Source organism: Coregonus lavaretus (genome assembly GCF_964263955.1).
Source record: "Coregonus lavaretus genome assembly, contig: HAP1_SCAFFOLD_1107, whole genome shotgun sequence".
Classification (NCBI taxonomy): Eukaryota; Metazoa; Chordata; class Actinopteri; order Salmoniformes; family Salmonidae; genus Coregonus; species Coregonus lavaretus.
This window is the reverse complement of record NW_028157192.1, coordinates 176-144,354: the sequence shown is the minus strand read 5'-3', so window position 1 is coordinate 144,354 and position 144,179 is coordinate 176. Positions and strand designations below refer to the sequence as shown.

At 50.4% G+C, this 144,179-nt stretch overlaps 2 protein-coding genes and 1 long non-coding RNA gene across 3 annotated transcripts in view; 2 read left to right on the top strand and 1 right to left on the bottom strand.

Moving 5' to 3' along the window:
* fgf16 (fibroblast growth factor 16) overlaps positions 1-9,573 on the top strand; it is a gene marked incomplete at both ends in the record, with an annotated part of 30,578 nt that extends 21,005 nt beyond the window's left edge. Inside the window, one exon of the mRNA XM_084199731.1 lies at positions 9,328-9,573. Coding sequence (XP_084055857.1) covers positions 9,328-9,573 — 246 coding nt within the window. The remainder of the gene's footprint in view (positions 1-9,327) is intronic.
* A 32,700-nt stretch (positions 9,574-42,273) lies between these two features.
* LOC311125696 (transcriptional regulator ATRX-like) lies at positions 42,274-140,580 on the bottom strand (the record flags this gene model as incomplete). The annotated part of the gene is made up of 13 exons (XM_084199730.1): positions 42,274-45,428; positions 51,518-51,646; positions 52,058-52,153; positions 54,522-54,641; positions 64,399-64,548; positions 91,798-91,989; positions 96,389-96,566; positions 99,053-99,161; positions 112,616-112,716; positions 114,429-114,576; positions 122,023-122,159; positions 135,008-135,102; positions 140,450-140,580. Coding segments are annotated over 13 exons (1,817 nt in total), but the record flags the coding sequence as incomplete, so codon positions are not given.
* LOC311125698 lies at positions 65,170-65,849 on the top strand. The gene is made up of 3 exons (XR_014612899.1): positions 65,170-65,700; positions 65,767-65,799; positions 65,833-65,849. It is a non-coding gene; the product is annotated as an uncharacterized lncRNA (long non-coding RNA).
* Positions 140,581-144,179: the final 3,599 nt, after the last annotated feature.

The following is a 144,179-nucleotide window of genomic DNA, read 5'->3' as shown; positions in this document are numbered from 1 at the left end:
GGCGGGGGAGCGTCTGTTCCACCTCCGACAGGGGAAGAGGAGCGCACAGGAGTTCGCACTGGAGTTCCGGACGCTAGCGGCGGATGCGGGGTGGAATGAGAGGGCCCTCATCGACCATTACCGGTGCAGCCTACGAGAGGACGTTCGTCGTGAGCTGGCCTGCAGGGACACCAACCTATCATTCGACCAGTTGGTGGACATCTCCATCCGTCTCGACACCCTGCTGGCTACCCGCGGACGTCCCGAGTGGGGGCCGACCATTCCACCCTCCAGCACCTCCGAGCCGATTCCCATGGAGCTCGGGGGTGCTGGCGCTAGAGAGAGGAGGAGAGAGAACCCGAGGAGGGCCACCCCCTGCACCAGCTGTGGCCGTGGAGGACACACCGCGGCCAGGTGCTGGGGAGGGTCTCCTGGGAGAGGGGACAACAGGTCACGCACTGGGGAGTCATTTCAGGTGAGTAGGCGCCCCACTCACCCAGAGCTTTCTGTTGGTCACATGAGTATTCCTGTGAGATTTCCACTGGTGGCACCTCATTCCCAGCATAAGGCGCTAGTAGATTCAGGCGCAGCTGGGAATTTTATTGATCGGGCATTTTGTTATAGGTTTGGAATTCCCCTTCGGCCGGTAGAAGCCCCCTTTCCTGTCCACGCCTTAGACAGCCGGCCGTTGGGGTCGGGGCTGATCAGAGAAGTCACAGCACCACTTACTATGACGACGCAGGGGGGTCATGAGGAGATCATTCAGTTTTATCTGATTGACTCTCCTGCGTACCCCGTGGTGTTGGGGCTTCCCTGGTTAAGCACCCATGATCCTACCATTGCGTGGCAACAGAGGGCTCTTATGGAGTGGTCTGCCCAGTGTGTAGGGAGATGTCTAGGTGTTTCCTTAGGGGCGACCTCGGTTGAGAGTCCGAACCAAGTGCCCGCAATGCGCATTCCCCCTGAGTATGAGGACTTAGCACTTGTGTTCAGCAAGACTAGGGCAACACGGCTACCACCTCATAGACAGGGGGACTGTGCGATAAACCTCCAAACAGGAGCGGCTCTGCCACGGAGTCGTGTGTATCCCCTGTCTCAAGAGGAGACAGCGGCTATGGAGACTTACATAGCCGAGTCCTTGGCACAGGGATACATACGGTCCTCCACTTCCCCGGTTTCCTCAAGTTTCTTCTTTGTGAAGATGTTGCGTAATTCCCTCGCCTCCGTTTGTTTTCGAGGTCGTGTATTGTTTTGTTGCACTTTGGACTAGTAAAGTCTTTTGGACGAATCCTCTGTGTCCTGCGCCTGACTCCTCCACCACATCCACATCGGTTCTTTTGACAGATACAGTGGTAGCAATACAAGGTTATAACATTTACAGAAAAGACAGAAATGCCAATGGTGGAGGTGTTGCTGTTTATATTCAGAACCACATTCCTGTAAAGCTTAGAGAGGATCTCATGTTAAATACTGTTGAAGTAATATGGCTACAGGTTCATCGGCCTCACCTAAAGCCCATTCTGGTGGGAAGCTGCTATAGACCACCAAGTGCTAACACTCAGTTTCTGGCTAACATGTGTGAAATGCTTGATAATATACAGTGGGGAGAACAAGTATTTGATACACTGCCGATTTTGCATGTTTTCCTACTTACAAAGCATGTAGAGGTCTGTAATTTTTATCATAGGTACACTTCAACTGTGAGAGACGGAATCTAAAACAAAAATCCAGAAAATCACATTGTATGATTTTTAAGTAATTAATTTGAATTTTATTGCATGACACATGATCACTGTATGTGATATCAACAGAGAGGTATATTTTCTGGGTGATTTAAATATTGACTGGTTTTCATTAGGCTGCCCACTCAAGAGAAAGCTTCAAACTGTAACCAGTGCCTGCAACCTGGTTCAGGTTATCAGTCAACCTACCAGGGTAGTTACAAATAGCACAGGAATGAAATCATCAACATACAGTGGGGAGAACAAGTATTTGATACACTTCCGATTTTGCAGGTTTTCCTACTTACAAAGCATGTAGAGGTCTGTAATTTTTATCATAGGTACACTTCAACTGTGAAATCCAGAAATTCACATTGTATGATTTTTAAGTAATTAATGTGCATTTTATTGCATGACATAAATATTTGATACATCAGAAAAGCAGAACTTAATATTTGGTACAGAAACCTTTATATATGCAGTGCATTTGCAAAGTATTCAGACCCCTTGACTTTTTCCACATTTTATTATGTTACAGCCTTATTCTAAAATGGATTAAATAGTTTTTACCATCATCAATCACAATACCCCATAATGACAAAGCAAAAACAGGTTTTTATAAATATTTGTTAATTTATTAACAAATAAAAAAACATATCACATTTACATAAATATTAAAACCCTTTACTCAATACTTTGTTGAAGCACCTTTGGCAGCGATTACAGCCTCAAGTCTTCTTGGGTATGACGCTACAAGCTTGGCACACCTGTATTTGGGGAGTTTCTCCCATTCTTCTCTGCAGATCCTCTCAAGCTCTGTCAGGTTTGATGGGGAGCGTCGCTGCACAGCTATTTTCAGGTCTCGCCAGAGATGTTCGATCAGGTTCAAGTCCGGGCTCTGGCTGGGCCACTCAAGGACATTCAGAGACTTGTCCCGAAGCCACTCTTGCGTTGTCTTGGCCGTATGCTTAGGGTTGTTGTCCTGTTGGAAGGTGAACCTTTGCCCCAGTCTGAGGTCCTGAGCGCTCTGGAGCAGGTTTTCATCAAGGATCTCTCTGTACTTTGCTCCGTTCATCTTTCCCTCGATCCTGACTAGTCTCCCAGTCCCTGCCACTGAAAACATCCCCACAGCATGATGCTGCCACCACCGTGCTTCACCGTAGGGATGGTGCCAGGTTTCCTCCAGACGTGACGCTTGGCATTCAGGCAAAATAGTTCAATCTTGGTTTCATCAGACCAGAGAATCTTGTTTCTCATGGTCTGAGAGTCCTTTAGGTGCCTTTTGGCAAACTCCAAGCGGGCTGTCATGTGCCTTTTACTGAGGAGTGGCTTCCGTCTGGCCACTCTACCATAAAGGCCTGATTGGTGGAGTGCTGCAGAGATGGTTGTCCTTCTGGAAGGTTCTCCCCATCTCCACAGAGGAACTCTGGAGCTCTGTCAGAGTGACCATCGGGTTCTTGGTCACCTTCCTGACCAAGGCCCTTCTCCCCCGATTGCTCAGTTTGGCCGGGCGGCCAGCTCTAGGAAGAGTCTTGGTGGTTCCAAACTTCATCCATTTAAGAATGATGGAGGGCACAGAGTTCTTGGGAACCTTCAACGCTTCAGAAATGTTTTGTTACCCTTCCCCAGATCTGTACCTCGACACAATCCTGTCTCAAAGCTCTACGGACAATTCCTTCGACCTCATGGCTTGGTTTTTGCTCTGACATGCACTGTCAACTGTGGGACCTTATATAGACAGGTGTGTGCCTTTCCAAATCATGTCCAATCAATTGAATTGACCACAGGTGGACTCCAATCAAGTTGTAGAAACATCTCAAGGATGATCAATGGAAACAAGATGCATCTGAGCTCAATTTCGAGTCTCATAGCAAAGGGTCTGAATACTTATGTAAATAAGTTATTTCTGTTTTTAATTTTTAATAAATTTGCAAACATTTCCAAAAACCTGTTTTCGCTTTGTCATTATGGGGTAGATTGATGAGCAAAAAATAAATACATTCAATTTTAGAATAAGGCTGTAACGTAACAAAATATGGAAAAGTCAAGGGGTCTGAATACTTTCCGAATGCACTGTACACATGATAAGACACGCCCTCTACACACACGTACACATGGATGTTGTATTGTAGATATGTGAAAATACAGTAGTGGCCTGAGGGAACACACTTAATGTGTTGTGAAAAGTGTTATGAAATGTAATGTCGTGTAATATTTTAAATGATATATAACTGCCTTAATGTTGCAGGACCCCAGGAAGAGTACCTGCTGCCTTGTCAGCACCTAACGGGGATCCTTAATAAATACAAATACAAATACAGGTGTCTCCTCTGGTCCTGAGTTGGTGTCCTTATGCTTGTTTCTCTGTCGGCTCCTTCTTTCCATGGAGAAGGTTAGCTGTGCCGTTAGCGTACCTTTCAGGCTACACTAGCTTTTTTAAAGTGGATCTGACAGCGTTTTAACTACTTTGCAGATATGAAACAGACAGACAATCATAATATCAGTCAAAAATATCAAATTCCCATTTTATGCTACAAAACCAACTTTATAAGAGGTTTTAAAAATAGGTTCTATTTGACTCAACGTTCCATTACGTACACTAAGGCATTGTTGGCAGAATAGATGGATGTAGTTCAATGCGTGATTAATATACAGTGGGGAAAAAAAGTATTTAGTCAGCCACCAATTGTGCAAGTTCTCCCACTTAAAAAGATGAGAGAGGCCTGTAATTTTCATCATAGGTACACGCCAACTATGACAGACAAAATGAGAAAAAAAAATCCAGAAAATCACATTGTAGGATTTCTAATGAATTTATTTGCAAATTATGGTGGAAAATAAGTATTTGGTCAATAACAAAAGTTTCTCAATACTTTGTTATATACCCTTTGTTGGCAATGACACAGGTCAAACGTTTTCTGTAAGTCTTCACAAGGTTTTCACACACTGTTGCTGGTATTTTGGCCCATTCCTCCATGCAGATCTCCTCTAGAGCAGTGATGTTTTGGGGCTGTCGCTGGGCAACACGGACTTTCAACTCCCTCCAAAGATTTTCTATGGGGTTGAGATCTGGAGACTGGCTAGGCCACTCCAGGACCTTGAAATGCTTCTTACGAAGCCACTCCTTCGTTGCCCGGGCGGTGTGTTTGGGATCATTTTCATGCTGAAAGACCCAGCCACGTTTCATCTTCAATGCCCTTGCTGATGGAAGGAGGTTTTCACTCAAAATCTCACGATACATGGCCCCATTCATTCTTTCCTTTACACAGATCAATCGTCCTGGTCCCTTTGCAGAAAAACAGCCCCAAAGCATGATGTTTCCACCCCCATGCTTCACAGTAGGTATGGTGTTCTTTGGATGCAACTCAGCATTCTTTGTCCTCCAAACACGACGAGTTGAGTTTTTACCAAAAAGTTATATTTTGGTTTCATCTTGCTCAGTGATACACCTGACCTCTCCACTTCCTATCACCTGACCTCTCCACTTCCTATCACCTGACCTCTCCACTTCCTATCACCTGACCTCTCCACTTCCTATCACCTGACCTTTCCACTGCCTATCACCTGACCTCTCCACTTCCTATCACCTGACCTCTCCACTGCCTATCACCTGACCTCTCCACTGCCTATCACCTGACCTCTCCACTTCCTATCACCTGACCTCTCCGCTGCCTATCACCTGACCTCTCCACTTCCTATCACCTGACCTCTCCACTTCCTATCACCTGACCTCTCCACTGCCTATCACCTGACCTCTCCACTTCCTATCACCTGACCTCTCCACTGCCTATCACCTGACCTCTCCACTACCTATCACCTGACCTCTCCACTACCTATCACCTGACCTCTCCGCTGCCTATCACCTGACCTCTCCACTTCCTATCACCTGTTAAATCACAGTTATACAGGTAGACTGGTAGACTGGTAGACTGGTAGACTGGTAGACTGGTAGACTGGTAGACTGGTAGACTGGTAGACTGGTAGACAGGTAGACTGGTAGACAGGTAGACTGGTAGACAGGTAGACTGGTAGACAGGTAGACTGGTAGACAGGTAGACAGTTAGACAGGATAGAGCGTTAGACTGGTAGACTGGTAGACTGGTAGACTGGTAGACTGGTAGACTGGTAGACAGGTAGACTGGTAGACAGGTAGACAGTTAGACAGGATAGAGCGTTAGACTGGTAGACTGGTAGACTGGTAGACTGGTAGACTGGTAGACAGTTATACTGGTAGACTGGTAGACTGGTAGACTGGTAGACAGTTATACTGGTAGACTGGTAGACTGGTAGACTGGTAGACTGGTAGACAGTTAGACTGGTAGACAGGTAGACTGGTAGACAGTTAGACTGGTAGACTGGTAGACTGGTAGACTGGTAGACTGGTAGACAGTTATACTGGTAGACTGGTAGACTGGTAGACTGGTAGACTGGTAGACAGGTAGACTGGTAGACAGGATAGAGCGTTAGACTGGTAGACTGGTAGACTGGTAGACTGGTAGACAGGTAGACTGGTAGACAGGTAGACTGGTAGACAGGTAGACAGTTAGACAGGATAGAGCGTTAGACTGGTAGACTGGTAGACTGGTAGACTGGTAGACTGGTAGACTGGTAGACAGGTAGACTGGTAGACAGGTAGACAGTTAGACAGGATAGAGCGTTAGACTGGTAGACTGGTAGACTGGTAGACTGGTAGACTGGTAGACAGTTATACTGGTAGACTGGTAGACTGGTAGACTGGTAGACAGTTATACTGGTAGACTGGTAGACTGGTAGACTGGTAGACTGGTAGACAGTTAGACTGGTAGACAGGTAGACTGGTAGACAGTTAGACTGGTAGACTGGTAGACTGGTAGACTGGTAGACTGGTAGACAGTTATACTGGTAGACTGGTAGACTGGTAGACTGGTAGACAGTTATACTGGTAGACTGGTAGACTGGTAGACTGGTAGACTATATTGACCTGTGGTATAGTAAAAGTTAGGACATGGAAAAGCCCAGTTCATAAAAAGGAAGTAGCAAAACACCTTGATATAGGGGAGGAGCATGCAAGCAGATGAGGACTGAATGGAAGAAATGAAGATCTAGTAAAACCTGAAGAGTCAATGTAAACCAGGGAAAAACACACTACCCTCCCCTGTGACCAATAAAAACACACTACCCTCCCCTGTGACCAATAAAAATACACTACCCTCCCCTTTGACCAATTAAAACACAATACCCTCCCCTTTGACCAATTAAAACACAATACCCTCCCCTTTGACCAATTAAAATACACTACCCTCTCCAAAGCAAAGAAAACTTTTTACAACCCTCCCCTATTTTGGCCCACCCCAGTAAATGTCTAACTGTCCACTAGCTGAGGGATTTCTGGGTGTAAACTCTAAACTATGGGTGTCAAACTCATTCCACGTAGGGCCTAGTGTCTGCAGGTTTCACTGAAAGACCTAGACAACCAGGTGAGGGGAGTTCCTTACTAAGACCTAGACAACCAGGTGTGGAGAGTTCCTTACTAAGACCTAGACAACCAGGTGAGGGGAGTTCCTTACTAAGACCTAGACAACCAGGTGAGGGGAGTTCCTTACTAAGACCTAGACAACCAGGTGAGGGGAGTTCCTTACTAAGACCTAGACAACCAGGTGAGGGGAGTTCCTTACTAAGACCTAGACAACCAGGTGAGGGGAGTTCCTTACTAAGACCTAGACAACCAGGTGAGGGGAGTTCCTTACTAAGACCTAGACAACCAGGTGAGGGGAGTTCCTTACTAAGACCTAGACAACCAGGTGAGGGGAGTTCCTTAATAAGACCTAGACAACCAGGTGAGGGGAGTTCCTTACTAAGACCTAGACAACCAGGTGAGGGGAGTTCCTTACTAAGACCTAGACAACCAGGTGAGGGGAGTTCCTTACTAAGACCTAGACAACCAGGTGAGGGGAGTTCCTTACTAAGACCTAGACAACCAGGTGTGGAGAGTTCCTTACTAAGACCTAGACAACCAGGTGTGGAGAGTTCCTTACTAAGACCAAGACAACCAGGTGAGGGGAGTTCCTTACTAAGACCTGGACAACCAGGTGAGGGGAGTTCCTTTCTAAGACCTAGACAACCAGGTGAGGGGAGTTCCTTACTAAGACCTGGACAACCAGGTGAGGGGAGTTCCTTACTAAGACCTAGACAACCAGGTGAGGGGAGTTCCTTACTAAGACCTAGACAACCAGGTGAGGGGAGTTCCTTACTAAGACCTAGACAACCAGGTGAGGGGAGTTCCTTACTAAGACCTAGACAACCAGGTGAGGGGAGTTCCTTACCTATCAGTGACCATAATCAAGTACAAGGGAGGAGTAAAAACCCGCAGCAACCCGGCCCTCCGTGGAATGAGTTTGACACCTGTAACAGTCTGGATGAAATGACTCTCAGGCCGCGTCCCAAATGACACCATATTCCCTATATGGTGCATTTACTGTTGCCCAGAGACCTCTGGGCCGTGGTCTAAAGTAGTGCGGTTTAAAGGTGACCGTGGTCTAAAGTAGTGCACTATAAAGGTGACAGGGTACCATTTGGGACGCGGCCTCCCTGGTCTGTCATAACCAGCACCTGCCTCCCAGACCTGGAACACTTTCCATTGGTTCAGTTCAGCTGATGGTGGACCTAGGCACCCCACCGCAGGGCAGCAGGCGTCCTCTCCTTTAGTCCCCCTTCTGATGGTGGACCTAGGCTCCCCACCACAGGGCAGCAGGCGTCCTCTCCTTTAGTCCCCCTTCTGATGGTGGACCTAGGCTCCCCACCGCAGGGCAGCAGGCGTCCTCTCCTTTAGTCCCCCTTCTGATGGTGGACCTAGGCTCCCCACCACAGGGCAGCAGGCGTCCTGTCCTTCAGTCCCCCTTCTGATGGTGGACCTAGGCTCCCCACCGCAGGGCAGCAGGCGTCCTGTCCTTTAGTCCCCCTTCTGATGGTGGACCTAGGCTCCCCACCACAGGGCAGCAGGCGTCCTGTCCTTTAGTCCCCCTTCTGATGGTGGACCTAGGCACCCCACCGCAGGGCAGCAGGCGTCCTCTCCTTTAGTCCCCCTTCTGATGGTGGACCTAGGCTCCCCACCACAGGGCAGCAGGCGTCCTCTCCTTTAGTCCCCCTTCTGATGGTGGACCTAGGCTCCCCACCACAGGGCAGCAGGCGTCCTGTCCTTCAGTCCCCCTTCTGATGGTGGACCTAGGCTCCCCACCACAGGGCAGCAGGCGTCCTCTCCTTTAGTCCCCCTTCTGATGGTGGACCTAGGCACCCCACCACAGGGCAGCAGGCGTCCTGTCCTTTAGTCCCCCTTCTGATGGTGGACCTAGGCTCCCCACCACAGGGCAGCAGGCGTCCTCTCCTTTAGTCCCCCTTCTGATGGTGGACCTAGGCACCCCACCACAGGGCAGCAGGCGTCCTGTCCTTTAGTCCCCCTTCTTACCTTCTCTCACCCCCTCAGCAGCTCTTTGTTGTTGATTATTGTGTAGTGAATCTGTTGCTGTGAAGTTTCCTCCTCAAACTGTTGGTAAAATATGAATGACGTATAAATGAACTAATCCATGAATTAAGTGCTAATTAAGCTACTGTATGGACACCACACTCAACCATCTCTCCCTCTCTTCCGCAGCAGAAGTTAACATCTGAGTGTGTGTTCAGAGAGCAGTTTGAGGAGAACTGGTACAACACATACGCCTCCACGCTCTACAAACACAACGACACCGGACGCTTCTACTACGTAGCGCTTAACAAGGACGGCTCGCCGCGGGAGGGGGGCCGGACTAAGAAACACCAGAAACTAACCCACTTCCTGCCTCGGCCTGTGGAGCTGGAGAAGATCCCCCAGGCTTACAGAGGTCTGTTCCAATACAGGTGACCTGGGCTGAGCCTGGGAGAGAGGGATGAGGACAGGGAGGAGAGAGGTGGACAGGACTCAGTACTCCCACTGACCTCGCTCCCCAGCCTCCAGCCCCAACCCCCTAAGAAGGTGTTTATGTATTGCCCCCCTCCCGTTCCTCCGAGGACCACCGACCAGAGAGATAACCGTAGCTAGTGTTCCTGGGCGTTAACTCTCTGAGATCGCTGTTTGACCTCAGAGGGGTCAGAGCGGAGCGGAGGAGACGCTCTTCTCTCCAGCCACTGAGGAGAGAGAGTTGGTCCCACTAGAAAGAGGGGGCTGGCATCAGGCCCATAATACCTCCCTCTTGAGGAGAGCACGGAGTTGAGCGGAGGAGACAATCTCTTCACTGAACGGATACGGAGGGAGAGATGGAGGGAGAGATGGAGGGAGAGATGGAGGGAGAGATGGAGGGAGGGAGAGATGGAGGGAGAGATGGAGGGAGAGATGGAGGGAGAGAGAGACTGGACTGGCGTCAGGCCTGTATGACTGCCTAACCAACCCTGGGATAACCGCAGGTTAAAACCACCTGCACCACTAACCATCAGAAGAAGACAAATACTTTTCCTGATGTGAACCTATTTTATACATAATAAGATACTTAACCAGCATTCACTGCAAATATAAAAAGGGTTTGGGGTTAGTCTTCAGTTTGAGTAGCACCAAGGGATGGAAAGTTGATCAGACTAGCTGAGATGGCCAGTGGACACTACTCTAGCCAGCCATTCACCACAGCAACCAGAGAACTCCAGGAAGGGAGGGATTGACCAATGAGAGTTGGGAGAAGGTCAGAGTGTTCTAAAGCAACGTGTAGAGAAGTCCTCTTCTGACTTGTCATTGTGATGTCAGGGCTGAGCTGGAGAGAGAGGACGCTACTAACAGTTATGTATATGTGATGGAGACAGATGGGCCATGAGGGAGCATCCAGATGTAGCAGGATTGGCAGAACTTGGCACATAAGCTATATGATACATGTAAAGCTATATGATACATGTAAAGCTATATGATACATGTAAAGCTATATGATACATGTAAAGCTATATGATACATGTAAAGCTATATGATACATGTAAAGCTATATGATACATGTAAAGCTATATGATACACGTAAAGCTATGTGATACATGTAAAGCTATATGATACATGTAAAGCTATATGATACATGTAAAGCTATATGATACATGTAAAGCTATATGATACATGTAAAGCTATATGATACATGTAAAGCTATATGATACATGTAAAGCTATATGATACATGTAAAGCTATATGATACATGTAAAGCTATGTGATAAGCTGTGATACATGCAATACTTATTGACTATGTGATAAATGTAAAAAAATAATACAGTAGGACAGTCAAGGAGAGGATGGTGCTCCTAGATTGCAGTTCAGTGAAATGCCGATGACAACGAATAAGAAATCATGAAAATAATAGGCTTGTATTGAGACAAACTGAAGATATCGTTACTAAGTTTTGGGATCAGGCTAGGGGAAAAATCTGACAATCTCCAATGTAAGACATAGGAAGATGAAAGAGCACTTACTAATTGCCTCTACAGGGTCAAACTGACTGCCCCCTTAGAAGGCCAATCAAACAGCCTTCTCCTTTCTAATACAGCCCAGATCATCCTCACACTCATAGTAGTAGCAGATGATGTGGAATCTAGAAAGACTAGAAGATGCTGTATGTAGGCTGTGAGGTTACACCACTAGGCTACAGTGAGGTTACACTACTAGACTACAGTGAGGTTACACTACTAGACTACAGTGAGGTTACACTACTAGACTACAGTGGGGTTACACCACTAGGCTACAGTGAGGTTACACTACTAGACTACAGTGGGGTTACACTACTAGACTACAGTGGGGTTACACTACTAGACTACAGTGAGGTTACACTACTAGACTACAGTGAGGTTACACTACTAGACTACAGTGAGGTTACACTACTAGACTACAGTGGGGTTACACTACTAGACTACAGTGAGGTTACACTACTAGACTACAGTGGGGTTACACTACTAGACTACAGTGGGGTTACACTACTAGACTACAGTGGGGTTACACTACTAGACTACAGTGAGGTTACACTACTAGACTACAGTGGGGTTACACTACTAGACTACAGTGAGGTTACACTACTAGACTACAGTGGGGTTACACTACTAGACTACAGTGGGGTTACACTACTAGACTACAGTGAGGTTACACTACTAGACTACAGTGAGGTTACACTACTAGACTACAGTGAGGTTACACTACTAGACTACAGTGGGGTTACACTACTAGACTACAGTGAGGTTACACTACTAGACTACAGTGGGGTTACACTACTAGACTACAGTGAGGTTACACTACTAGACTACAGTGGGGTTACACTACTAGACTACAGTGGGGTTACACTACTAGACTACAGTGAGGTTACACTACTAGACTACAGTGAGGTTACACTACTAGACTACAGTGAGGTTACACTACTAGACTACAGTGAGGTTACACTACTAGACTACAGTGGGGTTACACTACTAGACTACAGTGGGGTTACACTACTAGACTACAGTGAGGTTACACCACTAGACTACAGTGAGGTTACACTAATAGACTACAGTGGGGTTACACTACTAGACTACAGTGGGGTTACACTAATAGACTACAGTGAGGTTACACTACTAGACTACAGTGAGGTTACACTACTAGACTACAGTGGGGTTACACTACTAGACTACAGTGGGGTTACACTACTAGACTACAGTGAGGTTACACTACTAGACTACAGTGAGGTTACACTACTAGACTACAGTGAGGTTACACTACTAGACTACAGTGGGGTTACACTACTAGACTACAGTGAGGTTACACTACTAGACTACAGTGGGGTTACACTACTAGACTACAGTGAGGTAACACTACTAGACTACAGTGAGGTTACACTACTAGACTACAGTGAGGTTACACTACTAGACTACAGTGAGGTAACACTACTAGACTACAGTGAGGTTACACTACTAGACTACAGTGAGGTTACACTACTGGACTACAGTGAGGTTCCACTACTAGACTACAGTGAGGTTACACTACTAGACTACAGTGAGGTTACACTACTAGACTACAGTGAGGTTACACTACTAGACTACAGTGAGGTTACACTACTAGACTACAGCGAGGTTACACTACTAGACTACAGCAAGGTTACACTACTAGACTACAGTGAGGTTACACTACTAGACTACAGTGGGGTTACACTACTAGACTACAGTGAGGTAACACTACTAGACTACAGTGAGGTTACACTACTAGACTACAGTGAGGTTACACTACTAGACTACAGTGAGGTTACACTACTAGACTACAGTGAGGTTACACTACTAGACTACAGCGGGGTTACACTACTAGACTACAGTGGGGTTACACTACTAGACTACAGTGGGGTTACACTACTAGACTACAGCGAGGTTACACTACTAGACTACAGTGGGGTTACACTACTAGACTACAGTGAGGTTACACTACTAGACTACAGTGAGGTTACACTACTAGACTACAGTGGGGTTACACTACTAGACTACAGTGAGGTTACACTACTAGACTACAGTGAGGTTACACTACTAGGCTACATTGAGGTTACACTACTAGACTACAGTGAGGTTACACTACTAGACTACAGTGAGGTTCCACTACTAGACTACAGTGAGGTTACACTACTAGACTACAGTGGGGTTACACTACTAGACTACAGTGAGGTTACACTACTAGACTACAGTGAGGTTACACTACTAGACTACAGTGAGGTTACACTACTAGACTACAGTGAGGTAACACTACTAGACTACAGTGAGGTTACACTACTAGACTACAGTGAGGTTACACTACTGGACTACAGTGAGGTTCCACTACTAGACTACAGTGAGGTTACACTACTAGACTACAGTGGGGTTACACTACTAGACTACAGTGGGGTTACACTACTAGACTACAGTGGGGTTACACTACTAGACTACAGTGGGGTTACACTACTAGACTACAGTGAGGTTACACTACTAGACTACAGTGAGGTTACACTACTAGACTACAGTGGGGTTACACTACTAGACTACAGTGAGGTTACACTACTAGACTACAGTGGGGTTACACTACTAGACTACAGTGAGGTTACACTACTAGACTACAGTGGGGTTACACTACTAGACTACAGTGAGGTTACACTACTAGACTACAGTGGGGTTACACTACTAGACTACAGTGAGGTTACACTACTAGACTACAGTGGGGTTACACTACTAGACTACAGTGAGGTTACACTACTAGACTACAGTGAGGTTACACTACTAGACTACAGTGGGGTTACACTACTAGACTACAGTGAGGTTACACTACTAGACTACAGTGAGGTTACACTACTAGGCTACAGTGAGGTTACACTACTAGACTACAGTGAGGTTACACTACTAGACTACAGTGAGGTTACACTACTAGACTACAGTGAGGTTACACTACTAGACTACAGTGGGGTTACACTACTAGACTACAGTGAGGTTACACTACTAGACTACAGTGAGGTTACACTACTAGACTACAGTGAGGTTACACTACTAGACTACAGTGAGGTAACACTACTAGACTACAGTGAGGTTACACTACTAGACTACAGTGGGGTTACACTACTAGACTACAGTGAGGTTACACTACTAGACTACAGTGGGGTTACACTACTAGACTACAGTGAGGTTACACTACTAGACTACAGTGAGGTTACACTACTAGACTACAGTGAGGTTACACTACTAGACTACAGTGAGGTTACACTACTAGACTACAGTGGGGTTACACTACTAGACTACAGTGGGGTTACACTACTAGACTACAGTGGGGTTACACTACTAGACTACAGTGGGGTTACACTACTAGACTACAGTGGGGTTACACTACTAGACTACAGTGGGGTTACACTACTAGACTACAGTGAGGTTACACTACTAGACTACAGTGAGGTTACACTACTAGACTACAGTGAGGTTACACTACTAGACTACAGTGGGGTTACACTACTAGACTACAGTGGGGTTACACTACTAGACTACAGTGGGGTTACACTACTAGACTACAGTGAGGTTACACTACTAGACTACAGTGGGGTTACACTACTAGACTACAGTGAGGTTACACTACTAGACTACAGTGGGGTTACACTACTAGACTACAGTGAGGTTACACTACTAGACTGCAGTGAGGTTACACTACTAGACTACAGTGGGGTTCCACTACTAGACTACAGTGAGGTTACACTACTAGACTACAGTGAGGTTACACTACTAGACTACAGTGGGGTTACACTACTAGACTACAGTGGGGTTACACTACTAGACTACAGTGAGGTTACACTACTAGACTACAGTGGGGTTACAGTCAAAGCAGCAGCTACTATTCCTGAGGTCCAGCAAAATTAAGGCAGTTATACATTTTAAAAAACATTACAATACGTTCATAACAGATTTCACAACATATTAAGTATGTGCCCTCAGGCCTCTACTCTACTACCCCATATCTATAACACAACATCCATGTGTACGTGTGTGTATAGTGCGTATGTTATCACGTATCTGTGTCTATGTTTGTGTTTATTCACACTTAACCAACAATGCAGTTTTAAGAAAAATAAGTGTTAAGTAAAACATAGATAAGTAAAAAATGAAAATAACAAATAATTAAAATATAATAACAGTAGGGAGGCTACAGTTGAAGTCTGAAGTTTACATACACCTTAGCCAAATACATTTAAACTCAGTTTTTCACAATTCCTGACATTTTATCCTAGTAAAAATTCCCTGTCTTAGGTCAGCTAGGATCACCACTTTATTTTAAGAATGTGAAATGTAGGAATAATAGTAGAGAGAATGATTTATTTCAGCTTTTATTTCTTTCATCACATTCCCAGTGGGTCAGAAGTTTACATACACTCAATTAGTATTTGGTAGCATTGCCTTTAATTTGTTTAACTTGGGTCAAACGTTTCGGGTAGCCTTCCACAAGCTTCCCACAATAAGTTGGGTGAATTTTGGCCCATTCCTCCTGACAGAGCTGGTGTAACTGAGTCAGGTTTGTAGGCCTCCTTGCTCGCACACGCTTTTTCAGTTCTGCTCACATATTTTCTATAGGATTGAGGTCAAGGCTTTGTGATGGCCACTCCAATACCTTGACTTTGTTGTCCTTAAGCCATTTTGGAACAAATTTGGAAGTATCCTTGGGGTCATTGTCCATTTGGAAGACCCATTTGCGACCAAGCTTTAACTTTCTGACTGATGTCTTGAGATGTTGCTTCAACATATCCACATTATTTTCCTTCCTCATGATGCCATCTATTTTGTGAAGTGCACCAGACCCTCCTGCAGCAAAGCACCCCCACAGCATGATGCTGCCACCCCCGTGCTTTATGGTTGGGATGGTGTTCTTCGGCTTGCAAGCCACCCCCTTTTTCCTCCAAACATAACGATGGTCATTATGGCCAAACAGTTCTATTTTTGTTTCATCAGACCAGAGGACATTTTTCCAAAAAGTACGATCTTTGTCCACATGTACAGTTGCAAACCATAGTCTGGCTTTTTTATGGCGGTTTTGGAGCAGTGGCTTCTTCCTTGCTGAGCGGCCTTTCAGGTTATGTCGAAATAGGACTCGATTTACTGTGGATATAGATACTTTTCTACCTGTTTCCTCCAGCATCTTCACAAGGTCCTATGCTGTTGTTCTGGGATTGATTTGCACTTTTCGCACCAAAGTACGTTCATCTCTAGGAGACAGAACGCGTCTCCTTCCTGAGCGGTATGACGGCTGCGTGGTCCCATGGTGTTTATACTTGCGTACTATTGTTTGTACAGATGAACATGGTACCTTCAGGCGTTTGGAAATTGCTCCCAAGGATGAACCAGACTTGTGGAGGTCTACAATTTTTTTTCTGAGGTCTTGGCTGATTTCTTTTGATTTTCCCATGATGTCAAGCAAGGAGGCACTGAGTTTGAAGGTAGGCCTTGAAATACATCCACAGGTACACCTCCAATTGACTCAAATTGATGTCAATTAGCCTATCAGAAGCTTCTAAAGCCATGACATCATTTTATGGAATTTTCCAAGCTGTTTAAAGGCACAGTCAACTTAGTGTATGCAAACTTCTGACCCACTGGAATTGTGATACAGTGAATTATAAGTGAAATAATCTGTCTGTAAACAATTGTTGGAAAAATGACTTGTGTCATGGACAAAGTAGATGTCCTAACTGACTTGCCAAAACTATAGTTTGTTAACAAGAAATTTGTGGAGTGGTTGAAAAATGAGTTTTAATGACTCCAACCTAAGTGTATGTAATCTTCCGACTTCAACTGTATATACAGGGGGTACTGGTACAGAGTCAAAAGCTCTGCTGCCCCGTGTGAGGAGGAGCTCTCTGTGTACATCCAAGGGCCAGCCGTGCTGCCCTGTTCTGAGCCAACTGCAATTTTCCTAAGTCGTTAGTAAAGATTGAAAAAAGTAAGGGGCCTAGACAGCTGCCTTGTGGAATTCCTGATTCTACCTGGATTTTGTTGGAGAGGCTTCCATTAAAGAACACTCTCTGTTTTCTCTTAGACGGGTAACTCTTTATCCACAAAATAGCAGGGGGTGTAAAGCCATAACACATTCGTTTTTCCAGCAGCAGACTATGATTGATAATGTCAAAAGCCGCACTGAAGTCTAACAAAACAGCCCGAACAATCTTTTAATCATCAATTTCTCTCAGCCAATCATCAGTCATTTGTGTAAGTGCTGTGCTTGTTGAATGTCCTTCTCTATAAGCGTGCTGAAAGTCTGTTGTCAATTTGTTTACTGTAAAATAGCATTTTATCTGGTCAAACACAATTTTTTTCCAAAAGTTTACTAAGGGTTGGTAACAGGCTGATTGGTCGGCTATTTGAGCCAGTAAAGGGGGCTTTACTATTCTTAGGTAGAGGAATGACTTTTGCTTCCCTCCAGGCCTGAGGGCACACACTTTCTAGTAGGCTTAATTTGAAGATATGTCAAATAGGAGTGGCAATATCGTCCGCTATTATCTTCAGTAATTTTCCATCCAAAGTTGTCAGACCCCGGTGGCTTGTCATTGTTGATCGACAATAATATTTTTTTCACCTCTTCTACACTTACTTTACGGAATTCTAAATTACAATGCATGTCTTTCATAATTTGGTCAGATATACTTGGATGTGTAGTGTCAGTGTTTGTTGCTGGCATGTCACTATATATATATTTATATATATATTTATTTTATTACATATAAAGTGTAAATATAAATCTATTTATTGCAAAGACTCTATTTTGTAATGAACTTGAAGTTATCACATCTGTAGAGTCAACTGAAATTATATACAAAACTGTTATTAAATGACTTTGCCAATCAAATTGTCCTGCTGTTGAGTGTTGACTGCGAGAGCTTGGATAAGGATCTTCTGTACTGATTCAAATCAGATATTTACAATCCATGAGTGTCTATTGATGAGTTCTTAATTAACTTCCTCCACAAACCTTGTAATGCATATCTGAACCAGGGTGTGTATCAGGGCCTGTATGTCTCAGACTAGGAGTGCTGGTCTAGGATCAGGTTTTCCCTGTCCATAATAATCTGAAGTGTGTCTCTACTCCTGTGAGGTGTGTCTCTACTCCTGTGAGGTGTGTGTCTCTACTCCTGTGAGGTGTGTGTCTCTACTCCTGTGAGGTGTGTCTCTACTCCTGTGAGGTGTGTGTCTCTACTCCTGTGAGGTGTGTCTCTACTCCTGTGAGGTGTGTGTCTCTACTCCTGTGAGGTGTGTCTCTACTCCTGTGAGGTGTGTGTCTCTACTCCTGTGAGGTGTGTCTCTACTCCTGTGAGGTGTGTCTCTACTCCTGTGAGGTGTGTGTCTCTACTCCTGTGAGGTGTGTCTCTACTCCTGTGAGGTGTGTCTCTACTCCTGTGAGGTGTGTGTCTCTACTCCTGTGAGGTGTGTCTCTACTCCTGTGAGGTGTGTGTCTCTACTCCTGTGAGGTGTGTGTCTCTACTCCTGTGAGGTGTGTCTCTACTCCTGTGAGGTGTGTCTCTACTCCTGTGAGGTGTGTCTCTACTCCTGTGAGGTGTGTCTCTACTCCTGTGAAGTGTGTGTCTCTACTCCTGTGAGGTGTGTGTCTCTACTCCTGTGAGGTGTGTGTCTCTACTCCTGTGAGGTGTGTGTCTACTCCTGTGAGGTGTGTCTCTACTCCTGTGAGGTGTGTCTCTACTCCTGTGAGGTGTGTCTCTACTCCTGTGAGGTGTGTCTCTACTCCTGTGAGGTGTGTCTCTACTCCTGTGAGGTGTGTCTCTACTCCTGTGAGGTGTGTCTCTACTCCTGTGAGGTGTGTGTCTCTACTCCTGTGAGGTGTGTCTCTACTCCTGTGAGGTGTGTGTCTCTACTCCTGTGAGGTGTGTCTCTACTCCTGTGAGGTGTGTCTCTACTCCTGTGAGGTATGTGTCTCTACTCCTGTGAGGAGTGTCTCTACTCCTGTGAGGTGTGTGTGTCTCTACTCCTGTGAGGTGTGTTTCTACTCCTGTGAGGTGTGTCTCTACTCCTGTGAGGTGTGTCTCTACTCCTGTGAGGTGTGTGTCTCTACTCCTGTGAGGTGTGTCTCTACTCCTGTGAGGTGTGTGTCTCTACTCCTGTGAGGTGTGTGTCTCTACTCATGTGAGGTGTGTGTCTCTACTCCTGTGAGGTGTGTGTCTCTACTCCTGTGAGGTGTGTCTCTACTCCTGTGAGGTGTGTCTCTACTCATGTGAGGTGTGTGTCTCTACTCCTGTGAGGTGTGTGTCTCTACTCCTGTGAGGTGTGTGTCTACTCCTGTGAGGTGTGTCTCTACTCCTGTGAGGTGTGTCTCTACTCCTGTGAGGTGTGTGTCTCTACTCCTGTGAGGAGTGTCTCTACTCCTGTGAGGTGTGTGTGTCTCTACTCCTGTGAGGTGTGTGTCTACTCCTGTGAGGTGTGTCTCGACTCCTGTGAGGTGTGTGTCTCTACTCCTGTGAGGTGTGTCTCTACTCCTGTGAGGTGTGTCTCTACTCCTGTGAGGTGTGTCTCTACTCCTGTGAGGTGTGTCTCTACTCCTGTGAAGTGTGTGTCTCTACTCCTGTGAGGTGTGTGTCTCTACTCCTGTGAGGTGTGTGTCTCTACTCCTGTGAGGTGTGTGTCTACTCCTGTGAGGTGTGTCTCTACTCCTGTGAGGTGTGTCTCTACTCCTGTGAGGTGTGTCCCTACTCCTGTGAGGTGTGTCTCTACTCCTGTGAGGTGTGTCTCTACTCCTGTGAGGTGTGTCTCTACTCCTGTGAGTTGTGTCTCTACTCCTGTGAGGTGTGTGTCTCTACTCCTGTGAGGTGTGTCTCTACTCCTGTGAGGTGTGTGTCTCTACTCCTGTGAGGTGTGTCTCTACTCCTGTGAGGTGTGTCTCTACTCCTGTGAGGTATGTGTCTCTACTCCTGTGAGGAGTGTCTCTACTCCTGTGAGGTGTGTGTGTCTCTACTCCTGTGAGGTGTGTTTCTACTCCTGTGAGGTGTGTCTCTACTCCTGTGAGGTGTGTCTCTACTCCTGTGAGGTGTGTGTCTCTACTCCTGTGAGGTGTGTCTCTACTCCTGTGAGGTGTGTGTCTCTACTCCTGTGAGGTGTGTGTCTCTACTCATGTGAGGTGTGTGTCTCTACTCCTGTGAGGTGTGTGTCTCTACTCCTGTGAGGTGTGTCTCTACTCCTGTGAGGTGTGTCTCTACTCATGTGAGGTGTGTGTCTCTACTCCTGTGAGGTGTGTGTCTCTACTCCTGTGAGGTGTGTGTCTACTCCTGTGAGGTGTGTCTCTACTCCTGTGAGGTGTGTCTCTACTCCTGTGAGGTGTGTGTCTACTCCTGTGAGGTGTGTCTCTACTCCTGTGAGGTGTGTCTCTACTCATGTGAGGTGTGTGTCTCTACTCCTGTGAGGTGTGTGTCTCTACTCCTGTGAGGTGTGTCTCTACTCCTGTGAGGTGTGTCTCTACTCCTGTGAGGTGTGTGTCTCTACTCCTGTGAGGTGTGTCTCTACTCCTGTGAGGTGTGTCTCTACTCCTGTGAGGTGTGTGTCTCTACTCCTGTGAGGTGTGTGTCTCTACTCCTGTGAGGTGTGTCTCTACTCCTGTGAGGTGTGTCTCTACTCCTGTGAGGTGTGTCTCTACTCCTGTGAGGTGTGTCTCTACTCCTGTGAGGTGTGTGTCTCTACTCCTGTGAGGTGTGTCTCTACTCCTGTGAGGTGTGTCTCTACTCCTGTGAGGTATGTCTCTACTCCTGTGAGGTGTGTCTCTACTCCTGTGAGGTGTGTGTGTCTCTACTCCTGTGAGGTGTGTGTGTCTCTACTCCTGTGAGGTGTGTCTACTCCTGTGAGGTGTGTCTCTACTCCTGTGAGGTGTGTGTCTACTCCTGTGAGGTGTGTGTCTACTCCTGTGAGGTGTGTCTCTACTCCTGTGAGGTGTGTGTGTCTCTACTCCTGTGAGGTGTGTGTCTACTCCTGTGAGGTGTGTCTCTACTCCTGTGAGGTGTGTCTCTACTCCTGTGAGGTGTGTGTCTCTACTCCTGTGAGGTGTGTCTCTACTCCTGTGAGGTGTGTGTCTCTACTCCTGTGAGGTGTGTCTCTACTCCTGTGAGGTGTGTCTCTACTCCTGTGAGGTGTGTGTCTCTACTCCTGTGAGGTGTGTGTCTCTACTCCTGTGAGGTGTGTGTCTCTACTCCTGTGAGGTGTGTCTCTACTCCTGTGAGGTGTGTCTCTACTCATGTGAGGTGTGTGTCTCTACTCCTGTGAGGTGTGTGTCTCTACTCCTGTGAGGTGTGTCTCTACTCCTGTGAGGTGTGTCTCTACTCCTGTGAGGTGTGTGTCTCTACTCCTGTGAGGTGTGTCTCTACTCCTGTGAGGTGTGTCTCTACTCCTGTGAGGTGTGTGTCTCTACTCCTGTGAGGTGTGTGTCTCTACTCCTGTGAGGTGTGTCTCTACTCCTGTGAGGTGTGTCTCTACTCCTGTGAGGTGTGTCTCTACTCCTGTGAGGTGTGTCTCTACTCCTGTGAGGTGTGTGTCTCTACTCCTGTGAGGTGTGTCTCTACTCCTGTGAGGTGTGTCTCTACTCCTGTGAGGTGTGTCTCTACTCCTGTGAGGTGTGTCTCTACTCCTGTGAGGTGTGTGTGTCTCTACTCCTGTGAGGTGTGTGTGTCTCTACTCCTGTGAGGTGTGTCTACTCCTGTGAGGTGTGTCTCTACTCCTGTGAGGTGTGTGTGTCTCTACTCCTGTGAGGTGTGTCTACTCCTGTGAGGTGTGACTCTACTCCTGTGAGGTGTGTCTCTACTCCTGTGAGGTGTGTGTCTCTACTCCTGTGAGGTGTGTGTCTCTACTCCTGTGAGGTGTGTGTCTCTACTCCTGTGAGGTGTGTCTCTACTCTTGTGAGGTGTGTCTCTACTCCTGTGAGGTGTGTGTCTCTACTCCTGTGAGGTGTGTGTCTCTACTCCTGTGAGGTGTGTCTCTACTCCTGTGAGGTGTGTCTCTACTCCTGTGAGGTGTGTCTCTACTCCTGTGAGGTGTGTGTCTACTCCTGTGAGGTGTGTGTCTCTACTCCTGTGAGGTGTGTCTCTACTCCTGTGAGGTGTGTGTCTCTACTCCTGTGAGGTGTGTCTCTACTCCTGTGAGGTGTGTGTCTCTACTCCTGTGAGGTGTGTCTCTACTCCTGTGAGGTGTGTCTCTACTCCTGTGAGGTGTGTGTCTCTACTCCTGTGAGGTGTGTCTCTACTCCTGTGAGGTGTGTCTCTACTCCTCTGAGGTGTCTCTACTCCTGTGAGGTGTGTCTCTACTCCTGTGAGGTGTGTCTACTCCTGTGAGTTGTTTTTTATGGCGGTTTTGGAGAAGTGGCTTCTTCCTTGCTGAGCGGCCTTTCAGGTTATGTCGATATAGGACTCGTTTTACTGTGGATATAGATACTTTTGTACCTGTTTTCTTCCAGCATCTTCACAAGGTCCTTTGCTGTTGTTCTGGGATTGATTTGCACTTTTCGCACCAAAGTACGTTCATCTCTAGGAGACAGAACGCGTCTCCTTCCTGAGCGGTATGACGGCTGCGTGGTCCCATGGTGTTTATACCTGCGTACTATTGTTTGTACAGATGAATGTGGTACCTTCAGGCGTTTGGAAATTGCTCCCAAGGATGAACGAGACATGTGGAGGTCTACAATTTTTTTTCTGAAGTCTTGGCTGATTTCTTTTGATTTTCCCATGATGTCAAGCAAAGAGGCACTGAGTTTGAAGGTAGGCCTCCACATGTCCGCCAGGTACACCTCCAATTGACTCAAATTATGTCAATTAGCGTATCAGAACATTCTAAAGCCATGACATTATATTCTGGAATTTTCCAAGCTGTTTAAAGGCACAGTCAACTTAGTGTATGTAAACTTCTGACCCACTGAAATTGTGATACAGTGAATTATAAGTGAAATAATCTGTCTGTAAACAATTGTTGGAAAAATTACTTGTGTCATGCACAAAGTAGATGTCCTAACCGACTTGCCAAAACGATAGTTTGTTAACAAGAAATTTGTGGAGTGGTTGAATAACAAGTTTTAATGACTCCAACCTAAGTGTATGTAAACTTCTGACTTCAACTGTACATGAAGGCAGGGTAAAGTGACTACATTTTACATTTTAGTCATTTAGCAGACGCTCTTATCCAGAGCGACTACAAATTGGTGCATTCACCCTATAGCCAGTGGGATAACCACTTTACAATTATAATGTTTTTTTTTGTTTGTTTTTTTTTCGGGGGGGGGGGGGGGGGGGTAGAAGGATTACTTTATCCTATCCCAGGTGTCCCTTAAAGAGGTGGGGTTTCAAATGTCTCCGGAAGGTGGTGAGTGACTCCGCTGTCCTGGCGTCGTGAGGGAGCTTGTTCCACCATTGGGGTGCCAGAGCAGCGAACAGTTTTGACTGGGCTGAGCGGGAACTATGCTTCCGCAGAGGAAGGGGAGCCAGCAGGCCAGAGGTGGATGAACGCAATGCCCTCGTTTGGGTGTAGGGACTGATCAGAGCCTGAAGGTACGGAGGTGCCGTTCCCCTCACTGCTCCATAGGCAAGCACCATGGTCTTGTAACGGATGCGAGCTTCAACTGGAAGCCAGTGGAGTGTGCGGAGGAGGGGGGTGACGTGAGAGAACTTGGGAAGGTTGAACACCAGACGGGCTGAGGCATTCTGGATGAGTTGTAGGGGTTTAATGCCACAGGCAGGGAGCCCAGCCAACAGCGAGTTGCAGTAATTCAGACGGGAGATGACAAGTGCCTGGATTAGGACCTGTGCCGCTTCCTGTGTAAGAATGTTGTAGAGCATGAACCTGCAGGATCGGGTCACCACCTTGATGTTAGCGGAGAACGACAGGGTGTTGTCCAGGGTCACGCCAAGGCTCTTCGCACTCTGGGAGGAGGAACACAACGGAGTTGTCAACCGTGATGGCGAGATCTTGGAACGGGCAGTCCTTCCCCGGGAGGAAGAGCAGCTCCGTCTTGCCAGGGTTCAGCTTGAGGTGGTGATCCGTCATTCATACTGATATGTCGGCCAGACATGCAGAGATGCGATTCGCCACCTGGTTATCAGAAGGGTGAAAGGAGAAGATTAGTTGTGTATCGTCAGCGTAGCAATGATAGGAGAGGCCATGTGAGGATATGACAGAGCCAAGTGACTTGGTGTATAGGGAGAAAAGGAGAGGGCCTAGAACTGAGCCCTGGGGGACACCAGTGGTGAGAGCACGTGGTGCGGAGACAGCTTCTCGCCACGCCACTTGGTAGGAGCGACCGGTCAGGTAGGACGCAATCCAGGAGTGAGCCGCGCCAGAGATGCCCAGCTCGGAGAGGGTGGAGAGGAGGATCTGATGGTTCACTGTATCAAAGGCAGCAGACAGGTCTAGAAGGACAAGAGCAGAGGAGAGAGAGTTAGCTTTAGCAGTGCGGAGAGCCTCCGTGACACAGAGAAGAGCAGTCTCAGTTGAATGACCAGTCCTGAAACCTGACTGGTTTGGATCAAGAAGGTCATTCTGGAAGAGATAGCAAGAGAGTTGGCTAAAGACGGCACGCTCAATAGTTTTGGAAAGAAAAGAAAGAAGGGATACTGGTCTGTAGTTGTTGACATCAGTGGGATCGAGTGTTGTTTTTTTGAGAAGGGGTGCAACTCTCGCTCTCTTGAAGACGGAAGGGACATGGCCAGCGGTCAAGGATGAGTTGATCAGCGAGGTGAGGTAGGGGAGAAGGTCACCGGAGATGGTCTGGAGAAGAGAGGAGGGGATGGGGTCAAGCGGGCAGGTTGTTGGGCGGCCTGCAGTCACTAGTCGCAAGATTTTATCTGGAGAGAGAGGGGAGAAAGAAGTCAAAGCATTGGGTAGGGCAGTGTGAGCAGGACCAGCAGTGTCATTAGACTTAACAAACGAGGATCGGATGTCGTCAACCTTCTTTTCAAAGTGATTGACGAAGTCATCCACAGAGAGGGAGGGGAGGGGGGGGGGGGGGGGAGGATTCAGGAGGGAGGAAAATGTGGCAAAGAGCTTCCTAGGGTTAGAGGCAGATGCTTGGAATTTAGAGTGGTAGAAAGTGGCCTTAGCAGCAGAAACAGATGAAGAAAATGTAGAGAGGAGGGAGTGAAAAGATGCCAGGTCGGCAGAGAGTTTAGTTTTCTTCCATTTCCGCTCAGCTGCCCGGAGCTCTGTTCTGTGAGCTCGCAATGAGTCATCAAGCCACGGAGCTGGAGGGGAGGACCGAGCCGGCCGGGAGGATAGGGGACACAGGGAGTCAAAGGATGCAGAAAGGGAGGAGAGGAGGGTTGAGGAGGCAGAATCAGGAGATTGGAGGGAGAAGGATTGAGCAGAGGGAAGAGATGATAGGATGGAAGAGGAGAGAGTAGTGGGAGAGAGAGAGCGAAGGTTGCGGCGGCGCGTTACCATCTGTGTAGGGGCAGAGTGAGTAGTGTTGGAGGCGAGCGAGAGAGAAAAGGATACAAAGTAGTGGTCGGAGACATGGAGGGGAGTTGCAGTGAGATTAGTAGAAGAGCAACATCTAGTAAAGATGAAGTCAAGCGTATTGCCTGCCTTGTGAGTGGGGGGGATGGTGAGAGGGTGAGGTCAAAAGAGGAGAGGAGTGGAAAGAAGGAGGCAGAGAGAAATTAGTCAAATGTAGACGTAGGGAGGTTGAAATCCCCCAAAACTGTGAAGGGTGAGCCATCCTCAGGAAAGGAACTTATCAAGGCGTCAAGCTCATTGATGAACTCTCCAAGGGAACCTGGACGGCGATAGATGACAAGGATATTAAGCTTAAATGGGCTAGTGACTGTGACAGCGTGGAATTCAAATGAGGAGATAGACAGATGGGTTAGGGGTAAAATTGAGAATGACCACTTGGGAGAGATGAGGATTCCTGTGCCACCACCCCTCTGACCAGATGCTCTCGGGGTATGCGAGGCCACTCCAGACGAGGAGAGAGCAGTAGGAGTAGCAGTGTTTTCAGTGGTAATCCATGTTTCCGTCAGCGCCAGGAAGTCGAGGGACTGGAGGTTAGCATAGGCTGGGATGAAGTCAGCCTTGTTGGCGGCAGAACGGCAGTTCCAGAGGCTGCCTGAGACCTGGAACTCCAGGTGTGTGGTGCGTGCAGGGACCACCAGGTTAGAGAGGCAGCAGCCACGCGGTGTGGGGCGTTTGTGTAGCCTGTGCGGAGAGGAGAGAACAGGGATAGGCAGAGGCATAGTTGACAGGCTGCAGCAGATGGCTACAATAATGCAGAGGAGATCGGAATGAAATGAACTAAACATCTGGGAAAGGAGAGAGCAGGCCTCCCTCACCAAAAAAAATATATAACTCTCCCAACTTCCACCTCAGAAACTATAATTGTTTCACTGAACCACCCGAATAAAACTCTCTCAACTTCCACTTTAGAAATTAGAATTGTTGTAAACTACAGCAGACTGTTATCAGTAGCTGTAATTAAGTACAGCAGCTACCAACCACCTAACGTTAATGATAATGAGGTTAGAAAAACAGATGAATGGTGGCAGCTAGCTGGCTTAATCACAGGTACTCTTAAGCATGAAATAACATTGGAAACAACTAACCACAGTTGCTAAAAGTTACCAGTAGCTACCCGCTAGCTAGCTAGGCATCAGGATAGATAATAATAAGGTATTTGAGGTAGATATGTACATGAAGGCAGGGTAAAGTGACTAGGCATCAGGATAGATAATAATAAGGTATTTGAGGTAGATATGTACATGAAGGCAGGGTCAAGTGACTAGGCATCAGGATAGATAATAATAAGGTATTTGAGGTAGATATGTACATGAAGGCAGGGTAAAGTGACTAGGCATCAGGATAGATAATAATAAGGTATTTGAGGTAGATATGTACATGAAGGCAGGGTCAAGTGACTAGGCATCAGGATAGATAATAATAAGGTATTTGAGGTAGATATGTACATGAAGGCAGGGTAAAGTGACTAGGCATCAGGATAGATAATAATAAGGTATTTGAGGTAGATATGTACATGAAGGCAGGGTAAAGTGACTAGGCATCAGGATAGATAATAATAAGGTATTTGAGGTAGATATGTACATGAAGGCAGGGTAAAGTGACTAGGCATCAGGATAGATAATAATAAGGTATTTGAGGTAGATATGTACATGAAGGCAGGGTCAAGTGACTAGGCATCAGGATAGATAATAATAAGGTATTTGAGGTAGATATGTACATGAAGGCAGGGTAAAGTGACTAGGCATCAGGATAGATAATAATAAGGTATTTGAGGTAGATATGTACATGAAGGCAGGGTAAAGTGACTAGGCATCAGGATAGATAATAATAAGGTATTTGAGGTAGATATGTACATGAAGGCAGGGTAAAGTGACTAGGCATCAGGATAGATAATAATAAGGTATTTGAGGTAGATATGTACATGAAGGCAGGGTCAAGTGACTAGGCATCAGGATAGATAATAATAAGGTATTTGAGGTAGATATGTACATGAAGGCAGGGTCAAGTGATTAGGCATCAGGATAGATAATAATAAGGTATTTGAGGTAGATATGTACATGAAGGCAGGGTAAAGTGACTAGGCATCAGGATAGATAATAATAAGGTATTTGAGGTAGATATGTACATGAAGGCAGGGTCAAGTGACTAGGCATCAGGATAGATAATAATAAGGTATTTGAGGTAGATATGTACATGAAGGCAGGGTAAAGTGACTAGGCATCAGGATAGATAATAATAAGGTATTTGAGGTAGATATGTACATGAAGGCAGGGTAAAGTGACTAGGCATCAGGATAGATAATAATAAGGTATTTGAGGTAGATATGTACATGAAGGCAGGGTCAAGTGACTAGGCATCAGGATAGATAATAATAAGGTATTTGAGGTAGATATGTACATGAAGGCAGGGTCAAGTGATTAGGCATCAGGATAGATAATAATAAGGTATTTGAGGTAGATATGTACATGAAGGCAGGGTAAAGTGACTAGGCATCAGGATAGATAATAATAAGGTATTTGAGGTAGATATGTACATGAAGGCAGGGTCAAGTGACTAGGCATCAGGATAGATAATAATAAGGTATTTGAGGTAGATATGTACATGAAGGCAGGGTCAAGTGATTAGGCATCAGGATAGATAATAATAAGGTATTTGAGGTAGATATGTACATGAAGGCAGGGTAAAGTGACTAGGCATCAGGATAGATAATAATAAGGTATTTGAGGTAGATATGTACATGAAGGCAGGGTCAAGTGACTAGGCATCAGGATAGATAATAATAAGGTATTTGAGGTAGATATGTACATGAAGGCAGGGTAAAGTGACTAGGCATCAGGATAGATAATAATAAGGTATTTGAGGTAGATATGTACATGAAGGCAGGGTAAAGTGACTAGGCATCAGGATAGATAATAATAAGGTATTTGAGGTAGATATGTACATGAAGGCAGGGTCAAGTGACTAGGCATCAGGATAGATAATAATAAGGTATTTGAGGTAGATATGTACATGAAGGCAGGGTCAAGTGATTAGGCATCAGGATAGATAATAATAAGGTATTTGAGGTAGATATGTACATGAAGGCAGGGTAAAGTGACTAGGCATCAGGATAGATAATAATAAGGTATTTGAGGTAGATATGTACATGAAGGCAGGGTCAAGTGACTAGGCATCAGGATAGATAATAATAAGGTATTTGAGGTAGATATGTACATGAAGGCAGGGTAAAGTGACTAGGCATCAGGATAGATAATAATAAGGTATTTGAGGTAGATATGTACATGAAGGCAGGGTAAAGTGACTCGGCATCAGGATAGATAATAATAAGGTATTTGAGGTAGATATGTACATGAAGGCAGGGTAAAGTGACTAGGCATCAGGATAGATAATAATAAGGTATTTGAGGTAGATATGTACATGAAGGCAGGGTAAAGTGACTCGGCATCAGGATAGATAATAATAAGAGTAAAATAAAGAACAGAGTAGCAGCAGGAAATGATGAGTGTAAAAGTGTGTGTGTGTAATGTGTACTGTTTGTGTGTTTGTCTTGTGTCGTCTGCGTGTGTGTGGGTGTATGTATGTGAATGAGTGTGGGTTATGTGTGGTAGTGTCAATGTAGTCTGTGTGAGTGTGTATATAGTGTGTATATATAGTCCAGTGAGTGTGTATATAGTCAATCAAAATGTATTTATAAAGCCCTTTTTACATCAGCAGATGTCACAAAGTGCTATACAGAAACCCAGCCTAAAACCCCAAACAGCAAGCAATGCAGATGTAGAAGCACGGTGGCTAGGAAAAACTCCCTAGAAAGGCAGGAACCTAGGAAGAAACCTAGAGAGGAACCAGGCTCTGAGGGGTGGCCAGTCCCCTTCTGGCTGTGCCGGGTGGAGATTATAACAGTACATGGCCATTAAGGCCAGATTTTTCTCCAAGATGTTCAAACGTTCATAGATGACCAGCAGGGTCAAATAATAATCACAGTGGTTGTAGAGGGTGCAACAGGTCAGCACCTCAGGAGTAAATGTCACTTGGCTTTTCATAGCCGGGCGTTTAGAGGTTGAAATAGCAGGTGTGGTAGAGAGAGAGAGAGTTGAAAACAGCAGGTCTGGGACAAGGTAGCACGTCCGGTGAACAGGTCAGGGTTCCATAGCTGCAGGCAGAACAGTTGAAACTGGAGCAGCAGCACGACCAGGTGGACTGGGGACAGCAAGGAGTCATCAGGCCAGGTAGTCCTGAGGCATGATCCTAGGGCTCAGGTCCTCCAGGAGGGGAGGGAGAGAGGGAGAGAGAGAGAATTAGAGGGAGCATACTTAAATTCACACAGGACACCAGATAAGACAGGAAAATAACACCAGATATAACAGACTGACCCTAGCCCCCCGGCACATAGACTATTGCAGCATAGATACTGGAGGCTGAGACAGGGGGGGTCGGGAGACACTGTGGCCCCGTCCGACGATACCCCCAGACAGGGCCAACCAGGCAGGATTTAACCCCACCCACTTTGCCAAAGCACAGCCCCCACACCACCAGAGGGATATCAACAGACCACCAACCTACTACCTTGAGACAAGGCTGAGTATAGCCCACAAAGATCTCCTCCACCGCACCACTAGAGGGAGCTACACACTATATATAGTGTGGATATATAGTCTAGTGAGTGTGTATATAGTGTGGATATATAGTCTAGTGAGTGTGTTACTGTGGTGATGGTGTTCTTGGGGTGATGAGAGGTGTTGGGTTTGAGCCAGACATAGCGTTTTCCTTGATGGCCAAAAAGCTCAATTTTAGTCTCATCTGACCAGACTAACTTCTTCCATATGTTTGGGGAGTCTCCCACTTGCCTTTTGGCAAACACCAAACGTGTTCGCTTATTTTTTTCTTTAAGCAATAGCTTTTTTCTAGCCACTCTTCCGTAAAGCCCAGCTCTGTGAAGTGTACAGCTTAAAGTGGTCCTATGGACAGATACTCCAATCTCCACTTTGGAGCTTTGCAGCTCCTTCAGGGTTATCTTTGGTCTCTTTGTTGCCTCTCTGATTAATGCCCTCCTTGCCTGGTCCGTGGGTTTTGGTGGGCGGCCCTCTCTTGGCAGGTTTGTTGTGGTGCCATGTTCTTTCCATTTTTTTATAATCGATTTAATGGTGCTCCGTGGGATGTTCAAAGTTTTGGATATTTTTTTATAACCCAACCCTGATCTGTGCTTCTCCACAACTTTGTCCCTGACCTGTTTGGAGAGCTCCTTGGTCTTCATGGTGCCGCTTGCTTGGTTGTGCCCCTTGCTTAGTGGTGTTGCAGACTCTGGGGCCTTTCAGAACAGGTGTATATATACTGAGATCATGTGACAGATCATGCAACACTTACATTGCACACAGGTGGACTTTATTTAACTAATTATGTGACTTCTGAAGGTAATTGGTTGCACCAGATCTTATTTAGGGGCTTCATAGCAAAGGGGGTGAATACATATGCACGCACCACTTTTCTGTTATTTATAATTTATACTTTTTTGAAACAAGTTATTTACATGAAATCCAAATATAAATCCATTTAAATTACAGGTTGCAATGCAACAAAAACACCAAGGGGGATGAATACTTTTGCAAGGCACTGTATGGTACACTCCATCCAACGGTTTTGTCACGCCCTGGCTCTGGGGACACTGTTATGTTGAGCCAGGGTGTGTAATTCTATGTTTGTATTTCTATGTTGGCCTGAGTGACTCCCAATCAGAGGCAACGAGTGTCAGCTGGTTGTCTCTGATTGGGAGCCATATTTAACTGTCTGTCTTTCACTTTGTGTTTGTGGTTTCTTGTTCTCATTTTGGTTTGTGTATGTAACCAGAGACATCACGTTTTCGTCAGTTATTTTGATCGGGTGATCAGTCTAATAAATACTATGTTCACTTTCAACGCTGCGCCTTGGTCCTCCTCATTAGACGATCGTGACAGAAGAAACCACCAAGATGTGACCAAGCAGCGTGTCCAGGAGCCATCGCCAGGGAGATCCCTAACAGATCTCCTTCGCCTCCTCGACTGGGTCAAGCCGAGTGAGGAAGAGAAGGGCTTGACGTTGTGGCAGAAGGGCGAAAGGCTGGCGAGGGACATGGAGACCTGGTCCACGGGTAGGAGAAACGCCCAGAAAATTTCTAGGGGGGGGCTAACGCTGTGGACGACGGGCCAGCAGGAGACCGCAGCAGAGCGGCCCAGCGGATTGGCAGAGGAGGCCGCCAGGTTACGGGGGCCACTGGTCGAAGAGGGGGTGGAAGATGTAGAGGCACGGCGAGAGGTACTGGCGTGTGTTGCCAGTCCTGTCCGGCCTGTTCCTGATCCCCACGTAGGGCCAGTGGTGTGTGTTTCCAGTACGGTCCGGCCTGTTCCTGCTACTCCCACCAAGTCGGTGGTGCGCGTCGCCAGCCCTGTCCGGCCCGTTCTTGCTCTCCGCACCAAGTCTGTGGTGTGCGTCGCCAGCCCAGTCCGGCCCATTCCTGCTCCCCGCATCAAGTCTGTGGTGCGTTTCGTCAGTCCTGTCCGGCCCGTTCCTGCTCTCCGCACCAAGTCGGTGGTGCGCGTCGCCAGCCCAGTCCGGCCCATCCAAGCTCCCTGCACCAAGTCAGTGGTGCGCGTCGTCAGCCCGGTCCGGCTCATTCCTGCTCCCCACACCAAGCCAGTGGTGTGCGTCGTCAGTCCAGCACGGCCCGTGCCTGTTCCCCACACCAAGCCAGTGGTGTGCGTCGTCGGTCCGGCACGGCCCGTGCTTGTTCCACTTGTGCCTGGTCCGGCACCGGTCAGAGTTGTTACGCCGGAGCTAGAGCAATCCGCTCCATCAGTGTGCAGTCCAGCTCTGGCCAGCGGGGCCAGACCGGACCAGGGATACTTTGGGGGGTTGGAGAGGGAGTGGGGATCAGGCCCGGAGCCGGATCCGCCGCCAAGGCGGAGTGCCCACCCGGTCCCTCCCCTGTGGTATTTAGTTGGCGCGGTCGGAGTCCGCGCCTTTAGGGGGGGGTACTGTCACGCCCTGGCTCTGGGGACACTGTTATGTTGAGCCAGGGTGTGTAATTCTATGTTTGTATTTCTATGTTGGCCTGAGTGACTCCCAATCAGAGGCAACGAGTGTCAGCTGGTTGTCTCTGATTGGGAGCCATATTTAACTGTCTGTCTTTCACTTTGTGTTTGTGGTTTCTTGTTCTCATTTTGGTTTGTGTATGTAACCAGAGACATCACGTTTTCGTCAGTTATTTTGATCGGGTGATCAGTCTAATAAATACTATGTTCACTTTCAACGCTGCGCCTTGGTCCTCCTCATTAGACGATCGTGACAGGTTTTAGAGTACTGCTGCATTCTGGTAAATGATGTCACCAAAGTCAAGAACTGGAAGGAAAGCTGACTACAATCTGCTTCCTGCTGTTCAGGGAGAAGCATCAATCTGCTTCCTGCTGTTTAGGGAGAAGCATCAATCTGCTTCCTGCTGTTCAGGGAGAAGCATCAATCTGCTTCCTGCTGTTTAGGGAGAAGCATCAATCTGCTTCCTGCTGTTTAGGGAGAAGCATCAATCTGCTTCCTGCTGTTTAGGGAGAAGCATCAATCTGCTTCCTGCTGTTTAGGGAGAAGCATGAAGCCTACTTTAAATCTTGGCTCTTTATGGTTTTTAAAAGTCAAATTATTGTCAATCCAAAAGCCCTGATATTTATAGGTGGGAACCTGCTCAATGAAAGAACCATAGAATGCATAAATATGTAATACATATGAAGATATATTTATAATATTTATAATATTTATATTATATAAATATTAAATATTTCTATGAGAATTAGAAAACAGCATACATTTAGTTTTTCCCGCATTAAGTACCAATTTTAAATCAACAAGGACTTTCTGCAAGGCAACAAAATCAGACCACAGCTCTAGCATAGCCTTGGCAATAGAGTACATTACATTTACATTTTTTAATTTTTAGCAGACGCTTTTATCCAGAGCGATTAACAGTTAGTGAGTGCATACATTATTTTTTATACTGGCCCCCCGTGGGAATCAAACCCACAACCCTGGCGTTGCAAACGCCATGCTCTACCAACTGAGCTACATCCCTGCCGGCCATTCCCTCCCCTACCCTGGACCAATTGTGCACCGCCCCATGGGTCTCCCGGTCGCGGCCGGCTACGACAGAGCCTGGATTCGAACCAGGATCTCTAGTGGCACAGCTAGCACTGCGATGCAGCGCCTTAGACCACTGCGCCACTCAGGAGACAGATGGATGAATCAGGTTTTTGTAGATCTACCAATATTATTTATATAAACAGTAAAGAGGACAGGTCCCAAAATCGACCCCTGCGGGACACTTTTAGTAATATTGAGGTAACTTGACTTGACACCATCATAAAGCACACATTGTGTCCTGTCTGACAGTTAGTTCCCAAAAACGCCTGGTAGAGGCCCATTTCAGACAACTTTATCTGGGATTGATTGAGCTTGCCTTGCTTAATGAACCAATAGAGGAGTTGCAAAACTGCAAACCCCACCCATCTGACACTACAGTGTGGTTTAGGCAAACACTAAAAGTATTTGAAGGAATTCTAAAAGTATTTGAAGGAATTCTAAAAGTATTTGAAGGAATTCTAAAAGTATTTGAAGGAATTCTAAAAGTATTTGAACACAGGTGTGTTCAGATAGTACAGGCTGTAGGTCTCTGAGACTTCATGGCCAGAACAGACAGAAACAGCTGGGATAGAGCAGTGTGAAGGGACAGACACTTAGGGGCCAGAACAGACAGAAACAGCTGGGATAGAGCAGTGTGAAGGGACAGACACTTAGGGGCCAGAACAGACAGAAACAGCTGGGATAGAGCAGTGTGAAGGGACAGACACTTAGGGGCCAGAAACAGACAGAAACAGCTGGGATAGAGCAGTGTGAAGGGACAGACACTTAGGGGCCAGAAACAGACAGAAACAGCTGGGATAGAGCAGTGTGAAGGGACAGACCCTTAGGGGCCAGAACAGACAGAAACAGCTGGGATAGAGCAGTGTGGAGGGACAGACACTTAGGGGCCAGAAACAGACATTTACATTTTAGTCATTTAGCAGACGTTCTTATCCAGAGCAACTTACAGTTAGTAAGTGCATACATTATTTTTATTTTTTTCCATACTGGCCCCCCGTGGGAATCGAACCCACAACCCTGGCGTTGCAAACGCCATGCTCTACCAACTGAGCTACATCCCTGCCGGCCATTCCCTCCCCTACCCTGGACGACGCTGGGCCAACTGTGCGCTGCCCCATGGGTCTCCCGGTCGCGGCCGGCTACGACTGAGCCTGGATTCGAACCAGGATCTCTAGTCCCTCGGGAGGTAAGACAGCTGGGATAGTGCTGTTTGGAGGGACAGGGACAGACAGTCAGCAGGGCTCTGAGACTTATGGGCCAGAAACAGACTCCTGAACAGACAGGATGTATTGCTCTGAGGGAGGGGGTATATAGAGAAGACTGGGGAGGGGATATATAGAGAGGACTGGGGAGGGGATATATAGAGAGGACTGGGGAGGGGGTATATAGAGAAGACTGGGGAGGGGATATATAGAGAGGACTGGGGAGGGGATATATAGAGAGGACTGGGGAGGGGATATATAGAGAGGACTGGGGAGGGGATATATAGAGAGGACTGGGGACATGGGAAAGAGAGGACTGGGGAGGGGATATATAGAGAGGACTGGGGACATGGGAAAGAGAGGCCTGGGGAGGGGATATATAGAGAGGACTGGGGAGGGGATATATATAGAGGACTGGGGAGGGGATATATATAGAGGACTGGGGAGGGGATATATATAGAGGACTGGGGAGGGGATATATAGAGAGGACTGGGGAGGGGATATATATAGAGGACTGGGGAGGGGATATATAGAGAGGACTGGGGACATGGGAAAGAGAGGACTGGGGAGGGGATATATAGAGAGGACTGGGGACATGGGAAAGAGAGGCCTGGGGAGGGGATATATAGAGAGGACTGGGGAGGGGATATATATAGAGGACTGGGGAGGGGATATATATAGAGGACTGGGGAGGGGATATATATAGAGGACTGGGGAGGGGATATATAGAGAGGACTGGGGAGGGGATATATATAGAGGACTGGGGAGGGGATATATAGAGAGGACTGGGGAGGGGATATATAGAGAGGACTGGGGAGGGGATATATAGAGAGGACTGGGGAGGGGATATATAGAGAGGACTGGGGAGGGGATATATAGAGAGGACTGGGGAGGGGATATATAGAGAGGACTGGGGAGGGGATATATAGAGAGGACTGGGGAGGGGATATATAGAGAGGACTGGGGAGGGGATATATAGAGAGGACTGGGGAGGGGATATATAGAGAGGACTGGGGAGGTGATATATAGAGAGGACTGGGGAGGGGATATATAGAGAGGACTGGGGAGGGGATATATAGAGAGGACTGGGGAGGGGATATATAGAGAGGACTGGGGAGGGGATATATAGAGAGGACTGGGGAGGGGATATATAGAGAGGACTGGGGAGGGGATATATAGAGAGGACTGGGGAGGGGATATATATAGAGGACTGGGGAGGGGATATATATAGAGGACTGGGGAGGGGATATATAGAGAGGACTGGGGAGGGGATATATATAGAGGACTGGGGAGGGGATATATATAGAGGACTGGGGAGGTGATATATATAGAGGACTGGGGAGGGGATATATAGAGAGGACTGGGGAGGGGATATATAGAGAGGACTGGGGAGGGGATATATAGAGAGGACTGGGGAGGGGATATATAGAGAGGACTGGGGAGGGGATATATATAGAGGACTGGGGAGGGGATATATAGAGAGGACTGGGGAAGGGATATATATAGAGGACTGGGGAGGTGATATATATAGAGGACTGGGGAGGGGATATATAGAGAGGACTGGGGAGGGGATATATAGAGAGGACTGGGGAGGGGATATATAGAGAGGACTGGGGAGGGGATATATAGAGAGGACTGGGGAGGGGATATATAGAGAGGACTGGGGAGGTGATATATAGAGAGGACTGGGGAGGGGATATATAGAGAGGACTGGGGAGGGAATATATAGAGAGGACTGGGGAAGGGATATATATAGAGGACTGGGGAGGTGATATATATAGAGGACTGGGGAGGGGTTATATATAGAGAGGACTGGGGAGGGGATATATAGAGAGGACTGGGGAGGGGATATATAGAGAGGACTGGGGAGGGGATATAGAGAGAGGACTGGGGAGGGGATATATATAGAGGACAGGGGAGGGGATATATAGAGAGGACTGGGGAGGGTATATATAGAGAGGACTGGGGAGGGGATATATAGAGAGGACTGGGGAGGGGATATATAGAGAGGACTGGGGAGGGGATATATAGAGAGGACTGGGGAGGGGATATATATAGAGAGGACTGGGGAGGGGATATATAGAGAGGACTGGGGAGGGGATATATAGAGAGGACTGGGGAGGGGATATATAGAGAGGACTGGGGAGGGGATATATAGAGAGGACTGGGGAGGGGATATATATAGAGGACTGGGGAGGGGATATATATAGAGGACTGGGGAGGGGATATATAGAGAGGACTGGGGAGGGGATATATATAGAGGACTGGGGAGGGGATATATATAGAGGACTGGGGAGGTGATATATAGAGAGGACTGGGGAGGGGATATATAGAGAGGACTGGGGAGGGGATATATAGAGAGGACTGGGGAGGGGATATATAGAGAGGACTGGGGAGGGGATATATATAGAGGACTGGGGAGGGGATATATAGAGAGGACTGGGGAGGGGATATATATAGAGGACTGGGGACATGGGAAAGAGAGGACTGGGGAGGGGATATATAGAGAGGACTGGGGACATGGGAAAGAGAGGCCTGGGGAGGGGATATATAGCGAGGACTGGGGAGGGGGGATAGAGAGAGGACTGGGGAGGGGGGATAGAGAGGGGAGGGGACATATAGAGAGGACTGCGGAGGGGAGGTAAAGAGGGGAGGGGATATATAGAGAGGACTGGGGAGGGGATATATAGAGAGGACTGGGGAGGGGATATATAGAGAGGACTGGGGAGGGGATATATAGAGAGGACTGGGGAGGGGATATATAGAGAGGACTGGGGAGGGGATATATAGAGAGGACTGGGGAGGGGATATATAGAGAGGACTGGGGACATGGGAAAGAGAGGACTGGGGAGGGGATATATAGAGAGGACTGGGGACATGGGAAAGAGAGGCCTGGGGAGGGGATATATAGCGAGGACTGGGGAGGGGGGATAGAGAGAGGACTGGGGAGGGGGGATAGAGAGGGGAGGGGACATATAGAGAGGACTGCGGAGGGGAGGTAAAGAGGGGAGGGGATATATAGAGAGGACTGCGGAGGGGAGGTAGAGAGGGGAGGGGATATATAGAGAGGACTGGGGAGGGGATATATAGAGAGGACTGTGGAGGGGATATATAGAGAGGACTGAGGAGAGGACATATAGAGAAGACTGGGGAGTTGATATATAGAGAGGACTGGGAACGGGATATATAGAGAGGACTGGGGAGTTGATATATATAGAGGACTGGGGAGGGGATATATAGAGAGGACTGGGGAGGGGATATATAGAGAGGACTGGGAAGGGGATATATAGAGAGGACTGGGGAGGGGATATATAGAGAGGACTGGGGAGGGGATATATAGAGAGGACTGGGGAGGGGATATATAGAGAGGACTGGGGAGGGGATATATATAGAGGACTGGGGAGGGGATATATAGAGAGGACTGGGGAGGGGATATATAGAGAGGACTGGGGAGGGGATATAGAGAGAGGACTGGGGAGGGGATATATAGAGAGGACTGGGAAGGGGATATATAGAGAGGACTGGGGAGGGGATATATAGAGAGGACTGGGGAGGGGATATATAGAGAGGACTGGGGAGGGGATATATAGAGAGGACTGGGGAGGGGATATATATAGAGGACTGGGGAGGGGATATATAGAGAGGACTGGGGAGGGGATATATAGAGAGGACTGGGGAGGGGATATATAGAGAGGACTGGGGAGGGGATATATAGAGAGGACTGGGGAGGGGATATATAGAGAGGACTGGGGAGGGGATATATAGAGAGGACTGGGGAGGTGATATAGAGAGAGGACTGGGATCGGGATATATAGAGAGGTCTGGGGAGGGGAGGTGGGGAGGGGATATATAGAGAGGACTGGGGAGGTGAATAAAGGGGGGTGGGGATATATAGAGTGAGGACTAGGGAGGGGGGATAGAGGGATTGGGAAGGAAAATAAACCCTGGCAGACAGAAAGGAAAACAATACTGCTGGATGAACGACTTATGAGGGGAGAAGAAGGTGAGGAGTGATAGTGGAGTCCAGTAGTCAGTATTCACTGTGTTGTAGTCAGTATTCACTGTACCCTGTGTTGTAATCAGTATTCACTGTGTTGTAGTCAGTATTCACTGTGTTGTAGTCAGTATTCACTGTACCCTGTGTTGTAGTCAGTATTCATTGTACCCTGTGTAGTAGTCAGTATTCATTGTACCCTGTGTAGTAGTCAGCATTCACTGTAACCTGTGTTGCAGTCAGTATTCACTGTACCCTGTGTATTAGTCAGTATTCACTGTATCCTGAGTTGTAGTCAGTATTCACTGTACCCTGTGTAGTAGTCAGTATTCACTGTACCCTGTGTAGTAGTCAGTATTCATTGTACCCTGTGTAGTAGTCAGTATTCACTGTACCCTGTGTAGTAGTCAGTATTCACTGTACCCTGTGTAATAGTCAGTATTCACTGTATCCTGAGTTGTAGTCAGTATTCACTGTACCCTGTGTAGTAGTCAGTATTCACTGTACCCTGTGTAGTAGTCAGTATTCAATGTATCCTGTGTTGCAGTCAGTATTCACTCTACCATGTTGTAGTCAGTATTCACTGTGTTGTAGTCAGTATTCACTGTACCCTGTGTTGTATTCAGTATTCACTGTAACTTGTTGTAGTCAGTATTCACTGTTGTAGTCAGAATTCACTGTGTAGTAGTCGATATTCACTGTGCCCTGTGTAGTAGTCAGTATTCATTGTACCCTGTTGTAGTCAGTATTCACTATGTTGTGGTCAATATTCACTGTACCCTGTGTTGCAGTCAGTATCGACTGTGTTGTAGTCAGTATTCACTGTGCCGTGTAGTAGTCATTATTAACTGTACCCTGTGTAGTAGCCAGTATTCATTGTACACTGTGCAGTAGTCAGCATTCACTGTATCCTGTGTAGCCAGTATTCACTGTATCCTGTGTTGTCAGTATTCACTGTACCCTGTGTTGTAGTCAGTATTGACTGTATTGTAGTCAGTATTCACTGTACCCTGTGTTACAGTCAGTATTCACTGTACCCTGTGTAGTAGTCAGTATTCACTGTACCCTGTGTAATAGTCAGTATTCACTGTATCCTGAGTTGAAGTCAGTATTCACTGTACCCTGTGTTGAAGTCAGTATTCACTGTACCCTGTGTAGTAGTCAGTATTCACTGCACCCTGTGTAGTAGTCAGTATTCACTCTACCCTGTGTTGTAGTCCGAATTCAGTTTTGTAACCAGTATTCACTGTGTTGTAGTCAGTATTCACTGTACCCTGTGTTGTAGTCAATATTCACTGTACCCTGTATTGTAGTCAGTATTAACTGTGCAGTAAAGTATTCACTGTACCCGTGGTCCTCTGTAGCTCAATTGGTAGAGCATGGCGCTTGTAACGCCAGGGTAGTGGGTTCGATCCCCGGGACCACCCATATGTAAACATGTATGCACACATGACTAAGTCGCTTTGGATAAAAGCGTCTGCTAAATGGCATATTATTATCTTTGTTGTAGTCAATATTCACTGTACCCTGTGTTGTAGTCAGTATTCACTGTACCGTGTTGTCAGTATTCCCTGTTGTATTCAGTATTCACTGTACCCTGTGTTGTAGTCAGTATTCATTGTACCATGTGTTGTAGTCAGTATTCATTGTACCCTGTGTAGTAGTCAGTATTCACTTTACCCTGTTGTAGTCAGTATTCACTTTACCCTGTTGTAGTCAGTATTCACTTTACCCTGTTGTATTCAGTATTCACTGTACCCTGTGTTGTAGTCAGTATTCATTGTACCCTGTTGTAGTCAGTATTGACTGTGTTGCAGTCAGTATTTACTGTGTTGTAGTCAGTATACCCTGTGTTGTAGTCAGTATTTACTGTACCCTGTGTTGTAGTCAGTATTCACTGTGTTGTAGTCATTATTAACTGTACCCTGTGTTGTAGTCAGTATGGCCACTATTCACTGTACCATGTTGTGGCCAGTATTCACTGTACCGTGTTGTAGTCAGTATGGCCACTATTCACTGTACCATGTTGTGGCCAGTATTCACTGTACCGTGTTGTAGTCAGTTTTGACTAGGTTGTAGTCAGTATTCACTGGGTTGTAGTCCGTATTCACTGTACCATGTTGTGGCCAGTATTCACTGTACCCTGTGTTGTAGTCAGTATTGACTGTGTTGTAGTCAGTATTCACTGGGTTGTGGTCAGTATTGACTGGGTTGTAGTCCGCAGTCACGGTCCCCTGTGTTGTAGTCCGCAGTCACTGCACCCTGTGTTGTAGTCCGCATTGCCTGTGCTTTAGTCCGTAGTCACTGTACCCTGTGCTGTAGTCCGTATTGACTGCGTTGTGGCCAGTATTCACTGTACCCTGTGTTGTAGTCCGCATTGACTGTGCTGTAGTCCGTATTGACTGCGTTGTGGCCAGTATTCACTGTACCCTGTGTTGTAGTCAGTATTGGCTGTGTTGTAGTCAGTATTCACCAGGTTGTGGTCAGCATTGGCTGGGTCGTAGTCCGTAGTCACTGCCCCCGGGTTGTAGTCCGTAGTCACAGCACCCTGTGCTGTGGTCCGTATTGACTGCGTTGCAGCCAGTATCGACTGTGTTGTAGTCCGTAGTCACGGCACCCTGCGTTGTAGTCAGTATTGACTGGGTTATAGTCCGTAGCCACTGTACCCGGTGTTGTGACCAGCATTTACTAGGTTGTAGTCCGTAGTCACTGTACCCTGTGTTGTGACCAGTATTGACCAGGTAGTAGTCCGCAGTCACTGTACCCTGTGTTGTAGTCCGTATTGACTGCGTTGCCGCCAGTATCGACTGTGTTGTAGTCAGTAGTCACGGCACCCTGCGTTGTAGTCAGTATTGACTGGGTTGTAGTCCGTAGCCACTGTACCCTGTGTTGTGACCAGCATTTACTAGGTTGTAGTCCGCAGTCACTGTACCCTGTGTTGTGACCAGTATTGACCAGGTAGTAGTCCGCAGTCACTGTACCCTGTGTTGTAGTCCGTATTGAATGCGTTGTAGTCCGTAGTCACTGTACCCTGTGTTGTGACCAGCATTTACTAGGTTGTAGTTCGTAGTCACTGTACCCTGTGTTGTGACCAGTATTGACCAGGTAGTAGTCCGTAGTCACTGCACCCTGTGTTGTGACCAGTATTGACTAGGCTGTAGTCCGTAGTCACGGTACCCGGTGTTGTAGCCCGTATTGACTGTGTTGTAGTCCGTAGTCACTGTACCCTGTGTTGTAGTCCGTGAAAGAAACACCACAAAAACAAAGAGGTGGTCACCCTTTTGGTCACTTTATTAAATGTTATTTTAAATACTTAAAGATAGTAGCGGTTCAGATTAATCAATGAATGGCAAAAAAAGACAAGTTGGTATATTTGCTAAACATGAGAAGAACAGAGTGGGAGGGCGACAGAGTACATTTCAGAAATACACATTGTGCAAATGGAGGAACTCTCTCCTGTCGATCAGGTCAGACAGTCATCACTTCCTCCTCTTAACAGCTACAACACTTCAACTTTTATTTAGGAGCAGAAACATGTGCCTTAGTAGAGAACAGGTAGCCTGGGTGCCTCCTATAGTAGAGAACAGGTAGCCTGGGTGCCTCCTATAGTAGAGAACAGGTAGCCTGGGTGCCTCCTATAGTAGAGAACAGATAGCCTGGGTGCCTACTATAGTAGAGAACAGATAGCCTGGGTGCCTCCTATAGTAGAGAACAGGTAGCCTGGGTGCCTCCTATAGTAGAGAACAGGTAGCCTGGGTGCCTACTATAGTAGAGAACAGATAGCCTGGGTGCCTCCTATAGTAGAGAACAGATAGCCTGGGTGCCTACTATAGTAGAGAACAGATAGCCTGGGTGCCTACTATAGTAGAGAACAGGTAGCCTGGGTGGAGAACTAGGATAGGCCTGGGTGGAGAACTAGGATAGGCCTGGGTGGAGAACTAGGATAGGCCTGGGTCGTGTTCATTAAAGCAATGGACAAGTAAAACCAGCGTTTCATATTGGACAAGTTCAGCTAAATCCCTCCATGTTTGTCAGTTTTCTTCCGTTTGTTGCCTAATGAACACGACCCTGTCCTCACAGCAGGTTAGGAGAGCGTTTTTCCTAACCTTAACCTCAGTCTCCTAACCTGCTATGTTAATTCTTCTAACCTGCTACGAAAAGTCATTTCAGTTTCGAAGCAGCATGAAAAGTGAGTTTCCAGCTCATCAAGCACGGTCATCAAGCACTGCTAGCCAGTTAACCCAGGTCTGGTGCTGCTCAACACTAACCCAGGTCTGGTGCTGCTCAACACTAACCCAGGGCTGGTGCTGCTCAACACTAACCCAGGTCAACACTAACCCAGGTCTGGTGCTGCTCAACACTAACCCAGGTCTGGTCCTGCTCAACACTAACCCAGGTCTGGTGCTGCTCAACACTAACCCAGGTCAACACTAACCCAGGTCTGGTGCTGCTCAACACTAACCCAGGTCAACACTAACCCAGGTCTGGTCCTGCTCAACACTAACCCAGGTCTGGTGCTGCTCAACACTAACCCAGGTCTGGTCCTGCTCAACACTAACCCAGGTCTGGTGCTGCTCAACACTAACCCAGGTCTGGTCCTGCTCAACACTAACCCAGGTCTGGTGCTGCTCAACACTAACCCAGGTCTGGTGCTGCTCAACACTAACCCAGGTCTGGATAAGGAAGGGCTCACTGGAATCTCAATTAGAATCAGAAGGTGCAAACACTTTTTGAAAGGATCGGGTCCTGATTTAAAAGCTACACTGTGTCAAACTTCATAGTCCTTTGTGGGTCAGTTGATCCTGGCACTTGTAATGTCGAGATGGTGAGTTTGATTCCTGCTGGGCCCACCCATAAGGAAAAAAGAGCTGGACATGACCTTGCTTGGTGAACCACCCCTCCTCCCCTCCTCCCCTCCTCCCCTCCTCCCCTCCTCTAGCCAGTCCTCCACCAGGCTTGGATCAGGAAAGAAACAATAACAGGATATGGAGCTACGCTCGGCAACAACTTGACAACAACAACATGAGCTTTACAAAGAGAGAGTGTCCCGGGGAAGCGAGCGAGGGGGGACAGTGTCCCGGGGAAGCGAGCGAGGGGGGACAGTTTGTTTTAAAACGACACAGGAGCATTCCATATTACCATTATAATAACTATGATCAGCGACAAATAGTGGAAATATTAAGGGCTAGAAGCAGATTGAAAATACATGTTATCTGAAATCTCATTTATACACAAAACTTTAAGAAATGGAAATAAGGCCCTCATTTTTATTTGGATGTTTTAGTTTTTTTCTTGTCATGGCTACGCATCAGAATCTCCCAAAATAGTTTTACAACACCAGCACCGCTGTCTGCCAGCCTCTGTCAGTCTGCCAGCCTCTGTCAGTCTGCCAGCCTCTGTCAGTCTGCCAGCCTCTGCCAGTCTGCCAGTCTGCCAGCCTGCGTGTCTTGGTGGAGGAGGGTTAAGATCTCATCTTCTATATGTTTAATATCCTAAAACAGTCCTGTCATCAGTTAGTCAGCACCATGGTCCCACTCTGGTGTTTCTTTCCATAGACAGGCATTCATTAAAACTGTATCAAAACACAACTTACAGAATAATCAATTAATGAATTAAACCCTCCTTTAAGGGGAAAGAATAACACAATGCTTAAAAGCATTTGGGGCAAAAACGTTTTTCATTTACTTACGCTCTTTTAAATACATGAAAACTAAAGACAGAAGAGAACTTGAATAACATTAAGGCGGTATATACAGAATTTCAAATGAAATAGCTAAACCCCCATCATACAGTCCCTATACATGATGTCACTCCCTGCTTTCTGCTCTGCTCCTTCAGGAGACAGGAGAGGTGGAAGGAGTGATGGGGGATCGGAGACCAGTCTTCTCTGTGCCGTCTCTCCCCTCCCCAGGGAAGAAGGGTTGTAGACAGCGGCTACGTCCCAGATCACACCCTATCCCCTACCTAGTGCACTACATCTAACCAAAACCCTAGGGCTCCGGGTCCATCTAGTGCACTACATAGGAGACGGAGCAGCCTACTGAGGGGGCAGTGAGTGGGTCTGAGTCCCAAATAGCACCATATTCCCTACATTGGTCAAAAGTAGTGCACTGAGCCAATATGGATAGTGGATAGTGCACTATGTAGGGAGCAGGCTACCATCTGGAGCAGGCCCCGGGTCCCCATCTCCCCCTACAGGTTGCCCTTGGAGGGGCCGGGGTTCTTGCCTCCCATGGAGGGGTGGGTGGGTAGACCCTGTAACGCCCCCAGCTGTTGGTACAACCCCAAGAGATCCATCTGGCTCATGCCTCCAGCTCCCAGCATGCCGTTCATCTGGCTCATCAGCTGGGCCTGGTTCGCCATGGCGATCTGCTGCTCTCTCACCTTCCTGTTGGTGATCACCTTCTGAACGTACATCATCAGCTGTGGAGGGGAGGGAGGAGAGGTTAGGCTGTCTGAACGTACATCATCAGCTGTGGAGGGGAGGGAGGAGAGGTTAGGCTGTCTGAACGTACATCATCAGCTGTGGAGGGGAGGGAGGAGAGGTTAGGCTGTCTGAACGTACATCATCAGCTGTGGAGGGGAGGGAGGAGAGGTTAGGCTGTCTGAACGTACATCATCAGCTGTGGAGGGGAGGGAGGAGAGGTTAGGCTGTCTGAACGTACATCATCAGCTGTGGAGGGGAGGGAGGAGAGGTTAGGCTGTCTGAACGTACATCATCAGCTGTGGAGGGGAGGGAGGAGAGGTTAGGCTTTCTGAATGTCCATCATAGAGAGACAGATGGAGGGGAGGTTAGGCTTTCTGAATGTCCATCATAGAGAGACAGGTGGAGGGGAGGTTAGGCTGTCTGAATGTCCATCATAGAGAGACAGATGGAGGGGAGGTTAGGCTTTCTGAATGTCCATCATAGAGAGACAGATGGAGGGGAGGTTTTCTGAATGTCCATCATAGAGCGACAGATGGAGGGAGGAGAGATTAGGCTTTCTGAATGTCCATCATAGAGAGACAGATGGAGGGGAGATTAGGCTGTCTGAATGTCCATCATAGAGGGACAGATGGAGGGGAGGTTAGGCTTTCTGAATGTCCATCATAGAGAGACAGATGGAGGGGAGGTTAGGCTTTCTGAATGTCCATCATAGAGACAGATGGAGGGAGGGGAGAGATTAGGCTTTCTGAATGTCCATCATAGAGAGACAGATGGAGGGGAGGTTAGGCTTTCTGAAAGTCCATCATAGAGAGACAGATGGAGGGGAGGTTAGGCTTTCTGAATGTCCATCATAGAGACAGATGGAGGGAGGGGAGAGATTAGGCTTTCTGAATGTCCATCATAGAGAGACAGATGGAGGGGAGGTTAGGCTTTCTGAAAGTCCATCATAGAGAGACAGATGGAGGGGAGGTTAGGCTTTCTGAATGTCCATCATAGAGGGACAGATGGAGGGAGGGGAGGTTAGGCTGTCTGAATGTCCATCATAGAGAGACAGATGGAGGGGAGGTTAGGCTTTCTGAATGTCCATCATAGAGAGACAGATGGAGGGAGGGGAGGTTAGGCTTTCTGAATGTCCATCATAGAGAGACAGATGGAGGGAGGAAGAGGTTAGGCTTTCTGAATGTCCATCATAGAGACAGATGGAGGGGAGGTTAGGCTGTCTGAATGTCCATCATAGAGACAGATGGAGGGGAGGTTAGGCTGTCTGAATGTCCATCATAGAGAGACAGATGGAGGGAGAGGTTAGGCTGTCTGAATGTCCATCATAGAGAGACAGATGGAGGGAGGGAGAGGTTGGGCTTTCTGAATGTCCATCATAGAGAGACAGATGGAGGGAGGGGAGGTTAGGCTTTCTGAATGTCCATCATAGAGAGACAGATGGAGGGGAGGTTAAGCTTTCTGAATGTCCATCATAGAGAGACAGATGGAGGGAGGAGAGGTTAGGCTTTCTGAATGTCCATCATAGAGAGACAGATGGAGGGGAGGTTTTCTGAATGTCCATCATAGAGAGACAGATGGAGGGAGGGAGAGGTTGGGCTGTCTGAATGTCCATCATAGAGAGACAGATGGAGGGGAGGTTGGGCTTTCTGAATGTCCATCATAGAGAGACAGATGGAGGGAGGGAGAGGTTGGGCTTTCTGAATGTCCATCATAGAGAGACAGATGGAGGGGAGGTTAGGCTTTCTGAATGTCCATCATAGAGAGACAGATGGAGGGGAGGTTAGGCTTTCTGAATGTCCATCATAGAGAGACAGATGGAGGGGAGGTTAGGCTTTCTGAATGTCCATCATAGAGAGACAGATGGAGGGAGGGAGAGGTTAGGCTTTCTGAATGTCCATCATAGAGACAGATGGAGGGGAGGTTAGGCTGTCTGAATGTCCATCATAGAGAGACAGATGGAGGGGAGGTTAGGCTGTCTGAATGTCCATCATAGAGAGACAGATGGAGGGAGAGGTTAGGCTGTCTGAATGTCCATCATAGAGAGACAGATGGAGGGAGGGAGAGGTTGGGCTTTCTGAATGTCCATCATAGAGAGACAGATGGAGGGGAGGTTAGGCTTTCTGAATGTCCATCATAGAGAGACAGATGGAGGGGAGGTTAGGCTTTCTGAATGTCCATCATAGAGAGACAGATGGAGGGAGGGGAGAGGTTAGGCTTTCTGAATGTCCATCATAGAGAGACAGATGGAGGGAGGGGAGGTTAGGCTTTCTGAATGTCCATCAGAGAGAGACAGATGGAGGGGAGGAAGAGGTTAGGTTGTCTGAATGTCCATCAGAGAGAGACAGATGAGGGAGGGGAGGTTAGGCTGTCTGAATGTCCATCATAGAGAGACAGATGGAGGGGAGGTTAGGCTGTCTGAATGTCCATCATAGAGAGACAGATGGAGGGGAGGGAGAGATTAGGCTTTCTGAATGTCCATCATAGAGAGACAGATGGAGGGGAGGTTAGGCTTTCTGAATGTCCATCATAGAGAGACAGATGGAGGGGAGGTTAAGCTTTCTGAATGTCCATCATAGAGAGACAGATGGAGGGGAGGTTAAGCTTTCTGAATGTCCATCATAGAGAGACAGATGGAGGGAGGGGAGAGGTTAGGCTTTCTGAATGTCCATCATAGAGAGACAGATGGAGGGGAGGTTAAGCTTTCTGAATGTCCATCATAGAGAGACAGATGGAGGGGAGGTTAGGCTTTCTGAATGTCCACCATAGAGAGACAGATGGAGGGGAGGTTAGGCTTTCTGAATGTCCATCATAGAGAGACAGATGGAGGGGAGGTTTTCTGAATGTCCATCATAGAGACAGATGGAGGGGAGGTTAGGCTTTCTGAATGTCCATCATAGAGAGACAGATGGAGGGGAGGTTAGGCTTTCTGAATGTCCATCATAGAGAGACAGATGGAGGGGAGGTTAGGCTTTCTGAATGTCCATCATAGAGAGACAGATGGAGGGGAGGTTAAGCTTTCTGAATGTCCATCATAGAGAGACAGATGGAGGGAGGGGAGAGGTTAGGCTTTCTGAATGTCCATCATAGAGAGACAGATGGAGGGGAGGCTTTCTGAATGTCCATCATAGAGAGACAGATGGAGGGGAGGTTTTCTGAATGTCCATCATAGAGACAGATGGAGGGGAGGTTAGGCTTTCTGAATGTCCATCATAGAGAGACAGATGGAGGGGAGGTTAGGCTTTCTGAATGTCCATCATAGAGAGACAGATGGAGGGAGGGGAGAGGTTAGGCTTTCTGAATGTCCATCATAGAGAGACAGATGGAGGGGAGGTTAAGCTTTCTGAATGTCCATCATAGAGAGACAGATGGAGGGAGGGGAGAGGTTAGGCTTTCTGAATGTCCATCATAGAGAGACAGATGGAGGGGAGGTTTTCTGAATGTCCATCATAGAGAGACAGATGGAGGGAGGGGAGAGGTTAGGCTTTCTGAATGTCCATCATAGAGAGACAGATGGAGGGGAGGTTTTCTGAATGTCCATCATAGAGACAGATGGAGGGGAGGTTAGGCTTTCTGAATGTCCATCATAGAGAGACAGATGGAGGGAGGAGAGAGAGGCTAGGTGGTGATCACTGAACAATAAGAGAAGCAGGAGAAGTTTAGATAGCAGGTGTTCCGAGTCCTGTCAGGTGTTCCGAGTCCTGTCAGGTGTTCCGAGTCCTGTCAGGTGTTCCGAGTCCTGTCAGGTGTTCCGAGTCCTGTCAGGTGTTCCGAGTCCTGTCAGGTGTTCCGAGTCCTGTCCTGTCGTGTCGTATCCTGTCAGGTCGAGTCGTGTCCTGTCGCGTCGAGTCGTGTCCTGTCGCGCCGAGTCGTGTTAGGTCGCGGTGAGTTGTATCCTGTCGTGTCGTGTCCTGTCAGGTCGTGTTAGGTCGTGTTGTGTCCTGTCGTGTCCCGTCAGGTCGTGTCCTGTCGTGTCCTGTCAGGTCGTGTCCTGTCAGGTCGTGTCCTGTCGTGTCCTGTCGTGTCCTGTCGTGTCCTGTCAGGTCGTGTCCTGTCCTGTCGTGTCCTGTCAGGTCGTGTCCTGTCCTGTCGTGTCCTGTCAGGTCGTGTCCTGTCGTGTCCTGTCCTGTCGTGTCCTGTCAGGTCGTGTCCTGTCGTGTCCTGTCAGGTCGTGTCCTGTCGTGTCCTGTCCTGTCGTGTCCTGTCCTGTCGTGTCCTGTCGTGTCCTGTCAGGTCGTGTCCTGTCGTGTCCTGTCGTGTCCTGTCAGGTCGTGTCCTGTCGTGTCCTGTCAGGTCGTGTCCTGTCCTGTCAGGTCGTGTCCTGTCGTGTCGTGTCCTGTCAGGTCGTGTCGCGTCCTGTCAGGTTGTGTTAGGTCGTGTCCTGTCAGGTCGTGTCCTGTCAGGTCGTGTCCTGTCAGGTCGTGTCCTGTCAGGTCGTGTCCTGTCGTGTCCTGTCAGGTCGTGTCCTGTCAGGTCGTGTCCTGTCGTGTCCTGTCAGGTCGTGTCCTGTCGTGTCCTGTCAGGTCGTGTCCTGTCCTGTCCTGTCCTGTCCTGTCAGGTCGTGTCGTATCGTGTCCTGTCCTGTCCTGTCGTGTCCTGTCGTGTCCTGTCAGGTCGTGTCCTGTCAGGTCGTGTCCTGTCGTGTCCTGTCAGGTCGTGTCCTGTCATGTCCTGTCAGGTCGTGTCCTGTCGTGTCCTGTCGTGTCCTGTCAGGTCGTGTCCTGTCCTGTCCTGTCAGGTCGTGTCCTGTCGTGTCCTGTCAGGTCGTGTCCTGTCCTGTCCTGTCAGGTCGTGTCCTGTCGTGTCCTGTCCTGTCGTGTCCTGTCAGGTCGTGTCCTGTCGTGTCCTGTCAGGTCGTGTCCTGTCGTGTCCTGTCAGGTCGTGTCCTGTCGTGTCCTGTCAGGTCGTGTCCTGTCGTGTCCTGTCAGGTCGTGTCCTGTCGTGTCCTGTCAGGTCGTGTCCTGTCAGGTCGTGTCCTGTCGTGTCCTGTCAGGTCGTGTCCTGTCGTGTCCTGTCAGGTCGTGTCCTGTCGTGTCCTGTCGTGTCCTGTCGTGTCCTGTCAGGTCGTGTCCTGTCGTGTCCTGTCAGGTCGTGTCCTGTCAGGTCGTGTCCTGTCAGGTCGTGTCCTGTCGTGTCCTGTCAGGTCGTGTCCTGTCGTGTCCTGTCAGGTCGTGTCCTGTCGTGTCCTGTCAGGTCGTGTCCTGTCGTGTCCTGTCAGGTCGTGTCCTGTCCTGTCCTGTCGTGTCCTGTCAGGTCGTGTCCTGTCGTGTCCTGTCAGGTCGTGTCCTGTCGTGTCCTGTCAGGTCGTGTCCTGTCGTGTCCTGTCAGGTCGTGTCCTGTCCTGTCCTGTCGTGTCCTGTCAGGTCGTGTCCTGTCAGGTCGTGTCCTGTCGTGTCCTGTCAGGTCGTGTCCTGTCAGGTCGTGTCCTGTCGTGTCCTGTCAGGTCGTGTCCTGTCAGGTCGTGTCCTGTCAGGTCGTGTCCTGTCGTGTCCTGTCAGGTCGTGTCCTGTCAGGTCGTGTCCTGTCAGGTCGTGTCCTGTCAGGTCGTGTCCTGTCAGGTCGTGTCCTGTCGTGTCCTGTCAGGTCGTGTCCTGTCAGGTCGTGTCCTGTCGTGTCCTGTCAGGTCGTGTCCTGTCCTGTCCTGTCGTGTCCTGTCAGGTCGTGTCCTGTCAGGTCGTGTCCTGTCGTGTCCTGTCAGGTCGTGTCCTGTCGTGTCCTGTCAGGTCGTGTCCTGTCAGGTCGTGTCCTGTCAGGTCGTGTCCTGTCAGGTCGTGTCCTGTCAGGTCGTGTCCTGTCGTGTCCTGTCAGGTCGTGTCCTGCCGTGTCCTGTCAGGTCGTGTCCTGTCGTGTCCTGTCAGGTCGTGTCCTGCCGTGTCCTGTCAGGTCGTGTCCTGTCGTGTCCTGTCAGGTCCTGTCCTGTCGTGTCCTGTCAGGTCGTGTCCTGTCAGGTCGTGTCCTGTCGTGTCCTGTCCTGTCGTGTCCTGTCGTGTCCTGTCAGGTCGTGTCGCGTCCTGTCAGGTCGTGTCCTGTCGCGTCCTGTCAGGTCGTGTTAGGTCGTGTCAGGTTAGGTTAGAAGTTGTGATCTTACGGTCTGTTGCTTATTGAGGACGTCTCTGTAGACAGCTTCTCTACGTTTGAGCTCCATCTCTACAGTGGCCTGTCTCCCCAGAGCCATGGACTGGACCTGGGCCTCCGTTAGGGCTGGGTTCTCCTTCCACTGGAGGGGAGGGGAGGGGGGGAGAGGAGGAGGAGAGAAGAGGGGGGAGGGGAGGAGGAGAGAAGAGGGGAGAGGAGAGGAGAGGAGAGGAGAGGAGAGGAGAGGAGAGGGGGGAGGGGAGGAGGAGACTGGTCACAGGATGGACAACACACTGTCCTAACAACCCATCAAACAGGCCATACAACTAAAACATCTTCACACCTCAAGTCTTCAGCACAGGTTCTCACAGGAACACAGGGAGAGATTAGACAGCTGAAGTGGTGGTCTCTCTCCCTCCCTCTCTCGCTCCCTCTCTCTCTCCCTCTCTATCTCTCTCTCTCCCTCCCTCCCTCCCTCCCTCTCTCCCTCTCACACCCTCCCTCTCTCCCTCTCCCTCCCTCTCTCCCTCCCTCCCTCCCTCCCTCCACTCACCACTCTCCCGATGGTGTCCTCTAGAGATTCTCTGGGGAGGAACTTGAGAGCGTTGGTGGCCTCCATCACCTTCTGACGGCCCTGGTTGATCAAATCCTACAGTCGTAGAAAAAGGGCACATGTAAAAAAAAAAACGGGGCGGTGTGACGGGGCGGTGTGACGGCGCGGTGTGACGGGGCGGTGTGACGGGGCGGTGTGACGGGGCGGTGTGGCGGGGCGGTGTGGTGTGTGTGGGTGTGACGGGGCGGTGAGACGGGGCGGTGTGACGGGGCTGTGTGGCGGGGCGGTGTGACGGGGCGGTGTGACGGGGCGGTGTGGCGGGGCGGTGTGGCGGGGCGGTGTGTGTGGGTGTGACGGGGCGGTGTGACGGGGCGGTGTGACGGGGCGGTGTGTACGGGGCGGTGTGACGGGGCTGTGTGACGGACGGTGTGACGGGGCGGTGTGGCGGGGCGGTGTGTGTGGGTGTGACGGGGCGGTGAGACGGGGCGGTGTGACGGGGCTGTGTGACGGGGCGGTGTGACGGGGCGGTGTGGCGGGGCGGTGTGTGTGGGTGTGACGGGGCGGTGTGACGGGGCGGTGTGGCGGGGCGGTGTGACGGGGCGGTGTGACGGGGCTGTGTACGGGGCGGTGTGACGGGGCGGTGTGACGGGGCGGTGTGACGGGGCGGTGTGTACGGGGCGGTGTGACGGGGCGGTGTGACGGGGCGGTGTGACCGGGCGGTGTGGCGGGGCGGTGTGACGGGGCGGTGTGGTGGGGCGGTGTGACGGGGCGGTGTGACGGGGCGGTGTGACGGGGCTGTGTGGCGGTGTGACGGGGCGGTGTGACGGGGCGGTGTGGCGGGGCGGTGTGGTGTGGCGGGGCGGTGTAACGGGGCGGTGTGACGGGGCGGTGTGGCGGGGCGGTGTGTGTGGGTGTGACGGGGCGGTGTGAAGGGGCGGTGTGACGGGGCTGTGTGGCGGGGCGGTGTGTGTGGGTGTGACGGGGCGGTGTGACGGGGCGGTGTGACGGGGCGGTGTGACGGGGCTGTGTGACGGGGCGGTGTGACGGGGCGGTGTGTACGGGGCGGTGTGACGGGGCTGTGTGACGGGCGGTGTGACGGGGCGGTGTGGCGGGGCTGTGTGTTGCGGTGTGACGGGGCGGTGTGACGGGGCGGTGTGACGGGGCTGTGTGGCGGGGCGGTGTGGCGGGGCGGTGTGACGGGGCGGTGTGGCGGGGCGGTGTGGTGTGGCGGGGCGGTGTGACGGGGCGGTGTGGCGGGGCGGTGTGACGGGGCGGTGTGGCGGGGCGGTGTGTGTGGGTGTGACGGGGCGGTGTGACGGGGCGGTGTGGCGGGGCGGTGGGCGGTGTGACGGGGCGGTGTGACGGGGCGGTGTGGCGGGGCGGTGTGACGGGGCGGTGTGGCGGGGCGGTGTGACGGGGCTGTGTGGCGGTGTGACGGGGCGGTGTGACGGGGCGGTGTGACGGGGCGGTGTGACGGGGCTGTGTGGCGGGGCGGTGTGGCGGGGCGGTGTGACGGGGCGGTGTGGCGGGGCGGTGTGGTGTGGCGGGGCGGTGTGACGGGGCGGTGTGGCGGGGCGGTGTGACGGGGCGGTGTGACGGGGCGGTGTGACGGGGCGGTGTGGCGGGGCGGTGTGGCGGGGCGGTGTGGCGGGGCGGTGGGCGGTGTGACGGGGCGGTGTGGCGGGGCGGGGCGGTGTGGCGGGGCGGTGTGACGGGGCTGTGTGGCGGGGCGGTGTGACGGGGCGGTGTGACGGGGCGGTGTGGTGGGGCGGTGTGACGGGGCGGTGTGTGTGGGTGTGACGGGGCGGTGTGACGGGGCGGTGTGGCGGGGCGGTGTGACGGGGCGGTGTGACGGGGCGGTGTGACGGGGCGGTGTGGCGGGGCGGTGTGGTGTGGCGGGGCGGTGTGGCGGGGCGGTGTGGCGGGGCGGTGTGACGGGGCGGTGTGACGGGGCGGTGTGGCGGGGCGGTGTGGCGGGGCGGTGTGGCGGGGCGGTGGGCGGTGTGACGGGGCGGTGTGGCGGGGCGGGGCGGTGTGGCGGGGCGGTGTGACGGGGCGGTGTGGCGGGGCGGTGTGACGGGGCGGTGTGGCGGGGCGGTGTGACGGGGCGGTGTGTGTGGGTGTGACGGGGCGGTGTGACGGGGCGGTGTGACGGGGCGGTGTGGCAGGGCGGTGTGACGGGGCGGTGTGACGGGGCGGTGTGACGGGGCGGTGTGACGGGGCGGTGTGACGGGGCGGTGTGACGGGGCGGTGTGGCGGGGCGGTGTGGCGGGGCGGTGTTACGGGGCGGTGTGACGGGGCGGTGTGACGGGGCGGTGTGGCGGGGCGGTGTGGCGGGGCGGTGTGACGGGGCGGTGTGACGGGGCGGTGTGGCGGGGCGGTGTGACGGGGCGGTGTGGCGGGGCGGTGTGACGGGGCGGTGTGACGGGGCGGTGTGGCGGGGCGGTGTGTGTGGGTACGCTACCTCCAGCTGGGGGTTGGACATAGAGGCCAGTGCAGCCACGTTGAAGGGGAAGTAGCTGTTAGCTCCTCCCATGTCCATCTGTCCTCCGTACGCTCCATGGTTCACACGCATAGACAGACCCTGGGACAGAGACAGAGAGGGTTATTGATACACACAGACAGACCCTGGGACAGAAACACAGAGGGAGACAGACAGGGACAGAAAGAGACAGAGAGACAGGGACAGAGAGACCGATACAGACACCGACAAAGACAGGGACAGAGTGAGACAGAGACCAACACAGAGAGTGAGAGACCAACAGAGAGAGAGAGAGACAGGGACAGAGACAGAGATACAGAGACAGAGAGAGAGAGAGAGAGAGGGAGACACAGAGAGACAGGGACACAGAGAGAGAGAGAAGCCATTTCTTTTTCTTTTCAAATGTTTTTATTTAATTAAATGTATTGACCGAAGATTCCATGATTCTCAATACAACAGCAGTATTGTTGTACCTGTATCCAGGATTCCACTTCCATTTACATATTTAGCAGACGCTCTTATCCAGAGCGACTTACAGTTAGTGAGTGCATACATCTTTTTTTTTTTTTTTTATACTGGCCCCCGTGGGAATCGAACCCACAACCCTGGCGTTGCAAATGCCATGCTCTACCAACTGAGCTACATCCCTGCCGGCCATTCCCTCCCCTACCCTGGACGACGCTGGGCCAATTGTGCGCCGCCCCATGGGTCTCCCGGTCGCGGCCGGCTACGACAGAGCCTGGATTCAAACCAGGATCTCTAGTGGCCCAGCTAGCACTGTGATGCAGTGCCTTAGACCACAGCTAGCACTGCCAATAGCAGTATTGTTGTACCTGTATACAGTGAATTTTGTTACGTTACAGCCTTATTCTAAAATTGTTTAAATCGTTTTTCCCCCTCAATCAACACACAATACCCCATAATGACGAAGCAAAAACAGGTTTAGACATTTTTGCTAATTTATGAAATATCACATTTACCTAAGTATTCAGACGCTTTACTCTGTACTTTGTTGAAGCACCTTTGGCAGCGATTACAGGCACAAGTCTTCTTGGGTATGACGCTACAAGCTCGGCACATCTGTATTTGGGGAGTTTCTCCCATTCTTCTCTGCAGATCCTCTCAAGCTCTGTCAGGTTGGATGAGGAGCGTCGCTGCACAGCTATTTTCAGGTCTCTCCAGAGATGTTCGATCGGGTTCAAGTCCGGGCTCTGGCTGGGCCACTCAAGGACATTTAGAGGCTTGTCCCGAAGCCACTCCTGCGTTGTCTTGGCTGTGTGCTTAGGGCTGTGGTCCTGTTGGAAGGTGAACCTTTGCACCAGTCTGAGGTCCTGAGCGCTCTGGAGCAGGTTTTCATCAAGGATCTCTCTGTACTTTGCTCCGTTCATCTTTGCCTCGATCCTGACTAGTCTCCCAGTCCCTGCCGCTGAAATACATCCCCACAGCATGATGCTGCCACCACCATGCTTCACCGTAGGGATGGTGCCAGGTTTCCACCAAACTTGACGCTTGGCATTCAGGCCAAAGAGTTCAATCTTGGTTTCATCAGACCAGAGAATCTTGTTTCTCATGGTCTGAGAGTCTTTAGGTGCCTTTTGGCAAACTCCAAGCGGGCTGTCATGTGCCTTTTACTGAGGAGTGGCTTCCGTCTGGCCACTCTACCATAAAGGCCTGATTGGTGGAGTGCTGCAGAGATGGTTGTCCTTCTGGAAGGTTCTCCCATCTCCACAGAGGAACTCTGGAGCTCTGCCAGTGTGACCATCGGGTTCTTGGTCACCTCCCTGACCAAGGCCCTTCTCCCCCGATTGTTCAGTTTGGCCGGGCGGCCAGCTCTAGGAAGAGTCTTGGTGGTTCCAAACTTCTTCCATTTAAGAATGATGGAAGCCACTGTGTTCTTGGGAACCTTCAATGCTGCAGAAATGTTTTGGTACCCTTCCCCAGATCTGTGCCTCAACACAATCCTGTCTCTGAGCTCTAAGGACAATTCCTTCGACCTCATGGCTTGGTTTTGCTCTGACATGCACTGTCAACTGTGGAACCTTATATAGACAGGTGTGTGCCTTTCCAAATCATGTCCAATCAATTGAATTTACCACAGGTGGACTCCAATCAAGTTGTAGAAACATCTCAAGGATGATCAATGGAAACAGGATGCACCTGAGCTCAATTTCAAGTCTCATAGCAAAGGGTCTGAATACTTATGTAAATAAGGTATCTGTTTTTTGTTTTTAATACATTTGCTAACATTTCTAAAAACCAGTTTTTTTTCGCTTTGTCATTATGGGGTATTGCATGTAGATTGCTGAGGATTTTTATTTCATCCATTTTAGAATAATGCTGTAACGTAACAAAATGTGGAAAAAGTCAAGGGGTTTGTACATGATTCCACAATACAACAGCAGTAGTGTTGTACCTGTATCCATGATTCCACAATACAACAGCAGTATTGTTGTACCTGTATCCATGATTCCACAATACAACAGCAGTATTGTTGTACCTGTTTACATGATTATATGTATTATTGTACTGCTTGGCAATATCTACAAACAGAGAGGGAAACCAGTACCACTACCAACCCCCTCAGACTAAACAGAGAGAGAGAAACCAGTACCACTACCAACCCCCTCAGACTAAACAGAGAGAGGGAAACCAGTACCACTACCAACCCCCTCAGACTAAACAGAGAGAGGGAAACCAGTACCACTACCAACCCCCTCAGACTAAACAGAGAGAGAGAAACCAGTACCACTACCAACCCCCTCAGACTAAACAGAGAGAGGGAAACCAGTACCACTACCAACCCCCTCAGACTAAACAGAGAGAGAGAAACCAGTACCACTACCAACCCCCTCAGACTAAACAGAGAGAGGGAAACCAGTACCACTACCAACCCCCTCAGACTAAACAGAGAGAGGGAAACCAGTACCACTACCAACCCCCTCAGACTAAACAGAGAGAGGGAAACCAGTACCACTACCAACCCCCTCAGACTAAACAGAGAGAGGGAAACCAGTACCACTACCAACCCCCTCAGACTAAACAGAGAGAGGGAAACCAGTACCACTACCAACCCCCTCAGACTAAACAGAGAGAGGGAAACCAGTACCACTACCAACCCCCTCAGACTAAACAGAGAGAGGGAAACCAGTACCACTACCAACCCCCTCAAACTAAACAGAGAGAGGTGAAGGGACAGAAGGGAAGGGAACCCTGTACAGCATCTCTCAGCAGACTGTTTAGGGTTGGTTTGCTTAGTGTTGGGGTTACTGAACAAGGCCCTCTGGTCTCTCTCAGTGTTGGGGTTACTGAACAAGGCCCTCTGGTCTCTCAGTGTTGGTGTTACTGAACAAGGCCCTCTGGTCTCTCAGTGTTGGGGTTACTGAACAAGGCCCTCTGGTCTCTCAGTGTTGGGGTTACTGAACAAGGCCCTCTGGTCTCTCAGTGTTGGTGTTACTGAACAAGGCCCTCTGGTCTCTCAGTGTTGGTGTTACTGAACAAGGCCCTCTGGTCTCTCAGTGTTGGTGTTACTGAACAAGGCCCTCTGGTCTCTCAGTGTTGGGGTTACTGCACAAGGCCCTCTGGTCTCTCAGTGTTGGGGTTACTGAACAAGGCCCTCTGGTCTCTCAGTGTTGGGGTTACTGCACAAGGCCCTCTGGTCTCTCTCAGTGTTGGGGTTACTGAACAAGGCCCTCTGGTCTCTCAGTGTTGGGGTTACTGCACAAGGCCCTCTGGTCTCTCAGTGTTGGGGTTACTGAACAAGGCCCTCTGGTCTCTCAGTGTTGGGGTTACTGAACAAGGCCCTCTGGTCTCTCAGTGTTGGGGTTACTGAACAAGGCCCTCTGGTCTCTCAGTGTTGGGGTTACTGAACAAGGCCCTCTGGTCTCTCAGTGTTGGGGTTACTGAACAAGGCCCTCTGGTCTCTCAGTGTTGGGGTTACTGAACAAGGCCCTCTGGTCTCTCAGTGTTGGGGTTACTGAACAAGGCCCTCTGGTCTCTCAGTGTTGGGGTTACTGCACAAGGCCCTCTGGTCTGATCAACACAAATCAGCTGTCTCTCTTCTACCCCCTTTGGTGAGGTATGTGTGTGTTTCTTTTCCTGTGTGTGTGTCTGTTTGTGTACGTGCAGTAAACAGTCTGTCCCAGTAAAGACCAGCAGGATGCCTCTCTCTCTCTGTGGCCAGCAGGATGCCCCTCTCTCTCTGTGGCCAGCAGGATGCCCCTCTCTCTATGTGGCCAGCAGGATGCCCCTCTCTCTCTCTGTGGCCAGCAGGATGCCCCTCTCTCTCTGTGGCCAGCAGGATGCCTCTCTCTCTCTGTGGCCAGCAGGATGCCCCTCTCTCTTTGTGGCCAGCCTGATGCCTATCTCTCTCTGTGGCCAGCAGGATGCCTCTCTCTCTCTGTGGCCAGCAGGATGCCTCTCTCTCTCTGTGGCCAGCAGGATGCCTCTCTCTCTCTGTGGCCAGCAGGATGCCTCCCTCTCTCTGTGGCCAGCAGGATGCCTCCCTCTCTCTGTGGCCAGCAGGATGCCTCTCTCTCTCTGTGGCCAGCAGGATGCCTCCCTCTCTCTGTGGCCAGCAGGATGCCTCTCTCTCTCTGTGGCCAGCAGGATGCCCCTCTCTCTCTGTGGCCAGCAGGATGCCCCTCTCTCTCTGTGGCCAGCAGGATGCCCCTCTCTCTCTGTGGCCAGCAGGATGCCTCTCTCTCTCTGTGGCCAGCAGGATGCCTCTCTCTCTCTGTGGCCAGCAGGATGCCCCTCTCTCTCTGTGGCCAGCAGGATGCCCCTCTCTCTCTGTGGCCAGCAGGATGCCTCTCTCTCTCTGTGGCCAGCAGGATGCCTCTCTCTGTGGCCAGCAGGATGCCTCTCTCTCTCTGTGGCCAGCAGGATGCCCCTCTCTCTCTGTGGCCAGCAGGATGCCTCCCTCTCTCTGTGGCCAGCAGGATGCCTCTCTCTCTCTGTGGCCAGCAGGATGCCTCTCTCTCTCTGTGGCCAGCAGGATGCCCCTCTCTCTCTGTGGCCAGCAGGATGCCTCCCTCTCTCTGTGGCCAGCAGGATGCCCCTCTCTCTCTGTGGCCAGCAGGATGCCCCTCTCTCTCTGTGGCCAGCAGGATGCCTCTCTCTCTCTGTGGCCAGCAGGATGCCTCTCTCTCTCTCTGTGGCCAGCAGGATGCCCCTCTCTCTCTGTGGCCAGCAGGATGCCCCTCTCTCTCTGTGGCCAGCAGGATGCCTCTCTCTGTGGCCAGCAGGATGCCTCTCTCTCTCTCTGTGGCCAGCAGGATGCCTCTCTCTCTCTGTGGCTAGCAGGATGCCTCTCTCTCTCTGTGGCCAGCAGGATGCCCCTCTCTCTCTGTGGCCAGCAGGATGCCTATCTCTCTCTGTGGCCAGCAGGATGCCTCTCTCTCTCTGTGTGTGTAATTGAACCTCTGTTGCAGATGCTCCAACTCCTGCCCTGTAATCCAACCATCCGGTCGCTGTGCGTGCTAGCGTGTATGTGTTTAGCGGTGTGTGTTTGGATCTGGCCAGAGGCAGCTGTGAAGGCCCAAACAGTAGAACACAGCTGCTCCTCTCCTTCTTCATGGGAACTGAAACCTGTGACTCCTAACAGAAGTGACCCATCAGAGTTCAACTCCTCTTCACCTAAATCCCAGGACACACAGACCTTGTTCTTTCAAACATCTGAATTTCACCAGAACTCACGTGTACAGAACCTTCCCCCCACCTGTCTCTCTCTCTCCCTCCCTCCCTTCCTCCCACCCTGTTTGCCTGTCTCCCTCCCACCCTGTCTCCCTCCCTCCCTCCCTCCCTCCCTCCCTCCCTGTCTGTCTCTCTCTCTCCCTCCCTGTCTGTTTGCCTGTCTCTCTCTCTCCCACCCTGTCTGTTTGCCTGTCTCCCTCCCTCCCTGTCTGTTTGCCTGTCTCCCTCCCTGGAGGGGAGGAGTAGGGAGGGAGGTAGGGGTTTGGGGTGGGGGAGCAGGGAGGGGGGGGAGATCTAAATTCCAGAAATGACATCTTCCCTCCCCACACACAGAGGGAGAGGAGATCTAAGTCACAGAAATAAGGGTTGACAGGAGGCAGCGGAGAGGTAGAGAAAGAGCTGTGTGTGCCTTCTCCGCCTAGTGTGAGTGTGTGTACGTATGAGTGTGTGTACGTATGAGTGTGTGTACGTGTGAGTGTGTGTACGTGTGAGTGTGTGTACGTATGAGTGTGTGTACGTATGAGTGTGTGTACGTATGAGTGTGTGTACGTATGAGTGTGTGTACGTGTGAGTGTGTGTACGTATGAGTGTGTGTACGTGTGAGTGTGTGTACGTATGAGTGTGTGTACGTATGAGTGTGTTATTTGTTACATGCTTCGTAAACAGGTGAAGACTAACAGTGAAATGCTTAGTTACGGGGCCCTGCCAACAATGCAGAGACAAAAATAAATAGATAAATTATAGTTGCCTATATGCACAAGGTACCAGGTAATAACATGGCTATATGCACAAGGTACCAGTACCGAGTCCATGTCCAGGGGTACCAGGTAATAACATGGCTATATATACAGGGTACCAGGTAATAACACGGCTATATACAGGGTACCAGGTAATAACACGGCTATATACAGGGAGTACCAGGTAATAACATGGCTATATACACAGGGTACCAGGTAATAACATGGCTATATACAGGGAGTACCAGGTAATAACATGGCTATATACAGGGGTACCAGGTAATAACATGGCTATATACAGGGAGTACCAGGTAATAACATGGCTATATACACAGGGTACCAGGTAATAACATGGCTATATACAGGAAGTACCAGGTAATAACATGGCTATATACAGGGAGTACCAGGTAATAACATGGCTATATACACAGGGTACCAGGTCATAACATGGCTATATACAGGAAGTACCAGGTAATAACATGGCTATATACAGGGAGTACCAGGTAATAACATGGCTATATACAGGGAGTACCTGGTAATAACATGGCTATATACACACGGGGTACCAGGTAATAACATGGCTATATACAGGGAGTACCAGGTAATAACATGGCTATATACAGGGAGTACCAGGTAATAACATGGCTATATACACAAGGTACCAGTACCGAGTCCATGTCCAGGGTACCAGGTAATAACATGGCTATATGCACAAGGTACCAGTACTGAGTGGATGTGCAGGGGTACCAGGTAATAACATGGCTATATACACAGGAAGTACCAGTACAGAGTCCATGTGCAGGGGTACCAGGTAATAACATGGCTATATACACAGGAAGTACCAGTACAGAGTCCATGTGCAGGGGTACCAGGTAATAACATGGCTATATACACAGGAAGTACCAGTACAGAGTCCATGTGCAGGGGTACCAGGTAATAACATGGCTATATACACAAGGTACCAGTACAGAGTCCATGTGCGGGGGAACGAGGTCATTGAGGTAGATATGTACATATAACTAAGAATAAAGTGACAGATAATAAACAGTAGCAGCAGTGTATGTGATGAGTCAAAAGTTAGTGCAAAAAGGGTCAATGTAGATAGTCTGGGTTGCAGGGTTCTCAGTACATCAGACAGGAATAAAGAACTCTCAGAGAAGAAGAAAGGCGGTGGTGTATGTTTTATTATTAACTACTCATGGTGTGATTGTGGCAACGTACAGGAACTCAAATCCTTTTGCTTACCCGACCTAGAATACCTCAATCACATGCCGACCGTATTACCTCCCGAGAGAAGTCTCTTTGGTTATAGTCCCAACCGTGTATATCCCCCCTCAAGCCGACACCACGACAGCCCTCAAGGAACTACACTGGACTTTATGCAAACTGGAAACCACATATCCTGAGGCCGCATTTACTGTAGCACTTTAACAAAGCACATTTGAAGGAACGCTACTGAAGTTCTATCAACACATTGCCTGCATTACTCTCGCTACAAGGCCCTCCCCCACCCTCCCTTCAGCAAATCAGATCACGACTCCATTCCGCTCCTCCCTTCCTATAGGCAGAAACTCAAACAGGAAGTACCCGTGCTAAGGTCTATTCAACGCTGGTCTGACCAATCGGAATCCATGCTTCAAGATTGTTTTGATCACGCAGACTGGGATATGTTCCAGGTAGCCTCTGAGAATAACATTGACGTACAGTTGCACTCGGAAAGTATTCAGACCCCTTCTCCACATTTTGTTACGTTACAGTGTTAACCGTCGCAAGGCTCCCGAGTGGCGCAGCGGTCTAAGGCACTGCATCTCAGTGCTTGAGGCGTCACTACAGACCCCCTGGTTCGATTCCAGGCTGCATCACACCCACTTGCTTCAAGATGGCCACCATTGTTCCTGTACCCAAGAAAGCAAAGGTAACTGAACTAAATGACTATCGCCCCGTAGCACTCACCTCTGTCATCATGAAGTGCTTTGAGAGGCTAGTTAAGGATCATATCACCTCTACCTTACCTGACACCCTAGACCCACTTCAATTTGCTTACCGCCCCAATAGATCCACAGACGATGCAATCGCCATCACACTGCACACTGCCCTATCCCATCTGGACAAGAGGAATACCTATGTAAGAATGCTGTTCATTGACTATAGCTCAGCATTCAACACCATAGTACCCTCCAAGCTCATCATTAAGCTCGAGGCCCTGGGTCTGAACCCTGCCCTGTGCAACTGGGTCCTGGACTTCCTGACGGGCCACCCCCAGGTGGTGAAGGTAGGAAACAACATCTCCACTTCGCTGATCCTCAACACTGGGGCCCCACAAGGGTGCGTGTTCAGCCCCCTCCTGTACTCCCTGTTCACCCATGACTGCGTGGCCACGCACGCCTCCAACTCGATCATCAAGTTTGCAGACGACACAACAGTAGTAGGCTTGATTACCAACAATGACGAGACCGCCTACAGGGAGGAGGTGAGGGCTCTGGGAGTGTGGTGCCAGGAAAATAACCTCTCACTCAACGTCAACAAAGCGAAGGAGATGATCGTGGACTTCAGGAAACAGCAGAGGGTGCACCCCCCTATCCACATCAACGGGACCGCAGTGGAGAAGGTGAAAAGCTTCAAGTTCCTCGACGTACACATCACTGACAATCTGAAATGGTCCACCCACACAGACAGTGTGGTGAAGAAGGCGCAACAGAGCCTCTTCAACCTCAGGAGGCTGAAGAAATTTGGCTTATCACCTAAAACCCTCACAAACCTTTACAGACGCCCCATTGAGAGCATCCTGTCGGGCTGTATCACCGCCTGGTACGGCAACTGCACCGCCTGCAACCGCAGGGCTCTCCAGAGGGTGGTGCGGTCTGCCCAACGCAACACCGGGGGCAAACTACCCGCCCTCCAGGACACCTACAGCACCCGAAGTCACACTGCCTGTTCACCCCGCTATCATCCAGAAGGCGAGGTCAGTACAGGTGCATCAAAGCTGGGACAGAGAGACTGAAAAACAGCTTCTATCTCAAGGCCATCAGACAGTTAAATAGCCATCACTAGCCGGCTACCACCTGGCTACTCAACCCTGCACCTTAGAGGGTGCTGCCCTATATACATAGACATGGAATCACTGGCCACTTTAATAATGGAACACTAGTCACTTTAATAATGTTTACATACTGCTTTACTAATTCCATATGTATATACTGTATTGTAGTTAATGCCAATCCAACATTGTTCGTCCTATTATTTCTTAATTACATTATTTTACTTTTAGATTTGTGTGTATTGTTAGATACTACTGCACTGTTGGAGCTAGGAACACAAGCATTTCACTACACCTGCAATAACATCAGCTATGTGATTCTATCTGTCTGTCTGTCTGTCTGTCTGTCTGTCTGTCTGTCTGTCTGTCTGTCTGTCTGTCTGCGTGTGGGTACCTTCTTCTCCGCCTCGTACTCGGCCCACGCTGCTTTGCGGTCCTCCTCGCTGAGAGCCTCCTCTTCCTTGTGATCCAGCAGGGAGTCGTGTTCATGATAGCCCACTATCTGCTCCTTATTGCTGTGGAGCAGCTCAGCTAGGAAGGGGTCCTACAGGAGAGAAGTTACAGGACAGTTAGGGTCAGGTTAGGGTCAGGTTAGGGTCAGGTCAGGGTCAGGTTAGGGTCAGGTTAGGGTCAGGTTAGGGTCAGGTTAGGAGCAGGTCAGGGTCAGGTTAGGGTCAGGGTCAGGTTAGGGTCAGGAGCAGGGTCAGGAGCAGGGTCAGGTTAGGGTCAGGTTAGGGTCAGGTTAGGAGCAGGTTAGGGTCAGGGTCAGGTTAGGGTCAGGTTAGGTTAGGGTCAGGTTAGGGTCAGGGTCAGGTTAGGGTCAGGTTAGGAGCAGGTTAGGGTCAGGTTAGGGTCAGGTCAGGGTCAGGTCAGGGTCAGGTTAGGAGCAGATTAGGAGCAGGTTAGGGTCAGGTTAGGGTCAGGTTAGGGTCAGGAGCAGGGTCAGGTTAGGGTCAGGTTAGGAGCAGGTTAGGGTCAGGGTCAGGTTAGGGTCAGGTTAGGGTCAGGGTCAGATTAGGGTCAGGTTAGGAGCAGGTTAGGGTCAGGTTAGGGTCAGGTCAGGGTCAGGTTAGGAGCAGGTTAGGGTCAGGTCAGGGTCGGGTCAGGTTAGGGTCAGGTCAGGGTCAGGGTCAGGTTAGGGTCAGGTCAGGGTCAGGGTCAGGTTAGGAGCAGGTCAGGGTCAGGTTAGGGTCAGGTCAGGGTCAGGTTAGGAGCAGGTTAGGGTCAGGTTAGGAGCAGGTTAGGGTCAGGTTAGGGTCAGGTCAGGAGCAGGTTAGGGTCAGGTCAGGGTCAGGTTAGGGTCAGGTTAGGGTCAGGTTAGGGTCAGGTTAGGGTCAGGTTAGGAGCAGGTTAGGAGCAGGTTAGGGTCAGGTTAGGAGCAGGTTAGGGTCAGGTTAGGAGCAGGTTAGGGTCAGGTTAGGAGCAGGGTCAGGTTAGGGTCAGGTTAGGAGCAGGTTAGGGTCAGGTTAGGGTCAGGTTAGGAGCAGGTTAGGGTCAGGTTAGGAGCAGGTTAGGGTCAGGTTAGGGTCAGGTTAGGAGCAGGTTAGGAGCAGGTTAGGGTCAGGTTAGGAGCAGGTTAGGGTCAGGTTAGGAGCAGGTTAGGGTCAGGTTAGGAGCAGGTTAGGGTCAGGTTAGGAGCAGGTTAGGAGCAGGTTAGGGTCAGGTTAGGGTCAGGTTAGGGTCAGGTTAGGGTCAGGTTAGGGTCAGGTTAGGAGCAGGTTAGGAGCAGGTTAGGAGCAGGTTAGGAGCAGGTTAGGAGCAGGTTAGGAGCAGGTTAGGGTCAGGTTAGGAGCAGGTTAGGGTCAGGTTAGGGTCAGGTTAGGAGCAGGTTAAGGTCAGGTTAGGAGCAGCTCAGCTAGGACACACACCATGAAACCCGCAGCCCCAGTTTTTTTTTTTACACTAATGAAACCCCTAAAAATTGAAAAAATAAATTATGTTAATATGATCAGAGATGACAAATAAAGTCCAACAGCTGGTTTGAGTGTTCTACAGAGTGGAGCACCAGACAGCTGGAGAGAGAGAGAGAGAGAGAGAGAGGGGGGGGGGGGGGGGGGGCAGAGGTGGACATGTTTAAAGAAACAAAACCAGGAGCTTTCATGAGACTTCAGTTTCCATGGTGACACTTATTGAAAACAATACCTGACTAAAAACACCAGGCCCCCAGTCACACAAACATGGAGACATTTTAAAATGTTAAAATCTCCCCCCCCCCCCCCCCTCTCCCTTCCCCCCCTCCCCTCTCCCTCTCCCCTCCCCTCTCCCTCTCCCCTCCCCTCTCCCTCCCTCCCTCCCCTCTCTCCCTCCTCCCCCACGTCAGAGAAAGAGAGGAGGGTTGAACCAACGAGGCTAAATTAAGACCTGAATGGGAACCTGCAGTTGCATAAACACAGAAACTAGATCCTAAACAGAGAGAGAGAGGAGAGCCAGAGACCCAACCCTACAGCCAGACAGAGACCAATCACAGCCCCAACCCTACAGCCAGACAGAGACCAATCACAGCCCCAACCCTCCAGCCAGACAGAGACCAATCACAGCCCCAACCCTCCAGCCAGACAGAGACCCAACCCTACAGCCAGACAGAGACCCATCACATACTCAACCCTACAGCCAGACAGAGACCCAACCATACAGCCAGACAGAGACCAATCACAGCCCCAACCCTACAGCCAGACAGAGACCAATCACAGCCCCAACCCTACAGCCAGACAGAGACCAATCACAGCCCCAACCATACAGCCAGACAGAGACCAATCACAGCCCCAACCCTACAGCCAGACAGAGACCAATCACAGCCCCAACCCTCCAGCCAGACAGAGCCCCAACCCTCCAGCCAGACAGAGACCCAACCCTCCAGCCAGACAGAGACCCAACCCTCCAGCCAGACAGAGACCCAACCCTCCAGCCAGACAGAGACCCAACCCTCCAGCCAGACAGAGACCCAACCCTCCAGCCAGACAGAGACCCAACCCTCCAGCCAGACAGAGACCCAACCCTACAGCCAGACAGAGACCCAACCCTCCAGCCAGACAGAGACCCAACCCTACAGCCAGACAGAGACCCATCACAGCCCCAACCCTACAGCCAGACAGAGACCAATCACAGCCCCAACCATACAGCCAGACAGAGACCAATCACAGCCCCAACCCTACAGCCAGACAGAGACCCATCACAGCCCCAACCCTCCAGCCAGACAGAGACCAATCACAGCCTCAACCCTACAGCCAGACAGAGACCCATCACAGCCCCAACCCTACAGCCAGACAGAGACCCAACCCTACAGCCAGACAGAGACCAATCACAGCCCCAACCCTACAGCCAGACAGAGACTCAACCCTACAGCCAGACAGAGACCAATCACAGCCCCAACCCTACAGCCAGACAGAGACCAATCACAGCCCCAACCCTACAGCCAGACAGAGACCAATCACAGCCCCAACCATACAGCCAGACAGAGACCAATCACAGCCCCAACCCTCCAGCCAGATAGAGCCCCAACCCTACAGCCAGACAGAGACCCATCACAGACCCAACCCTACAGCCAGACCCAACCCTACAGCCAGACCCAACCCTCCAGCCAGACAGAGACCCAACCCTCCAGCCAGACAGAGACCCAACCCTACAGCCAGACCCAACCCTACAGCCAGACAGAGACCCAACCCTACAGCCAGACCAAACCCTACAGCCAGACAGAGACCCAACCCTCCAGCCAGACAGAACCCAACCCTACAGCCAGACCCAACCCTACAGCCAGACAGAGACCCAACCCTCCAGCCAGACAGAGACCCAACCCTCCAGCCAGACAGAGACCCAACCCTCCAGCCAGACAGAGACCCAACCCTACAGCCAGACCCAACCCTCCAGCCAGACTTTACCATCCAGTCAGACCCCCCCCTTCACTGTACAACCAGGATACTAGCAGGCCAAGCTCAGCCACTGACACCAGACAAGGCATCCATCCACATGTGGATACTAGCAGGCCAAGCTCAGCCACTGACACCAGACAAGGCATCCATCCACATGTGGATACTAGCAGGCCAAGCTCAGCCACTGACACCAGACAAGGCATCCATCCACATGTGGATACTAGCAGGCCAAGCTCAGCCACTGACACCAGACAAGGCATCCATCCACATGAGGATACTAGCAGGCCAAGCTCAGCCACTGACACCAGACAAGGCATCCATCCACATGTGGATACTAGCAGGCCAAGCTCAGCCACTGACACCAGACAAGGCATCCATCCACATGAGGATACTAGCAGGCCAAGCTCAGCCACTGACACCAGACAAGGCATCCATCCACATCTGGATACTAGCAGGCCAAGCTCAGCCACTGACACCAGACAAGGCATCCATCCACATGTGGATACTAGCAGGCCAAGCTCAGCCACTGACACCAGACAAGGCATCCATCCACATGTGGATACTAGCAGGCCAAGCTCAGCCACTGACACCAGACAAGGCATCCATCCACATGAGGATACTAGCAGGCCAAGCTCAGCCACTGACACCAGACAAGGCATCCATCCACATGTGGATACTAGCAGGCCAAGCTCAGCCACTGACACCAGACAAGGCATCCATCCACATGAGGATACTAGCAGGCCAAGCTCAGCCACTGACACCAGACAAGGCATCCATCCACATGTGGATACTAGCAGGCCAAGCTCAGCCACTGACACCAGACAAGGCATCCATCCACATGAGGATACTAGCAGGCCAAGCTCAGCCACTGACACCAGACAAGGCATCCATCCACATGTGGATACTAGCAGGCCAAGCTCAGCCACTGACACCAGACAAGGCATCCATCCACATGTGGATACTAGCAGGCCAAGCTCAGCCACTGACACCAGACAAGGCATCCATCCACATGAGGATACTAGCAGGCCAAGCTCAGCCACTGACACCAGACAAGGCATCCATCCACATGTGGATACTAGCAGGCCAAGCTCAGCCACTGACACCAGACAAGGCATCCATCCACATGTGGATACTAGCAGGCCAAGCTCAGCCACTGACACCAGACAAGGCATCCATCCACATGTGGATACTAGCAGGCCAAGCTCAGCCACTGACACCAGACAAGGCATCCATCCACATGTGGATACTAGCAGGCCAAGCTCAGCCACTGACACCAGACAAGGCATCCATCCACATGTGGATACTAGCAGGCCAAGCTCAGCCACTGACACCAGACAAGGCATCCATCCACATGAGGATACTAGCAGGCCAAGCTCAGCCACTGACACCAGACAAGGCATCCATCCACATGTGGATACTAGCAGGCCAAGCTCAGCCACTGACACCAGACAAGGCATCCATCCACATGTGGATACTAGCAGGCCAAGCTCAGCCACTGACACCAGACAAGGCATCCATCCACATGTGGATACTAGCAGGCCAAGCTCAGCCACTGACACCAGACAAGGCATCCATCCACATGAGGATACTAGCAGGCCAAGCTCAGCCACTGACACCAGACAAGGCATCCATCCACATGTGGATACTAGCAGGCCAAGCTCAGCCACTGACACCAGACAAGGCATCCATCCACATGAGGATACTAGCAGGCCAAGCTCAGCCACTGACACCAGACAAGGCATCCATCCACATCTGGATACTAGCAGGCCAAGCTCAGCCACTGACACCAGACAAGGCATCCATCCACATGTGGATACTAGCAGGCCAAGCTCAGCCACTGACACCAGACAAGGCATCCATCCACATGTGGATACTAGCAGGCCAAGCTCAGCCACTGACACCAGACAAGGCATCCATCCACATGAGGATACTAGCAGGCCAAGCTCAGCCACTGACACCAGACAAGGCATCCATCCACATGTGGATACTAGCAGGCCAAGCTCAGCCACTGACACCAGACAAGGCATCCATCCACATGAGGATACTAGCAGGCCAAGCTCAGCCACTGACACCAGACAAGGCATCCATCCACATGTGGATACTAGCAGGCCAAGCTCAGCCACTGACACCAGACAAGGCATCCATCCACATGAGGATACTAGCAGGCCAAGCTCAGCCACTGACACCAGACAAGGCATCCATCCACATGTGGATACTAGCAGGCCAAGCTCAGCCACTGACACCAGACAAGGCATCCATCCACATGTGGATACTAGCAGGCCAAGCTCAGCCACTGACACCAGACAAGGCATCCATCCACATGAGGATACTAGCAGGCCAAGCTCAGCCACTGACACCAGACAAGGCATCCATCCACATGTGGATACTAGCAGGCCAAGCTCAGCCACTGACACCAGACAAGGCATCCATCCACATGTGGATACTAGCAGGCCAAGCTCAGCCACTGACACCAGACAAGGCATCCATCCACATGTGGATACTAGCAGGCCAAGCTCAGCCACTGACACCAGACAAGGCATCCATCCACATGTGGATACTAGCAGGCCAAGCTCAGCCACTGACACCAGACAAGGCATCCATCCACATGTGGATACTAGCAGGCCAAGCTCAGCCACTGACACCAGACAAGGCATCCATCCACATGAGGATACTAGCAGGCCAAGCTCAGCCACTGACACCAGATAAGGCATCCATCCACATGTCTATCTGATCAGGATATTCAGCGCCTTCAGAAAGTATTCATACCCCTTGACCTTTTCCACATCTTGTTGTTTCAGCCTGAATTCAAAATGGAGTAAATCGATTTTTCCCTCACCCATCTACACACAATACCCCATAATGACAAAGTGAAAATATGTTTTTAGACATTTTGGCAAATGTATTGAAAATGAAATACCAATGAAATACCAAAATATCGAATTTGCATAAGTATTCACACCCCTAATCAAAACCCTAAAAATGGAAAAAATAAATTATGTTAATATGATCAGAGTTGACAAATAAAGTCCAACAGCTGGTTTGAGTGCACATTTTGCCGTGATTACAGCTGTGAGTCTTTCTGGGTAAGTCTAAGCTTTCCACACCTGGATTAAACATTTGCCCATTATTATTTTCATAATTCTTCAAGCTCTGTCAAATTGGCTGTTGATCATTGCTAGACAGCTATTTCCAGGTCTTGCCATAGATTTTAAAGTAGATTTAAGTCAAAACTGTAACTGCCACTCAAGAATGTGGAAAAAGTCAAGGGATGTGAAGGTACTATATATGGTTTCATCACAAAATAAAGGCACATTTGTGTTTGGCTGTGCACCGTGTGTGTTCTGAGGGAGACCTAATGACAGTAACTGGACCTGGGACATTGTCATTCTGCAAGAGCGAGGGAGGTTATCACCTTACTGACAAGAGAGGGAGGGAGAGAGAGCGAGAGGGGGGAAGAGCAGGAGAAGAGTGATGAAAGAGAAGGGGGAGAGAGGAGAGAGACTGGGTGGGCATTCTCAGAATGAGGGAAGCGGTAGATCCCCCCCACTCCACTCCAGTAGTTTTATTAGACAGGGTTTTCAAGGGAACAAAGTCTGAGGAACAAGTTTGGCTTTTGAGTGCGCAATTTGGCCGCACTCTCTCTGTGGAGATGGGAGAACCTTCCAGAAGGACTCCTCCTCTACCTCCTCTAGTCAGTGTTTAATTTGAGCTGGATGAGTGCGCAATTTGGCCGCATTTGCAACAAAATATTTTGCTGTGAGACCTGGAGTTTTAATTTAGGAGCACCGGTACGGATCACCAGGAATAGTTTTGTTATGATTAAGCTTTGCTTTACCGCTGCCTCCGAGATCAGTCTTAATTCCTTTGCTGAGTCAAATCCAAGTCCAGATCTACTGCGCTGATTGGTTTGTTTTTATCCAACCTATATCAGTTGTATTACTTGTGAGGCACAGCTGAGTGAGCAGAAATTAAAATAATTTGCATTAAATTTTTATTTTACTGGACTGATGTCTGCATCTGATGGTCAGTTAACGCGTAGGGAGGGAGAGAGCAGCAGAGGGTCCGCCAGAAAGGGTCCGCCAGAGAGGGTCCGCCAGAGAGGGTCCCGCCAGAGAGGGTCCCGCCAGAGAGGGTCCGCCAGAGAGGGTCCCGCCAGAGAGGGTCCCGCCAGAGAGGGTCCGCCAGAGAGGGTCCCGCCAGAGAGGGTCCCGCCAGAGAGGGTCCCGCCAGAGAGGGTCCCGCCAGAGAGGGTCCGCCAGAGAGGGTCCCGCCAGAGAGGGTCCCGCCAGAGAGGGTCCGCCAGAGAGGGTCCGCCAGAGAGGGTCCCGCCAGAGAGGGTCCGCCAGAGAGGGTCCCGCCAGAGAGGGTCACCGTATTATTTCTGCCTGACAAACAGATCAATAAACAAGATCGTGTCTTGAACGCAACCGTCTAATCCAGGCCTATGAGTCTAATCCAGGCCTATGAGTCTAATCCAGGCCTATAAAGTCTAATCCAGGCCTATGAATCTAATCCAGGCCGAAAATGGGAGGTGACCAAGAACTCGATGGTCACTCTGACAGAGCTCCAGAGTTCCTCTGTGGAGATGGGAGAACCTTCCAGAAGGACAACCATCTCTGCAGCATTCCACCAATCAGGCCTTTATGGTAGAGTGGCCAGACGGAAGCCACTCCTCAGTAAAAGGTACATGACAGCCCGCTTGGAGTTTGCCAAAACGCACCTAAAGGACTCTCAGACCATGAGAAATAAGATTCTCTGGTCTGATGAAACCAAGATTGAACTCTTTGGCCTGAATGCCAAGCGTCACGTCTGGAGGAAACCAGGCACCATCCCTACGGTGAAGCACGGTGGTGGCAGCATCATGCTGTGGGGATGTTTTTCAGTGGCAGGGACTGGGAGACTAGTCAGGATCAAGGGAAAGATGAACGGAGCAAAGTCCTGAGAGATCCTTGATGAAAACCTGCTCCAGAGCGCTCGGGACCTCAGACTGGGGCAAAGGTTCACCTTCCAACAGGACAACGACCCTAAGCACACAGGCAAGACAACACAGGAGTGGCTTCAGGACAAGTCTCTGAATGTCCTTGAGTGGCCCAGCCAGAGCCCGGACTTGAACCAGATCTAACATCTCTGGAGAGACCTGAAAATAGCTGTGCAGCGACGCTCCCCATCCAACCTGACAGAGCTTGAGAGGATCTGCAGAGAAGAATGGGAGAAACTCCCCAAATACAGGTGTGCCAAGCTTGTAGCGTCATACCCAAGAAGACTCGAGGCTGTAATCGCTGCCAAAGGTGCTTCAACAAAGTACTGAGTAAAGGGTCTGAATACTTATGTAAATGTGATTTCATGTTTTTGCTTTGTCATTAGATTGATGAGGGAAAAAACTAATATATTTTAGAATAAGGCTGAAACGTAACAAAATGTGGAAAAAGTGAAGGGGTCTGAATACTTTCCGAATGCACTGTAACCTCAGAAGTCCCCCCAGGCTCGGCGTCTCTCTCTCTCTACCTCTCCTGCATGCATGCACACAGTTGCACGCACAAACGCATGTCCCAGTCCTTTCATCCAGGCTGGCAAGGTTTGAGGCGTGTGTGTGTGTGTGTGTGTACCGTGTCACACCAGTCTGTGCTGAGGCTCATTAGGAACAGGAAGTCAACTGGCCCCTAATTACCCACCGGGACAGAGAGAGACGGATCCTCCCCAGTCACCCAGCCACAGGCAGACTCCTCCTCTACCTCCTCTACCCCTCTAGTCAGTGCTTAATTTGAGCTGGATCCTGCCGGAACAGGATCCGGCACCTCTCAGATATGGTTTTGTTCGTTCCGGCACCAACGGAACTTCTCGTTGTATTAATTCTTTCACTGTTCGCAGTGTAAACATTCTAATAAAAGCGGTCAAAATTAAATCAAGTTACCTCCTCGTCATTTCTCCCACCCCCCAGAAAAACCGTCAGGTAAAAGCGCTGTGATCCTTCTGTGTAATCATCCTATCTTGCCACACTGATTCCAGACCTGCTCCCTTTGGAGGTTATAGGGAAGTAACTGGTACTGGTGGTCAGCTAGTGAAGAGGTCCCTACGTAATCTCTTCACGTTGCTAGGCTAGTCTCACTACTGAATTTGAAACGTGGGAAAGCCAAATAAAAAAATGGATAAGAAAAGGCAATCAAGTTTGATGTCGTTTTTCAAGTCCAAAAATCCAGAGAAAGATGGTGAATCGAACCCAGAACGAGCCAGAGGAGAACACGACATTGCTGGAGAGCCTGGGGGAACTTCTGAGTTGAGAATGACACAAATACTAATTTTCACAAAGTCTGCTGCCTCAGTTATGATGATGGCAGTTTGCATATACTCCAGAATGTCATGAAGAGTGATCAGATTAATTGCAATTAATTGCAAAGTTCCTATTTGCCTTGAAAATGAACTTAATCCCCCAAAAACATTTCCACTGCATTTCAGCCCTGCCACAAAAGGACCAGCTGCCATCATGTCAGTGATTCTCTCGTTAACACAGGTGAGAGTGTTGACGAGGACAAGGCTGGAGATCACTCTGTCATGTTGATTGAGTTAGAATAACAGACTGGAAGCTTTAAAAGGAGGGTGGTGCTTGAAATCATTGTTCTTCCTCTGTTAACCATGGTTACCTGCAAGGAAACACGTGCCGTCATCATTGCTTTGCACAAAAAGGTCTTCACAGGCAAGGATATTGCTGCTAGTAAGATTGCACCTAAATCAACCATTTATCAGATCATCAAGAACTTCAAGGAGAGAGGTTCAATTGTTGTGAAGAAGGCGTCAGGGCGCCCAAGAAAGTCCAGCAAGCGCCAGGACCGTCTCCTAAAGTTGATTCAGCTGTGGGATCGGGGCACCACCAGTGCAGAGCTTGCTCAGGAATGGCAGCAGGCAGGTGTGAGTGCATCTGCACGCACAGTGAGGCGAATACTTTTGGAGGATGGCCTGGTGTCAAGAAAGGCAGCAAAGAAGCCACTTCTCTCCAGGAAAAACATCAGGGACAGACTAATATTCTGCAAAAGGTACAGGGATTGGACTGCTGAGGACTGGGGTAAAGTCATTTTCTCTGATGAATCCCCTTTCCGATTGTTTGGGGCATCCGGAAAACACCTTGTCTGGAGAAGACAAGGTGAGCGCTACCATCAGTCCTGTGTCATGCCAACAGTAAAGCATCCTGAGACCATTCATGTGTGGGGTTGCTTCTCAGCCAAGGGAGTGGGCTCACTCACAAAACATCCATGAATAAAGAATGGTACCAACACATCCTCCGAGAGCAACTTCTCCCAACCATCCAAGAACAGTTTGGTGACGACCAATGCCTTTTCCAGCATGATGGAGCACCTTTCCATTAGGCAAAAGTGATAACTAAGTGGCTCGGGGAACAAAACATCAACATTTTGGGTCCATGGCCAGAATTTGTGGTCGATCCTCAAGAGGTGGGTGGACGAACAAAAACCCACAAATTCTGACAAACTCCAAGCATTGATTATGCAAGAATGGGCTGCCATCAGTCAGGATTTGGCCCAGAAGTTAATTGACAGCATGCCAGGGCGGATTGCAGAGGTCTTGAAAAAGAAGGGTCAACACTGCAAATATTGACTCTTTGCATAAACTTAATGTAATTGTCAATAAAAGCCTTTGCCACTTATGGAATGCTTGTAATTATACTTCAGTATACCATAGTAACATCTGACAAAAATATCTCATAACACTGAAGCAGCGAACTTTGTGAAGACCAATACTTGTGTCATTCTCAAAGCTTTTGACCACGACTGTACAGTAATGTCCTCTGCCTCCGAAGTAAAATAACAACAAAAGAGCCCTCAGAAAAAAGTGTTTTGCCCAAACCAAGGCAGCAAGCCTTGTAGACACATCCAGGTTAGAGTTAACACTAAAGAGGACATCCAGGTTAGAGTTAACACTAAAGAGGACATCCAGGTTAGAGTTAACAATCAAAATGAAAAAATAGACTACAGCCAGTCTTCAGAACAGCCTTAGGAGGCTAAACGTCACAGCGACAGGCCCGCTCATGGCTTGGAGCAAGAAACTGACTGTCAGGAGTTAAATGGACTTGACATGGGGAGAGTCGTTGTGGGAGGTTTTGAAAACTAAGGTAGGAACATATTTTTCCTTTACAAACTTGTTCTGTACTGTGAAGTTAATCTGAATATGCGCTTCCATCACAGGCCTATACAGTGGGGAGAACAAGTATTTGATACACTGCCGATTTTGCAGGTTTTCCTACTTACAAAGCATGTAGAGGTCTGTAATTTTTATCATAGGTAAACTTCAACTGTGAGAGACGGAAAAAAAATCCAGAAAATCACATTGTATGATTTTTAAGTAATTAATTTGCATTGGAGGCCTGTATATTCTCATGTGCGTTCTGCTGATACATTTAATTACAAGTTATATTCCGATAGTGATATTTGCTCTACTGCTACATTGTCTTGAAAATTATATGAAATTCTGGTCTTGTAAAGCCCCACAGCTGAATATGTATGCATATGGCTGGTGTTCTGCAGTGAGAGTAGATCATTAGGCTATACTGGCATACTATAGTCTCATGGAGAGTTCTGCAGTGATGTCTAAAACATTTTTGAATTATTCAGCACCTTGGAGAGCGCTGTCCATTTTACGACCATAGATAGTTCTGGTACCTCAGAGGCCCCTGGATAACCCCCCATCCCCCTCACAATGTGTTGTGGTACCCCCCGATAAAGCACTGCCTACAGCACAATAAAGCACTGCCTACAGTTACCAGCCCCAGGCTCCTCCCCTGTACCTCCTCCCCCTCCAGCCTGTCAGTCCTGTAGAGCTCCAGTCAGTAGAGACTGGCCTGTCAGTCCTGTAGAGCTCCAGTCAGACAGTAGAGACTGGCCTGTCAGTCCTGTAGAGCTCCAGTCAGTAGAGACTGGCCTGTCAGTCCTGTAGAGCTCCAGTCAGTAGAGACTGGCCTGTCAGTCCTGTAGAGCTCCAGTCAGTAGAGACTGGCCTGTCAGTCCTGTAGAGCACCAGGCAGACAGTAGAGACTGGCCTGTCAGTCCTGTAGAGCTCCAGTCAGTAGAGACTGGCCTGTCAGTCCTGTAGAGCTCCAGACAGACAGTAGAGACTGGCCTGTCAGTCCTGTAGAGCTCCAGTCAGTAGAGACTGGCCTGTCAGTCCTGTAGAGCTCCAGACAGACAGTAGAGACTGGCCTGTCAGTCCTGTAGAGCTCCAGACAGACAGTAGAGACTGGCCTGTCAGTCCTGTAGAGCTCCAGACAGACAGTAGAGACTGGCCTGTCAGTCCTGTAGAGCTCCAGTCAGTAGAGACTGGCCTGTCAGTCCTGTAGAGCTCCAGTCAGTAGAGACTGGCCTGTCAGTCCTGTAGAGCTCCAGACAGTAGAGACTGGCCTGTCAGTCCTGTAGAGCTCCAGACAGTAGAGACTGGCCTGTCAGTCCTGTAGAGCTCCAGACAGACAGTAGAGACTGGCCTGTCAGTCCTGTAGAGCTCCAGTCAGTCAGTAGAGACTGGCCTGTCAGTCCTGTAGAGCTCCAGTCAGTAGAGACTGGCCTGTCAGTCCTGTAGAGCTCCAGACAGTAGAGACTGGCCTGTCAGTCCTGTAGAGCTCCAGACAGACAGTAGAGACTGGCCTGTCAGTCCTGTAGAGCTCCAGACAGTAGAGACTGGCCTGTCAGTCCTGTAGAGCTCCAGTCAGTAGAGACTGGCCTGTCAGTCCTGTAGAGCTCCAGACAGTAGAGACTGGCCTGTCAGTCCTGTAGAGCTCCAGACAGACAGTAGAGACTGGCCTGTCAGTCCTGTAGAGCTCCAGTCAGTAGAGACTGGCCTGTCAGTCCTGTAGAGCTCCAGACAGACAGTAGAGACTGGCCTGTCAGTCCTGTAGAGCTCCAGACAGACAGTAGAGACTGGCCTGTCAGTCCTGTAGAGCTCCAGTCAGTAGAGACTGGCCTGTCAGTCCTGTAGAGCTCCAGACAGTAGAGACTGGCCTGTCAGTCCTGTAGAGCTCCAGTCAGTCAGTAGAGACTGGCCTGTCAGTCCTGTAGAGCTCCAGTCAGTAGAGACTGGCCTGTCAGTCCTGTAGAGCTCCAGACAGACAGTAGAGACTGACCTGTCAGTCCTGTAGAGCTCCAGTCAGTAGAGACTGGCCTGTCAGTCCTGTAGAGCTCCAGTCAGTAGAGACTGGCCTGTCAGTCCTGTAGAGCTCCAGACAGACAGTAGAGACTGGCCTGTCAGTCCTGTAGAGCTCCAGTCAGTAGAGACTGGCCTGTCAGTCCTGTAGAGCTCCAGTCAGACAGTAGAGACTGGCCTGTCAGTCCTGTAGAGCTCCAGTCAGTAGAGACTGGCCTGTCAGTCCTGTAGAGCTCCAGACAGACAGTAGAGACTGGCCTGTCAGTCCTGTAGAGCTCCAGTCAGTAGAGACTGGCCTGTCAGTCCTGTAGAGCTCCAGTCAGTAGAGACTGGCCTGTCAGTCCTGTAGAGCTCCAGTCAGACAGTAGAGACTGGCCTGTCAGTCCTGTAGAGCTCCAGACAGACAGTAGAGACTGGCCTGTCAGTCCTGTAGAGCTCCAGTCAGTAGAGACTGGCCTGTCAGTCCTGTAGAGCTCCAGTCAGACAGTAGAGACTGGCCTGTCAGTCCTGTAGAGCTCCAGTCAGACAGTAGAGACTGGCCTGTCAGTCCTGTAGAGCTCCAGACAGTAGAGACTGGCCTGTCAGTCCTGTAGAGCTCCAGTCAGACAGTAGAGACTGGCCTGTCAGTCCTGTAGAGCTCCAGTCAGTAGAGACTGGCCTGTCAGTCCTGTAGAGCTCCAGACAGACAGTAGAGACTGGCCTGTCAGTCCTGTAGAGCTCCAGACAGTAGAGACTGGCCTGTCAGTCCTGTAGAGCTCCAGACAGACAGTAGAGACTGGCCTGTCAGTCCTGTAGAGCTCCAGTCAGTAGAGACTGGCCTGTCAGTCCTGTAGAGCTCCAGTCAGTAGAGACTGGCCTGTCAGTCCTGTAGAGCTCCAGTCAGACAGTAGAGACTGGCCTGTCAGTCCTGTAGAGCTCCAGACAGTAGAGACTGGCCTGTCAGTCCTGTAGAGCTCCAGACAGACAGTAGAGACTGGCCTGTCAGTCCTGTAGAGCTCCAGACAGTAGAGACTGGCCTGTCAGTCCTGTAGAGCTCCAGTCAGACAGTAGAGACTGGCCTGTCAGTCCTGTAGAGCTCCAGTCAGACAGTAGAGACTGGCCTGTCAGTCCTGTAGAGCTCCAGTCAGACAGTAGAGACTGGCCTGTCAGTCCTGTAGAGCTCCAGGCAGACAGTAGAGACTGGCCTGTCAGTCCTGTAGAGCTCCAGTCAGACAGTAGAGACTGGCCTGTCAGTCCTGTAGAGCTCCAGTCAGACAGTAGAGACTGGCCTGTCAGTCCTGTAGAGCTCCAGTCAGACAGTAGAGACTGGCCTGTCAGTCCTGTAGAGCTCCAGTCAGTAGAGACTGGCCTGTCAGTCCTGTAGAGCTCCAGTCAGACAGTAGAGACTGGCCTGTCAGTCCTGTAGAGCTCCAGACAGTAGAGACTGGCCTGTCAGTCCTGTAGAGCTCCAGTCAGACAGTAGAGACTGGCCTGTCAGTCCTGTAGAGCTCCAGTCAGTAGAGACTGGCCTGTCAGTCCTGTAGAGCAGCTAAAGTCTACTATATCACCTGCTGGGAACACACACCTGGGCCAGCAGGGCCCCTTATGTACCTGCCTCTGTGTGTGTCTGTGTGTGTGTGTGTGTGTGTGTGTGTGTGTGTGTGTGTGTGTGTGTGTGTGTGTGTGTGTGTGTGTGTGTGTGTGTGTTGGGGCTTCTCCAGTGTCTGGTTAGTGGCCCCTGGCGGCTCCCAACCTTATCATTAGGAGGAAACAAGCTGCTTCCTTGGTCTCCAACTAGTGTTCACTGCTCTAGAGCAGGAGGACGAGAGGGGTGCGTCTCAAATGGTACCCTATTCCCTATTTAGTGCACTACCTTTAACCAGGTCCCACAGGGCTCTGGTTTAAAGTAGTGCCCTATATAGGGAACAAGGTACCATTTGGGATGCAGGCAAGGAGTGTCTTAAATAGAGGGATGGGGTAATGATACACCATCAGGTAGACTGACAGAGAGATGGAGATGGAGACTAGAAAAACTACTTGGGGTGAGGGATAGAGGAGAGAGCGTGAGAGGGTGAGGGGAAGAGGAGAGAGGGTGAGGGGAAGAGGAGAGAGGGTGAGGGGAAGAGGAGAGAGGGTGAGGGGAAGAGGAGAGAGGGTGAGGGGAAGAGGAGAGAGGGTGAGGGGAAGAGGAGAGAGGGTGAGGGGAAGAGGAGAGAGGGTGAGGGGAAGAGGAGAGAGGGTGAGAGGTGAGGGGAAGAGGAGAGAGGGTGAGAGGAAGAGGAGAGAGGGTGAGAGGAAGAGGAGAGAGGGTGAGGGGAAGAGGAGAGAGGGTGAGAGGTGAGGGGAAGAGGAGAGAGGGTGAGGGGAAGAGGAGAGGGTGAGGGGAAGAGGAGAGAGGGTGAGGGGAAGAGGAGAGAGGGTGAGGGGAAGAGGAGCGAGGGTGAGAGGAAGAGGAGAGAGGGTGAGGGGAAGAGGAGAGAGGGTGAGGGGAAGAGGAGAGAGGGTGAGGGGAAGAGGAGAGGGTGAGGGGAAGAGGAGAGAGGGTGAGGGGAAGAGGAGAGAGGGTGAGGGGAAGAGGAGAGAGGGTGAGGGGAAGAGGAGAGAGGGTGAGGGGAAGAGGAGAGAGGGTGAGGGGAAGAGGAGAGAGGGTGAGGGGAAGAGGGTGAGAGGTAGTTTATTTGTTACAACTGCCTGTCCTACCAACAGGTTCTGTGTTGTCAGTGTCTTTGATCCTGGATACCTCACTGGAAAACCAGAGAGAGATACTTAAAGGATAGCCGTACTAAAGAGGACAGATGCCAATCTGCCACCCAACTTTTCTCCGTGTGGACAAAGGGTCAAGGCTTCAGCAGCATAGGAGTCTGACAGAGACTCAGACGCATCGCTGGATCATTCCAGCAGGCAGTGAATGCCTTCCATAGTACTGCAGCTGTATCTAGCCCAACAGCTTTATCTGGCCCACCAGAACTAACAGCTTTATCTGGCCCACCAGAACTAACAGCTTTATCTGGCCCACCAGAACTAACAGCTTTATCTGGCCCACCAGAACTAACAGCTTTATCTGGCCCACCAGAACCAACAGCTTTATCTGGACCACCAGAACCAACAGCTTTATCTGGCCCACCAGAACTAACAGCTTTATCTGGCCCACCAGAACTAACAGCTTTATCTGGCCCACCAGAACTAACAGCTTTATCTGGACCACCAGAACTAACAGCTTTATCTGGCCCACCAGAACCAACAGCTTTACTAGGCTCTGGCCAGAACAGAGCAGGTCATCTGGTTTAAGAGGCGGTCTGCTCCATATCATATTAATAGTGGGCAGTAAACCCTGTCATAGAAACATCACTGGGCTTAGTTGGCTCGTTAAACATCAAGACACATCTCACCCTCGTTCCTCTCTGACCAACACCTCCATCTATCCTCTCTGACCAACACCTCCATCTATCCTCTCTGACCAACACCTCCATCTATCCTCTCTAACCAACACCTCCATCTATCCTCTCTAACCAACACCTCCATCTATCCTCTCTAACCAACACCTCCATCTATCCTCTCTGACCAACACCTCCATCTATCCTCTCTAACCAACACCTCCATCTATCCTCTCTAACCAACACCTCCATCTATCCTCTCTAACCAACACCTCCATCTATCCTCTCTAACCAACACCTCCATCTATCCTCTCTGACCAACACCTCCATCTATCCTCTCTAACCAACACCTCCATCTATCCTCTCTAACCAACACCTCCATCTATCCTCTCTAACCAACACCTCCATCTATCCTCTCTAACCAACACCTCCATCTATCCTCTCTAACCAACACCTCCATCTATCCTCTCTGACCAACACCTCCATCTATCCTCTCCTTCCAACTGATTCATCCATCTATCCTCTCCAACTGATTCATCCATCTGTCCTCTCCAACTGATTCATCCATCTGTCCTCTCCAACTGATTCATCCATCTATCCTCTCCAACTGATTCATCCATCTATCCTCTCCAACTGATTCATCCATCTATCCTCTCCAACTGATTCATCCATCTATCCTCTCCAACTGATTCATCCATCTATCTTCTCCTTCCAACTGATTCATCCATCTATCCTCTCCAACTGATTCATCCATCTATCCTCTCCAACTGATTCATCCATCTATCTTCTCCTTCCAACTGATTCATCCATCTATCTTCTCCTTCCAACTGATTCATCCATCTATCCTCTCCTTCCAACAGATTCATCCATCTATCCTCTCCAACTGATTCATCCATCTATCTTCTCCTTCCAACTGATTCATCCATCTATCCTCTCCTTCCAACAGATTCATCCATCTATCCTCTCCAACTGATTCATCCATCTATCTTCTCCTTCCAACTGATTCATCCATCTATCCTCTCCAACTGATTCATCCATCTATCCTCTCCAACTGATTCATCCATCTATCTTCTCCTTCCAACTGATTCATCCATCTATCTTCTCCTTCCAACTGATTCATCCATCTATCCTCTCCAACTGATTCATCCATCTATCCTCTCCAACTGATTCATCCATCTATCCTCTCCAACTGATTCATCCATCTATCCTCTCCAACTGATTCATCCATCTATCCTCTCCTTCCAACTGATTCATCCATCTATCTTCTCCTTCCAACTGATTCATCCATCTATCTTCTCCTTCCAACTGATTCATCCATCTATCTTCTCCTTCCAACTGATTCATCCATCTATCTTCTCCTTCCAACTGATTCATCCATCTATCTTCTCCTTCCAACTGATTCATCCATCTATCCTCTCCTTCCAACTGATTCATCCATCTATCCTCTCCTTCCAACTGATTCATCCATCTACCCTCTCCAACTGATTCATCCATCTACCCTCTCCAACTGATTCATCCATCTATCCTCTCCAACTGATTCATCCATCTATCCTCTCCAACTGATTCATCCATCTATCCTCTCCAACTGATTCATCCATCTATCCTCTCCAACTGATTCATCCATCTATCTTCTCCTTCCAACTGATTCATCCATCTATCCTCTCCAACTGATTCATCCATCTATCCTCTCCAACTGATTCATCCATCTATCCTCTCCTTCCAACTGATTCATCCATCTATCCTCTCCTTCCAACTGATTCATCCATCTACCCTCTCCAACTGATTCATCCATCTACCCTCTCCAACTGATTCATCCATCTATCCTCTCCAACTGATTCATCCATCTATCCTCTCCAACTGATTCATCCATCTATCCTCTCCAACTGATTCATCCATCTATCCTCTCCAACTGATTCATCCATCTATCTTCTCCTTCCAACTGATTCATCCATCTATCCTCTCCAACTGATTCATCCATCTATCCTCTCCAACTGATTCATCCATCTATCCTCTCCTTCCAACTGATTCATCCATCTATCCTCTCCTTCCAACTGATTCATCCATATATCCTCTCCTTCCAACTGATTCATCCATCTATCCTCTCCTTCCAACTGATTCATCCATCTATCTTCTCCTTCCAACTGATTCATCCATCTATCTTCTCCTTCCAACTGATTCATCCATCTATCTTCTCCTTCCAACTGATTCATCCATCTATCCTCTCCAACTGATTCATCCATCTATCCTCTCCAACTGATTCATCCATCTATCCTCTCCTTCCAACTGATTCATCCATCTATCTTCTCCTTCCAACTGATTCATCCATCTATGTTCTCATTCCAACTGATTCATCCATCTATCCTCTCCAACTGATTCATCCATCTATCCTCTCCAACTGATTCATCCATCTATCTTCTCCTTCCAACTGATTCATCCATCTATCTTCTCCTTCCAACTGATTCATCCATCTATCCTCTCCTTCCAACTGATTCATCCATCTATCCTCTCCTTCCAACTGATTCATCCATCTACCCTCTCCAACTGATTCATCCATCTACCCTCTCCAACTGATTCATCCATCTATCCTCTCCTTCCAACTGATTCATCCATCTATCCTCTCCTTCCAACTGATTCATCCATCTATCCTCTCCTTCCAACTGATTCATCCATCTATCCTCTCCTTCCAACTGATTCATCCATCTATCCTCTCCTTCCAACTGAGGATGGATTCATCCATCTATCCTCTCCAACTGATTCATCCATCTATCCTCTCCTTCCAACTGATTCATCCATCTATCCTCTCCTTCCAACTGATTCATCCATCTATCTTCTCCTTCCAACTGATTCATCCATCTATCCTCTCCTTCCAACTGATTCATCCATCTATCCTCTCCTTCCAACTGATTCATCCATCTACCCTCTCCAACTGATTCATCCATCTATCCTCTCCTTCCAACTGATTCATCCATCTATCCTCTCCTTCCAACTGATTCATCCATCTATCCTCTCCTTCCAACTGATTCATCCATCTATCCTCTCCTTCCAACTGATTCATCCATCTATCCTCTCCAACTGATTCATCCATCTATCCTCTCCAACTGATTCATCCATCTATCCTCTCCAACTGATTCATCCATCTATCCTCTCCAACTGATTCATCCATCTATCCTCTCCAACTGATTCATCCATCTATCCTCTCCAACTGATTCATCCATCTATCCTCTCCTTCCAACTGATTCATCCATCTATCTTCTCCTTCCAACTGATTCATCCATCTATCCTCTCCTTCCAACTGATTCATCCATCTATCCTCTCCTTCCAACTGATTCATCCATCTACCCTCTCCAACTGATTCATCCATCTATCCTCTCCTTCCAACTGATTCATCCATCTATCCTCTCCTTCCAACTGATTCATCCATCTATCCTCTCCTTCCAACTGATTCATCCATCTATCCTCTCCTTCCAACTGATTCATCCATCTATCCTCTCCAACTGATTCATCCATCTATCCTCTCCAACTGATTCATCCATCTATCCTCTCCAACTGATTCATCCATCTATCCTCTCCAACTGATTCATCCATCTATCCTCTCCAACTGATTCATCCATCTATCCTCTCCAACTGATTCATCCATCTATCCTCTCCAACTGATTCATCCATCTATCCTCTCCAACTGATTCATCCAACTATCCTCTCCAACTGATTCATCCATCTATCCTCCAACTGATTCATCCATCCTATCCTCTCCAACTGATTCATCCATCTATCCTCTCCAACTGATTCATCCATCTATCCTCTCCAACTGATTCATCCATCTATCCTCTCCAACTGATTCATCCATCTATCCTCTCCAACTGATTCATCCATCTATCCTCTCCAACTGATTCATCCATCTATCCTCTCCAACTGATTCATCCATCTATCCTCTCCAACTGAATCATCCATCTATCTTCTCCTTCCAACTGATTCATCCATCTATCCTCTCCTTCCAACTGATTCATCCATATGTCCTCCTGAATGGTGCAGTGGTCTAAGGCTCTGCATCGCAGTGCTAACTGTGCCACTAGAGATCCTGGTACGAATCCAGGCTCTGTCGTAGCCGGCCGCGACTGGGAGACCCATGGGGCGGCGCACAATTGGCCCAGCGTCGGATGTAGCTCAGTTGGTAGAGCATGGCATTTGCAACACCAGGGTTGTGGGTTCGATTCCAGTATAAAAAATACAAATGTATGCACTCACTAACTGTAAGTCGCTCTGGATAAGAGCGTCTGCTAAATGACTAAAATGTAATCCTCTCCAACTGATTCATCCATCTATCCTGTCCAACTGATTCATCCATCTATACTGTCCAACTGATTCATCCATCTATCCTGTCCAACTGATTCATCCATCTATCCTGTCCAACTGATTCATCCATCTATCTGGTAAAAGGCAGTAAACAGCATAATGACGGTGCAGCTGTGTTGTGCTGTAGGACAGCCTCTCTAAAGGCTGAGATCATTAAACGGCAGGGGGGCCGGCCCTCAGGGGCCAAACCAGCCTGTCACACAGCACCTGCACCCATTGGAGGAGAGGAAACAAGGGAACGAGAGAGAGAGCTGGAGGGTAGACGCAGGCCGGAAGAGAGACAGAGAGAGAGAGAGAGAGAGAGAGAGAGAGAGAGAGAGAGACACAGAGAGAGTAGAGGGTAGACGCAGGCTGGACAGACTGAGGGAGGGATAAACAACAGAGTTAATGACAGCTCTAAAGTTCAAAGTAACCTGCAACACACACATTCCAGCACAAACACTAACTTATTCCAGGGTACAGAGGGAGCAGGTTAACAGGCAGCATCTTGGCATGTAAAGGTTATTTGGTCAGTCGTTGTTCTAGTGAAGGATATATATTGCGTTGTGTCTTTCATGAGAGGGTTTAAACACAGTAATGGGGGTGGGGCCTGTTCCTGAGCAGGGGGCCAGCTGGGCCTGATCTCAGGGGGCCAGCTGGGCCTGATCTCAGGGGGCCAGCTGGGCCTGATCTCAGGGGGTCAGCTGGGCCTTATCTCAGGGGGCAGGGGGTCAGCTGGGCCTGATCTCAGGGGGCAGGGGGCCAGCTGGGCCTGATCTCAGGGGGCAGGGGGCCAGCTGGGCCTGATCTCAGGGGGCAGGGGGCCAGCTGGGCCTGATCTCAGGGGGCCAGCTGGGCCTGATCTCAGGGGGCAGGGGGCCAGCTGGGCCTGATCTCAGGGGGCCAGCTGGGCCTGATCTCAGGGGGTCAGCTGGGCCTTATCTCAGGGGGCAGGGGGTCAGCTGGGCCTGATCTCAGGGGGCAGGGGGCCAGCTGGGCCTGATCTCAGGGGGCAGGGGGCCAGCTGGGCCTGATCTCAGGGGGCCAGCTGGGCCTTATCTCAGGGGGCAGGGGGTCAGCTGGGCCTGATCTCAGGGGGCAGGGGGCCAGCTGGGCCTGATCTCAGGGGGCAGGGGGCCAGCTGGGCCTGATCTCAGGGGGCCAGCTGGGCCTGATCTCAGGGGGCCAGCTGGGCCTGATCTCAGGGGGCCAGCTGGGCCTGATCTCAGGGGACCAGCTGGGCCTGATCTCAGGGGACCAGCTGGGCCTGATCTCAGGGGGCAGGGGGCCAGCTGGGCCTGATCTCAGGGGGCAGGGGGCCAGCTGGGCCTTATCTCCCCTCCACTTCCCAGATTCTGAGATGACAGGTGAGGTTGCACACAAAATCGTGATTCGTCCAAATGACACAATTGTTCCTCGTTATTAGTCACATCCCATAGTCCCCTGGGACAGAAGTTACATTACACCCCCCCAGCCATCCCATAGTCCCCTGGGACAGAAGTTACATTACACCCCCCCCCCCCCAGCCATCCCATAGTCCCCTGGGACAGAAGTTACATTACACCCCCCCCCAGCCATCCCATAGTCCCCTGGGACAGAAGTTACATTACACCCCCCCAGCCATCCCATAGTCCCCTGGGACAGAAGTTACATTACACCCCCCCAGCCATCCCATAGTCCCCTGGGACAGAAGTTACATTACACCCCCCCCCCAGCCATCCCATAGTCCCCTGGGACAGAAGTTACATTACACCCCCCCAGCCATCCCATAGTCCCCTGGGACAGAAGTTACATTACACCCCCCCAGCCATCCCATAGTCCCCTGGGACAGAGGTTACATTACACCCCCCCAGCCATCCCATAGTCCCCTGGGACAGAAGTTACATTACACCCCCCCAGCCATCCCATAGTCCCCTGGGACAGAAGTTACATTACACCCCCCCAGCCATCCCATAGTCACCTGGGACAGAAGTTACATTACACCCCCCCCCCCCAGCCATCCCATAGTCCCCTGGGACAGAAGTTACATTACACCCCCCCAGCCATCCCATAGTCCCCTGGGACAGAAGTTACATTACACCCCCCCCCCCCCCAGCCATCCCATAGTCCCCTGGGACAGAAGTTACATTACACCCCCCAGCCATCCCATAGTCCCCTGGGACAGAAGTTACATTACACCCCCCCAGCCATCCCATAGTCCCCTGGGACAGAAGTTACATTACACCCCCCCCCCCCCCAGCCATCCCATAGTCCCCTGGGACAGAAGTTACATTACACCCCCCCCCAGCCATCCCATAGTCCCCTGGGACAGAAGTTACATTACACCCCCCCCCCCCCCCCAGCCATCCCATAGTCCCCTGGGACAGAAGTTACATTACACCCCCTACCCCCCCAGCCATCCCATAGTCCCCTGGGACAGAAGTTACATTACACCCCCCCAGCCATCCCATAGTCCCCTGGGACAGAAGTTACATTACACCCCCCCCCCCCCCAGCCATCCCATAGTCCCCTGGGACAGAAGTTACATTACACCCCCCCAGCCATCCCATAGTCCCCTGGGACAGAAGTTACATTACACCCCCCCCCCAGCCATCCCATAGTCCCCTGGGACAGAAGTTACATTACACCCCCCCAGCCATCCCATAGTCCCCTGGGACAGAAGTTACATTACACCCCCCCAGCCATCCCATAGTCCCCTGGGGCAGAAGTTACATTACACCCCCCCAGCCATCCCATAGTCCCCTGGGACAGAAGTTACATTACACCCCCCCAGCCATCCCATAGTCCCCTGGGACAGAAGTTACATTACACCCCCCCCCCCCCAGCCATCCCATAGTCCCCTGGGACAGAAGTTACATTACACCCCCCCCCAGCCATCCCATAGTCCCCTGGGACAGAAGTTACATTACACCCCCCCAGCCATCCCATAGTCCCCTGGGACAGAAGTTACATTACACCCCCCCAGCCATCCCATAGTCCCCTGGGACAGAAGTTACATTACACCCCCCCCCCCAGCCATCCCATAGTCCCCTGGGACAGAAGTTACATTACACCCCCCCAGCCATCCCATAGTCCCCTGGGACAGAAGTTACATTACACCCCCCCAGCCATCCCATAGTCCCCTGGGACAGAAGTTACATTACACCCCCCCAGCCATCCCATAGTCCCCTGGGGCAGAAGTTACATTACACCCCCCCAGCCATCCCATAGTCCCCTGGGACAGAAGTTACATTACACCCCCCCCCAGCCATCCCATAGTCCTGGGACAGAAGTTACATTACACCCCCCCAGCCATCCCATAGTCCCCTGGGACAGAAGTTACATTACACCCCCCCAGCCATCCCATAGTCCCCTGGGACAGAAGTTACATTACACCCCCCCAGCCATCCCATAGTCCCCTGGGACAGAAGTTACATTACACCCCCCCCTCCCAGCCATCCCATAGTCCCCTGGGACAGAAGTTACATTACACCCCCCCAGCCATCCCATAGTCCCCTGGGACAGAAGTTACATTACACCCCCCCCCCCTCCCAGCCATCCCATAGTCCCCTGGGACAGAAGTTACATTACACCCCCCCAGCCATCCCATAGTCCCCTGGGACAGAAGTTACATTACACCCCCCCAGCCATCCCATAGTCCCCTGGGACAGAAGTTACATTACACCCCCCCAGCCATCCCATAGTCCCCTGGGACAGAAGTTACATTACACCCCCCCCCCAGCCATCCCATAGTCCCCTGGGACAGAAGTTACATTACACCCCCCCCCCCCCCCCCCAGCCATCCCATAGTCCCCTGGGACAGAAGTTACATTACACCCCCCCCCCCAGCCATCCCATAGTCCTGGGACAGAAGTTACATTACACCCCCCCAGCCATCCCATAGTCCCCTGGGATAGAAGTTACATTACACCCCCCCAGCCATCCCATAGTCCCCTGGGACAGAAGTTACATTACACCCCCCCAGCCATCCCATAGTCCCCTGGGACAGAAGTTACATTACACCCCCCCAGCCATCCCATAGTCCCCTGGGACAGAAGTTACATTACACCCCCCCAGCCATCCCATAGTCCCCTGGGACAGAAGTTACATTACACCCCCCCCCCAGCCATCCCATAGTCCCTGGGACAGAAGTTACATTACACCCCCCCAGCCATCCCATAGTCCCCTGGGACAGAAGTTACATTACACCCCCCCAGCCATCCCATAGTCCCCTGGGACAGAAGTTACATTACACCCCCCCAGCCATCCCATAGTCCCCTGGGACAGAAGTTACATTACACCCCCCCAGCCATCCCATAGTCCCCTGGGACAGAAGTTACATTACACCCCCCCCCCCCCCAGCCATCCCATAGTCCCCTGGGACAGAAGTTACATTACACCCCCCCAGCCATCCCATAGTCCCCTGGGACAGAAGTTACATTACACCCCCCCCCCCCCCCCCCAGCCATCCCATAGTCCCCTGGGACAGAAGTTACATTACACCCCCCCAGCCATCCCATAGTCCCCTGGGACAGAAGTTACATTACACCCCCCCAGCCATCCCATAGTCCCCTGGGACAGAAGTTACATTACACCCCCCCAGCCATCCCATAGTCCCCTGGGACAGAAGTTACATTACACCCCCCCAGCCATCCCATAGTCCCCTGGGACAGAAGTTACATTACACCCCCCCCCCCAGCCATCCCATAGTCCCTGGGACAGAAGTTACATTACACCCCCCCAGCCATCCCATAGTCCCCTGGGACAGAAGTTACATTACACCCCCCCAGCCATCCCATAGTCCCCTGGGATAGAAGTTACATTACACCCCCCCCTCCAGCCATCCCATAGTCCCCTGGGACAGAAGTTACATTACACCCCCCCCCAGCCATCCCATAGTCCCCTGGGACAGAAGTTACATTACACCCCCCCAGCCACCCCATAGTCCCCTGGGACAGAAGTTACATTACACCCCCCCCTCCAGCCATCCCATAGTCCCCTGGGACAGAAGTTACATTACACCCCCCCCCCAGCCATCCCATAGTCCCCTGGGACAGAAGTTACATTACACCCCCCCCCCCCCCCCCCCAGCCATCCCATAGTCCCCTGGGACAGAAGTTACATTACACCCCCCCAGCCATCCCATAGTCCCCTGGGACAGAAGTTACATTACACCCCCCCAGCCATCCCATAGTCCCCTGGGACAGAAGTTACATTACACCCCCCCAGCCATCCCATAGTCCCCTGGGACAGAAGTTACATTACACCCCCCCAGCCATCCCATAGTCCCCTGGGACAGAAGTTACATTACACCCCCCCAGCCATCCCATAGTCCCCTGGGACAGAAGTTACATTACACCCCCCCAGCCATCCCATAGTCCCCTGGGACAGAAGTTACATTACACCCCCCCAGCCATCCCATAGTCCCCTGGGACAGAAGTTACATTACACCCCCCCAGCCATCCCATAGTCCCCTGGGACAGAAGTTACATTACACCCCCCCAGCCATCCCATAGTCCCCTGGGACAGAAGTTACATTACACCCCCCCAGCCATCCCATAGTCCCCTGGGACAGAAGTTACATTACACCCCCCCCCCCCAGCCATCCCATAGTCCTGGGACAGAAGTTACATTACACCCCCCCAGCCATCCCATAGTCCCCTGGACAGAAGTTACATTACACCCCCCCAGCCATCCCATAGTCCCCTGGGACAGAAGTTACATTACACCCCCCCAGCCATCCCATAGTCCCCTGGGACAGAAGTTACATTACACCCCCCCAGCCATCCCATAGTCCCCTGGGACAGAAGTTACATTACACCCCCCCCAGCCATCCCATAGTCCCTGGGACAGAAGTTACATTACACCCCCCCAGCCATCCCATAGTCCCCTGGGACAGAAGTTACATTACACCCCCCCAGCCATCCCATAGTCCCCTGGGACAGAAGTTACATTAACACCCCCCCAGCCATCCCATAGTCCCCTGGGACAGAAGTTACATTACACACCCCCCCAGCCATCCATCCCATAGTCCCCTGGGACAGAAGTTACATTACACACCCCCCCAGCCATCCCATACGTCTGTCCAAGAGAGATTACCCCCCCAGCCATCCCATCCTGCCTCTGTACCTTTGGCAGCATGGGAGTGGTCCTCTTGCTCTTCTTGCCAGTGGGATCATCCAGAAGGTCAGGTTCAAAGGCGTAGAGCTCTGTCAGCTCATTCATGGTGAAGTGTCTCTCTATTTGCTGTTGATCCACCACTCTGAAGGACAGAGACTGTTTAGCCACCTGGCGGTCGTAGATCTTCTCTTCCATTGTACCCTGAGAGGGGAAGAGGTTAGAGGGACAGGTTTACATCTACAGTACCCTGAGAGGGGAAGAGGGACAGGTTTACATCTACAGTACCCTGAGAGGGGAAGAGGGACAGGTTTACATCTACAGTACCCTGAGAGGGGAAGAGGGACAGGTTTACATCTACAGTACCCTGAGAGGGGAAGAGGGACAGGTTTACATCTACAGTACCCTGAGAGAGGAAGAGGTTAAAGGGACAGAGCAGAATGCAGATCAACTCTAGTCAACTTTTCAGAAATAGTCTTCCTCAGAAGCAGTCAAACACCATCAGGTAGAAAAGGGGGTCATTACAGATACACACAGAGAGAGGAGAGGAGAGGAGAGGAGAGGAGAGGAGAGGAGAGGAGAGGAGAGGAGAGGAGAGGAGAGCCTACGCCTTCACTATGGTGAATCACTAAAACAATACAGAAATACACTACGGAAAAAGAAGGAACAGCACGTCAGAAATCAGCTCAATGTAATTGAAGAATCCATAGACTCTAACCACTTCTGGGAAAATTAGAAAACACCAAACAAACAACAACACGAAGAGCTATCTATCCAAAACGGACATGTATGGGTAAACCACTTCTCCAATCTTTTTGGCCCTATAACAAAGAACAAACAGCAAAAACATATACATGATCAAATGCAAATCTTAGAATCAACTATTAAAGACCAGAACCCACTGGATTCTCCAATTACATTGAATAAACTACAGGACAAAATACAAACCCTCCAACCCAAAAAGGCCTGTGGTGTTGATGGTATCCTCAATGAAATGATAAAATATACAGACCACAAATTCCAATTGGCTATACTTAAACTCTTTAACATCATCCTCAGCATGGGCATCTTCCCCAATATTTGGAACCAAGGACTGATCACCCCAATCCACAAAAGTGGAGACAAATTTGACCCCAATAACTACCGTGGGATATGCGTCAACAGCAACCTTGGGAAAATCCTCTGCATTATCATTAACAGCAGACTAGTTCATTTCCTCGGTGAAACAATGTACTGAACAAATGTCAAATTGGGTTTTTACCAAATTACCGTACAACAGACCACGTATTCACCCTGCACACCCTAACTGACAAACAAACAAACAAACCTAAACAAAGGCTAAGTCTTCTCATGCTTTGTTGATTTCAAAAAAGCTTTTGACTCAATTTGGCATGAGGGTCTGCCATACAAATTGCTGGAAATTGGGGTTGGGGGAAAAACATACGACATTATAAAATCCATGTACACAAACAACAAGTGTGCGGTTAAAATTGACAAAAAACACACACATTTATTTCCACAGGGCCGTGGGGTTGAGACAGGGATGCAGTTTAAACCCCACCCTCTTCAACATATATATCAACGAATTGGCGAGGGCACTAGAACAGTCTGCAGCACCCGGCCTCACCCTACTAGAATCTGAAGTCAAATGTCTTCTGTTTGCTGATGATCTGGTGCTTCTGTCCCCAACCAAGGAGGGCCTACAGCAGCACCTAGATCTTCTGCACAGATTCTGTCAGACCTGGGCCCTGACAGTAAATCTCAGTAAGACAAAAATAATGGTGTTCCAAAAAAGGTCCAGTTGCCAGGACCACAAATACAAATTCCATCTAGACACCATTGCCCTAGAGCACACAAAAAACTATACATACCTCGGCCTAAACATCAGCACCACAGGTAACTTCCACAAAGCTGTGAACGATCTGAGAGACAAGGCAAGAAGGGCCTTCTATGCCATTAAAAGGAACACAAAATTCGACATACCAATTAGGATCTGGCTAAAAATACTAGAATCAGTTATAGAACCCATCGCCCTTTATGGTTGTGAGGTCTGGGGTCCGCTCACCAACCAAGAATTCACAAAATGGGACAAACATCAAATTGGAGACTCCATGCAGAATTCTGCAAAAATATCCTCAGTGTCCAACATAAAACACCAAATAATTCATGCAGAGCAGAATTAGGCCGATACCCGCTAATTATCAAAATCCAGAAAAGAGCCGTGAAATTCTATAACCACTTAAAAGGAAGCGATTCCCAAACCTTCCATAACTAAGCCATCACCTACAGAGAGATGAACTTGGAGAAGAGTCCCCTAAGCAAGCTGGTCCTGGGGCTCTGTTCACAAACACAAACAGACCCCACAGAGCCCCAGGACAACACCACAGTTAGACCCAACCAAATCATGAGAAAACAAAAAGAGAATTACTTGACACATTGAAAAGAATTAACAAAAAAACAGAGCACTAGAACTAGAATGCTATTTGGCCCTAAACAGAGTCCACAGTGGCAGAATACCTGACCACTGTGACTGACCCAAACTTGAGGAAAGCTTTGACTATGTACAGACTCAGTGAGCATAGCCTTGCTATTGAGAAAGGCCGCCGTAGGCAGACCTGGCTCTCAAGAGAAGACAGGCTATGTGCACACTGCCCACAAAATGAGGTGGAAACTGAGCTGCACTTCCTTACCTCCTGCCAAATGTATGACCATATTAGAGACACATATTTCCCTCAGATTACAGCGATCCACAAAGAATTGTAAAACAAACCCAATTTTTATCAACTCCCTTATCTACTGGGTGAAAAACCACAGTGTGCCATCACAGCTGCAAGATTTGTGACCTGTTGCCACAAGAAAAGGGCAACCAGTGAAGAACAAACACCATTGTAAATACAACCCATATTTATGTTTATTTATTTTCCCATTTGTACTTTAACTATTTGCACATTGTTACAACACTGTATATAGACATAATATGACATTTGAAATGTCTTTATTCTTTTGGAACTTCTGAGTGTAATGTTTACTGTTAATATTTATTGTTTATTTCACTTTTGTTTACTATCTACTTCACTTGCTTTGGCAATGTTAACACACGTTTCCCATGCCAATAAAGCCCTTAAATTAAATTGAAATTGAATTGAGAGAGAGGAGAGGAGAGGAGAGGAGAGGAGAGAGGGGAGGGAGGGAGGGAGGGAGGGAGGAGAGGTGAGGAGAGGAGAGAGGAGATGAGAGAGGGGAGGAGAGAGGGGAGGAGAGAGGGGAGAGGAGAGGGGAGGAGAGAGGGGAGAGGAGAGGAGAGGGGAGGAGAGAGGGGAGAGGAGAGGGGAGGAGAGAGGGGAGAGGGGAGGAGCAGGGGAGAGGAGAGGGGGGAGGAGAGGGGAGGAGAGAGGGGAGAGGAGAGGGGAGAGGAGAGAGGGGAGAGGAGAGAGGGGAGAGGAGAGGTGAGGAGAGGAGAGAGGAGATGAGAGAGGGGAGGAGAGAGGAGATGAGAGAGGGGAGGAGAGAGGGGAGAGGAGAGAGGAGAGAGGGGAGAGGAGAGATGAGAGGAGAGGAGAGAGGAGATGAGAGAGGGGAGGAGAGAGGAGATGAGAGAGGGGAGGAGAGAGGAGATGAGAGAGGGGAGGAGAGAGGGGAGAGGAGAGGAGAGGGGGGAGGGGAGAGGAGAGGGGGGAGGGGAGAGGAGAGGGGGGAGGGGAGAGGAGAGGGGAGAGGAGAGGGGAGAGGAGAGGGGAGGAGAGAGGGGAGAGGAGAGGGGAGGAGAGAGGGGAGAGGGGAGAGGGGAGGAGCAGGGGAGAGGAGAGGGGGGAGGAGAGGGGGGAGAGGAAATGGAGGAGAGAGGGGAGAGGGGAGAGAGAGAGAAGGCAGAGGCCAGAAGGGCTAAACCAGGCCAAGAGCAGAACAAACCATCTCCATCTGCTCTCTACTAGTTAGATAGAACAACACTTCAGCAATGTCCAAAATGGCAATCCTTATGGATCCTGGTCAAAAGTAGTGCACTACAAAGGGAATAGCGTGCACTCTCTCTCATCCATCACCTGTGTGATTATACACCAGGTAACGTGAGAATGAATCCTGCATACATCACTGTCTGACAAAGTCGATGGGGTAACGTTAGAATGAATCCTGCATACATCACTGTCTGACAAAGTCGATGGGGTAACGTTAGAATGAATCCTGCATACATCACTGTCTGACAAAGTCGATGGGGTAACGTTAGAATGAATCCTGCATACATCACTGTCTGACAAAGTCGATGGGGTAACGTTAGAATGAATCCTGCATACATCACTGTCTGACAAAGTCGATGGGGTAACGTTAGAATGAATCCTGCATACATCACTGTCTGACAAAGTCGATGGGGTAACGTTTGAATGAATCCTGCATACATCACTGTCTGACAAAGTCCATGGGGTAACGTTAGAATGAATCCTGCATACATCACTGTCTGACAGTATATTACTTTAAAACGCGTCACAAACTTTTTAGCTAAACATGCCACTACAACACACATTTTCATATTATGGAGTTCCTACTTTGTTGTCCTGGTTTTTGACTGAACTCTGCTGGGTATTATGTGATTGACTGGCTGGCTGATTACCTGAGCCAGGAATCGGTAGACGTAGCAAGTCTTGAGCTGTCCAAAGCGGTAGACCCTGAAGATACTCTGGATGTCGTACGACGGGTTCCAGGACGCGTCGAATATGATGACCCGGTTAGCTCCTATCAGGTTGATACCCAGAGAACCAGCCTTGGTCGAGATCAGGAACAACCGACCACTACAGAGTTAGAGAGTGAGAGAAAGTGAAAGAGAGAGAGAGGGGTAGAGGAGAGGTAGAGGAGAGGTAGAGTGGCGAGTGGGGAGTAGATGAGTGATGAGTGTGGCGTAGTGGGGTGGCGTAGTGGGGTGGTGTGGTGTAGTGGGGTGGTGTAGTGGGGTGGTGTAGTGGGGTGGCGTAGTGTGGTGGCGTAGTGGGGTGGCGTGGTGGGGTGGCGTGGTGGGGTGGCGTAGTGGGGTGGTGTGGTGTAGTGGGGTGGTGTAGTGGGGTGGCGTAGTGGGGTGGCGTAGTGGGGTGGCGTAGTGGGGTGGCGTAGTGGGGTGGTGTGGTGTAGTGGGGTGTAGTGGGGTGGTGTAGTGGGGTGGTGTAGTGGGGTGGCGTAGTGGGGTGGCGTGGTGGGGTGGCGTGGTGGGGTGGCGTAGTGGGGTGGTGTGGTGTAGTGGGGTGGTGTAGTGGGGTGGTGTAGTGGGGTGGTGTAGTGGGGTGGCGTAGTGGGGTGGCGTGGTGGGGTGGTGTAGTGGGGTGTAGTGGGGTGGTGTAGTGGGGTGGTGTAGTGGGGTGGTGTAGTGGGGTAGTGGGGTGGTGTAGTGGGGCGTAGTGGGGTGGCGTAGTGGGGTGGCGTAGTGGGGTGGTGTAGTGGGGTGGTGTAGTGGGGTGGTGTAGTGGGGTGGTGTAGTGGGGCGTAGTGGGGTGGTGTAGTGGGGTGGTGTAGTGGGGCGTAGTGGGGTGGTGTAGTGGGGTGGTGTAGTGGGGTGTAGTGGGGCGTAGTGGGGTGTAGTGGGGTGTAGTGGGGTGCCGTAGTGGGGTGGGGTGGTGTGGTGGGGTGGTGTAGTGGGCTGGCGTAGTTGGGTGGCTTGGTGGGGTGGTGTAGTGGGGTGGCTTAGTGGGGTGGTGTAGTGGGCTGGCGTAGTTGGGTGGCTTAGTTGGGTGGTGTAGTGGGGTGGCGTAGTGGGGTGGCGTAGTGGGGTGGTGTAGTGGGGTGGTGTAGTGGGGTGGTGTAGTGGGGTGTAGTGGGGTGGTGTAGTGGGGTGGTGTAGTGGGGTGGTGTAGTGGGGTGGCTTAGTGGGGTGGTGTAGTGGGGTGGTGTAGTGGGGTGTAGTGGGGTGGTGTAGTGGGGCGTAGTGGGGTGGTGTAGTGGGGCGTAGTGGGGTGGTGTAGTGGGGTGTAGTGGGGTGGTGTATTGGGGTGTAGTGGGGTGGCGTAGTGGGGTGGTGTAGTGGGGTGGCGTAATGGGGTGTAGTGGGGTGGTGTAGTGGGGTGTAGTGGGGTGGTGTATTGGGGTGTAGTGGGGTGGCGTAGTGGGGTGGTGTAGTGGGGTGGCGTAGTGGGGTGGTGTAGTGGGGTGGCGTAGTGGGGTGGCGTAGTGGGGTGGTGTAGTGGGGTGGCGTAGTGGGGTGGTGTAGTGGGGTGGCGTAGTGGGGTGGTGTGGTGGGGTGGCGTAGTGGGGTGGCGTAGTAGGGTGGTGTAGTGGGGTGGTGTAGTGGGGTGTAGTGGGGTGGCGTAGTGGGGTGGTGTAGTAGGGTGGTGTAGTGGGGTGTAGTGGGGTGGTGTAGTAGGGTGGTGTAGTGGGGTGGCGTAGTGGGGTGGTGTGGTGGGGTGGCGTAGTGGGGTGGCGTAGTAGGGTGGTGTAGTGGGTGTAGTGGGGTGGCGTAGTGGGGTGGTGTGGTGGGGTGGCGTAGTGGGGTGGCGTAGTGGGGTGGTGTATTGGGGTGGCGTAGTGGGGTTGCGTAGTAGGGTGGTGTAGTGGGGTGGCGTAGTGGGGTGGTGTAGTAGGGTGGTGTGGTAGGGTGGTGTAGTGGGGTGTAGTGGGGTGGCGTAGTGGGGTGGTGTGGTGGGGTGGCGTAGTGGGGTGGCGTAGTGGGGTGGTGTATTGGGGTGGCGTAGTGGGGTGGCGTAGTGGGGTGGCGTAGTGGGGTTGCGTAGTAGGGTGGTGTAGTGGGGTGGTGTAGTGGGGTGGTGTAGTAGGGTGGTGTAGTGGGGTGGCGTAGTGGGGTGGTGTAGTGGGGTGGTGTAGTGGGTTGGCGTAGTGGGGTGGCGTAGTGGGGTGGCGTAGTGGGGTGGTGTAGTAGGGTGTAGTGGGGTGGCGTAGTGGGGTGGTGTATTGGGGTGGCGTAGTGGGGTGGCGTAGTAGGGTGGTGTAGTGGGGTGGTGTAGTGGGGTGGTGTAGTGGGGTGTAGTGGGGTGGTGTAGTGGGGTGGCGTAGTGGGGTGGTGTAGTGGGGTGTAGTGGGGTGGTGTAGTGGGGTGGTGTAGTGGGGTGTAGTGGGGTGGTGTAGTGGGGTGGCTTAGTGGGGTGGTGTAGTGGGGTGGTGTAGTGGGGTGTAGTGGGGTGGCGTAGTGGGGGGGTGTAGTGGGGTGGTGTAGTGGGGTGTAGTAGTGGGGTGTAGTGGGGTGGCGTAGTGGGGTGTAGTGGGGTGGTGTAGTGGGGTGGTGTAGTGGGGTGTAGTGGGGTGGTGTAGTGGGGTGGCGTAGAGGGGTGGCGTTTACCGGACGTTGCTGGTGTCATTGAACTCTTCGGCCCACTTCTTCCGGTTCAGGGCGTTGGTGGAGCCGTCCAAACGGTAGTAGTCTATGTTCCGGAACCACTTCCCCTCACCTGCACAGGTAAACACCGTGTAGTTAGAGGACAGGCATCATACAGTTTACAGGCCTTCTCCCAAACCAATCCCTAGACAGGCCTTCTCCCAAACCAATCCCTAGACAGGCCTTCTCCCAAACCAATCCCTAGACAGGCCTTCTCCCAAACCAATCCCTAGACAGGCCTTCTCCCAAACCAATCCCTAGACAGGCCTTCTCCCAAACCAATCCCTAGACAGGCCTTCTCCCAAACCAATCCCTAGACAGGCCTTCTCCCAAACCAATCCCTAGACAGGCCTTCTCCCAAACCAATCCCTAGACAGGCCTTCTCCCAAACCAATCCCTAGACAGGCCTTCTCCCAAACCAATCCCTAGACAGGCCTTCTCCCAAACCAATCCCTAGACAGGCCTTCTCCCGAACCAATCCCTAGACAGGCCTTCTCCCAAACCAATCCCTAGACAGGCCTTCTCCCAAACCAATCCCTAGACAGGCCTTCTCCCAAACCAATCCCTAGACAGGCCTAGTTCCAAACCAATCCCTAGACAGGCCTTCTCCCAAACCAATCCCTAGACAGGCCTTCTCCCAAACCAATCCCTAGACAGGCCTTCTCCCAAACCAATCCCTAGACAGGCCTTCTCCCAAACCAATCCCTAGACAGGCCTAGTTCCAAACCAATCCCTAGACAGGCCTTCTCCCAAACCAATCCCTAGACAGGCCTTCTCCCAAACCAATCCCTAGACAGGCCTTCTCCCAAACCAATCCCTAGACAGGCCTTCTCCCAAACCAATCCCTAGACAGGCCTTCTCCCAAACCAATCCCTAGACAGGCCTTCTCCCAAACCAATCCCTAGACAGGCCTTCTCCCAAACCAATCCCTAGACAGGCCTTCTCCCAAACCAATCCCTAGACAGGCCTTCTCCCAAACCAATCCCTAGACAGGCCTTCTCCCAAACCAATCCCTAGACAGGCCTTCTCCCAAACCAATCCCTAGACAGGCCTTCTCCCAAACCAATCCCTAGACAGGCCTTCTCCCAAACCAATCCCTAGACAGGCCTTCTCCCGAACCAATCCCTAGACAGGCCTTCTCCCAAACCAATCCCTAGACAGGCCTTCTCCCAAACCAATCCCTAGACAGGCCTTCTCCCAAACCAATCCCTAGACAGGCCTAGTTCCAAACCAATCCCTAGACAGGCCTTCTCCCAAACCAATCCCTAGACAGGCCTTCTCCCAAACCAATCCCTAGACAGGCCTTCTCCCAAACCAATCCCTAGACAGGCCTTCTCCCAAACCAATCCCTAGACAGGCCTAGTTCCAAACCAATCCCTAGACAGGCCTTCTCCCAAACCAATCCCTAGACAGGCCTTCTCCCAAACCAATCCCTAGACAGGCCTTCTCCCAAACCAATCCCTAGACAGGCCTTCTCCCAAACCAATCCCTAGACAGACCTAAGCTAAAGTACTGAGAGAGAGAGCGATGTATGCTAAAGTCCAGAGAGAACAGCGATAGTGGAGACCAGACCAAACGAGGCCTCTCAGGCACAAGTGTTCTGCCTTTTAATATACCCCCCCCCCCCCCCACCTGTATGGTTCCAATGCCTTTTAATATAGCAACCCCCGCTTCACAACTCTAACATTCAGTATGGTTCCAATTACTTTACTGATCTTTTCATTACAAATTGCAAACCCTTAAGCAAACATTTTTTCAAGGTCTAATAATTTTCTAAATAAAAGCAAAAACAGCTGCCGAGGTTTAATTAAGAACATGACCTAACGCCAGAGGCTGTGTTGAGGAGGGGCAGAGAGCGACAGAGTGCGCCAGTACACATGCTTTCTACCAGTACACATGCTTTCTACCAGTATACATGCTTTCTACCAGTATACATGCTTTCTACCAGTATACATGCTTTCTACCAGTACACATGCTTTCTACCAGTACACATGCTTTCTACCAGTATACATGCTTTCTACCAGTATACATGCTTTCTACCAGTACACATGCTTTCTACCAGTATACATGCTTTCTACCAGTATACATGCTTTCTACCAGTATACATGCTTTCTACCAGTATACATGCTTTCTACCAGTATACATGCTTTCTACCAGTATACATGCTTTCTACCAGTATACATGCTTTCTACCAGTACACATGCTTTCTACCAGTATACATGCTTTCTACCAGTATACATGCTTTCTACCAGTATACATGCTTTCTACCAGTACACATGCTTTCTACCAGTATACATGCTTTCTACCAGTACACATGCTTTCTACCAGTACACATGCTTTCTACCAGTATACATGCTTTCTACCAGTATACATGCTTTCTACCAGTATACATGCTTTCTACCAGTATACATGCTTTCTACCAGTATAAATGCTTTCTACCAGTACACATGCTTTCTACCAGTACACATGCTTTCTACCAGTATACATGCTTTCTACCAGTACACATGCTTTCTACCAGTACACATGCTTTCTACCAGTATACATGCTTTCTACCAGTACACATGCTTTCTACCAGTACACATGCTTTCTACCAGTACACATGCTTTCTACCAGTATACATGCTTTCTACCAGTATACATGCTTTCTACCAGTATACATGCTTTCTACCAGTACACATGCTTTCTACCAGTACACATGCTTTCTACCAGTATACATGCTTTCTACCAGTATACATGGTTTCTACCAGTAGTGTCTAGGGGGTAGAGGTTAGTGTCTAGGGGGTAGAGGTTAGGGGGTAGGGGTTAGTGTCTAGGGGGTAGAGGTTAGTGTCTAGGGGGTAGGGGTTAATGTCTAGGGGGTAGGGGTTAGTGTCTAGGGGGTAGGGGTTAGTGTCTAGGGGGTAGGGGTTAGTGTCTAGGGGGTAGAGGTTAGTGTCTAGGGGGTAGAGGTTAGTGTCTAGGGGGTAGAGGTTAGTGTCTAGGGGGTAGGGGTTAGTGTCTAGGGGGTAGAGGTTAGTGAATAGGGGGTAGAGGTTAGTGTCTAGGGGGTAGGGGTTAGTGTCTAGGGGGTAGGGGTTAGTGTCTAGGGGGTAGAGGTTAGTGTCTAGGGGGTAGAGGTTAGGGGGTAGAGGTTAGTGTCTAGGGGGTAGAGGTTAGTGTCTAGGGGGTAGAGGTTAGTGTCTAGGGGGTAGAGGTTAGTGTCTAGGGGGTAGAGGTTAGTGTCTAGGGGGTAGAGGTTAGTGTCTAGGGGGTAGGGGTTAGTGTCTAGGGGGTAGGGGTTAGTGTCTAGGGGGTAGAGGTTAGTGTCTAGGGGTAGAGGTTAGTGTCTAGGGGGTAGAGGTTAGTGTCTAGGGGTTAGTGTCTAGGGGGTAGGGGTTAGTGTCTAGGGGGTAGAGGTTAGTGTCTAGGGGGTAGAGGTTAGGGGGTAGAGGTTAGTGTCTAGGGGGTAGAGGTTAGTGTCTAGGGGGTAGAGGTTAGTGTCTAGGGGGTAGAGGTTAGTGTCTAGGGGGTAGAGGTTAGTGTCTAGGGGGTAGAGGTTAGTGTCTAGGGGGTAGGGGTTAGTGTCTAGGGGGTAGGGGTTAGTGTCTAGGGGGTAGAGGTTAGTGTCTAGGGGTAGAGGTTAGTGTCTAGGGGGTAGAGGTTAGTGTCTAGGGGGTAGGGGTTAGTGTCTAGGGGGTAGAGGTTAGTGTCTAGGGGTTAGTGTCTAGGGGGTAGGGGTTAGTGTCTAGGGGGTAGGGGTTAGTGTCTAGGGGGTAGAGGTTAGTGTCTAGGGGGTAGAGGTTAGGGGGTAGGGGTTAGTGTCTAGGGGGTAGGGGTTAGTGTCTAGGGGGTAGAGGTTAGTGTCTAGGGGGTAGGGGTTAGTGTCTAGGGGGTAGGGGTTAGTGTCTAGGGGGTAGAGGTTAGTGTCTAGGGGGTAGAGGTTAGTGTCTAGGGGGTAGAGGTTAGGGGGTAGAGGTTAGTGTCTAGGGGGTAGAGGTTAGGGGGTAGGGGTTAGTGTCTAGGGGGTAGAGGTTAGTGTCTAGGGGGTAGGGGTTAGTGTCTAGGGGTAGGGGTTAGTGTCTAGGGGGTAGAGGTTAGTGTCTAGGGGGTAGAGGTTAGTGTCTAGGGGGTAGAGGTTAGTGTCTAGGGGTAGAGGTTAGGGGGTAGAGGTTAGTGTCTAGGGGGTAGAGGTTAGTGTCTAGGGGGTAGGGGTTAGTGTCTAGGGGTAGGGGTTAGTGTCTAGGGGGTAGAGGTTAGTGTCTAGGGAGTAGGGGTTAGTGTCTAGGGGGTAGAGGTTAGTGTCTAGGGGGTAGGGGTTAGTGTCTAGGGGTAGGGGTTAGTGTCTAGGGGGTAGAGGTTAGTGTCTAGGGGGTAGAGGTTAGTGTCTAGGGGGTAGAGGTTAGTGTCTAGGGGGTAGAGGTTAGTGTCTAGGGGGTAGAGGTTAGGGGGTAGGGGTTAGTGTCTAGGGGGTAGAGGTTAGGGGGTAGGGGTTAGTGTCTAGGGGGTAGAGGTTAGGGGGTAGAGGTTAGTGTCTAGGGGGTAGAGGTTAGTGTCTAGGGGGTAGAGGTTAGTGTCTAGGGGGTAGGGGTTAGTGTCTAGGGGGTAGAGGTTAGTGTCTAGGGGGTAGAGGTTAGTGTCTAGGGGGTAGGGGTTAGTGTCTAGGGGGTAGAGGTTAGTGTCTAGGGGGTAGAGGTTAGTGTCTAGGGGGTAGGGGTTAGTGTCTAGGGGGTAGAGGTTAGTGTCTAGGGGGTAGGGGTTAGTGTCTAGGGGGTAGAGGTTAGTGTCTAGGGGGTAGAGGTTAGTGTCTAGGGGGTAGGGGTTAGGGGGTAGGGGATAGAGGTTAGTGTCTAGGGGGTAGAGGTTAGTGTCTAGTGTCTAGGGGGTAGAGGTTAGTGTCTAGGGGGTAGAGGTTAGTGTCTAGGGGGTAGGGGTTAGTGTCTAGGGGGTAGAGGTTAGTGTCTAGGGGGTAGGGGTTAGTGTCTAGGGGGTAGAGGTTAGTGTCTAGGGGGTAGAGGTTAGTGTCTAGGGGGTAGGGGTTAGGGGGTAGGGGATAGAGGTTAGTGTCTAGGGGGTAGAGGTTAGTGTCTAGTGTCTAGGGGGTAGAGGTTAGTGTCTAGGGGGTAGGGGTTAGTGTCTAGGGGGTAGGGGTTAGTGTCTAGGGGGTAGGGGTTAGTGTCTAGGGGGTAGAGGTTAGTGTCTAGGGGGTAGAGGTTAGTGTCTAGGGGGTAGGGGTTAGTGTCTAGGGGGTAGAGGTTAGTGTCTAGGGGGTAGGGGTTAGTGTCTAGGGGGTAGAGGTTAGTGTCTAGGGGGTAGGGGTTAGTGTCTAGGGGGTAGAGGTTAGTGTCTAGGGGGTAGAGGTTAGTGTCTAGGGGGTAGGGGTTAGTGTCTAGGGGGTAGAGGTTAGTGTCTAGGGGGTAGGGGTTAGTGTCTAGGGGGTAGAGGTTAGTGTCTAGGGGGTAGAGGTTAGTGTCTAGGGGGTAGGGGTTAGGGGGTAGGGGATAGAGGTTAGTGTCTAGGGGGTAGAGGTTAGTGTCTAGTGTCTAGGGGGTAGAGGTTAGTGTCTAGGGGGTAGGGGTTAGTGTCTAGGGGGTAGGGGTTAGTGTCTAGGGGGTAGAGGTTAGTGTCTAGGGGGTAGGGGTTAGTGTCTAGGGGGTAGAGGTTAGTGTCTAGGGGGTAGAGGTTAGGGGGTAGGGGTTAGTGTCTAGGGGGTAGGGGTTAGTGTCTAGGGGGTAGAGGTTAGTGTCTAGGGGGTAGGGGTTAGTGTCTAGGGGGTAGGGGTTAGTGTCTAGGGGGTAGGGGTTAGTGTCTAGGGGGTAGAGGTTAGTATCTAGGGGGTAGAGGTTAGTGTCTAGGGGGTAGAGGTTAGGGGGTAGAGGTTAGTGTCTAGGGGGTAGAGGTTAGGGGGTAGGAGTTAGTGTCTAGGGGGTAGAGGTTAGTGTCTAGGGGGTAGGGGTTAGTGTCTAGGGGTAGGGGTTAGTGTCTAGGGGGTAGAGGTTAGTGTCTAGGGGGTAGAGGTTAGTGTCTAGGGGGTAGAGGTTAGTGTCTAGGGGGTAGAGGTTAGGGGGTAGAGGTTAGTGTCTAGGGGGTAGAGGTTAGTGTCTAGGGGGTAGGGGTTAGTGTCTAGGGGGTAGAGGTTAGTGTCTAGGGGGTAGGGGTTAGTGTCTAGGGGTAGGGGTTAGTGTCTAGGGGGTAGAGGTTAGTGTCTAGGGGGTAGAGGTCAGTGTCTAGGGGGTAGAGGTTAGGGGGTAGGGGGTAGAGGTTAGTGTCTAGGGGGTAGAGGTTAGTGTCTAGGGGGTAGAGGTTAGTGTCTAGGGGGTAGAGGTTAGTGTCTAGGGGGTAGAGGTTAGTGTCTAGGGGGTAGAGGTTAGTGTCTAGGGGGTAGGGGTTAGTGTCTAGGGGGTAGAGGTTAGTGTCTAGGGGGTAGAGGTTAGTGTCTAGGGGGTAGAGGTTAGTGTCTAGGGGGTAGGGGTTAGTGTCTAGGGGGTAGGGGTTAGTGTCTAGGGGGTAGAGGTTAGTGTCTAGGGGTAGAGGTTAGTGTCTAGGGGGTAGAGGTTAGTGTCTAGGGGGTAGGGGTTAGTGTCTAGGGGGTAGAGGTTAGTGTCTAGGGGTTAGTGTCTAGGGGGTAGGGGTTAGTGTCTAGGGGGTAGGGGTTAGTGTCTAGGGGGTAGAGGTTAGTGTCTAGGGGGTAGAGGTTAGGGGGTAGGGGTTAGTGTCTAGGGGGTAGGGGTTAGTGTCTAGGGGGTAGAGGTTAGTGTCTAGGGGGTAGGGGTTAGTGTCTAGGGGGTAGGGGTTAGTGTCTAGGGGGTAGAGGTTAGTGTCTAGGGGGTAGAGGTTAGTGTCTAGGGGGTAGAGGTTAGGGGGTAGAGGTTAGTGTCTAGGGGGTAGAGGTTAGGGGGTAGGGGTTAGTGTCTAGGGGGTAGAGGTTAGTGTCTAGGGGGTAGGGGTTAGTGTCTAGGGGTAGGGGTTAGTGTCTAGGGGGTAGAGGTTAGTGTCTAGGGGGTAGAGGTTAGTGTCTAGGGGGTAGAGGTTAGTGTCTAGGGGTAGAGGTTAGGGGGTAGAGGTTAGTGTCTAGGGGGTAGAGGTTAGTGTCTAGGGGGTAGGGGTTAGTGTCTAGGGGTAGGGGTTAGTGTCTAGGGGGTAGAGGTTAGTGTCTAGGGAGTAGGGGTTAGTGTCTAGGGGGTAGAGGTTAGTGTCTAGGGGGTAGGGGTTAATGTCTAGGGGGTAGGGGTTAGTGTCTAGGGGGTAGGGGTTAGTGTCTAGGGGGTAGGGGTTAGTGTCTAGGGGGTAGAGGTTAGTGTCTAGGGGGTAGAGGTTAGTGTCTAGGGGGTAGAGGTTAGTGTCTAGGGGGTAGAGGTTAGTGTCTAGGGGGTAGAGGTTAGTGTCTAGGGGGTAGGGGTTAGTGTCTAGGGGGTAGAGGTTAGTGAATAGGGGGTAGAGGTTAGTGTCTAGGGGGTAGGGGTTAGTGTCTAGGGGGTAGGGGTTAGTGTCTAGGGGGTAGAGGTTAGTGTCTAGGGGGTAGAGGTTAGTGTCTAGGGGGTAGAGGTTAGTGTCTAGGGGGTAGAGGTTAGTGTCTAGGGGGTAGAGGTTAGTGTCTAGGGGGTAGAGGTTAGTGTCTAGGGGGTAGAGGTTAGTGTCTAGGGGGTAGGGGTTAGTGTCTAGGGGGTAGGGGTTAGTGTCTAGGGGGTAGAGGTTAGTGTCTAGGGGTAGAGGTTAGTGTCTAGGGGGTAGAGGTTAGTGTCTAGGGGTTAGTGTCTAGGGGGTAGGGGTTAGTGTCTAGGGGGTAGAGTGTAGTGTCTAGGGGGTAGAGGTTAGGGGGTAGAGGTTAGTGTCTAGGGGGTAGAGGTTAGTGTCTAGGGGGTAGAGGTTAGTGTCTAGGGGGTAGAGGTTAGTGTCTAGGGGGTAGAGGTTAGTGTCTAGGGGGTAGAGGTTAGTGTCTAGGGGGTAGGGGTTAGTGTCTAGGGGGTAGGGGTTAGTGTCTAGGGGGTAGAGGTTAGTGTCTAGGGGTAGAGGTTAGTGTCTAGGGGGTAGAGGTTAGTGTCTAGGGGGTAGGGGTTAGTGTCTAGGGGGTAGAGGTTAGTGTCTAGGGGTTAGTGTCTAGGGGGTAGGGGTTAGTGTCTAGGGGGTAGGGGTTAGTGTCTAGGGGGTAGAGGTTAGTGTCTAGGGGGTAGAGGTTAGGGGGTAGGGGTTAGTGTCTAGGGGGTAGGGGTTAGTGTCTAGGGGGTAGAGGTTAGTGTCTAGGGGGTAGGGGTTAGTGTCTAGGGGGTAGGGGTTAGTGTCTAGGGGGTAGAGGTTAGTGTCTAGGGGGTAGAGGTTAGTGTCTAGGGGGTAGAGGTTAGGGGGTAGAGGTTAGTGTCTAGGGGGTAGAGGTTAGGGGGTAGGGGTTAGTGTCTAGGGGGTAGAGGTTAGTGTCTAGGGGGTAGGGGTTAGTGTCTAGGGGTAGGGGTTAGTGTCTAGGGGGTAGAGGTTAGTGTCTAGGGGGTAGAGGTTAGTGTCTAGGGGGTAGAGGTTAGTGTCTAGGGGTAGAGGTTAGGGGGTAGAGGTTAGTGTCTAGGGGGTAGAGGTTAGTGTCTAGGGGGTAGGGGTTAGTGTCTAGGGGTAGGGGTTAGTGTCTAGGGGGTAGAGGTTAGTGTCTAGGGAGTAGGGGTTAGTGTCTAGGGGGTAGAGGTTAGTGTCTAGGGGGTAGGGGTTAGTGTCTAGGGGTAGGGGTTAGTGTCTAGGGGGTAGAGGTTAGTGTCTAGGGGGTAGAGGTTAGTGTCTAGGGGGTAGAGGTTAGTGTCTAGGGGGTAGAGGTTAGTGTCTAGGGGGTAGAGGTTAGGGGGTAGGGGTTAGTGTCTAGGGGGTAGAGGTTAGGGGGTAGGGGTTAGTGTCTAGGGGGTAGAGGTTAGGGGGTAGAGGTTAGTGTCTAGGGGGTAGAGGTTAGTGTCTAGGGGGTAGAGGTTAGTGTCTAGGGGGTAGGGGTTAGTGTCTAGGGGGTAGAGGTTAGTGTCTAGGGGGTAGAGGTTAGTGTCTAGGGGGTAGGGGTTAGTGTCTAGGGGGTAGAGGTTAGTGTCTAGGGGGTAGAGGTTAGTGTCTAGGGGGTAGGGGTTAGTGTCTAGGGGGTAGAGGTTAGTGTCTAGGGGGTAGGGGTTAGTGTCTAGGGGGTAGAGGTTAGTGTCTAGGGGGTAGAGGTTAGTGTCTAGGGGGTAGGGGTTAGGGGGTAGGGGATAGAGGTTAGTGTCTAGGGGGTAGAGGTTAGTGTCTAGTGTCTAGGGGGTAGAGGTTAGTGTCTAGGGGGTAGAGGTTAGTGTCTAGGGGGTAGGGGTTAGTGTCTAGGGGGTAGAGGTTAGTGTCTAGGGGGTAGGGGTTAGTGTCTAGGGGGTAGAGGTTAGTGTCTAGGGGGTAGAGGTTAGTGTCTAGGGGGTAGGGGTTAGGGGGTAGGGGATAGAGGTTAGTGTCTAGGGGGTAGAGGTTAGTGTCTAGTGTCTAGGGGGTAGAGGTTAGTGTCTAGGGGGTAGGGGTTAGTGTCTAGGGGGTAGGGGTTAGTGTCTAGGGGGTAGGGGTTAGTGTCTAGGGGGTAGAGGTTAGTGTCTAGGGGGTAGAGGTTAGTGTCTAGGGGGTAGGGGTTAGTGTCTAGGGGGTAGAGGTTAGTGTCTAGGGGGTAGGGGTTAGTGTCTAGGGGGTAGAGGTTAGTGTCTAGGGGGTAGGGGTTAGTGTCTAGGGGGTAGAGGTTAGTGTCTAGGGGGTAGAGGTTAGTGTCTAGGGGGTAGGGGTTAGTGTCTAGGGGGTAGAGGTTAGTGTCTAGGGGGTAGGGGTTAGTGTCTAGGGGGTAGAGGTTAGTGTCTAGGGGGTAGAGGTTAGTGTCTAGGGGGTAGGGGTTAGGGGGTAGGGGATAGAGGTTAGTGTCTAGGGGGTAGAGGTTAGTGTCTAGTGTCTAGGGGGTAGAGGTTAGTGTCTAGGGGGTAGGGGTTAGTGTCTAGGGGGTAGGGGTTAGTGTCTAGGGGGTAGAGGTTAGTGTCTAGGGGGTAGGGGTTAGTGTCTAGGGGGTAGAGGTTAGTGTCTAGGGGGTAGAGGTTAGGGGGTAGGGGTTAGTGTCTAGGGGGTAGGGGTTAGTGTCTAGGGGGTAGAGGTTAGTGTCTAGGGGGTAGGGGTTAGTGTCTAGGGGGTAGGGGTTAGTGTCTAGGGGGTAGGGGTTAGTGTCTAGGGGGTAGAGGTTAGTATCTAGGGGGTAGAGGTTAGTGTCTAGGGGGTAGAGGTTAGGGGGTAGAGGTTAGTGTCTAGGGGGTAGAGGTTAGGGGGTAGGAGTTAGTGTCTAGGGGGTAGAGGTTAGTGTCTAGGGGGTAGGGGTTAGTGTCTAGGGGTAGGGGTTAGTGTCTAGGGGGTAGAGGTTAGTGTCTAGGGGGTAGAGGTTAGTGTCTAGGGGGTAGAGGTTAGTGTCTAGGGGGTAGAGGTTAGGGGGTAGAGGTTAGTGTCTAGGGGGTAGAGGTTAGTGTCTAGGGGGTAGGGGTTAGTGTCTAGGGGGTAGAGGTTAGTGTCTAGGGGGTAGGGGTTAGTGTCTAGGGGTAGGGGTTAGTGTCTAGGGGGTAGAGGTTAGTGTCTAGGGGGTAGAGGTCAGTGTCTAGGGGGTAGAGGTTAGGGGGTAGGGGGTAGAGGTTAGTGTCTAGGGGGTAGAGGTTAGTGTCTAGGGGGTAGAGGTTAGTGTCTAGGGGGTAGAGGTTAGTGTCTAGGGGGTAGAGGTTAGTGTCTAGGGGGTAGGGGTTAGTGTCTAGGGGGTAGAGGTTAGTGTCTAGGGGGTAGAGGTTAGTGTCTAGGGGGTAGAGGTTAGTGTCTAGGGGGTAGGGGTTAGTGTCTAGGGGGTAGAGGTTAGTGTCTAGGGGGTAGAGGTTAGTGTCTAGGGGTTAGTGTCTAGGGGGTAGAGGTTAGTGTCTAGGGGGTAGAGGTTAGTGTCTAGGGGGTAGGGGTTAGTGTCTAGGGGGTAGGGGTTAGGGGGTAGGGGTTAGTGTCTAGGGGGTAGGGGTTAGTGTCTAGGGGGTAGGGGTTAGTGTCTAGGGGGTAGGGGTTAGGGGGTAGGGGTTAGTGTCTAGGGGGTAGAGGTTAGTGTCTAGGGGGTAGAGGTTAGGGGGTAGGGGTTAGTGTCTAGGGGGTAGAGGTTAGTGTCTAGGGGGTACAGGTTAGGGGGTAGAGGTTAGTGTCTAGGGGTTAGTGTCTAGGGGGTAGAGGTTAGTGTCTAGGGGGTAGAGGTTAGTGTCTAGGGGGTAGAGGTTAGGGGGTAGAGGTTAGTGTCTAGGGGGTAGAGGTTAGTGTCTAGGGGGTAGGGGTTAGTGTCTAGGGGGTAGAGGTTGGTGTCTAGGGGGTAGGGGTTAGTGTCTAGGGGGTAGAGGTTAGTGTCTAGGGGGTAGGGGTTAGTGTCTAGGGGGTAGAGGTTAGGGGGTAGGGGGTTAGTTAGGGGGTAGGGGGTTAGGGGGTAGGGGTTAGTGTCTAGGGGGTAGAGGTTAGTGTCTAGGGGGTAGAGGTTAGGGGGTAGAGGTTAGTGTCTAGGGGGTAGAGGTTAGTGTCTAGGGGGTAGAGGTTAGTGTCTAGGGGGTAGAGGTTAGGGGGTAGAGGTTAGTGTCTAGGGGGTAGAGGTTAGTGTCTAGGGGGTAGGGGTTAGTGTCTAGGGGGTAGAGGTTAGTGTCTAGGGGGTAGAGGTTAGTGTCTAGGGGGTAGAGGTTAGGGGGTAGAGGTTAGTGTCTAGGGGGTAGAGGTTAGTGTCTAGGGGGTAGGGGTTAGTGTCTAGGGGGTAGAGGTTAGTGTCTAGGGGGTAGAGGTTAGGGGGTAGAGGTTAGTGTCTAGGGGGTAGGGGTTAGTGTCTAGGGGGTAGGGGTTAGTGTCTAGGGGGTAGGGGTTAGGGGGTAGAGGTTAGTGTCTAGGGGGTAGGGGTTAGTGTCTAGGGGGTAGGGGTTAGTGTCTAGGGGGTAGAGGTTAGTGTCTAGGGGGTAGAGGTTAGGGGGTAGGGGTTAGTGTCTAGGGGGTAGAGGTTAGGGGGTAGGGGTTAGTGTCTAGGGGGTAGAGGTTAGTGTCTAGGGGGTAGAGGTTAGTGTCTAGGGGGTAGAGGTTAGTGTCTAGGGGGTAGAGGTTAGTGTCTAGGGGGTAGAGGTTAGTGTCTAGGGGGTAGAGGTTAGTGTCTAGGGGGTAGAGGTTAGTGTCTAGGGGGTAGAGGTTAGTGTCTAGGAGGTAGGGGTTAGTGTCTAGGGGGTAGAGGTTAGGGGGTAGGGGTTAGTGTCTAGGGGGTAGAGGTTAGTGTCTAGGGGGTAGGGGTTAGTGTCTAGGGGGTAGAGGTTAGTGTCTAGGGGGTAGAGGTTAGGGGGTAGGGGTTAGAGGTTAGTGTCTAGGGGGTAGAGGTTAGTGTCTAGGGGGTAGGGGTTAGTGTCTAGGGGGTAGAGGTTAGTGTCTAGGGGGTAGAGGTTAGTGTCTAGGGGGTAGAGGTTAGTGTCTAGGGGGTAGAGGTTAGGGGGTAGGGGTTAGAGGTTAGTGTCTAGGGGGTAGAGGTTAGTGTCTAGGGGGTAGGGGTTAGTGTCTAGGGGGTAGAGGTTAGTGTCTAGGGGGTAGAGGTTAGTGTCTAGGGGGTAGAGGTTAGTGTCTAGGGGGTAGAGGTTAGTGTCTAGGGGGTAGAGGTTAGGGGGTAGGGGTTAGGGGGTAGAGGTTAGTGTCTAGGGGGTAGAGGTTAGGGGGTAGAGGTTAGTGTCTAGGGGGTAGAGGTTAGGGGGTAGAGGTTAGTGTCTAGGGGGTAGAGGTTAGTGTCTAGGGGTAGGGGTTAGTGTCTAGGGGGTAGAGGTTAGTGTCTAGGGGGTAGAGGTTAGTGTCTAGGGGGTAGAGGTTAGTGTCTAGGGGGTAGGGGTTAGTGTCTAGGGGGTAGGGGTTAGTGTCTAGGGGGTAGAGGTTAGTGTCTAGGGGGTAGAGGTTAGTGTCTAGGGGGTAGAGGTTAGTGTCTAGGGGGTAGAGGTTAGGGGGTAGGGGTTAGTGTCTAGGGGGTAGAGGTTAGGGGGTAGAGGTTAGTGTCTAGGGGGTAGAGGTTAGGGGGTAGAGGTTAGTGTCTAGGGGGTAGAGGTTAGGGGGTAGAGGTTAGTGTCTAGGGGGTAGAGGTTAGTGTCTAGGGGGTAGGGGTTAGTGTCTAGGGGGTAGAGGTTAGGGGGTAGGGGTTAGTGTCTAGGGGGTAGGGGTTAGTGTCTAGGGGGTAGAGGTTAGTGTCTAGGGGGTAGAGGTTAGTGTCTAGGGGGTAGAGGTTAGGGGGTAGGGGGTAGAGGTTAGTGTCTAGGGGGTAGGGGTTAGTGTCTAGGGGGTAGAGGTTAGTGTCTAGGGGGTAGGGGTTAGTGTCTAGGGGGTAGAGGTTAGGGGGTAGGGGTTAGTGTCTAGGGGGTAGAGGTTAGGGGGTAGGGGGTAGAGGTTAGTGTCTAGGGGGTAGAGGTTAGTGTCTAGGGGGTAGAGGTTAGGGGGTAGGGGTTAGGGGGTAGAGGTTAGTGTCTAGGGGGTAGAGGTTAGTGTCTAGGGGGTAGAGGTTGTGGTGTAGGGGTTTGGGTGTAGGGCAGTATAGTACCTTTGTATGGAGAGGGTTTGTCCTCCTCTTTGGCTCGGCCAGCCAGCTCCAGGAAGTCTTCAATCAGGTCCAGAGAGATCAGAGACTGACTGAAGACCAGACTGATGAAGGGATAGAAGATACTGTCATGGTAACAGGACGTTTGGGGATAGAAGATACTGTCATGGTAACAGGCTGTTTGGGGATAGAAGATACTGTCATGGTAACAGGACGTTTGGGGATAGAAGATACTGTCATGGTAACAGGACGTTTGGGGATAGAAGATACTGTCATGGTAACAGGACGTTTGGGGATAGAAGATACTGTCATGGTAACAGGACGTTTGGGGATAGAAGATACTGTCATGGTAACAGGACGTTTGGGGATAGAAGATACTGTCATGGTAACAGGACGTTTGGGGATAGAAGATACTGTCATGGTAACAGGACGTTTGGGGATAGAAGATACTGTCATGGTAACAGGACGTTTGGGGATAGAAGATACTGTCATGTTAACAGGACGTTTGAAAACATGGAAATGTTCCACTGCACCATTTCAAAGCATTTCATTCAAGCACTTAGCATTGATCAATTCAGTGCATCTTGTCTCAAAGTGTTGTATATTTCCAGATCTTGGCAGGCGCCTTACACTTTCTCCTCCACCTTCTAATGAATTGATGTACACTGCGTCTCCCGAGTGGCGCAGTGGTCTAAGGCACTGCATCGCAGTGCTAGCTGTGCCACTAGAGATCCTGGTTCGAATCCAGGCTCTGTCGTAGCCGGCCGCGACCGGGAGACCCATGGGGCAGCGCACAATTGGCGGGAATGGCCGGCAGGGATGTAGCTCAGTTGGTAGAGCATGGCGTTTGCAACGCCATGGTTGTGGGTTCGATTCCCACGGGCAGTCCCTGAGTGCTACGGGGCAGTAGTCATTTAGGCAGGTTACCTTCGCTTTCTTGGGCACAGGGACTATGGTGGTCTGCTTGAAACATTTAGGTATTACAGACTCGGTCAGGGAGAGGTTGAAAATGTCAATGAAGACAGTTGGCAGTTGGTCCACACATCCTGGCAATCCGTCTGGTCCCGCGCGGCATTGTGAATGTTGACCTGTTTAAAGGTCTTGCTCACATCGGCTACGGAGAGTGTGATCACACAGTCCTCCGGAACAGCTGGTGCTCTCATGCATGCTTCAGAGTTGTTTGCCTCGAAGCGAGCATAAAAGGCATTTAGCCCGTCTGGTAAGCTCGCGTCACTGGGCAGCTCGCGGCTGGGTTTCCCTTTGTAGTCAGTAATAGTTTGCAAGCCCTGTCACATCCAACGAGCGCCAGAGCCGGTGTAGTACGATTAAATCTTAGTCCTGTATTGACGCTTTGCCTGTTTGATGGTTCGTTGGAGGGCATAGCGGGTTTTCTTATAAGCGTCCGGGTTAGTGTCCCACTCCTTGAAAGCGGCAGCTCTACCCTTTAGCTCGGTGCGGATGTTGCCTGTAATCCATGGCTTCTGGTTGGGGTATGTACGTACGGTCACTGTGGGGATGAAGTCGTCGATGCACTTATTGATGAAGCCGGTGACTGAGACTAGCACCTGCTGCTCATAGGTTGTTCTTTACAAATGCTGTTTAAAAGAAAATTGTACCTACACACGAAGAAGGCTGTAAAGCTGAAATGTCTGTGTATGTCTGTATTTCCCTGATGCAGTGAAAATATATATATATTTTTTATAATAAAGTATGCTTTATGCGACATATTTTTGAGTGCGGAGCTTCTGGTTGTTCTGAGGAGTTATCCTCCACCTCCTCAGCCAAATATATAGAAATGTATGTTATAGTTTCTTACATTTTGTCCTCCACCTCCTCAGCCATGCGGAGGATCTCAAACAGCAGCACCATCTTCCCAGAATGCTCCAGGATCTCAGAGTCAGCCTCCGTTACAAACTCCTTGTGCCAGTCAGGACTCCTGGTGCCAGGGCTGGAGGCTGGACGTACTGGGGAGGGCAGAGGGTAAGGTTTAATTATTTAATTTTTATTAGGATCCCCATTAGCGACAGCTAGTCTTACTGGGGTCCGACGCATAACAAAAATTACAGGTAAAATACTTTATAATTTACATATATTTAAAAACATGAACATGTAGTGTGTGTGTGTGCATCTATCAGTTACACATACATGTCAGTACATACACACAACAAGTAGGTCACATGGGGGAGAGGAGTTGTGCCGTGAGGTGTTGCTTTATTTGTTTTTTGAAAACAGGTTTGCTGTTCACTTGCGCTATATAAGATGGAAGGGAGTTCCATGCACTCATGGCTCTGTATAATACTGTATGTTTCCTTGAATTTGTTCTGGACCTGGGGTCTGTGAAAAGACCCCTGGTGGCATGTCTTGTGGGGTAAGTGTGTGTGTGTCAGTGCTGTGTGTAAGTTGACTATTCTAACAATTAGGAATTTCCAACAACTTTTCTTATAAAAATAAGAAGTGATGCAGTCAATCTCTCCTCAACTCAGCCAAGAGAGACTGGCATGCATTGTATTTATATTAGCCTTCTAACTACAATGAAGAGCAAGACGTGCCGCTCTGTTCTGGGCCAGCTGTAGCTTAACTAGGTCTTTCCTTGCAGCACTCGACCACACGACTGGACAATAATCAAGATCAGACAAAACTAGAGCCTGCAGGACTTGCTTTTTGGAGTGTGGTGTCAAAAAAGCTGAGCATCTCTTTATTACGGAGAGACCTCTCCCCATCTTTACAACCATTGATTCTATATGTTTTGACCATGACAGTTTACAATTTAAGGTAACACCAAGTAATTTATTCTCAACTTGTTCAACAGCCACACCATTCATTACCAGATTCAGCTGAGGTCTAGAACTTAGGGAATGATTTGTACCAAATACAATGCTCTTAGTTTTAGAGATGTTCAGGACCAGTTTATTACTGGCCACCCATTCCAAAACAGACTGCAACTCTTTGTTAAGGGTTTCAGTGACTTCATTAGCTGTGGTTGCTGATGCGTATATGGTTGAATCATCAGCATACATGGACACACATGCTTTGTTTAATGCCAGTGGCAGGTCATTGGTAAAAATAGAAAAGAGGGCTTAGAGAACTGCCCTGTGGTACACCACACCTCACATGTTTGACAATGGAGAAGCTTCCATTAAAGAAAACCCTTTGAGTTCTATTAGATAGATATCTCTGAATCCACGACATGGCAGAGGTTGAAAAGCCATAACACATACATTTTCCCAACAGGTTATGGTCAATAATATAAAATGCTGCACTGAAATCTAACAGTACAGCTCCCACAATCTTCTTATTATCAATTCTTTCAATTAATCATCAGTCATTTGTGTCAGTGCAGTACATGTCGAATGCCCTTCTCTAGAAGCATGCTGAAACATGTGCAGTACATGTCGAGTACCCTGAAAGTATGTTGTTAATTTGTTTACAGAGAAATAGCATCATATTTGGTCAAACAATTTTTCCCAACAGTTTGCTAAGAATGACTTGGTCTTCCCTCCAGGTAACAATTAAACATAGTTAGTTAATTAAAAAATAACAGTCATCAGATTAATGTTAAGTCACGAGTAAAGGCCGCTTTATCACGTTTGCTTCCCTCCAGGACAAAGACTTTCCTCTAGGCTCAGATTAAAGACAGATAGGAGTGGCTATAGAGTCAGCTACCATCCTCAGCAGCTAGTTGCCAGGAGGTTCGTCATTACTGATCGGTAACAATTATTCCACCCTATTGTTCCCACACTAACTTTACAAAATTCAAACTTGCAATGCTTTTTTCATTATTATATTTTTATGCATGAGTACGATGCTATACGAGCTCACTGTTCGTTGGCATTACCTTCCAGTTTGCCCACTTTGCCAATGAAGTAATCATAAAAATAAATGGTAACATCAAATGGTTTTGTGGTGAATAAGCCATCTGATTGAATTGGTCTTTCTGCCAATAACTTTATTTAAAGTACTCCAAAGTTTTTTCCCAATCATTCTTTATATAATTGATCTTGGCTTCATAATACAGTTTCTTCTTCTTTTTGTTGAGTTTAGTCACATCATTTCTCTATTTGCAGTAAGTCAGCCAGTCTTATTAGCCACTCCTTTTGCCCCGTCTCTTTCAACCAGACAGTTTTTCAATTCCTCATCAATCCATGGAGCCTTAACAGTTCTAACAGTCAGTTTCTTAACAGGTGCATGTTTATCAATAATTGGACGAAGCAATTTCATAAATTCATCAAGTCCAGCGTCTGGATGCTCCTTATTAATCACATCAGACCGACAAATATTTTTAACATCATTCACATAAGAGTCACAGCAACAATTCCTTCCACCTCATGGCTTGGTTTCTGCTCTGACATGCACTGTCAACTGTGGGACCTTATATAGACAGGTGTGTGCCTTTCCAAATCATGTCCAACCAATTTAATTTATCACAGGTGGACTCCAATCAAGTTGTAGAAACATCAATGGAAACAGGATGCACCTGAACTCTATTTCGATTCTCATAGCAAAGGGTCTGAATACTTATGTAAATATGGTATCTTTTTTTTGTGTGTGAATAAATTAGCAAACATAAAAATAAAAAAACTGTTTTATGTCATTATGGGATTGAGGGATTTAAAAAAAATCCATTTTATAATAAGGCTGTAACGTAACAAAATGTGGGAAAATGTAAGGGGTCTGAATACTTTCCGAATGCACTGTACATGTGGATGATCTTGTTCCTGTAGTGTTTGTAATTAACCTGTTTGGTTGATTAATAACCTGAACCAGATTACAGGCACTGGTTACAGTGAGAAGCTTCCTCTTGAGAGGACAGCTTGATGAAAACCAGTCAATATTCAGGTCCCCAAGAAAGTAGACCTCTCTGTTTACATCACATACACTATCAAGCATTTCACACATATTATTTAAATACTGACTGTTAGCACTTGGTGACCTATAGCAACACCCCAAAAGAAAAGGCTTTAGATGTGCCAGGTGAACCTGCAACCACACTTCAATAACACTTGACAAGATCTTCTAAGCATTACAGGGATATGGCTCTGACTATATACAGCAACACCTCCCCCATAACCATTTCTGTCTCCTATATACATTTTATAGCCTTCTATTGCTACTGCTGTATAATCAAATGATAGGGAGTCACAGAAATGGCTAATATATGAATTTCATCTGATGTTAGCAAATTATTGATTTCATGAACCTTATATCTAAGGATACATATATTTATATGGGCTATTTTCAGCCCTTTCCTGGGTAGCTTATCAGGGTTAGAGGTTAGAGGTCAAACTCCTTGTGCCAGTCAGGACTCCTAGTGCAAGGGCTGGCCGCACTAGGGAGGGGAGGGGAGGGGAGAGGGCTGGCCGCACTAGGGAGGGGAGGGGAGAGGGCTGGCCGCACTAGGGAGGGGAGGGGAGAGGGCAAGGGCTGGCCGCACTAGGGAGGGGAGGGGAGGGGAGGGGAGGGGAGGGGAGGGGAGGGGAGGGGGCAAGGGCTGGCCGCACTAGGGAGGGGAGGGGAGGGGAGGGGAGGGGAGGGGAGGGGAGGGGAGGGGAGGGGAGGGGGCAAGGGCTGGCCGCACTAGGGAGGGGAGGGGAGGGGAGAGGGCAAGGGCTGGCCGCACTAGGGAGGGGAGGGGAGGGGAGGGGAGGGGAGAGGGCAAGGGCTGGCCGCACTAGGGAGGGGAGGGGGCAAGGGCTGGCCGCACTAGGGAGGGGAGGGGAGAGGGCAAGGGCTGGCCGCACTAGGGAGGGGAGGGGAGGGGAGGGGAGGGGAGGGGAGGGGAGGGGAGGGGAGAGGGCAAGGGCTGGCCGCACTAGGGAGGGGAGGGGGCAAGGGCTGGCCGCACTAGGGAGGGGAGGGGAGGGGAGGGGGCAAGGGCTGGCCGCACTAGGGAGGGGAGGGGAGGGGAGGGGGCAAGGGCTGGCCGCACTAGGGAGGGGAGGGGAGGGGAGGGGAGGGGAGGGGAGAGGGCAAGGGCTGGCCGCACTAGGGAGGGGAGGGGGCAAGGGCTGGCCGCACTAGGGAGGGGAGGGGAGGGGAGGGGGCAAGGGCTGGCCGCACTAGGGAGGGGAGGGGAGGGGAGAGGGCAAGGGCTGGCCGCACTAGGGAGGGGAGGGGAGGGGAGAGGGCAAGGGCTGGCCGCACTAGGGAGGGGAGAGGGCAAGGGCTGGCCGCACTAGGGAGGGGAGGGGAGAGGGAGGGGAGGGGAGGGGAGGGGAGGGGAGGGGAGGGGAGGGGAGAGGGCTGGCCGCACTAGGGAGGGGAGGGGAGAGGGCAAGGGCTGGCCGCACTAGGGAGGGGAGGGGAGGGGAGGGGAGGGGAGGGGAGGGGAGAGGGCTGGCCGCACTAGGGAGGGGAGGGGAGAGGGCTGGCCGCACTAGGGAGGGGAGGGGAGGGGAGGGGAGGGGAGGGGAGGGGAGGGGAGGGGAGGGGAGGGGAGGGGAGGGGAGGGGAGGGGAGGGGGCTGGCCGCATTAGGGAGGGGAGGGGAGGGGAGGGGAGGGGAGGGGAGAGGGAGGGGAGAGGGCTGGCCGCATTAGGGAGGGGAGAGGGCAAGGGCTGGCCGCACTAGGGAGGGGAGGGGAGAGGGCAAGGGCTGGCCGCACTAGGGAGGGGAGGGGAGGGGAGGGGAGGGGAGGGGAGGGGAGGGGAGGGGAGGGGAGGGGAGGGGAGGGGAGAGGGCAAGGGCTGGCCGCACTAGGGAGGGGAGGGGGCAAGGGCTGGCCGCACTAGGGAGGGGAGGGGAGGGGAGGGGGCAAGGGCTGGCCGCACTAGGGAGGGGAGGGGAGGGGAGGGGAGGGGAGGGGGCAAGGGCTGGCCGCACTAGGGAGGGGAGGGGAGGGGAGAGGGCAAGGGCTGGCCGCACTAGGGAGGGGAGGGGAGGGGAGGGGAGGGGAGGGGAGGGGAGAGGGCTGGCCGCACTAGGGAGGGGAGGGGAGGGGAGGGGAGGGGAGGGGAGGGGGCTGGCCGCATTAGGGAGGGGAGGGGAGGGGAGGGGAGGGGAGGGGAGGGGAGGGGAGGGGAGGGGAGGGGAGGGGAGGGGAGAGGGAGGGGAGAGGGCTGGCCGCATTAGGGAGGGGAGAGGGCAAGGGCTGGCCGCACTAGGGAGGGGAGGGGAGAGGGCAAGGGCTGGCCGCACTAGGGAGGGGAGGGGAGGGGAGAGGGCAAGGGCTGGCCGCACTAGGGAGGGGAGGGGAGGGGAGAGGGCAAGGGCTGGCCGCACTAGGGAGGGGAGGGGAGGGGAGAGGGCAAGGGCTGGCCGCACTAGGGAGGGGAGGGGAGGGGAGGGGAGGGGAGGGGAGGGGAGGGGAGAGGGCTGGCCGCACTAGGGAGGGGAGGGGAGAGGGCTGGCCGCACTAGGGAGGGGAGGGGAGAGGGCAAGGGCTGGCCGCATTAGGGAGGGGAGGGGAGGGGAGGGGAGGGGAGGGGAGGGGAGGGGAGAGGGCTGGCCGCACTAGGGAGGGGAGGGGAGAGGGCTGGCCGCACTAGGGAGGGGAGGGGAGGGGAGGGGAGGGGAGGGGAGGGGAGAGGAGGGGAGGGGAGGGGAGGGGAGGGGAGGGGAGGGGAGGGGAGAGGGCTGGCCGCATTAGGGAGGGGAGGGGAGAGGGCAAGGGCTGGCCGCACTAGGGAGGGGAGGGGAGAGGGCAAGGGCTGGCCGCACTAGGGAGGGGAGGGGAGGGGAGGGGAGGGGAGGGGAGGGGAGGGGAGAGGGCAAGGGCTGGCCGCATTAGGGAGGGGAGGGGAGGGGAGGGGAGGGGAGGGGAGGGGAGGGGAGGGGAGGGGAGAGGGCTGGCCGCACTAGGGAGGGGAGGGGAGAGGGCTGGCCGCACTAGGGAGGGGAGGGGAGGGGAGGGGAGGGGAGGGGAGGGGAGGGGAGGGGAGGGGAGAGGGCTGGCCGCATTAGGGAGGGGAGGGGAGGGGAGGGGAGAGGGCTGGCCGCATTAGGGAGGGGAGGGGAGGGGAGAGGGCTGGCCGCACTAGGGAGGGGAGGGGAGGGGAGGGGAGAAGGGTCAGAGCTGAAGCGGTGAGGTCAGATGGTTCATGTAGAAAGTAAAAAGTATTCAGACCCCATCACGTTATTGTGTTACAAAGTGGGATTAAAATTGATCTAATTGTCTTTTCTTTCAACAATCCACACGTCAAATTGCAATGTCTTCAAAAATATATTTTTAAGATAAATTAAAAATCATAACTAAAATAGTCATAAGTATTCAGCCCCTTGTTAAGGCAGGTCTTAGTTCAGGAAGAATATTTGGTTTAACAAATCACATAAGTTATATGGACTATAATGATTTGACATGATTTTAAAAATGACTAACCCATATAATATGCCATTTAGCAGACGCTTTTATCCAAAGCGACTTAGTCATGTGCGCATACATTTTTACGTATGGGTGGTCCCGGGGATCGAACCCACTACCCTGGCGTTACAAGCGCCGTGCTCTACCAGCTGAGCTACAGAGAACCCTTCCTCTGACCCCCCTACACAACATCTGTAAGGTCCACCAGTCAAGTATTGCATTTCAAGCTGATTGGTAGATCAAAAACTAATGATACATTTCATTTCTCTTTAAGGTCAAGTTAATAATGATGCTGTGGACTATGTACACTGACCAACATGTAAAGCGCTGGTCCCATGTTTAATGAGCTCAAATAAAACATCCCAGAAAGCTTATTTCTCTCACATTTTGTGCACAAACTTGTTTACATCCCTTTTAGTGAGCATTTGTCCTTTGCCAAGATAATCCATCCACCTGACAGGTGTGGCATATCAAGAAGCTGATTAAACAGTATGATCATTACACAGGTGCACCTTGTGCTGGGGATAATAAAAGGCCACTCTAAAATGTGCAGTTTTGTCACAACACAACACCACAGATGTCTCAAGTTTTGAGGGAGCGTGCAATTGGCATGCTGACTACAGGAATGTCCACCAGAGCTATTGCCAGATAATTAAATGTTAATTTCTCTACCATAAGCCGCCTCCAACGTCGTTGTAGAGAATCTGGCAGTACGTCTAACATGTATTGATTCAGGGAGCTGAATACTTATGCAATGACTATATTTTAGTTATTTAATATGTATTAATCTTTTTAAAAATGTTTCGATTTTTCTTCCACTTTGACAAAGTATTTTGTGTAGATTGTTTACAAAGAATGACAACCAAATCAATTTCAATCCCACTTTGTAACAATAAAATGAAAGAAATCCAAGGGGTTAGAATACTTTCCCAAGGCATTATAAATATGGGGTGAAACGCTCTGAGCACTGCAGATAGAAATGTAACGAATAGAGCAAACACTGCTCCAATCCTCTACCTACCTGACATACAATATCTGTTCTACACCGTACCTTCCCATCATATGTTCTAACGTACAACACAACATTATATCAATCTACAGGCTGATTCTATACCTTCCTCCTCTGGCTCGGCCCGGTTGCGGCTGGATGGGTCTCCTCCTCTGGAGCTGGTGTTCCATTCCTTTATCACCTCCAGAGCATCGCTGTCCGAGTCGCTGTCCTTCTTCTTAGCTTTCCCCCGCTTCTTCTTCCTACAGGGGGGGGGGGGGGGGGGGACAGAGCAGTGGAAGGTTGTATATTACAGTATGATAGACAGTCAACAGTGAAAGGTTGTATATAGCATTATGATAGACAGTCAACAGCGAAAGGTTGTATATAGCATTATGATAGATACTGTAACGTTAAATCAGGGACGCTAACTGGTGAGGTCCTAAAAAGGTGACAAATGTCGCACAAAAACACCAAAAATATTTAAACTGCAAGAAAATGTGCCTATTTTCAGAGTGGGATTTGTCAAAATACGAACATTTGACTACCGATGTGATAACGGGGCTCCTGAGTGACGCAGTGGTCTAAGGCGCCGCATCGCAGTGCTAACTGTGCCACTAGAGATCCTGGTTCGAATCCAGGCTCTGTCGCAGCCGGCCGCGACCGGGAGACTCATGGGCGGCGCACAATTGGCCCAGCGTCGTCCAGGGTAGGGGAGGGAATGGCCGGCAGGGATGTAGCTCAGTTGGTAGAGCATGGCGTTTGCAACACCAGGGTTGTGGGTTCGATTCCCACGGGGGGCCAGTATAAAAATATATATATATGTATTCACTAACTGTAAGTCGCTCTGGATAAGAGCGTCTGCTAAATGACTAAAATGTAAATGTAAACCAGGCCAAGACTCGCCATACGGAGATACCAGGCCAAGAATCACCATACGGAGCAATATGACGATACCGCAGGGTTGGCCCCGCCCCCCAGGACACCTGTTCCCCTTTTCTATAGGTTCTGCACGTGTGCTGCCCAACCCCCTGATATTCACACCTCTACTCAATACAACACACTGAATTTAACCCCCTGATATTCACCTCTACTCAATACAACACACTGAATTTAACCCCCTGATATTCACACCTCTACTCAATACAACACACTGAATTTAACCCCCTGATATTCACCTCTACTCAATACAACACACTGAATTTAACCCCCTGATATTCACCTCTACTCAATACAACACACTGAATTTAACCCCCTGATATTCACCTCTACTCAATACAACACACTGAATTTAACCCCCTGATATTCACCTCTACTCAATACAACACACTGAATTTAACCCCCTGATATTCACCTCTACTCAATACAACACACTGAATTTAACCCCCTGATATTCACCTCTACTCAATACAACACACTGAATTTAACCCCCTGATATTCACACCTCTACTCAATACAACACACTGAATTTAACCCCCTGATATTCACCTCTACTCAATACAACACACTGAATTTAACCCCCTGATATTCACACCTCTACTCAATACAACACACTGAATTTAACCCCCTGATATTCACCTCTACTCAATACAACACACTGAATTTAACCCCCTGATATTCACACCTCTACTCAATACAACACACTGAATTTAACCCCCTGATATTCACACCTCTACTCAATACAACACACTGAATTTAACCCCCTGATATTCACCTCTACTCAATACAACACACTGAATTTAACCCCCTGATATTCACCTCTACTCAATACAACACACTGAATTTAACCCCCTGATATTCACCTCTACTCAATACAACACACTGAATTTAACCCCCTGATATTCACCTCTACTCAATACAACACACTGAATTTAACCCCCTGATATTCACACCTCTACTCAATACAACACACTGAATTTAACCCCCTGATATTCACCTCTACTCAATACAACACACTGAATTTAACCCCCTGATATTCACACCTCTACTCAATACAACACACTGAATTTAACCCCCTGATATTCACCTCTACTCAATACAACACACTGAATTTAACCCCCTGATATTCACCTCTACTCAATACAACACACTGAATTTAACCCCCTGATATTCACACCTCTACTCAATACAACACACTGAATTTAACCCCCTGATATTCACCTCTACTCAATACAACACACTGAATTTAACCCCCTGATATTCACCTCTACTCAATACAACACACTGAATTTAACCCCCTGATATTCACACCTCTACTCAATACAACACACTGAATTTAACCCCCTGATATTCACACCTCTACTCAATACAACACACTGAATTTAACCCCCTGATATTCACCTCTACTCAATACAACACACTGAATTTAACCCCCTGATATTCACCTCTACTCAATACAACACACTGAATTTAACCCCCTGATATTCACCTCTACTCAATACAACACACTGAATTTAACCCCCTGATATTCACCTCTACTCAATACAACACACTGAATTTAACCCCCTGATATTCACCTCTACTCAATACAACACACTGAATTTAACCCCCTGATATTCACCTCTACTCAATACAACACACTGAATTTAACCCCCTGATATTCACACCTCTACTCAATACAACACACTGAATTTAACCCCCTGATATTCACACCTCTACTCAATACAACACACTGAATTTAACCCCCTGATATTCACCTCTACTCAATACAACACACTGAATTTAACCCCCTGATATTCACCTCTACTCAATACAACACACTGAATTTAACCCCCTGATATTCACCTCTACTCAATACAACACACTGAATTTAACCCCCTGATATTCACCTCTACTCAATACAACACACTGAATTTAACCCCCTGATATTCACCTCTACTCAATACAACACACTGAATTTAACCCCCTGATATTCACCTCTACTCAATACAACACACTGAATTTAACCCCCTGATATTCACCTCTACTCAATACAACACACTGAATTTAACCCCCTGATATTCACCTCTACTCAATACAACACACTGAATTTAACCCCCTGATATTCACCTCTACTCAATACAACACACTGAATTTAACCCCCTGATATTCACACCTCTACTCAATACAACACACTGAATTTAACCCCCTGATATTCACCTCTACTCAATACAACACACTGAATTTAACCCCCTGATATTCACCTCTACTCAATACAACACACTGAATTTAACCCGCTGATATTCACCTCTACTCAATACAACACACTGAATTTAACCCCCTGATATTCACCTCTACTCAATACAACACACTGAATTTAACCCCCTGATATTCACCTCTACTCAATACAACACACTGAATTTAACCCCCTGATATTCACACCTCTACTCAATACAACACACTGAATTTAACCCCCTGATATTCACCTCTACTCAATACAACACACTGAATTTAACCCCCTGATATTCACCTCTACTCAATACAACACACTGAATTTAACCCCCTGATATTCACACCTCTACTCAATACAACACACTGAATTTAACCCCCTGATATTCACCTCTACTCAATACAACACACTGAATTTAACCCCCTGATATTCACCTCTACTCAATACAACACACTGAATTTAACCCCCTGATATTCACCTCTACTCAATACAACACACTGAATTTAACCCCCTGATATTCACACCTCTACTCAATACAACACACTGAATTTAACCCCCTGATATTCACCTCTACTCAATACAACACACTGAATTTAACCCCCTGATATTCACCTCTACTCAATACAACACACTGAATTTAACCCCCTGATATTCACACCTCTACTCAATACAACACACTGAATTTAACCCCCTGATATTCACACCTCTACTCAATACAACACACTGAATTTAACCCCCTGATATTCACACCTCTACTCAATACAACACACTGAATTTAACCCCCTGATATTCACCTCTACTCAATACAACACACTGAATTTAACCCCCTGATATTCACACCTCTACTCAATACAACACACTGAATTTAACCCCCTGATATTCACCTCTACTCAATACAACACACTGAATTTAACCCCCTGATATTCACCTCTACTCAATACAACACACTGAATTTAACCCCCTGATATTCACCTCTACTCAATACAACACACTGAATTTAACCCCCTGATATTCACACCTCTACTCAATACAACACACTGAATTTAACCCCCTGATATTCACCTCTACTCAATACAACACACTGAATTTAACCCCCTGATATTCACCTCTACTCAATACAACACACTGAATTTAACCCCCTGATATTCACCTCTACTCAATACAACACACTGAATTTAACCCCCTGATATTCACCTCTACTCAATACAACACACTGAATTTAACCCCCTGATATTCACACCTCTACTCAATACAACACACTGAATTTAACCCCCTGATATTCACCTCTACTCAATACAACACACTGAATTTAACCCCCTGATATTCACACCTCTACTCAATACAACACACTGAATTTAACCCCCTGATATTCACCTCTACTCAATACAACACACTGAATTTAACCCCCTGATATTCACACCTCTACTCAATACAACACACTGAATTTAACCCCCTGATATTCACACCTCTACTCAATACAACACACTGAATTTAACCCCCTGATATTCACCTCTACTCAATACAACACACTGAATTTAACCCCCTGATATTCACCTCTACTCAATACAACACACTGAATTTAACCCCCTGATATTCACCTCTACTCAATACAACACACTGAATTTAACCCCCTGATATTCACCTCTACTCAATACAACACACTGAATTTAACCCCCTGATATTCACCTCTACTCAATACAACACACTGAATTTAACCCCCTGATATTCACACCTCTACTCAATACAACACACTGAATTTAACCCCCTGATATTCACACCTCTACTCAATACAACACACTGAATTTAACCCCCTGATATTCACACCTCTACTCAATACAACACACTGAATTTAACCCCCTGATATTCACCTCTACTCAATACAACACACTGAATTTAACCCCCTGATATTCACCTCTACTCAATACAACACACTGAATTTAACCCCCTGATATTCACCTCTACTCAATACAACACACTGAATTTAACCCCCTGATATTCACCTCTACTCAATACAACACACTGAATTTAACCCCCTGATATTCACCTCTACTCAATACAACACACTGAATTTAACCCCCTGATATTCACACCTCTACTCAATACAACACACTGAATTTAACCCCCTGATATTCACACCTCTACTCAATACAACACACTGAATTTAACCCCCTGATATTCACACCTCTACTCAATACAACACACTGAATTTAACCCCCTGATATTCACCTCTACTCAATACAACACACTGAATTCCACTTCACACAGTTTACCGTATAATAGAAAAACGCTACTGCAGAAAATAAGCTGATTTGCTCATATCCAAACACCTACCTGTGATTGGACAGGATGAATGTAGTAAGGACTATACACTGAGAGTACAAAACATTAAGAACACCTTCCTAATATTGAGTTGCAACCCCTTTTGCACTCCGAAATGCTTCAATTAATCGGGGGAAGGACACTACAAGGTGTCGAAAGCGTTCCACATGGATGCTGGCCCATGTTGACTCCAACGCTTCCCACAGGGATGCTGGCCCATGTTGACTCCAACGCTTCCCACAGGGATGCTGGCCCATGTTGACTCCAATGCTTCCCACAGTTGTGTCAAGTTGGCTGGATGTCCTTTGGGTGGTGGACCATTCTTGATACGCGAGGGAAACTGTTGAGCGTGAAAAACCCAGTAGCATTGCAGTTCTTGACTCAAACTGGTGCGTCTGGCACCTACTACCATACCCCGTTCAAAGGCACTTCAATATTTTGTCTTGTCCATTCACCCTCTGAATGGCACACATACACAATCCATGTCTCAAGGCTTAAAAGTCCTTCTTTAACCTGTCTCCTCCCCTTCATCTACACTGATTTGAAGTGGATTTAACGGGTGACATCATTAAGGGATCAGAGCTCTCACCTGGACAGTCTGACCAGGTGTTCCTAATGTTTTGTCCACTCAGTAAACGCATAATGAAGTGCAGTAGGGGAAACACACACTAGGCCTATACACACACTCTCCCTCACACACACTAGGCCCATATGGAACCATCTGTACTCCTTTACACAGCCTACACACACACACTCTCCCTCACACACACACACACTCTCCCACACACACACTCTCCCTCACACACACTCTCCCTCACACACACTCTCCCTCACACACACTCTCCCTCACACACACTCTCCCTCACACACACTCTCCCACACACACACTCCCCCACACACACACTCTCCCACACACACACTCTCCCACACACACACTCTCCCACACACACACTCTCCCACACACACACACTAGGCCCATATGAAACCATCTGTACTCTTCAAACACCTTTACACAGCCTACACACACACACACTCTCCCCCTCGCACACACACACACCTCTCCTTCGCACACACATCCTCTCCCCCTCACATCCTCTCTCCCTCTCCCCCTCACATCCTCTCTCCCTCTCCCCCTCACATCCTCTCTCCCTCTCCCCCTCACATCCTCTCCCCCTCACACACACACATCCTCACACACACACACACACTCCCCCTCACACACACATCCTCACACACAACCTCTCGCTCACTCACACACACAGCTCCGGTAATATGGGGCATACAGTGCCTTGCAAAAGTATTCATCCCCCTTGGCGTTTTTCCTATTTTGTTGCATTACAACCTGCAATTTAAATGGATTTTATTTGGATTTCATGTAATGGACATACACAAAAAAGTCCAAATTGGTGAAGTGAAAGGAAAAAAATAACTTGTTTCAAAAAAATTCTACAAAATTAATAATGGAAATGTGGTGCGTGCATATGTATTCACCCCCTTTGCTATGAAGCCCCTAAATAAGATCTGGTGCAACCAATTACCTTCAGAAGTCACATAATTAGTTAAATAAAGTGTCACATGATCTCAGTATATATACACCTGTTCTGAAAGGCCCCAGCAAGCGGCACCATGAAGACCAAGGAGCTCTCCAAACAGGTCAGGGACAAAGTTGTGGAGGAGTACAGATCAGGGTTGGGTTATAAAAAAATATCAGAAACTTTGAACATGACACGGAGCACCATTAAATCCATTATTAACAAATGGAAAGAATATGGCACCACAACAAACCTGCCAAGAGAGGGCCGCCCACCAAAACTCACGGACCAGGCAAGGAGGGCATTAATCAGAGAGGCAACAAAGACACCAACGATAACCCTGAAGGAGCTGCAAAGCTCCACAGCAGAGATTGGAGTATCTGTCCATAGGACCACTTTAAGCCGTACACTCCATAGAGCCGGGCTTTACGGAAGAGTGGCCAGAAAAAAGCCATTGCTTAAAGAAAAAAATAAGCAAACATGTTTGGTGTTCGCCAAAAGGCATGTGGGAGCCTCCCCAAACATATGGAAGAAGGTACTCTGGTCAGATTAGACTCAAATTGAGCTTTTTGGCAATCAAGGAAAACGCTATGTCTGGCACAAACCAACACCTCTCATCCCCCCGAGAACACCATCCCCACAGTGAAGCATGGTGGTGGCTGCATCATGCTGTGGGGATGTTTTTCATCGGCAGGGACTGGGAAACTGGTCAGAATTGAAGGAATGATGGATGGTGCTAAATACAGGGAAATTCTTGAGGGAAACCTGTTTCAGTCTTCCAGAGATTTGAGACTGGGACGGCGGTTCACCTTCCAGCAGGACAATGACCCTAAGCATACTGCTAAAGCAACACTCGAGTGGTTTAAGGGGAAACATTTAAATGTCTTGGAATGGCCTAGTCAAAGCCCAGACCTCAATCCAATTGAGAATCTGTGGTATGACTTAAAGATTGCTGTACACCTGCGGAACCCATCCAACTTGAAGGAGCTGGAGCAGTTTTGCCTTGAAGAATGGGCAAAAATCCCAGTGGCTAGATGTGCCAAGCTTATAGAGACATACCCCAAGAGACTTGCAGCTGTAATTGCTGCAAAAGGTGGCTCTACAAAGTATTGACTTTGGGTGGGTGAATACTTATGCACGCTCAAGTTCAGTTTTTTTGTCTTATTTCTTGTTTGTTTCACAATAAAAAATATTTTGCATCTTCAAAGTGGTAGGCATGTTGTGTAAATCAAATGATACAAACCTCCAAAAACATCGATTTTAATTCCAGGTTGTAAGGCAACAAAATAGGAAAAATGACAGGGGGGGTGAATACTAACTAACGAGAACAACTTTTAGACTAGAAACTGTTTTCAGTGAAGGGAAGACGAAAGCATGACCTCTACGGCAGCGCTCCGTTTCTCCCCTACGGCAGCGCTCCGTTTCTCCCCTACGGCAGCGCTCCGTTTCTCCCCTACGGCAGCGCTCCGTTTCTCCCCTACGGCAGCGCTCCGTTTCTCCCCTATGGCAGCGCTCCGTTTCTCCTCTACGGCAGCGCTCCGTTTCTCCCCTACGGCAGCGCTCCGTTTCTCCTCTACGGCAGCGCTCCGTTTCTCCCCTACGGCAGCGCTCCGTTCCGTTTCTCCCCTATGGCAGCGCTCCGTTTCTCCCCTACGGCAGCGCTCCGTTTCTCCCCTACGGCAGCGCTCCGTTTCTCCCCTACGGCAGCGCTCCGTTTCTCCCATACGGCAGCGCTCCGTTTCTCCCCTACGGCAGCGCTCCGTTTCTCCCCTATGGCAGCGCTCCGTTTCTCCTCTACGGCAGCGCTCCGTTTCTCCCCTACGGCAGCGCTCCGTTTCTCCTCTACGGCAGCGCTCCGTTTCTCCTCTACGGCAGCGCTCCGTTTCTCCCCTATGGCAGCGCTCCGTTCCGTTTCTCCCCTATGGCAGCGCTCCGTTTCTCCTCTACGGCAGCGCTCCGTTTCTCCTCTACGGCAGCGCTCCGTTTCTCCCCTACGGCAGCGCTCCGTTCCGTTTCTCCTCTACGGCAGCGCTCCGTTCCGTTTCTCCTCTACGGCAGCGCTCCGTTCCGTTTCTCCTCTACGGCAGCGCTCCGTTTCTCCTCTACGGCAGCGCTCAGTTTCTCCTCTACGGCAGCGCTCAGTTTCTCCCCTACGGCAGCGCTCCGTTTCTCCCCTACGGCAGCGCTCCGTTTCTCCCCTACGGCAGCGCTCCGTTTCTCCCCTACGGCAGCGCTCCGTTTCTCCCCTACGGCAGCGCTCCGTTTCTCCCCTACGGCAGCGCTCCGTTTCTCCCCTACGGCAGCGCTCCGTTTCTCCCCTACGGCAGCGCTCCGTTTCTCCCCTAAGGCAGCGCTCCGTTTCTCCTCTACGGCAGCGCTCCGTTTCTCCCCTACGGCAGCGCTCCGTTTCTCCCCTACGGCAGCGCTCCGTTTCTCCCCTACGGCAGCGCTCCGTTTCTCCCCTACGGCAGCGCTCCGTTTCTCCCCTACGGCAGCGCTCCGTTTCTCCCCTATGGCAGCGCTCCGTTTCTCCTCTACGGCAGCGCTCCGTTTCTCCCCTACGGCAGCGCTCCGTTTCTCCCCTACGACAGCGCTCCGTTCCGTTTCTCCCCTATGGCAGCGCTCCGTTCCGTTTCTCCCCTACGGCAGCGCTCCGTTTCTCCCCTACGACAGCGCTCCGTTTCTCCCCTATGGCAGCGCTCCGTTTCTCCCCTACGGCAGCGCTCCGTTTCTCCCCTACGGCAGCGCTCCGTTTCTCCCCTACGGCAGCGCTCCGTTTCTCCCCTACGGCAGCGCTCCGTTCCGTTTCTCCTCTACGGCAGCGCTCCGTTTCTCCCCTACGGCAGCGTTCCGTTTCTCCCCTACGGCAGCGCTCCGTTTCTCCCCTACGGCAGCGCTCCGTTCCGTTTCTCCTCTACGGCAGCGCTCCGTTTCTCCCCTATGGCAGCGCTCCGTTCCGTTTCTCCTCTACGGCAGCGCTCCGTTTCCCCCCTACGGCAGCGCTCCGTTTCTCCCCTACGGCAGCGCTCCGTTTCTCCCCTATGGCAGCGCTCCGTTCCGTTTCTCCCCTATGGCAGCGCTCCGTTTCTCCTCTACGGCAGCGCTCCGTTTCTCCTCTACGGCAGCGCTCCGTTTCTCCCCTACGGCAGCGCTCCGTTCCGTTTCTCCTCTACGGCAGCGCTCCGTTCCGTTTCTCCTCTACGGCAGCGCTCCGTTTCTCCTCTACGGCAGCGCTCAGTTTCTCCTCTACGGCAGCGCTCCGTTTCTCCCCTACGACAGCGCTCCGTTTCTCCCCTATGGCAGCGCTCCGTTTCTCCCCTACGGCAGCGCTCCGTTTCTCCCCTATGGCAGCGCTCCGTTTCTCCACTATGACAGTGGCTCTCAGAGGCTGGGTGACATAAGTCTAGTCAGACTAACCGGCTTGTTCTTACAGGAGAAATGAAAAGATTCAGATCCACCTCCCCATCACTGTCTACACCCCTAACCCCAGCTCCTCATCTAGGATAAATAACATTACAACTGATGGATATGCGCACAAATAACAGACAGAGAGAAGCAGCCGAGTAGACTAATGACTGGTTAGAGGAAGCAGCTGAGGAGACTAATGACTGGTTAGAGGAAGCAGCTGGGGAGACTAATGACTGGTTAGGGGAAGCAGCTGAGGAGACTAATGACTGGTTAGGGGAAGCAGCTGGGGAGACTAATGACTGGTTAGGGGAAGCAGCTGGGGAGACTAATGACTGGTTAGGGGAAGCAGCTGGGGAGACTAATGACTGGTTAGGGGAAGCAGCTGAGGAGACTAATGACTGGTTAGAGGAAGCAGCTGGGGAGACTAATGACTGGTTAGGGGAAGCAGCTGAGGAGACTAATGACTGGTTAGGGGAAGCAGCTGGGGAGACTAATGACTGGTTAGGGGAAGCAGCTGGGGAGACTAATGACTGGTTAGGGGAAGCAGCTGGGGAGACTAATGACTGGTTAGGGGAAGCAGCTGAGGAGACTAATGACTGGTTAGAGGAAGCAGCTGGGGAGACTAATGACTGGTTAGGGGAAGCAGCTGAGGAGACTAATGACTGGTTAGGGGAAGCAGCTGAGGAGACTAATGACTGGTTAGAGGAAGCAGCTGAGGAGACTAATGACTGGTTAGGGGAAGCAGCTGGGGAGACTAATGACTGGTTAGGGGAAGCAGCTGGGGAGACTAATGACTGGTTAGGGGAAGCAGCTGAGGAGACTAATGACTGGTTAGAGGAAGCAGCTGGGGAGACTAATGACTGGTTAGGGGAAGCAGCTGAGGAGACTAATGACTGGTTAGGGGAAGCAGCTGGGGAGACTAATGACTGGTTAGAGGAAGCAGCTGGGGAGACTAATGACTGGTTAGGGGAAGCAGCTGAGGAGACTAATGACTGGTTAGGGGAAGCAGCTGAGGAGACTAATGACTGGTTAGGGGAAGCAGCTGAGGAGACTAATGACTGGTTAGGGGAAGCAGCTGAGGAGACTAATGACTGGTTAGGGGAAGCAGCTGAGGAGACTAATGACTGGTTAGGGGAAGCAGCTGAGGAGACTAATGACTGGTTAGGGGAAGCAGCTGAGGAGACTAATGACTGGTTAGGGGAAGCAGCTGAGGAGACTAATGACTGGTTAGGGGAAGCAGCTGAGGAGACTAATGACTGGTTAGGGGAAGCAGCTGGGGAGACTAATGACTGGTTAGAGGAAGCAGCTGAGGAGACTAATGACTGGTTAGGGGAAGCAGCTGGGGAGACTAATGACTGGTTAGAGGAAGCAGCTGGGGAGACTAATGACTGGTTAGGGGAAGCAGCTGGGGAGACTAATGACTGGTTAGGGGAAGCAGCTGGGGAGACTAATGACTGGTTAGGGGAAGCAGCTGAGGAGACTAATGACTGGTTAGGGGAAGCAGCTGAGGAGACTAATGACTGGTTAGGGGAAGCAGCTGAGGAGACTAATGACTGGTTAGGGGAAGCAGCTGGGGAGACTAATGACTGGTTAGGGGAAGCAGCTGGGGAGACTAATGACTGGTTAGGGGAAGCAGCTGAGGAGACTAATGACTGGTTAGGGGAAGCAGCTGAGGAGACTAATGACTGGTTAGGGGAAGCAGCTGAGGAGACTAATGACTGGTTAGGGGAAGCAGCTGGGGAGACTAATGACTGGTTAGGGGAAGCAGCTGGGGAGACTAATGACTGGTTAGGGGAAGCAGCTGAGGAGACTAATGACTGGTTAGGGGAAGCAGCTGGGGAGACTAATGACTGGTTAGGGGAAGCAGCTGGGGAGACTAATGACTGGTTAGGGGAAGCAGCTGAGGAGACTAATGACTGGTTAGGGGAAGCAGCTGGCTGCTCACAGCTGTTTCACCTGTTATTGGATGAAGCACTCATTCTGATATGACATCAGTCTGAATTATAATACAGTAGGACGTGTAGGGATGCATTCTGTGCTCAGTCATTCATTTCAATAAGAGAAACATCCACCCTTATTTAGTGATCTGTTCGCGCCTCATAACTCAATGGGTGATACACTGGGCCTCATTATAACTCAATGGGTGATACACTGGGCCTCATTATAACTCAATGGGTGATACACTGGGCCTCATTATAACTCAATGGGTGATACACTGGGCCTCATTATAATTCAATGGGTGATACACTGGGCCTCATTATAACTCAATGGGTGATACACTGGGCCTCATTATAACTCAATGGGTAATACACTGGGCCTCATTATAACTCAATGGGTGATACACTGGGCTTCATTATAACTCAATGGGTGATACACTGGGCCTCATTATAACTCAATGGGTAATACACTGGGCCTCATTATAACTCAATGGGTGATACACTGGGCCTCATTATAACTCAATGGGTGATACACTGGGCCTCATTATAACTCAATGGGTGATACACTGGGCCTCATTATAACTCAATGGGTGATACACTGGGCCTCATTATAATTCAATGGGTGATACACTGGGCCTCATTATAACTCAATGGGTGATACACTGGGCCTCATAACTCAATGGGTGATACACTACACTCCCCCGGATCAACACGACGGCGAATCGTGAAGAGTTTGTAACTAATTCCTGTAAATAATGTGTGGTTACTTTTTCTGTCTCTCGTCCTCAGAGGTCATGCTCATAGAAGACTCCTCAGTCTCCGAGGCGATGAACTCTTCCATGCTGTCCTCGTCAAAGTACCCCTAAAACACAAGATACAGACAGTCAGAACCCCTAAAACACAAGACAGTCAGAACCCCTAAAACACAAGACAGTCAGAACCCCTAAAACACAAGACAGTCAGAACCCCTAAAACACAAGACAGTCAGAACCCCTAAAACACAAGACAGTCAGAACCCCTAAAACACAAGTCAGTCAGAACCCCTAAAACACAAGACAGTCAGAACCCCTAAAACACAAGACAGTCAGAACCCCTAAAACACAAGTCAGTCAGAACCCCTAAAACACAAGTCAGTCAGAACCCCTAAAACACAAGACAGTCAGAACCCCTAAAACACAAGACAGTCAGAACCCCTAAAACACAAGACAGTCAGAACCCCTAAAACACAAGACAGTCAGAACCCCTAAAACACAAGACAGTCAGAACCCCTAAAACACAAGTCAGTCAGAACCCCTAAAACACAAGACAGTCAGAACCCCTAAAACACAAGACAGTCAGAACCCCTAAAACACAAGACAGTCAGAACCCCTAAAACACAAGACAGTCAGAACCCCTAAAACACAAGACAGTCAGAACCCCTAAAACACAAGACAGTCAGAACCCCTAAAACACAAGACAGTCAGAACCCCTAAAACACAAGACAGTCAGAACCCCTAAAACACAAGACAGTCAGAACCCCTAAAACACAAGACAGTCAGAACCCCTAAAACACAAGACAGTCAGAACCCCTAAAACACAAGACAGTCAGAACCCCTAAAACACAAGACAGTCAGAACCCCTAAAACACAAGACAGTCAGAACCCCTAAAACACAAGACAGTCAGAACCCCTAAAACACAAGACAGTCAGAACCCCTAAAACACAAGACAGTCAGAACCCCTAAAACACAAGACAGTCAGAACCCCTAAAACACAAGACAGTCAGAACCCCTAAAACACAAGACAGTCAGAACCCCTAAAACACAAGACAGTCAGAACCCCTAAAACACAAGACAGTCAGTCAGAACCCCTAAAACACAAGACAGTCAGAACCCCTAAAACACAAGACAGTCAGAACCCCTAAAACACAAGACAGTCAGAACCCCTAAAACACAAGTCAGTCAGAACCCCTAAAACACAAGTCAGTCAGAACCCCTAAAACACAAGACAGTCAGAACCCCTAAAACACAAGTCAGTCAGAACCCCTAAAACACAAGACAGTCAGAACCCCTAAAACACAAGACAGTCAGAACCCCTAAAACACAAGACAGTCAGAACCCCTAAAACAGAAGACAGTCAGAACCCCTAAAACACAAGACAGTCAGAACCCCTAAAACACAAGACAGTCAGAACCCCTAAAACACAAGACAGTCAGAACCCCTAAAACACAAGTCAGTCAGTCAGAACCCCTATAACACAAGTCAGTCAGTCAGAACCCCTAAAACACAAGACAGTCAGAACCCCTAAAACACAAGACAGTCAGAACCCCTAAAACACAAGACAGTCAGTCAGAACCCCTAAAACACAAGTCAGTCAGTCAGAACCCCTAAAACACAAGACAGTCAGAACCCCTAAAACACAAGACAGTCAGAACCCCTAAAACACAAGACAGTCAGAACCCCTAAAACACAAGACAGTCAGAACCCCTAAAACACAAGACAGTCAGAACCCCTAAAACACAAGACAGTCAGAACCCCTAAAACACAAGACAGTCAGAACCCCTAAAACACAAGTCAGTCAGAACCCCTAAAACACAAGACAGTCAGAACCCCTAAAACACAAGACAGTCAGAACCCCTAAAACACAAGACAGTCAGAACCCCTAAAACACAAGACAGTCAGAACCCCTAAAACACAAGACAGTCAGAACCCCTAAAACACAAGACAGTCAGAACCCCTAAAACACAAGACAGTCAGAACCCCTAAAACACAAGACAGTCAGAACCCCTAAAACACAAGACAGTCAGAACCCCTAAAACACAAGACAGTCAGAACCCCTAAAACACAAGTCAGTCAGAACCCCTAAAACACAAGTCAGTCAGAACCCCTAAAACACAAGTCAGTCAGAACCCCTAAAACACAAGACAGTCAGAACCCCTAAAACACAAGACAGTCAGAACCCCTAAAACACAAGTCAGTCAGAACCCCTAAAACACAAGTCAGTCAGAACCCCTAAAACACAAGACAGTCAGAACCCCTAAAACACAAGTCAGTCAGAACCCCTAAAACACAAGACAGTCAGAACCCCTAAAACACAAGACAGTCAGAACCCCTAAAACACAAGACAGTCAGAACCCCTAAAACAGAAGACAGTCAGAACCCCTAAAACACAAGACAGTCAGAACCCCTAAAACACAAGACAGTCAGAACCCCTAAAACACAAGACAGTCAGAACCCCTAAAACACAAGTCAGTCAGTCAGAACCCCTAAAACACAAGTCAGTCAGTCAGAACCCCTAAAACACAAGACAGTCAGAACCCCTAAAACACAAGACAGTCAGAACCCCTAAAACACAAGACAGTCAGTCAGAACCCCTAAAACACAAGTCAGTCAGTCAGAACCCCTAAAACACAAGACAGTCAGAACCCCTAAAACACAAGACAGTCAGAACCCCTAAAACACAAGACAGTCAGAACCCCTAAAACACAAGACAGTCAGAACCCCTAAAACACAAGACAGTCAGAACCCCTAAAACACAAGACAGTCAGAACCCCTAAAACACAAGACAGTCAGAACCCCTAAAACACAAGACAGTCAGAACCCCTAAAACACAAGTCAGTCAGAACCCCTAAAACACAAGACAGTCAGAACCCCTAAAACACAAGACAGTCAGAACCCCTAAAACACAAGACAGTCAGAACCCCTAAAACACAAGACAGTCAGAACCCCTAAAACACAAGACAGTCAGAACCCCTAAAACACAAGACAGTCAGAACCCCTAAAACACAAGACAGTCAGAACCCCTAAAACACAAGACAGTCAGAACCCCTAAAACACAAGACAGTCAGAACCCCTAAAACACAAGACAGTCAGAACCCCTAAAACACAAGTCAGTCAGAACCCCTAAAACACAAGTCAGTCAGAACCCCTAAAACACAAGACAGTCAGAACCCCTAAAACACAAGACAGTCAGAACCCCTAAAACACAAGACAGTCAGAACCCCTAAAACACAAGACAGTCAGAACCCCTAAAACACAAGTCAGTCAGAACCCCTAAAACACAAGTCAGTCAGAACCCCTAAAACACAAGTCAGTCAGAACCCCTAAAACACAAGTCAGTCAGTCAGAACCCCTAAAACACAAGACAGTCAGTCAGAACCCCTAAAACACAAGACAGTCAGAACCCCTAAAACACAAGACAGTCAGAACCCCTAAAACACAAGACAGTCAGAACCCCTAAAACACAAGACAGTCAGAACCCCTAAAACACAAGTCAGTCAGTCAGAACCCCTAAAACACAAGTCAGTCAGTCAGAACCCCTAAAACACAAGACAGTCAGAACCCCTAAAACACAAGACAGTCAGAACCCCTAAAACACAAGACAGTCAGAACCCCTAAAACACAAGACAGTCAGAACCCCTAAAACACAAGACAGTCAGAACCCCTAAAACACAAGACAGTCAGAACCCCTAAAACACAAGACAGTCAGAACCCCTAAAACACAAGACAGTCAGAACCCCTAAAACACAAGACAGTCAGAACCCCTAAAACACAAGACAGTCAGAACCCCTAAAACACAAGACAGTCAGAACCCCTAAAACACAAGACAGTCAGAACCCCTAAAACACAAGACAGTCAGAACCCCTAAAACACAAGACAGTCAGAACCCCTAAAACACAAGACAGTCAGAACCCCTAAAACACAAGACAGTCAGTCAGAACCCCTAAAACACAAGACAGTCAGTCAGAACCCCTAAAACACAAGACAGTCAGTCAGAACCCCTAAAACACAAGACAGTCAGTCAGAACCCCTAAAACACAAGACAGTCAGTCAGAACCCCTAAAACACAAGACAGTCAGTCAGAACCCCTAAAACACAAGACAGTCAGTCAGAACCCCTAAAACACAAGACAGTCAGTCAGAACCCCTAAAACACAAGACAGTCAGTCAGAACCCCTAAAACACAAGACAGTCAGTCAGAACCCCTAAAACACAAGACAGTCAGAACCCCTAAAACACAAGACAGTCAGAACCCCTAAAACACAAGACAGTCAGAACCCCTAAAACACAAGACAGTCAGAACCCCTAAAACACAAGACAGTCAGAACCCCTAAAACACAAGACAGTCAGAACCCCTAAAACACAAGACAGTCAGAACCCCTAAAACACAAGACAGTCAGAACCCCTAAACACAAGACAGTCAGAACCCCTAAAACACAAGACAGTCAGAACCCCTAAAACACAAGACAGTCAGAACCCCTAAAACACAAGACAGTCAGAACCCCTAAAACACAAGACAGTCAGAACCCCTAAAACACAAGACAGTCAGAACCCCTAAAACACAAGACAGTCAGAACCCCTAAAACACAAGACAGTCAGAACCCCTAAAACACAAGTCAGTCAGAACCCCTAAAAGGTTGAGGGGTAACGGGCGGGAGGTTGAGGGGTAACGGGCGGGAGGTTGAGGGGTAACGGGCGGGAGGTTGAGGGGTAACGGTAACGGGCGGGAGGTTGAGGGGTAACGGACGGGAGGTTGAGGGGTAACGGGCGGGAGGTTGAGGGGTAACGGGCGGGAGGTTGAGGGGTAACGGGCGGGAGGTTGAGGGGTAACGGATGGGAGGTTGAGGGGTAACGGGAGGGAGGTTGAGGGGTAACGGATGGGAGGTTGAGGGGTAACGGGCGGGAGGTTGAGGGGTAACGGGCGGGAGGTTGAGGGGTAACGGGCGGCAGGTTGAGGGGTAACGGACGGGAGGTTGAGGGGTAACGGGCGGGAGGTTGAGGGGTAACGGGCGGGAGGTTGAGGGGTAACGGGCGGGAGGTTGAGGGGTAACGGGCGGGAGGTTGAGGGGTAACGGACGGGAGGTTGAGGGGTAACGGGCGGGAGGTTGAGGGGTAACGGGCGGGAGGTTGAGGGGTAACGGGCAGGAGGTTGAGGGGTAACGGATGGGAGGTTGAGGGGTAACGGGAGGGAGGTTGAGGGGTAACGGATGGGAGGTTGAGGGGTAACGGATGGGAGGTTGAGGGGTAACGGATGGGAGGTTGAGGGGTAACGGGCGGCAGGTTGAGGGGTAACGTGTTTGAGTATGTTCTCCTGGGGTTAGTGAATTGTGTGTGTTGGTGGGGGAGTGACCTGTCTCATTCCCCTCACCCTGTACACCAGCTGATGGGTCTGTGTGTGTGTCCATCCATCTGTCTGTGTGTCTGTTACCAGCCTGTCTCCTGGGTTGTAGTCACCTTGTTTTCCTTGCTGATGTAGTCCAGCTGGAGACACCAGGGATGGGTCCAGATTCTGCTGAGCATCTGGAAGTCCTGGAAGAGTTTGGTCCCGGCTCGGCCCCGACCCCCCTCCACCACGTTCCCCGCACCTGCCCCACACACAGAGAGACAGAGAGAGCGAGGTGTGTGAGAGGGGGAGACAGAGGGGGCGAGGTGTGTGAAAGAGGGAGACAGAGGGAGCGAGGTGTGTGAGAGAGGGAGACCGAGGGGGCGAGGGGTGTGAAAGAGGGAGACCGAGGGGGCGAGGGGTGTGAAAGAGGGAGACCGAGGGGGCGAGGGGTGTGAAAGAGGGAGACAGAGGGGGCGAGGGGTGTGAGAGAGGGAGACAGAGGGGGCGAGGGGTGTGAAAGAGGGAGACCGAGGGGGCGAGGGGTGTGAAAGAGGGAGACAGAGGGGGCGAGGGGTGTGAAAGAGGGAGACAGAGGGGGCGAGGGGTGTGAGAGAGGGAGAGGGGTGTGAGAGAGGGAGACAGAGGGGGCGAGGGGTGTGAAAGAGGGAGACCGAGGGGGCGAGGGGTGTGAAAGAGGGAGACAGAGGGGGCGAGGGGTGTGAAAGAGGGAGACAGAGGGGGCGAGGGGTGTGAGAGAGGGAGAGGGGTGTGAGAGAGGGAGACAGAGGGGGCGAGGGGTGTGAGAGAGGGAGAGGGGTGTGAAAGAGGGAGACCGAGGGGGCGAGGGGTGTGAAAGAGGGAGACCGAGGGGGCGAGGGGTGTGAAAGAGGGAGACCGAGGGGGCGAGGGGTGTGAAAGAGGGAGACAGAGGGGGCGAGGGGTGTGAAAGAGGGAGACAGAGGGGGCGAGGGGTGTGAGAGAGGGAGAGGGGTGTGAGAGAGGGAGACAGAGGGGGCGAGGGGTGTGAGAGAGGGAGAGGGGTGTGAAAGAGGGAGACCGAGGGGGCGAGGGGTGTGAAAGAGGGAGACAGAGGGGGCGAGGGGTGTGAAAGAGGGAGACAGAGGGGGCGAGGGGTGTGAGAGAGGGAGAGGGGTGTGAGAGAGGGAGACAGAGGGGGCGAGGGGTGTGAGAGAGGGAGAGGGGTGTGAGAGAGGGAGACAGAGGGGGCGAGGGGTGTGAGAGAGGGAGAGGGGTGTGAGAGACGGAGACAGAGGGGGCGAGGTGTGTGAGAGAGGGAGAGGGGTGTGAGAGAGGGAGACAGAGAGGGCGAGGGGTGTGAGAGAGGGAGAGGGGTGTGAGAGGGGGAGGCAGAGAGGGCGAGGTGTGTGAAAGAGGGAGACAGAGGGGGCGAGGGGTGTGAGAGAGGGAGACAGAGAGGGCGAGGTGTGTGAGAGAGGGAGAGGGGTGTGAGAGACGGAGACAGAGGGGGCGAGGTGTGTGAGAGAGGGAGACAGAGGGGGCGAGGGGTGTGAGAGAGGGAGACAGAGGGAGCGAGGTGTGTGAGAGAGGGAGACCGAGGGGGCGAGGTGTGTGAGAGAGGGAGACAGAGGGGGCGAGGTGTGTGAGAGAGGGAGACCGAGGGGGCGAGGTGTGTGAGAGAGGGAGACAGAGGGGGGCGAGGGGTGTGAGAGAGGGAGACAGAGGGGGCGAGGGGTGTGAGAGAGGGAGACCGAGGGGGCGAGGTGTGTGAGAGAGGGAGACCGAGGGGGCGAGGTGTGTGAGAGAGGGAGACCGAGGGGGCGAGGTGTGTGAGAGAGGGAGACCGAGGGGGCGAGGTGTGTGAGAGAGGGAGACAGAGGGGGCGAGGTGTGTGAGAGAGGGAGACCGAGGGGGCGAGGTGTGTGAGAGAGGGAGACCGAGGGGGCGAGGTGTGTGAGAGAGGGAGACCGAGGGGGCGAGGTGTGTGAGAGAGGGAGACCGAGGGGGCGAGGTGTGTGAGAGAGGGAGACCGAGGGGGCGAGGTGTGTGAGAGAGGGAGACAGAGGGGGCGAGGTGTGTGAGAGAGGGAGACCGAGGGGGCGAGGTGTGTGAGAGAGGGAGACCGAGGGGGCGAGGTGTGTGAGAGAGGGAGACCGAGGGGGCGAGGTGTGTGAGAGAGGGAGACCGAGGGGGCGAGGTGTGTGAGAGAGGGAGACAGAGAGAGCGAGGGGTGTGAAAGAGGGAGACAGAGAGAGCGAGGTGTGTGAGAGAGGGAGACCGAGGGGGCGAGGTGTGTGAGAGAGGGAGACAGAGGGGGCGAGGTGTGTGAGAGAGGGAGACAGAGAGGGCGAGGGGTGTGAGAGAGGGAGACAGAGAGGGCGAGGGGTGTGAGAGAGGGAGACCGAGGGGGCGAGGTGTGTGAGAGAGGGAGACCGAGGGGGCGAGGTGTGTGAGAGAGGGAGACCGAGGGGGCGAGGTGTGTGAGAGAGGGAGACAGAGGGGGCGAGGGGTGTGAGAGAGGGAGAGGGGTGTGAGAGAGGGAGACAGAGGGGGCGAGGGGTGTGAGAGAGGGAGAGGGGTGTGAGAGAGGGAGACAGAGAGGGCGAGGGGTGTGAGAGAGGGAGAGGGGTGTGAGAGAGGGAGACAGAGGGGGCGAGGGGTGTGAGAGAGGGAGAGGGGTGTGAGAGAGGGAGACAGAGAGGGCGAGGGGTGTGAGAGAGGGAGAGGGGTGTGAGAGAGGGAGACAGAGAGGGCGAGGGGTGTGAGAGAGGGAGAGGGGTGTGAGAGAGGGAGACAGAGGGGGCGAGGGGTGTGAGAGAGGGAGAGGGGTGTGAGAGGGGGAGGCAGAGAGAGCGAGGTGTGTGAGAGAGAGAGACAGAGGGGGCGAGGTGTGTGAGAGAGGGAGACAGAGGGGGCGAGGTGTGTGAGAGGGGGAGACAGAGGGGGCGAGGTGTGTGAGAGAGGGAGACAGAGGGGGCGAGGTGTGTGAGAGAGGGAGACCGAGGGGGCGAGGTGTGTGAGAGAGGGAGACCGAGGGGGCGAGGTGTGTGAGAGAGGGAGACCGAGGGGGTGAGGTGTGTGAGAGAGGGAGACCGAGGGGGCGAGGTGTGTGAGAGAGGGAGACCGAGGGGGCGAGGTGTGTGAGAGAGGGAGACCGAGGGGGCGAGGTGTGTGAGAGAGGGAGACCGAGGGGGCGAGGTGTGTGAGAGAGGGAGACAGAGAGGGCGAGGGGTGTGAGAGAGGGAGAGGGGTGTGAGAGAGGGAGACAGAGGGGGCGAGGGGTGTGAGAGAGGGAGAGGGTGTGAGAGGGGGAGGCAGAGAGGGCGAGGTGTGTGAGAGAGGGAGACAGAGAGAGCGAGCGGTGTGAGAGGGCGAGACCAAGCGGTGTGAGAGGGCGAGACCAAGCGGTGTGAGAGAGGGAGACAGTGTGTGTCTCAGCAAGCGTTTCATGCCACAGCTGTAGCTGAATAAGGTACTACTTCTTCACTCACATCAACACCAGAACAACGTGAGAGACGTAACACTTCAACATCTACACTCACATCAACACCAGAACAACGTACAGATCTCTGTAATTGCAAACAAAGGTTTCTGTACCAAATATTAAGTTCTGCTTTTCTGATGTATCAAATACTTATGTCATGCAATAAAATGCAAATTAATTATTAAAAAATCATACAATGTGATTTTCTGGATTTTTGTTTTAGATTCCGTCTCTCACAGTTGAAGTGTACCTATGATCAAAATGACAGACCTCTACATGCTTTGTAAGTAGGAAAACCTGCAAAATCGGCAGTGTATCAAATACTTGTTCTCCCCACTGTATATAAGTAACACAATAAATAACAATAATGAGGCTATATACAGGGGGTACCGGTA